Consider the following 137,787-nt stretch of genomic DNA (forward strand, 5'->3'; position numbering starts at 1 on the left):
CCTGGCAGCCTGAGAATCTCTGTTCTGGTTTTGAATGTAATACCCAGTACAGTTTGGAAATATGACATCCTCCAGTAAATGTGTCAGGGTTCTGCCTGCCCAGACATTGTATCTGAGGTCTTCTCAGAGGTAAGAGCAAGGGGAGCAGGACCCTCCAGTAGATCTCCACACTGCAAGTGACCCTGAAAAACCATTTGATCCAGATATCCCTGGCCTATGACTGGAGCTGCCTGGGCTTCTGGCTAACTGAAATCCCCCCGCCCCCAATCTCTTCCAGGGTCACAGGTGCAGAATACATAGTGAGGCAGGCAAGAGTTTCAGAGCAGGCTTCCTCAACCTCAGCCCTCCAGGTGTTTTGAGACTACAGTTCCCAGCACCCCTGACCACTAGTCCTCCTAGCTAGGGATCATGGGAGTTGTAGGCCAAAAAAATATCTGGAGGGCCGAGGTTGAGGAAGCCTGGTTTCAGAGCCACTGCTGCTGTGTATGCCTAGCTGCACACGAGGCTACTCAGAAGGAGGGGGAAGCAAATGGAAGCACCTGTCTGAATCAGGGCCTGAGTGGGAAGGTGTGATGCCTCTTGCTCCTACATGAGCCTCTAACCAGCCTTTCTCAACCTGTGGGTCCCCAGATGTTTTGGGACTACAATTCCCATCACCCCTAGCTAGCAAGGCCAGAGCTCAGGGATGATGGGAGTTGTAGTCCAACAACATCTGGGGACCCACAGGATGAGAACCACTGCGAGCTGTGGCACTGCAGACCCAACAACTCTCTCCCACATTCCCAACTTGGAGAAATGGACACTGGGAGAAACGCTTAGAACTTGGAAACGTAGAGAGAGCTGTGTGTTGGTTGGAGCATCACTGGAGTTCACAAGCTTTCTTTGGAAAACTGATACAGGACTGTCAACTGTGGTGTCTGCTTGGATGAGTGCCTGTTTGCTTCCAATATGCTTTAGTGGTATATTTGTAAGTAAAACAAGTTCTACAAATATAGAATATGTCTCCAGTGATCTCTCATTTGTCATCTGGAGCTTTTGAAACTGTGATGGTGAATAACTATTTATCCTTTTCCCAAAGAGCTAATGTTACTTACTTTTTATGCCGTTCTTTTACAGCATGCTGCTTTCAAAGTTTATGTTTTTAAATTGTTTGTGTAATTGTGATTCTTTGTAAACTACTCGGATTAGGGTGGAAGATGTGAATTCCTGGAAGGAAGGGAGCAATTTAATTTGTGTGCTTCTGCCAGAGAAATGTGCTAACAACAGCTATGTAAAAAGAAGAAGAAAGAAAAGCTAATCACTATGTGTTTTGGGTGTGACTATTGAGAAGAAGGAAAGCAGCCCTAATTTCCTAACAGCAGGGGACAGCAGTTTGCTGCAGGAAGGCCAAATGAAACCTTAAGCAAATATCCTCAAATGTAAAGCAGCATAATGTATCTTTCCTTAGCGGATATATAAACACTTGTACACTGGTACCTCGGGTTAAGTACTTAATTCGTTCTTAACCTGAAGCACCACTTTAGCTAATGGGGCCTCCTGCTGCCACCACGCCGCCGGAGCACAATTTCTGTTCTCATCCTGAAGCAAAGTTCTTAACCTGAAGCACTATTTCTGGGTTAGCGTAACCTGAAGCGTATGTAACCTGAGGTACCACTGTAAATAAAAAGTGGTATATTTGTTTTATAAAGAAATAACAAGCCATGGTAACACCTGAGGACTGATCATGCTGATAGAAAGTTGAACAGTGGTTGGAAATGAAAAACAGAAACAGGTGGAAAAACCTGCTGAAAGAGGATCTGACTGGCTGACCGCCGGAACGCTGAACAAGAGCACTCCTATTAGAAGATGAGAATGCAGCACAAAGTTTTGTACAGAGCTTACTTGTTAGAATGTATTTTCATCGCCTTATGGCTCAGTTCTGGAAACATGAAGTAATAACGTCTGAGCGTGTGCAAAGTACCTTTCAAGCACTGAGAAGTCATTGCAAGCCTCTGTAATAACACTCTGCAAGATGGCTTTAATATTTTTCATTAAGCCGGGAGGGAGGGTGGTTTGGCTGAACAGGTATTCAATTGAATGTGGGACAGCAGGATGCAAAAAAATCAGATGGAAACAAGTCTAAAATGCTGCTCAAACCCGGGTGCGTCCATACTCTGAGTCTGCTCAATTGAGCAGGATATGGGCTATTTTTTCTCAGCCCACAATTAAAACTACAGTGGTACCTTGGGTTAAGTACTTAATTCGTTCCGGAGGTCCGTTCTTAACCTGAAACTGTTCTTAACCTGAAGCACCACTTTAGCTAATGGGGCCTCCTGCTGCTGCCGTGCCGCCGGAGCACGATTTCTGTTTTCATCCTGAAGCAAAGTTCTTAACCTGAAGCACTACTTCCGGGTTAGCGGAGTCTGTAACCTGAAGCGTATGTAACCCGAGGTACCACTGTAACTCCTTTGCTTTGGTGGGCAGGGGAGGAGGTTGGAGTCTTTCATAGGCAGCCAATAACTTGCAAGGATTCTAATTGCAAAACAAACATGAACCAAAATAATTGTTTCTGTTTTAGGGAAGTAAGTGCTACTGTTTTTGAGAGGCTGAATAGTTTTTGAAAGAGGAAAAACTACATGCACTCAGAAGCAAGGGTATTTTTGTGTGTGGTGTCTTAAAAACCTTGATGTACATAAGGAGGGCCTGCTGGATCAGGCCAATGGCCCAACAAGTCCAACATCCTGTTCTCAGTGGCCAACCAGATGCCTCTGGGAAACCCCTGAGCACAAGAACACTCTCTCCCCTCCTGTGGTTTCCAGAAACTGATGCAGTATGAGTTCCCTTAAAAAAATTGCATGAATGTGTAGTATGGCTTAATTCCCCCACCATTTTAAAATGAATTTTCAGGAAACAACTAGAGAACTCAAAGCAGGCCATCTCCAATTGCAACTTACAGGCAGAACAGCCCTGTTTAGCTACTCTGTAAATGGTACTTAAAGAAGGCACAATTCACAAAGTGTTGTAGAAAGTGAGTCTACCACTTCCACAGTGTGGTATTTATTTGACAAAATTTATACACCTGTTTAAAAGAAAGGCAAGTGGTTTACAATAACATTATTAAATATATATTAAAATTATAAATAAAACAGTTAAAATGGGTATTAAAAATATTCAAAAGGTTATTAAAATAAACAGTAGCTAAAATAACAAGATGTAACTTTTGCCTGTCTGGGTAGGCTTTTCTAAACAAAAATGTTTTAACCAGGCACTGGAAAGATTACAGTGAAGATGGCTGCCTGATGCCTATAAGCAGGGGCTTCCAAAAGTAGGGCTGCTACACTTAGACATTGGTTTTTTCACAAGGGCAGAACAAGTATTGTGTGACTACCAAAATAGTGCCCATTCTGCAGATTGAAGCAATCAAGTGGGCATGTGTGGGGTATGGTGTAAACTGGCCTCAAGGTAATGTGGCCCAGTAGCAAATAGGCAAATGGCGCAGATCTCTGAGCAATTGACTGATGTCTCAGACACTGGAATCATTTACAGTGCCTCCGTCTTGCCAGGATTAAAGCTTTTTCTCACCCATCCCACCACTGCATCCAGGTGCCCAGGGCCCGCAGAGCATTTCTTGATTCAAAAGTTATGGAGGAGTAGAGCTCAGTACAGGGTCAGATTTAAGTTTGATGAGGCCCTAAGCTACTGAGGGTAATGGGGCCCTTGTATGTCCAGCTGTCCTTTGTCAACAACAAATTGTTGCTGTTTTTTGTGTTGAATGTATCCTATATGGTAATTTATAGACCTAATAGGTATCTAAAGCCATTTGCACATGTTGCCATGCAACCAGTCCAGGCAGAATGTAGGCACTCTATATATAGAAATGAGCAAACCAGTGATATTTTAGGGAGCAGGCTAGCAGGCAAGGTCCATTACTTACACCATAGGCGCCTACACAACACAAAACACTGTTGTTGTATGTAGGTTTTAATTTATTTGTTTTTTATCTTATATTTTGGAAATGTACATCCAGTTTTGACCCCTTTAATTTTTTGGGGGGCCCCTAAGAGAGTGGGTGGCGCTGTGGGTTAAATCACAGAGCCTAGGACTTGCGGATCAGAAGGTCGGCAGTTCGAATCCCCGCAATGGGGTGAGCTCCTGTTGCTCGGTCCCTGCTCCTGCCAACCTAGCAGTTCGAAAGCACGTCAAAGTGCAAGTAGATAAATAGGTACCGCTCTGGCGGGAAGGTAAACGGCATTTCCGTGTGCTGCTCTGGTTTGCCAGAAGCAGCTTAGTCATGCTGGCCACATGACCTGGAAGCTGTACGCCGGCTCCCTCGGTCAATAAAGCGAGATGAGCGCCGCAACCCCAGAATCGGTCACGACTGGACCTAATGGTCAGGGGTCCCTTTACCTTTAAGAGAGTGGGGCCCTAAGCTATAGCTTGTTTAGCTTATACATAAATCCGGCACTGGCTGAGTGTCATCAGTGTAGTCAAGGCACCTTGCCCCAAAGCTCCTCCTAATGACCTCTCCCAGCGGCTTCATGTAGATATTAAATAACATTGAGGATAGAATAGTATCCTGCAGCATCCCACTAAACCAGGGGTCTGCAACCTTTAAGACAAAAAGAGCCACTTGGACCCGTTTCCGAAGAAAACAAAACTGGGAGCCGCAAAACACGTCATTATAAAAATAACTTTTTTGTCACTTTTTAAAATTATTTCTTTGTTTGACCCCTCAGAATTACTCCTCCTCATAGAAATAAACGTTAAATTAACAAGTTACCTTTTTGTGTGTGTGTGTGTGTGTTCTTCACTCCCCTTCAAAACAGTGACCAGAGTACATGCCCCTTACAATGTAGCAGGCGGGCGGGCGGGAAGGTGACGTCGGGACGGTGCGTGACTAATGCACACACTGCCCCCATGCGACGTCACAGCCAATACAGCGCCCGCCACAGTGGGGAGTGTCGGGGCGCACAATGCGCCTCCTCCCCTCGCTAGTATCCGCCCCGGAGCCGCGGCAAAGGTGTAAAAGAGCCACATGCGGCTCCGGAGCCGCGGGTTGCAGACCCCTGCACTAAACTAACCACTAGAGAGCCCCAAAGCACTACCCCAGTGCTACTGTCTGGACACTGTCCTGCGGGGTAGACCAGGCCCTCTATAACACAGTGCCCCCTAATTCCAACTCCACAGAGCTGGTCTAGGAGGATGCCATGGGGAATGGTACCAAAACAGATGGAGAAGCCGGAGCAAGGTCACACTCCTCTCGTCCCGTTCTCAGGGAGACCAAGCCCAACTCAGTCCCATATCCAGGACTGAAGCCAGAGTGGAGCAGTTTTAAATAATCTGCGTCATTCAAGAGTACTTGCAGCTGCCTCACCACAATTCTCTTTGCCACCATTCCAAGAAGAGGGTCTGAGTCTTTGGAGGCTCATAAGAATAGTTACTTCTGTTAATCAAGCTAAGAAACGGAAACTATGCAATGCCAAACATGTCATGCTTATCTGTGTCTCTCTTTACTAGGTTGGGTCATATGTTCTGAAACAACTACAGTGGTACCTCGGTTTACATACGCTTCAGGTTACATACGCTTCAGGTTACATACGCTTCAGGTTACAGACTCCGCTAACCCAGAAATAGTACCTCGGGTTAAGAACTTTGCTTCAGGATGAGAACAGAAATCGTGCTCCGGCGGTGCGGCAGCAGCAGGAGGCCCCATTAGCTAAAGTGGTGCTTCAGGTTAAGAACAGTTTCAGGTTAAGTACGGACCTCCAGAACAAATTAAGTACTTAACCCGAGGTACCACAGTACTTCACACCCTTTGACCCCTTCCTTTGTGGGCCCTTCCGCTAACTTAATTTCTAAATGAGAGGTGCTAGGATTTCGCTCTGTCTTGAAGTCATGCTTGCCGTAGGTGGAGGTCACTCTCTCATGGGCACGTTCTCTCTGAGGGCTGAGTCTCGGTTCCCATTTTGTACTCTGGGATGGACATCCTTGCAAATCTTCTTAACTATGAAGAATGGCGTTTTGCTTGGGAAAATCCACAGAAGCAGCAAGTGGGAAAGGATCAGGAATCTGCTTTTGTGGATTTTGTTGAGGGGGGAAAAAGTGGCAATGTTACTGTAAAATATGCTTGCGCTATTCTTAGCTGGTGTATTTTATCCCTGGGGACAAAATCTGAATAAAATAAAAGAAGAGGTAGTGACTTTTCAGGTTCTACTATACACACTGAGGAACATCATCTTGATGTTCAAAGAGTGGCTACATTCAACTTACGGTGTGTATGATTACAGGGACCGTTCTTTTTGGTCGGGGTTTTACAGCTTCCTGGAGACACCACCTAGTGATGTTTTTGGAACTCTGGCAACACTTTTTGTCCCTCTCCCAACCAGGACTGATAGGAACAAAAACAACAAAGAGCCTGATTGCACCTTAAAGGCTGCATGCAACACACCACATATTGAAAAAAACATTTACCCTCTCCCACAAAAGAATCCTGAGAACTAATTTACCCCTCACAGAGCTACAATTTTCAGCACCCATGGCAAATTACATTTCCTAGGATTATTGGGGCATGTGTTCTTTAAATGTGCTTTAAATGTAAGGTGTGCATGTAGCCCTCGCACATGAATTATTATGCCATAAAATGTATTACAGCAAAATTTTGTCTGCAGAAGTAGTCCCTAGTCCACAAATCCTTCGGCCGCAATGTTAGTCTTTAAGTGCCACAGGACTCTTATTTTTCTTTCTATATCGATAACAAAGCAGCAGTTGCTAATGGCTTCAAAGATTTGCCCTGCACAGCTTCCTTCCTCTCATTTCCCTTCTTCTCAGCTCCTTCTCATTTTCGAGTGGCTTGCACAGCCTCGACCTTTCCGTGTGCAACTGCTGAGCTCTGGCTGGGGGTTGCTGGGTGAAGCAACTGGCTCTGTGATCCATGTGACTGCAGTTTCCGTTGCTTAGTTCCTTCCGCAAGTTCTAAAATAATCTGATATTAAGTGAGAGGGCAAACAGCTAATTTTAATATTATTTGTAGAGATACAGCAAGAAAAGAGGGCACGGGCTGGAGCAGAATGAACGTCCCAGACCTGAGCGTATTGCTCCTACCCCCGGTGAGTAAGAACCTCAAGATTTGCCTCCATTCTTTGCCTGAAAAAGGGGTGTGGGGTGGGGGTGGGGGTGATGGTAACCAAAAGGAACCATTCCACAGCTGCTGTTTCATTCTGAACACCTACACTGCAAAAAGGCAGTCGGCGTTTTGCGGCGTGGTTGAGCTCACCAAGAACGTGTATCAGTTCCATGTGGTGTGGTTCTGGAATTACACGATGGAGGGTTCTGTAATACAGAGGTGCTTCATAAAATAGATATATGAAGGAGAGATTAGGCAGCGAGGTGGTTGCTGAGAACTCTCCAGTCTCACTCCAAGGCATCTGCCACTCAGCGTCTTTGAAGAGTTACAGGGCATCGAGAGCGCAAGGACCAAACTGAGAAGGCAGGACAGATGGTGAGTGAAGTCCTGAAAGGCCTTTGTGATGGCAAAGAAAAAGAGTCATTAAGCGGGGGAGGAACTTGGGGTCAATAACTTCGCTAGTCATTGGCAAGGCGAGAAAGGATGTTGGGGATCCCTGCTTTGACAGTCAATCTACTTTGTAAAATTAAAAAAGCTTCATGCCTAACTAATATATAGTCTCAGAAATAAATCTCCTTACTAGGTTAAAAATCAGTCTTGCTTTTCATCTTAGAGGACTATGAGTACTTTCAGGAATGGGGCAAATATGATGGAGGAAATGGTATGATGAGAACAAAGAGTTAATTCCCCCTCCCTCAGCAGCACTGCTCTGATCCACCAGGCACCCACCCACCCACAGCAACCTTTCTGTAAAATTAAACATGTCAAACCCAATCATGGATCTCTAATGTCAAATGGGATCTGGCCCTACGCTTCCACTTGGAGGCAAGATCATTTCCAGAGAGCTAAGGGTTCACAGAATGTGCCCCACTTTTGCCTTTAGTAAACAGGTTTTGCAAAACACGCTTGAACAGAAGTGACAGCTGGCTAGACAAAATATATGTGCACATCATCAGACCCAAGGGACGCGAGTGGCACTGTGGGTTAAACCACAGAGCCTAGGGCTTGCCGATCAGAAGGTCGGCGGTTCAGATTCCCACAATGGGGTGAGCTCCCGTTGCTCGGTCCCTGCTCCTGCCAACCTAGCAGTTCGAAAGCATGTCAAAGTGCAAGTAGATAAATAGGTACCACTCCGGTGGTTTGCCAGAAGTGGCTTAGTCATGCTGGCCACATGACCCAGAAACTGTACGCCAGCTTCCTCAGCCAGTAAAGTGAGATGAGCGCCACAACCCCAGAGTCGGTCACGACTGGACCTAATGGTCAGGGGTCCCTTTACCTTTACCTTACATCAGACCCAGCTTCAGATTTGGGGGGAAGCTGGGCAGGCTGCCCTTAGTAGCACCCAGTGCTGACAGGACCTGTTGCCCAGAACCTGCTGCTATGTCACTCTGCCTCCTCTGGCCATGGTGCTGCTGCTGCCACAATCAGCCCCCCCCCCCCCATATTTGCAAGCTTTGCTGGTGGCGGTAGCAGCACATGGGCCCCAGCAAATGCCTTAGAACAGTGGGTGTTGATGCTGGTCTGCATAACATTGGAAAGGGAAGGCTCCTTCAAATCACCTTTAACTTGGGTTGCGCACACATTAGCGGCTTAAAATGTAGTGAGGTCATTTTCCCCTGCTGTGCTTTGAGTGCTTTTTTACATTGTGGTACACACCAGATGCACATTACCTGATTTGTTTCCCCATGCCAAACTTGTACAGTGGTACCTCGGGTTAAGTACTTAATTCGTTCTGGAGGTCTGTTCTTAACCTGAAACTGTTCTTAACCTGAAGCACCACTTTAGCTAATGGGGCCTCCTGCTGCCGCCGCGCCACCGGAGCACGATTTCTGTTCTTATCCCGAAGCAAAGTTCTTAACCTGAAGCACTATTTCTGGGTTAGCAGAGTCTGTAACCTGGAGCGTATGTAACCTGAAGTGTATGTAACCCGAGGTACCACTGTATTTGGTAAAGCTTCCACCTACCTGTGCATGTGCAATTGCTGTCTCAAATGTGCACACCTTAGCTTGGCCGTGGCTTATGTTTCCAAATCGGCTGGAAGCTGGTTTGGGGGGAAACAACAGTGTTTCTCAAGAAACTAAAGGAGACATATGGATTGTGGCTAGTGTTTTGTGTACTTGGGTTCAAATGGCAACAGTGGGAGTGTACTGGAGCGGAAGTAAATAGCAACGGGTATACAGCCTTCTTTAAAATTAATGTTCCAGCCCCAAGCTGTTTATGGTTAATCTTTCTGGGCCTGTGGGCACCATGCACATACCACAACTCCTCACTCACTCACTCACTCACTCACTCACTCACTCCCCACCAGCAATTAGGTTTCTAAAAAGTCTTCTACTGGCTACAATACAAGATTCCTTTCAAACCCAAGGAGAAGAGGCAGGGTAGGGGCTCCTAGGCACCAGGGAAGGTCTCTGCATGTGCTTGTGTGACATGGGTGCCACATTGGCAACTCATGGTTTATAAGGAAGGAAGGCCCTTTGCAGTCATTCCTGATCAAAGCAAGCACCTGCCCACTTGTACACAAAAACTGATTAAGAATAGCCAATGTGATCTGAAAAATGTGCTTGCACACCAGAGGGTCAGATGTGGGGAAGGCAGGTGCGTTGCACAAATAAATTAACAGATTTTGGTGTATGAAAAGTTTGAGAACAAATACGCATATGGCATAAATTGCGTGGAAGAAGCCTTGGGATGTCTGCTTTCTAGTAAGCATCTGGTTCTTTCTGTAATACAAAATACAATAAACTGTCAGTACTGCCCTTTAAAACATATATATGCCCTGCTTTGTGTCTCTTTGCAGGAGTCCTGCTGTTGAAATGGCACTAATAGCCCTGAGTATCTTCGTGTGGATAGCTTTCCTAGATACAGGATGGGGAAGCAAACCTGCAGCCTATCACAGCCTTTGCAGACTGGTGAGTCTGTCTTCTATCAACTTTCTTTTCTTCATTTATTTTGAACCATGGGTCAGCAACTCCAGGGGTCCACAAATGACAATGGGTTGTATCCACCAAGCTTCTCCATTAGTACAAGGGCTTCCACCTGTGCAAAAAGGACTTCTTTTCCCTCTTTTCTCCCTGCATGCCCCCTATCCACCCCACAAATCTGTTCTGGGGTTTCCCCAACCCTCCAAGAAGATTTTGGAGTCATGGGGGACACGCAGTGAGAGGAAGTCCCGTTGTGCATCTAGAAGTCCTTGTGCCAACTGGACAACTTTATTGGATACAACCCAATATTATCCTGTTTTTATTGTAATTATTGTTATAGATTTTATATATGTATATCGTTTTAATTCTATCAATGTTTAGTTGTATTTAATGATTGATCTTTCTATGTTTTTAACAACAACAGCAGCAACAACAACTAATTAATAATAATGAATAAAACTTCTATTATTTGTACCCTACCCATCTGAGTAGCTTGCGCCAGCCACTCTGGTGGCTCTAGGTGTAAATATGTGTCACAGATCACGTCTGCATTGCCCTGGCAACCTCTGTTCCCCCACTAAGCCACAAGAATATTAAGAATCACAAGAAATTGCAATTGCTGGGTTGAATCTACACCTGATTTCTTCTGCTACATTAGCAGACAGGGCTGTCTTAACCTGGGGGTGCAAGGGGTGCGGTGCACCTGGGTTCCAAATTCGGGGGGGGCACCAAATGTATTCGGGGGTGCACCAAATGTATACCTACTATACACCGGACCCTCTCTACCAGTGGCAGTGAAAGGCAATGGAGCGAAAGTCCCTGCCCCCCTGCTCCGTCGCTCTGTTACTACCTAGCATTATGAAACAAGCAGTTATTTCCACTGTGAAAAAGGTCAACAACTTTGGCTTCCCCCCTCCCCCAAAAAGCTTTTAGTTGCCCCCCCACCAAATCTGGGGGCAGCTAAACTAAATTTGGGGGTGCTGGGTGGATCTTTGCACCCTGGCGGCGCATATGCTAAAGACGGCCCTAGTAGCAGAGCAGGTGTTACAAATTTCCCATAATCTGATAATAGCTTGATCACTTTTTCCACACCATTCAAACTTGCATGGTTATTCAGAATGAGAGAGAAAAATCTAATTCTTGCAGGGCCATAGAGTTTACAATAAAGGAAGTAGCAGAAATGTTCTCTTTGGTAGTTTGTCCATAGGCACAAAAAAGCAGATACCTTAGATTGTTTTGTGGTGTTCATGACGGGCGGTATGGTTTGAAAGCAAAGCCTTGTCACTTTATAACTGGCTCTGCATTTGTCCAGATCATCCTTAGAAATGTTTCTAAAAGATCACAAGTCAGGATTGTTGCGGATTCAGAAATTCTGCATGGGCAAAGAAAAAAATAGTAGAAATGGTTCTGACTACAGAACCTGAGACTCTCAGCTTCCATTTCTAAAAGAGAAATTTCCAGCCCTTGGGGAAAGAAAGGTAGGGTTGAAAGGTGGGTAATGGCTGGTAGAAATTCAGAAGCTAGAAGCGTGGCTTGAATGAGATTTTCTATGGTTAGGAGACAGGTTTCAGTGTTGCCACAAACATCAGAGCTCCTTCCTTTTTAGATTAAATGTGCAAATTTGTATCATGAATATTAGTTGCCAGAATTTGTTTTTCTTTGTGCAAATTTGGGTGGGTTACCATAATGAAGATTCTGTTTTGTTTTGAGTGCAGGGCACATACAGCTCTGAAAATATTGATATGGAAAACATTTACTGTCAAAGTGTTTTATCCATTAAACTATCTTTGCCCGATATTGTCCACACCAACTGGCAGGAACTCTCCAAGTTATCGGGCAAAGATCTCTCCCAGCTCCCTGAGATACTTCACAGGATATGCCAGGGACTGAACCTGTGATCTTTTACATGCCAAATATGTGCTCAGTCCCTAGCATTTTAACTTGGAATCTACAGGGCTTGAGTTAAGCCCTTTGGTTACTGTGCTCATTTGAAGTGCAGTATGGCTTTAGTAGCTGGGCCCACCTTTTTTTGTCCCATACATCTCTTTCTTTTTCTGCTGCAGGAACAGAGAACTGCAGACTGCAAAGGCAAGAGGCTGAGCTCTGTCTCACAAGACTTGCCTCCTGGAACAATGGAGCTCTTCCTGGATGCAAATGTTATACAGACCCTAAAGAATGCATCTTTAGTAAGGTATCAAGTCCTGCAGAGCCTCAGTCTGTGTGAGAATGGGTTGGAGCTCATTGAGCCTGGGGCTTTCCTTGGCACCAGGAGCCTCAGTAGTCTATCTCTGGCCAACAATGCCCTCTCTGTGAACTATTCTGCAACAGCAGCTGCTCTGGGGACTTTGCCTGCCCTGAGGAAGCTGGACCTATCTGGAAATCTGCTCAATGAAGCTATGATGGCCACCTTGATCCAGGATTTGTCCTCTCTAGAATCTTTGTCCTTGGCCTGGAACTCCATCATGAGGCTGGATGACTCTCACTTAAAAAATCTGCCCAAGCTGCAGCACCTAGATTTGCAGCACAACTACATATTTGAGATTGAGACTGGCGCCTTTGATGGTTTGCGATGGCTACAGCAGCTTAATCTGGCCTACAACTACATTCCTTGCATGGTGGAGTTTGACCTGACCCAACTCCGGATGCTAAATGTCAGCAACAATCAAATCGAGTGGTTCTTGGCTGCAGAGAATGATGCTGCCTTTGAACTAGAAACACTAGATCTTTCCTACAACCAGCTCCTCTTCTTCCCGCTGTTGCCCAAGCAAAATAAACTGAGAACTCTGCTGCTGATGCACAACCAATTGAACTTCTACAACAATATTTTCAATGACTCAGAGGGCACAGTGCAACTGTTATTCCTGGATGGCAACATCACCAACATCACCACCCTTGACCTCTGGGCCGAAAACCATCATAGCAACCTCTCTTCCCTGCAGTTCCTAGACATGAGTTGGAACCAGCTCTGGTACCTTCCAGAAAGGTTTTTTGAAGGCATGTCTTCCCTTGCTCATCTGAACCTCAACCACAACTGCTTAGAGACATTACAGATACAGGAGAGTGACCTGCTCAGCACTCTCGTTGACTTGGATCTCAGCTACAACCAACTTCAGGATCTGCAGATGAACTTGGACCATAGAAGCAGCTTAGCCAACCTCAGAACATTGAGTCTGAGCACCAACAGACTGCGTGGCTTGCCTGCTAAAATCTTTACTCACACAACAAAGATCACTACACTTGACCTCAGTAAAAACCCTATAAAGCTTTGTGCCTCACATGCTGCTGGAAGTTCCAGTTGCATAGATATCAGTAATGCTGGCTCCATAAGGAATCTTTTCTTGTCTGGCTGTGACCTAGAAATACTGGACACCCACATCTTTCAGGGGACTTCTATAGCACACTTAGACCTTTCTGACAATCCCAGGTCACTACTTGATGGCTTAGGACCTCTGAAAGATGTTGCACAATCACTGCAGGTGCTCTATCTTAGGAACACTGGACTTTCTGCTGCAAGGACAAATATGGACTTCTCTGCTTTTCAGAAGCTGGTAAACCTAGATCTATCTGAAAATTCTCTGGCTAGCTTCCCTGATTCTTTAGCAGGCCTGGAACTGCAAATTCTGGATCTAAGGAGAAATTGTCTCCATGCCCTACCTCAGTATGCCATGCAGAAGCTTGGAAAGAGCTTACATGAGATCTACCTCAGCCAGAATCCTTATGACTGCTGCCAGCTGGGTTGGTGGGATGCCCTGCATGACAGTGACACTGTACGCATTCTAGACTGGAATCAAGTCACTTGCAACTTTTCCTCTAAGTTCATCCGTGTAGCAAATTTGCCTGAATCAGTCATCCAGAATTGCAAGTGGCTAACGGCAGATATGACCCTGCTGCATCTGGTCCTTGTTCTTCCTACCTGTTTGGCCCTGCTAGTTGCCTTTGTTATCATCTTCCTGACTTTCAGGCAACGAATTCTTCAAGTGGTGAAGAGCAGGTACAGAAGGTCCAGCCCTTATTGACTCTGGGATGGTGTGAAGAAAACAGCCACTCGGACCCTCTAGAATGGGCATAGGTAGGACTGGGAAATCCTATTGGGTGATAATGCATCCATGAATGGGGCTCCAGGAAGCCACAGTGTGTGGCAGTGCTTTATATGGAGTTGCCCAATGTGTGTAATAAAGTGTCCTCGTATGTAGTTGGCAGGGATGGCATAGCACACAGTTCTGTGCAAAGACAAATGCAAGATAGTAATCCTGTTTAATGTTCACAATAGGAAGAAAAAGGCCTTTATAAACATGAAAGACAAGTGAAAGGGACTGATGTTGGGAACCAATCATGATGTTTGAATAAATGCAGCTCCCAAACAGGTGTAACTTCTTGGCCAAGCACTAACTAATTTTTTTCCCTTTCAGGAGGAACACTTCCCCTACCCCCACCCCCACCCCCATTTGTGGGCTTTATCCACATGCCAGTTGAAATACTCATATGACAGACCTAATGTTGGAGGGAACACTGAGGGGCATTCCAAGGCCATCTCAGCAGTGATGGCTACAGCACAGCTTCCCAACATGTAGAGGAGGTGCAATTCATAAAATGAGATGGTGCAATATAAGGAAGCCATAACTTCACTGCAGATGTGAATGGCATGTGGAGCACTGTATGAAATGATTACCAACCTGGCACCTCTTACTCCAACTGACCCCCAAGTGTTGTGTTGGACTAGAGATGCAGGTGGCAATGCAAGCATCTTGCTGCCTACATGCTCCAAGACAGCTGTTTGATCATTAGCTGAAATTGCTATGGTTGCACACACAAAGAAGGGCAAGGGGAGAACAGAGCAAAATCTGGACCCCTTCATCCCCTTACCATGCTGTGCTCCAGTGCAGTGGTCCATCCCCTTTGACTGATCTCTCAAGCCAGAAGTGAGCTACAAAGTGCAGTGGGGTAAAGAGCCTATTTCGTTTTGTGTAAAGAGTAGACACACCCATTTGATATGTGAGTGGGGCAAACACATTTCAGCATAGACACGGTGGCCCTGTATGTCTGGCTTGGCCCTCAGAGCATTAAGTCAGGGTGGTTATGATAACATTGTCAATAGCAAAAATGCATCAGTTCACGAAGAGATTGGCAACATCTGAAGATCCTTCAGAATTTATTTTTTCTTTTTTAAAGGTTTCTAGTTCATTCCCCACTTGCTGTGTAAAATGTGTGGCCTGCTAAAGTTGTTAGGAGACCTTTGACAAATTGTACTAATGTGTGGTCTGAGATTCCCATAATTCTTTAGGGGAAGCCATGACTGTTTAAATGGTGTAAATGTGATTTAAATTCAAGGTATAGACGTGATCCTAATGACAGCAGTAAAAACAATGTAATGGAAGTGGGTGCCACAAGGCAAGAGCAGGGCTGCTGTACCAGAGGAAACTGGCATTCTCTTAGTAAGCAGCTTGTTTTTGGTATGTATGTGGATCAGCGCTAGCTGTTTGAGGCGTCCCTGTGGTAGAGGTTTACAGGCAGGAAAACCACATGCTGTGAAAACCTCAGGCTATGTTCTGAATCTGATGCTTGCACACCCTGCAGATGTGTGGGTGCATCTTGGTCGACTTTTCGTTCTGAAACGTAGGGTCAGGTTTCAGTTACCAATAAGTAATGCACAGTTCAAATGAAAGAACAGGACAGTTTCAGATGCTTGTGTTTCACTTCGCCTCATGTCAATCACGAGGTAGTGCAACCTAAATATTATGTGCAGAGCTGTCCACTTCACTTACCTCATGAAGAATATTGTTTCCTGTGAAAAGTCATGCATAATTAGCACAGTCTTCAAGGCGGCACTACTAGGCTACTGTGACTGAGACTTACTTGTTTTACGTGCAGGGTAAATAGTGAATAAATTCTAAGGCAGGAGTCGCTAAATATTTTTGGCCTGAGAGACACATTCAGCCTTGACCAATAGTGGTCATATGCCAGTGATGGATGTAGTCACCCCACACGACTGCATGAATACTCTTGCACATACGCATGCGCAACCATATAGGACACAGACACACAAAGTCCCACCAAACATCTGGAGAGAGAGATTTAATTGTCTTTGTCCAGCACAGCACCATGCCAACTTTATTCTCTTCTCATTTTTCTGCCACTACAAAAATGGATGGGGTCTTGGGAGTGCCAGGAAAAGAATTCTTTGTGGGAACCAAGGCAGACTCCTGGATATAGAAACATTATGGTTGTAATGTTTAACTGTTGGATTGGTTAGGTTAATTAAAACTTTTAATAAACTGCAAAAGGTGCCTTGAAAAGGAGATAGACTGCAATTGCTGGCATCTGTTCCTCCAAATGTTTTAATCGTTGCTCTCCCCAAACTGAGTATGGTGGTACAAGACGCCCTGTTATTTTCGTGTGCTGGGAGATGCCAGAAATGACTGTGCCTCTTTTCCTGTATTAGGCAGATGTCTTAGCTTCCTCTGTAGTACGATCAGTGAAGATTAACTGGTTCTGCTTTTGTTAGAGGGAAAAAAATTACTCAGTTCAGGATGTGGTTAGCAGAATCGGCATCGGGTGTTGCCCAACAGAAAACTGGTAGGTGGTTAGGGAGAAAAAGGAATTAACTTCGCTTTTTATCTGATCAAAGCACACTGATGGAGAAACCACATCAGTTACAAGGAATGCTAAAAGAAGTTCTGTGAAGGCAGGAGCTGAATCATCTGAAGGCCTGGGCTCATGTCCCAAGCTTGTGGCTCAGACTGAACCCCTGATCTGGGGTGAAGGGGCTAGGGAGTGGGATGGCCCAGGTTTTTGACAAGGAGTTGGTCTAGATTGGCTAGCCTTTGAGTCCTTTTGAACTTTTTGAGCCTAAAGGTCAGCACACTGAAAGCTTTCATGTGTGAATGAGGCACCACCAGTCAACCACCCTGGGTACAATTTTCTGCTAACCTCAAACACAGCACTTTTCTGTGAAGTTGCTCCACATGTTTGACTTCAAGGCTGTGTACACACTATACCTTTAAAGTACACTCAAAACACGTTCGTTCTTTCTCAAAGAATTATGGGCGCTGTAGTTTCCCCCTCACAGAGTTACTTAACAGCCTTAACATGCCTTTCTATTACCACCTCCAGTTTCCTACAGTCCTCTAGATCACAGGGGCGGGATTGGATCCAACTGGCAGGTCCCACCCTTGTCTCCCACACCTGCCAATCACTTGATGCTGCAGCGGTGTCAGGCGATATGTTCTTGCACGGCACTGTGCACAGAAGCCCTGATGATCAGCTGAAAACCCATACATTTAAAGCACATGACTTTCCCCAAAAGAATTCTTGGAACTGTAGTTTACTTCTCACAGAGCTACAGTTCCCAGCACCCGTAATGAACAATAGTTCCCCACATAGTTTGGGAGGGGGAGTCGTGCACTTTAAATGCTTGGTACGAATGCAACCCAGATATGGAGTCTAGGTTTTCAGCATGAGCCTACAGTGTGGGCCACATCAGTGCATTGCCCTGCTTTGTGCAACAACATTATTCAGCCAGCTGAGCTTACCCTCGTGTATTTGGCTAGACTCCAGCTGCCTTTACCTCAATGCTTCTTTACATGCTCTTTCAGTGGCTTTTCCCTTCTGCCGCACAATGTTGCCGCACTTTCTTTCTGCCACAAGTTCACTTGCTGGTGTTTTATGTGGTCCATTTCTAGAATCTTTCGTGAGAGGAGGGGCATGGAACAGAGATTGGAGTGCCTCAAGGAAAAGCTGTGCACAATCAATCAATCAATCAATCAATCAGGGTTTAAAATACCATTAAAGAATGTGGCTCAACTGGCAAATCCCCCTCCATTTCATCTGTTTCACAGACAGATTGATTTATCCCAAATGATTTGTGGCTGCTTTTGATCAGCCTAGTTTCCCCCGCCCCAAACGCTTTCATCGATGAGGATTCCACAAAATCCTTAGTTCTGTAATGTGATACAGAGATGCCTATCAGACCCAATTCCTAAAATAATTATTTCCCCATACTTATGCCTGTGTCCCACCCTCTAGCCACTGGTGCAATGCACACCAAATGATGGGAATACATATTGAAATATAGCCAATAAAGTGGGCTGTAGGAGTGAGTAGGTTGAATGCCAACCCAAGCTTCCCTTTTGTGTTCTCAGTCAGCTCTGATCTCCCTCCTTTCCCTTTCCTTCATCCCAGCCTTTGCCTGCTGGCTTAGGACCAAACTAGATGCCCTGTTAATTGTGTGAATGCATTAATTGGCAGCAATGGGAGCCTCCCTTGAAATGCAAAGATACCGTAGTTTTGTCAGGATAACTGCAGATAGAGTTAAACTCCACCCCCACCCCACCCCAGTTTGCTTCTCCCAGTCATTCTCTCTGACTTTTGTTACCTGCATCCTATTCCTAGGCCTCTTGGATGGTCTTATAAGCATCCCTTATCTGGACCACTTGCTTCCTTAATCCCTCCTTCCATTCCACTCCGCATCCTCTTATCTCCAGTTTCTGCTTCATTGCTGCCCTCGTGTCAGTTTCTTGCTGCTCTGAATTGATGGAGAATTTGTTTGTAATTTCATGAAAAATTATTTCAAACACAACTATCTTATGAAATTCACACTTCTCCAAATTTTGTGATGCAGTTCTCCAACCAAATATGGAAAAAATGCATATATTAGGGGGAAATGTACCTAAAAATCTATTTATGAGTCAAAATAACATCTATAATTGCATTATATAAGGGGTAATTGCTTCCAAAAATGTGTGTATTAGGAGAAACGTGCACTAAAATGCTGGTAAGTGTTCATGATTTTTTTTTTAAAGGAAGAAATCTCAAACTGCTGTGGAAATGTAGAGAACTGAATTTAAGTTTGGAAAAATGAGAAACTTAAGACAACTGAAACTGGCAGATTCATAGGTCCCTACTCTAAACAACGGGATTTGTGCTGCAAATATTTTTGGGGAAAGGAGTCTATAGATTGCAGCTTACTGAGAAATTGGTACTCTTTATGCATGCAATTTTTGGTAGCACCCACACACCATCATCAAACAGCCAGCTGACACATCTTTTACAATTAATTTCCCCTTACTGCAGAAAAGTCAATTTTTTAATATTAAAAAGTAACCTATTATACATCTACAATCACTGTAGGTATAGAAGCTTGTTATCACATTTTGCGTTTGTGGTAATAATTTGCTGAGCAGGTTATATCCTCACACCCTACTTCCATTTATTCCTCATCTGAGTACAGCCTAGGAATTTTGTGGCTGGCTGACCAAGTGGGAACACATCTGACCATTGCTGCATGCTGATTGGATGGTGTTCCCAGTGGCGTAGCGTGGGGGGTGCAGGGGGGGCCGGCCGCACTGGGCGCAACATCTGGGGCTAGGGCAAATCCACAGGTTAGGGGGCGCAAATCCACGGGTTAGGGGGCGCAAATTACTTGCCTTGCCCCGGGTGCTGACAACCCACGCTACGCCACTGGGTGTTCCAAAATTTAAACATCTGGGTTTGGAAAAACGATCTCAATGCAGTACATGCAAGGGATGCCCTTGAAGACTGTAACTGCAATACATACATTGGGATAATAATAATAATAATCTTTCACGAGACTGTATCTCTTTGTCTTTCTTCTGATTGGGCTATTAGACATTTTAAATATAACTTAAACTTTGGCCTCATAAAATAGGAAGGCAGCTGACATTCCCAGATGTACTCTTTTTATAATTAAAAAGGAGGTCCAGCATCTAGTGTTCATTTCTTTTATCATGTTGTAATTAGAATGTAATTGACTTCACAAAGAAACTTTCTATCACAAGTAGATGTCTTACTGGAAAAGGCCTCCTGTCAAGTAAATAAAAAAAAATGATTCCAATTAATCAGTTTTAATACTTTTCTAAACACTAGAGAGTGTACAGTGTCCAAGGAGCAATACAACTTATTCCTAAGCTGCTCTGTGCCTGGAGAGATACTTTTAAATGTTCTGAGGTTCCTGCAAAGTAAAGAAATTTGCCAAAAGTGAGTAGTTAAGTAATAAAACATTGCCCTCTGGAGACCAAATTTTATATATGTTTGAAATTTATAGTTTGCATACATGTGTCTTGGGGTACATTTTTGAATTTGAGTGTTTGTGTGTGTGTGTATATATATATATTGTGGTGTCTTTATGTATTCTCTGAGCCCAACTCACATACACATACCCATTCCCAAACTGGGTTAAAATTCTACAGAATGGGACCCACAACAGGGTCAATAAACAAGAGAACTGCAGTGGTGAAGCATCAGAAGTGCCTTTTCAGTTTCACATTGTTTTAGCTGGACTCCCAGCTATGGAGGTGAAACTGAGAAGGGAAAACTAGTGCACATTTATTACACTATTCAGTAGCCCACCTGCAGGGCCCTTAGAAAAAAAATACAGTGGCTAATACATTCTTTAGGCAGACTCAAGAACCTTTTCTAAAAAGCAGTCTATTGTTGCCATGGTTTCATACACCTGTCATTCTTGTTATCAGACATCATTTAATTCTGTCAACATTACTGACTCAGCTTTTCAAAATTACTTTATTGGACAGTTGTTTCTTCAGGTCTAACTACATAAAAATGGAAACAGAAAGCATATCATTTTAGTATCACAATAACGCATCCATTATTAGCACCACATAAAAGACTAACTGAAACAGAACAATCCTAAGTTAGTGTCTGATTCTGTGGCAAAGGAATAATCACTTCCTTCACTCCAATCAAGGTAGAAAGGGGGAGAGCAGTTTTTTCCCTTGCCTCCTCCCCTATTACTTTTATATGCTAGCAGTGCTTTCTGCTAGTGTAGTAAGGACTCCCTCTTGGCTAGCAGAATGCTGCTTAATGTTTCTAATGGCCTCTCAGCTGGCTTTAGGACTGCTTGTTAATTTGACTTCTAAATCATTATTTATCACACCCCAAAAACCCCATGTTAACAATAACTTAAGAGCATTAGTTTCAACACAGCCCTGCATACGTAAACATAAATGGTTTCACTGTGATTCCCCAAAAGCAATTCTTTAAAAACAAAAACAAAAAAACAACAGTATCACTTTAGTGTGAAACAGTAATATTGCAACTATCAAATATTGCAGCTCATATTCTGATGCAATTAAAAAAAATTAGAGAGGTAACTGCAAGTTTGGAAGTTCAACGGACAAACTGGTAATTAAACAACATTGCAAAACAATAAATAAGACATCAATTACTTGCAGAGTTAATTTTTTTGCAAAGTTAATGCTGCAGTGTGAAGTGCTGAAGTAGATCCATTGTTTTATTTACAACGGCAAAGAACTAGCATACAGTCTATATAAAACTCTTTTGAGTCTGGTTGTATCTTTTTCATCAAGCACCTCTGAACACTTTTTCATTAACGTGTTTACATTTTTTAAAAAAATGTAAGTCTTGATCTAATTTCACAGTATAAAATGTAGCAGCTGACTGATCACTCAAGTTTGGTTGCTAAAATATGAAGGGGCATGAGATATATATTCCCAATATGAGAAGACTCATCAATCCGCGGCTTGATTATGGATCAAAACTCATCATCTGATTCATCATCCCACTCACAGGCTTCAAGCTCTTCTTGTGGGAACTTCACCTCTACGTTGTAGACAAAATCAGGGTCATCTTTCTTTTTCCTGTTCTTTTCAAACAATGCATCCATAATTTCTTTCCTTTTGGCTAGCTCCTTGTCATCTAGTTTGTTCAGGTCCTCTTCTGGGTCAATTGTTTCTTCTCGCTGAATTTGCTCCAGACCCTGAGTCAGATTTTGTCCCCCCAACTGGCATCTCAGCAAATTGTGTAATTTTTGTAGCTGTTCCATTGAGACACCTTCTAAATAAGTCTTGTGCCGAGGATTATTCTTTAGCTGTTCTGCTGCCCTGCTGCAATCTGCACCAATGAAAAGACAAAAAGTCCAGGTAACAAAAAATCATAATTTTGTTTATTTGTAAATATGCATTTTAAAATGTTTTTCCTAAAGTTAATCCGGAAATACATGTCTCTGAGGACTATTTCCCACCTCTTTCACATCTATTTGTGAAGAACAGAGGGAGATGCGGACTATATATATACAGTCATACCTCGGGATGAATACACTTTGGGTTAAGCATTTTCGGGTTGTGCTCTGCAGCGACCCAGAAGTAACGGAGCTTGTTACTTCCGGATTTCGTCATGCGCGCATGCGCAGACCGTCAAAATGAAGTCACATGCATGCGCAGAAGCGCCGAAACGTGACCCACACACGTGCAGATGCGTGGACACAGGTTACGTTCGCTTTGGGATGCGAACGGGGCTCCGGAATGGATCCCGTTCGCATCCCGAGGTACCACTGTATATAAAACACCTGCAGTCTTCTGTGGAGTGAAAAGCCAAATTCCACTATAAAATGCATCAAAGCTTAAGAACTAAATGGCTGAAGCAGTACCTTTCTCAAACACAATCCTGAATGTGGTCACATGCATTCAATGATAACTAAACAATGCATAGTTTACAGGCTGCCAGTATTCCCACCTGTGCTTAAGGAATTATTCCTTTTCCCCTGCATATTAGATTGTCCACCATCTCCAATGCTGAGCTACTAGATCAGGCTTCATCAACCTGGTGCCCTCCAGAAGTTTTGGACTACAACTCCCATCAGCCTTAGCCAACAGCCACTCATTGGAGCTGATGGGAAGTGTAGTTCAAAACATCTGGACAGCACCAGTTTGGTGAAGGTTGTGCTAGACAAACTCCTGTGGGGGCAGCAGGATCTGAACTTGCCTATTTGGGGAAGGGACCAGCGACAGGTTAGAAAAATAAGCATGCTATACCTGAGAACTTGGAGAAATTCCGGATAGGCATGATGCGCTTGCGTATATTATTCCTGAGCTGATCTTCATAGATTAAAACAATAGAGGGAGGGTTTAATTTGATGCCGCACTTCTTTGCCACGTAAGACATCCTGCTGTATGCTTAGTCAGAAGACACCACATTTATTCATGCCCAGTGAACCAACTTTTTATTTTGATAAGCCATTGAGACACGTTAGAGGTGTTTAAAAGGACCAAGAAGTTTAAAACCGCTTATGAAACAGGATCCCACTTCGGATATTAAAAACTGCCAGTGGCTTCACAACGGCATGCTTGAGTGGCACTGTCCATTTAATAGCGAAACTCGTATTTCGCCACTTAGGAGAGGATCCCTCTCAGACCCCATTCAGCGCCTCAGCTTTTAAAAACAGTGTGTTTCCAAAGGCGAGCAGGCCGACTAAGGCAGGCGAAGGAGAAACCGAGTCCCGGCCTCTGCCCGGCCTGCGCACGCACCGCGGCTCCTTCTTCCGAGGCCCCAAGGACCTCACTGCTTCCTACTTTCCTCTGCATCGGCTGCAGCCGCAGCGTGGCGCACGCGCGCCAGCATCCAACTCGTCACCATGACAACGGCTCGGCGCCGCCGCCGCCGCTCCATCAGGCCCCCTTCGGCATTGCTGTCTTCGAACGTGCCTGCGAAGAGACGTCTTCGCAGAGGTTCCGCGGAGCTTCTCTTTGCTTCTCCCTATGGTCCTGAGAAGGGCGAGGGCGGAGGCCGTGGCTAGGTGCAGGTCAGTCCGACTATGCTCTTCAAGTCAGGCGCCCATGAGAACGCTCTGGAAGAGGGGAGGACCTTGGTTGTGGGCGGAAGAGGCGGCGCGTGCATGAAGTAAGGGGGCACCGTTGGGCTGCGTGGGGTTTAGACCCCGCGGCCCTCTCGAGGTGCGGGAAGAGCTGGCCCTCCCGCTCTCGTATCTTCAGCCCGGGAGGCAGCATATTCCGAGGGGATACTCTCGACTGGGTGCTTGCGGGAAGCGGGTGGGGGAGCTCAGTGGCCCTGCGGACCGCCAGCCTTCGCTCGCAGAGCCCCTGGTCAGGGGTCGTGGGAATGGTCGCCTAGCAACGTCGCATAGAGTGACATTTAGACCAAGCGAAAGGCCTGCGTCCTAGGGCGCCGCTAGGTCTTCTCCTCTCCGGGGGAGCCTCGGGTGGTTTCTGCTTCAGAAAGTTGCACTCGCAGTCACCAGTTTTCGGATTGCTTCCCCTCTCTCCCTTTTTGTCCCTAAATGCTTGAGATAGGTATTCCTCGGAAGGTTGAATGTCGCTGCCTCGTGCGAGTTTGCAAAATAATTTAATTTGCTTAAAAGAGTCCAAACTGTTGACAGAAGTGTCTTTAATGCGACAAGTAGAAGGGTCGTCGTCTTTTTTTTATATGGTTCCTACTCTATGCGGAGAAAAAGAAAGATTATTTCACAGGGGCTTATTTCCTTGTAAGTCTGTTGACGGCTCGGGCAGGCTTCTTGGCTGTGAAGCTCAAAGCTCCCAAGAGAACATAGCTGGCAAAAAACAGGAGGACTCTTGTATGGATGGTATAAATATATAGTGGGCATGAGATTGGAAACACATTATTTATATTATTTATTTAACAGAATTTATATACTGATTAATCATCCAAAACCCCTAAGTGGTTACAATCAAGTGGTATATAAATTTTGTGAAATAAATGATAAACAGAACAGAAATATTCATTAAAGTATTGATAAAATTGAATGTTAAGAGCAAATATAAGTAAAACCAGCAGTTGTTAACAATGTACATAATTAAATAAAGTATGGGTAAGCTTACCTAAAAATAAATCCTAGCAGGTGCCAAAAACAATACAGTGAAGGTGCCTACCTAATATCAGTGGGGAGGGAGTTCCATAGAATAAGTGCTGTCACACTGGAGTGTTGGTTTCTTGCAAGTGGCACTTGTAAAAGTCCCAGTTCATACATAATAATACATACGAAGTAGCATACATACATATGATTTGTTCGGCCACATTAAGGCTTTATAAATCCATATACATGGTAGAATACTGTCAGCATGGGCAGTATCTCTGTCAAGGCATCTTCAAAGAACATTCACAACGGTGGATGGAAAAGGCTCTAGGGTGGAGTAGTTATGTCCCTGGTTTTATGTCCCTGGTATTCTTCCAAAGAGGGAAAGAAAGGGGAATACACAAATCTCCCCACAGGCTATACACTTGTGATCTCTGATTCTGTGACAAGATGGCTTAGGTGCCGCAGTGCCATCAACTTCATATGCTTGTATACGTTGTAGTGACATGAATGGAGTGTTGATTCTCCTTGGTTATCTTCCCATAGTGCCAATTTCCACTTCCAAGCAGGAGTCATTTCCCCACCCACCTGCCACATTATCTTTTCTTATCTGAGGATATGGATGGGAGTGCATTGCTCATCACGAACATTTACTACACAATAAAATTTTAACTAGAACAATGCAGTGTAGGCTAGATAAGTTAAATACAGACATCTAACTTTCCAGGCTTGGTTGCAGAGGTGGTGGTTTTTTTATAATTATGATCAGAGTTTTCACATGACTGAGTTAAGTGATTCTAAGTTACACTTTTGTTAATTTTGTTACAGACACTGGGTTTCAGAGACATATGAGCAGGGATAACATTGATTTAAACATGGCCTTCAGATGGCTAATTGTAGGGCCCATATGGACATGGCAGTGTATATATTATATTCCTTCATTGTTGTAAAGCTCTACATTACCTCAGGCTTTCAGTCTAATTGGGGCACAGATATTCATAGTTTGAGCCAAAGCATGCTGTGATACAATCCTGAGAAGGTCTGGAAAAATGCACATGCCCTAAAAGCAATAATGTTTCACTTTGCTTATTATTTTCTTTCATGGGAATTTCCATTTAAAGACTTATCTTAGAGCAGGGGTAGTCAACCTTTTTATACCTACCACCCACTAATGCATCTTTCTTGATGGTAAAATTTCCTTACCGCCCACCAGTGCTCGATGGAAGGAGGATTCAGCTTGTGCCGTAGAACCCCCTACTGCCCACCTAGAATCCAGAAACGCCCACTAGTGGGCAGTAGGGACCAAGTTGACAATCCCTGTCTTAGAGTGAATTAATTGTTACTGTTATTTCCACACAGTTTTGTCACAAATCAAATTCTAAGCCATGGACAAAAGCTATTCTTTAATGTGATTTGTTTTTCCTTGCAGTTTTATTCTGAGATGTTTCAGCAGGAAAAGAATGTGCTTCTTCAGACGAGTATCCACTCATTTTGGATCTTTTTTTGTGTGTGCATACCAAAATGCTTGTGTAAGTTGAAATCCATGTTATTTTCCCAAAGCTAGTTGGTGAACAAAGGTTGTACAGTATTCTTTTTCTTGGATTCCATATGTGTTGCAGAGTGCTGAACTGTCCTTTATTGATATTGTGTTTGCATTTTTAATATGTATGCAAATCCACTTCATTGCTTTATTGACTATATTCTGACACATTCAATAAGCTTATTTTATGTATTTTTCCTTTATGTACAATCATTTTACATTGTTGAGCAGTCCACTGAGTCCACAGGAGTAACTCAGGACCATTGTGAGTGGTTAGATGGCAATATTTAAACTGCCTAATTAGAAACAAGGGACGCGGGTGGCGCTGTGGGTAAAACCTCAGTGCCTAGGACTTGCCGATCGCATGATCGGCGGTTCGAATCCCCGTGGCGGGGTGCGCTCCCGTTGCTCGGTCCCAGCGCCTGCCAACCTAGCAGTTTGAAAGCACCCCCGGGTGCAAGTAGATAAATAGGGACTGCTTACTAGCGGGAGGTAAACGGCGTTTCCGTGTGCTGCTCTGGCTCGCCAGAGCAGCTTCGTCACGCTGGCCACGTGACCTGGAAGTGTCTGTGGACAGCGCTTGCTCCCGGCCTCTAGAGTGAGATGAGCGCACAACCCTAGAGTCTGTCAAGACTGGCCCGTAGGGGCAGGGGTACCTTTACCTTTACCTTTAATTAGAAACAAGTGTTTTGATATCTACTTCTAGCACATCCCTTCTTCTGCTGCATTTGAATGTCTTTTTCTACCCTGAAGAGAAATCAGCAGCCATTGATTTATGCATTGCTTCTCTACCCAAGGAAACACAATGATGATTTCTGATTGTTGCTAGCTTCTTTCCCTCTCTCTGACATAGAGGGAACACTGTCAGAAACAGTGGAGTGTTCTAGTTGTTGGAAGGCTCAGTTTTTTGTGGTTGGAGGCTCACTGCAAACATAGATCCTTTCTTTTTCTTTAGCTGTAAGCTGTGCCTCCTAGAATTAGTGGTAGGGAGGTGGAAGGGCTAGTGTGGTTGCCACTGGGTTATTTAGGCTATTAGTCAGCAACTAATTGCAAGACTGATTAAAAGTCTGTTGTCTGCCATGGCTTCAAGAGAGAATAATCTTTTTATTGATCAAAATGACATCAGTTCCTCTGTCCTGTAAAAGGCACTCCTAAAGAACAGAAGAACAAACTCTGTGTTGAAATGGTGTTTTAGATTGCTTTAAAATATGTCAGTTTTGCATGTATTTTCTGTTTTTATAGATGCACAGAACGTGTGTCCTGAGGTCAGGCAACAGCTTTTGAAAGATGGCTTTCACAGGTGGGTTTATGACAAACAGATATTGGTTAGTGGTTCTGTTATTAGTGTCTTAATAAGACCTGAATTCTTTTGCATCTGCTTTACCATGGCAGTATGTACGTAGTCAAGTGAACTGATATGTTAAACTAAATGTACTAGAGGCATGTTTATGGATGCTGTGGGATGCTGGTACTCTATTGAACAATTGTTAATAAAAGTTGCAGTCTATCTTAAGTTACATGGATTCATAGACAACTCGGACCAATACCTAGTTGTATTGAATCTTAGTCCAATTAAAGCAATGTAGAGCCAATTAGATTCAGACTTCTCAGCTACAACTGTCCATTAATACAAAGATGAAAAAGTTATATGTTGTGAGTTTCTTCTGAGTTTCAGTGGGGGTTATTACCATTTACTTATTGCCACATACCAGAAAATGGTCTCAGAGCAGAAATATGGAAAAAGACACACAGCTACAATTAAAACACTAGTTAGTTAGTTGCTTTAACTTGCCCAGGGCAACACAAAACAACTTACAACCAACAATTAAAACACATAAAATTGAATGTTAGTGATAAATCTCAGAAACATTCTCAGTTTCCCCAGACCCAAGTATGTGGGGCCCTGTAGCCATAGGAAAAAAACCTGCAGATTAAAAAATATAGTAACACAGTCTTTTAAAAGTACTTTATACACAAGTGAGATTGGTATGTTTTGATGGCATTCTGTTGTAAAAGCTTCTTGTTTTAAATGTTAGAAATCTGCTGATTCGGGTAAATATCAGTACAGCTGACGAAAGCCTCAGAAGCTGCATGGTGGCAACTAAGGTACACTTACCAAAAGGACTATATGTGGATCCCTATGAATTGACATCTTTACAAAAGCACAATCTCACTGAGGTAAGGTTTTTGGGATGACTTTTGTAGGCAGGGAAAGCTAATAGGGCACGAAATAGCTAGATGTACATAAAGTTAGGCTTCTAATGGCATACAGTTATGAGCCTAACTGCTCTATCTCTGGCAGAGCAATACTATACATACCTCCAATTAAGTTAGCCCCACTGAACTCAGTGGTACTTGCTCCCAGATAAGTGTGTATAGGATTGTCAGGGATGATGGGAGTTGTAGTGCAACAACTTCTAGAGGGCATCAGGTTGGCTACTTATGGCATAAAGGTTTGATAATCAAACCAAATCATACTGGCCTTACATAGCTTTTTGGATCCATGTCCTTGTAACTGTTATTGTAAGTGCTATCTGTAATGTTACATTCCTGTGTTCATGTTTTAAAGGTACGAGTAGGCACTCGATTAAGAAACCATTGGAGATGAGATTTTATCACATAAGGGGTTAGACAAAAGTTTATTTTGGGTATTTGCCAAAAACAATACTGTGTCTCCCCTGCTTCTTTCTGAAGTTGTCTTTATTACTCATGTTTTCAACTTCCATTTTACTTTACTGACACCCCGACAATTTTCGCTTGCATTGCTAAGTTGTTGTTAAGAACATTATTTCACAATACAAGCATCCCCCCTTCACTTACACACAATCGACTCATGTGCAACTGCATATATGTGCAGTGCCAGGAAACAGACAGACAGACAGACAGACAGACAAACAAACTCTAACCTGAAATGGTGGGAGAAAGCTGGAAAGTCCTTGTGGCTCGCAAGGAGATCTTCCCCAGAGCCCAAAGAGGATGACAGTGAGCCAGAAGTCCAGAAAAAAAGCCTCCAAAGGCTCAAAAATGGCATATGGGAGCTCTCCCTGTTGCCACTCTACCCCACTCAGGAGCTGTTGGGCAGGAAGCTATAAATACTGCATTGGGCTCCCCAGTTATGAACATTTCACAGACTGTAACTCCCACATAAGTGAGGAGTCACCCGTACTGCATTACTAACAGACAAGTACTATACATGAATAAGTCACTGGTACCAGCCTTGGGGCTTCTCTACAAGATAGCTGTGGTGCTACTGCCTATAATAGGATTATATTGTGAAATAATGCCCTGCTTTTAATTATGTTGTTATACTTTTTCTACAGGCACTGATGATGGCAGATAACATAGATTTGGAAGCTCCTGAGTACTTAGCTGCTGACGTTTCTGTCCTCGTTTATATGAGACCTGACCCTGAATGCTTTTCCTGTTTTAGAGCATTATTACCTCTGCACTGCCGGTATCATCGGCCGGCAGATAATGATGGGGAAATCTCTACTGTACTGAAGAGTCCAGATCTTTTGATGCATTGCCAAAAATGTAAGCAAGACTGACTTTTCTTCTTTGGGGAATGAGAATGGGAACAATTGGAAGAAGAATAAAAACAGGGCAATATAGAATCATTAAAAATTTGGAGATAAAATGTTATATTTTTATGGAAGCATTAAGGAGATGTGTAAAGATAGATACAGAATTGAGAGACATACTTCATGAAAAATATGAGTGATCTCTTTCCTGAATATTAAGTTTATGTTCTGTTTCCCCCTTCTCTTTTAGTCTTCCTTTCACTGGAATGTTTGAAAGAAACTGAAATAGAAGCTCCATGTTCTCAGAAGAATATACACACATGCCACTGGGATAGCATGAAGTTCAAAGATGTGTGTTCATACTTCTTACATCTCTTAGTTTTACTAGAAATAGATCTGTCAGTAACAATTTTGATTCATCTGTTTTAATTTTTTGTCACTGCTTGGTTCTGGTAAATAGGCTCCACTTGGATTTTAGTAGCCTAAACGTTCATAGGATTGTAGGTCCTGTTTCCAGATGAGAAGGCTGTTTGGCTGGAAATGCTAATCTTCAATTTTTTCACCACATTGCTATATGGAAAAATGATTTAAGGCTACAATCCCTTCCCTGCACATGGGATGAAACCCCACTGGACTTCCTGGAACTTGCTCCTGAATAGTCATGTGTAGGATTGAGCTGTAAAGTTGGTTGATGCAAGGCAACTTTTAAGATGCTGAAACAGACTTCTAGGCTAAGAAGCTGCTTGCTTGCAAGTCGCCTGACCAGAAAGCAGCCAGTATAGGCTGTAGGTAGATAAGGGTGGGGCTGATAAGAAGATGGGAACTTCCACACTGCTCCTGGTGGCTAATAAACCTCAGAGGGAATGATGGGAAGGGGAAAGAGGCAGAGATTTTCTCTTGTGGATAAAGTAACTGGAAATGAGTGGTAGGCTGGATTATCTATTCTTCCCTATGATGTGAGCAGTTCTTCTCTGGTCTGACAAGGAAGACCAAGAAGGTTATGTTGCCTGCTTCTGAAGGAAGCAAGGAGCAGCTGCCGCAGGCTCTGAAAGGTATGGGATGGCTGGATTGCAATACATTTTTAATTAAAGAATATAGGAAGAGAAATGATTACAGTTAAATTGTGATGCCATGTATGGAATATACATTTTGAATGAAAGTGGCCTTATTTGACTTCTAACGTGCAAATCTTCTTTTGTAGGTAACCGAAGAACTGAAACTGCAGATACCAGTTGGGCTCAAACACCATCTTATGTTGGTATGCACAGTGACTCTTGCTACCACAATATTGTGTTCCAGTCTTATCCTTTCAGCTTTATTCAAGCATGGATGCTTCTCCTTTGTTCAGAGCTCACAGTAAAACCGAACAAGGTTATTGAATCATCATGGAAAAACTGTGTAAATACACCAGACAAACCAGAGACAGGAACAGAAGAAAAGGCTTAGAATTGGCCCAGCATCACAGACTGGGAGCAGGCCAAGTGCCTCTTACTTGACTGTGCGGTATCATATGCTTGGCTGCATTGCTTTTGATCTGTTCTAGTCTCCTCCCCCCGATTTTGCACATGTTTCCTGAATAGGCTGATCTAGTATCAGATAAATATGTGCCTTCAAAATTGCCATGTAATCAAATTTTGAAATAGTGAAACCTGCCTGACTTAACAATTCTGATATCACCAATAAAGCGGGGGTGGATAATTTTTTGAACCCTAAAAAACCCAAACACAGGTTCTTTTTTCATGTGTAGTCAATCATAGATATCAGACAAGTAGAAACAATTATAAGTGGCAATAATACTTTGGAAGGAAGTTTATAAACTGTTCATTTTTAAACCATGAACTGAATAAACATGTCTCATAAGATATAACAGAACAGGTGGAATTATTCCAAGTTCTGAGAAAACACTGGATGTAAATCATTAGCGTTGAAAATACAAGGAAATACAGGGAGGAAATTGCTTCATTAATGGAAAAACTGAGCAGCTCCAAAGATTCTTAACTTTTCTATTGTCAACAAACTTCACACATCAAGTGGCTACTAGTATGCAAAATAGGTTCAAAGGGAAAGATGTGCCACTTTCCATATTCGTGGACAGCATAAAATATTTACCAATTCATAAATTAAATAAAAGAAAATACCGGTACCTTTTTAAAAAATGTACAACTGCAGTTTATGGCTGAATTTACACCATTTGGTTGTTTCTTACCTGTGCTGGTCTTGTCTCTGAATTATCAAGAATTTTCTTTGGGTCTCCACTAAAACTATATCAAAGACTTGTTTTGTGGCATCTTTCGCTAGCTGATGAGATGCTTTTAACACTGGTCTTTTGTTCTCCCCGTACAAAGTGCTGAATGACGATCGCTGAGGCAATACTTCAGCTACTACCTCAGGTTCTCTGTGAAGATTGCTCTGCATCTGTTTGGGGGAAGGGAGCCACTGTAGAAAACAATTGCAGATGGGTTATTTTTGTTTCTCCACTTTCCTTATATGAGCAGCTGTAGCACATAATGGGAGGACAGCTGTGAGCTTCAGTTGTTTATCTTATCCTTGTTTCCTTTTAGTTTAATGTCAAATTGACAGTTTTATACTGCATACTATGGATCCAAAGCTGGTCTTCTTGATCATGTCATCAAGAAGTTTCATGTTTAAATGTTTCCCCTTTTGGTAAGATTAGATGCATTTGATACATAAGACTTTTGAACTGCAAGTCTGGATTTGTTCATTTAGGTATGATGGAATAGAAATAGTTCCTTGAAAAAAAATATATTGATAAAATCAAAATGGAAGCATGCCTAACAAAATTGTATAGAAAAAGCATGAGGATAGTTCTCCATGAAGTCATAGATTTATTCAAAAGATCCTTTTCAAAAGTGCTGCACAATTATATTTCCCAGTACAGGTCCTTCAGTACCTTGCTAGTTGGATCTGTGAATTTGCAGCTGGAAAAGCACATGAATGTGCATCAACATTACATCACAAGCACATTTTCCAACACAGAATAGCTTGTGGCCTGGAAAAATGGCAGAATTTGTGTGTTGAGTTTGTCCAGAGAATACATGTACAGTGTACAAGCAAGTTGCTTGGCTTATTCAATGTGTACATTATTTTAACAGGATGAAACTTACTGGAAATTAGTTTATTTTCTACACTTACTGGAATGTGCCTGGACATCTAGGAATGATATCTAAGGGTTTGCAGATAGCTTTGTCTTTCGGTAGTGATTCTAGTTTTGTTTAACGGAAAAACAACTGTTGTATGGAACTGGAGGTGAAGTGAGAGGCCCAAGCCTCAGGATATGTAAATAGCATGAAAGGTCAATAGAAGGATTCCAGCTGTCAGCATCAATTTCTGTAGGAGCTGGAAGGCAGACATAAAGCTGTTGCTTGCACTCTTTGCTCTGGCTCCCATTCAGTTATTGTGCATCTCTCTCCACCACCCACTCAAACATAATTGCAGTACTAAAGTGATAACATTAAAAGGGCTGTTTGGAAGAAGGTGACTTAAATTATGTATATATCGGTAACTATATTGGGTGGATGGTTAGCTTGCAGCCAGTTTGATGTATCATCAGTGTACGGTCAGTCCAGCTGAGGCTCAGATTTCACAGATACCATCTATCACAAGGAGACTGTTCTTTTTCAAGAAAGGGCTATGAAATTTCTCTCAAGCACCAGTGTTCTTTTAATTTATAAAACAAGCATATTTTTATGACCCTTTATATTTCATATTAAAAATGGAATGGATGTTTCTTTTTAAATATTTCCACAAAAGGAGGAACTGAGGGGGGGGGGGGATATAATATGCTGCTGCAGAGTTCCACTGGCAGCACTAGCTGGTGCCTTGAGCTGGAAATGCTGAATGGGCAAGCAAGCTCTCTGCTTGTTTTTTCTTTCTAGCTGATCATACAAGATAGAGCTTGTCCCATGGGAAATTTCTTGTACCCTCAAATATTTTTTTTCTATGGCAGCCTGGCCTTGGTGTTTATATAAGCAAAGAGACGCTGCAGTGTCAGTATTATGAGTTCTGTTTTTTTAGTGTTACATGTTGTATAGTCACTAGGGAGGGGTGCATGTGCCCACTGCTTTTTCTGATTCCTAGAGGATGATTCATTGTTAACTTTCTTTGGGTTTGGCTTGCAGAAATCAGTACATCTAGTGATAGCGGCCAGAGAAACATGCCAAATGTGGACTGAGCCAGGGTTTTAGGCCTTTATTTTTCCCATCATGACTTTCTCAGTATTGATACAAGAACAGCTAAGTGTTAAGTAAACATGAACATATGCACTTTAGCATATACCATCATAAGAGTTTTGAATGAAACTGTAAACCCACTTCAATCTGGTTTTTCATCCAGAGCTGAAACTGACTTGGTTGTTTTGTGGGGGCAGATTTTACGTGGTTGCATCCTGTTATGGAACTCCCTCCCAAAGGAGATTGATTTGGCACTGCCTTGACTGTATTCCAGGTACTAGGGGAATTCTTTCCTGTTGATCTGGGTTGGGTTTAATTTGTTTTCCAGTCTGGTTTGAGTCAATCACTTAGTAATTGCTTTGGCATTGTGGATGCTGCAATTGTTTTTGAAGTGTATCACTGATTTTATCTGGAATTTAATGGTATGTTGGCATTGTTTTAGGCTTCTGTGTTTTATGGTTAATACGTTTCCGTTCAGCAGATGTGAATGACTTTACAGACGGTAAAATGATACATATATGTATTTTAAATAAAAATGGTGATATTGAATGTTCATTTTTGAAGATAAGTCTTTCATGCTATACTGTATGGGTAAGGAGGGCATGGGAAATGCTTGAATGTTTGGTGGTTTCTGGCTCTGATCAGAAGCAAGAGGGCTAGGAGGATGGAAGAAGGCAAGAACTACCGGTAGGTTTGTGGATATCTGCAGATCCCGTATCATTTTTGCAGAGGCAGCAGCTCAAGACCTTTTTGTGTGTGTGCAAGCCTTGGGTGCCTAGTAAGAATGAAAGTACTGTACTGGTATAACTAATTTCCGATGGTTTTTATGTTTTTAAGTACATTACTGCTTTTTAGATAATGATTTCAACTTTGTTCTTAATGTTATGTCTGTTATCCATCCTGGGCTCTGTGAGGAAGGGCCAGATGCAAGAACAGTTAATAATAATACAGACAATTCACTGAGAGCAAGGAGGGATGGTGTCATCTGTGTCAACACAAGAGGGAGTCTACTGAGTGTTTGTATGTGTTGAGTTTAATAAAGTTGTCCCTGCATCAAAAGCTGCCCTGGAGTTGTGCCAAGGGAGAGAGCCTGAAAGAAAAACAGAGCTGCTCAGCAAGCGCTGTTCCTTACAAGTCTGATGTTGAGGTGCTTCCCCAGCCTGCTTCCCTAGTAACATTTTTAGGGAAGTTTACAAAACAAGCTCAAGTTGCAACTTAGGTAATAAACACGAATGCTAGTTAATTTAATCAGCTTCTTCTTCTTCTTCTTTGGCGATCACTCGTAGCTGAGTAAGACTGTCTTCTATAAACACGGTTTTAACAATGAGTCCATAAGTGACTGTGGAGGCCAATTCTGGATCCGCACATCCTTCCGGAGTGGGGACATTGGTTTCCGGGTGGAGTTGATCCCGGTGTGGATTTGCCAAGCGTGCCTTCTTTTTAGCACGTTTCTCCTTTCTGTCTTGAGTTCAAGTGTCTTCAAAGCCCATGACACCTTTGGTAAAGGCTGTTCTCCAACTCGTCCCATATACTGTACTCCCCTTTCCCCAAGAACCAAACAACCAAATGGAAGCACTACACTGACCAGTTCCTACTAAAAATTACACCGAATATACTGCAATTCTTACTGAACAATATCCAGCAATGTCCTAAATTTAAAATGGGCAAGAGCAAGTATAACTAAATAAAAATTAAAAATGGTATTTTTTTAAAAAAAATACTGTATTTTTTAAAAAAGAAAACACATTTTAAAAGCTTCCCCCTCTGAGGGAAGAGACACCCGCTACTCTGCTCTTCCCAAAGCGCAAGCTGTCTCCAGGACCCCCAAGTCACCGGACAAGAGCATCTCCCCTCCCAGCTTTCTCTTCCTCTGCGCAAAGACTCGCTTCTAGACAGGCGGCCCGGGGGCGAAGCCGAGCGAGCGCCGCTGCGTCCCGGTGCATGCTGGGAGTTGTGGTCTCAGCGCCGTTCTTTCCACGCCCGCTCGGCGGCCCCTGCCCACCTTTCGCGCCGCCGCCTGCGCCAGGAGCCGCCTGGCCAGCTCCGCCCCTTCCTCTCCCGGGCTGTGGCCACGCGCGGCGGTTCCGCTTGCTTCTCCTCTGGCCGCCCGGTGGGCCCTCCCCGCCATTGTCGGAGGCCGCGCCCTGCCCTGCAGATCTCGAGCCAGCGAGCCAACGGGGCGGCGGCGAAGGCGACGAGCTCGGCTGGTGCCTGAGGCGTGCGAAGCGGCCTGGAGGAGGCTGCGGGAGTTCTTGGCCGGAGGTGGGCAGGAGCGGAGACCCAGGCGCGGAGCGGGGGGGGGGGGGAGGCGAGTGTGTGTTGTGTGTGTGACGGAGCGAGCGAGTGTGCTTGGCGCTTCGCATGAGGAAGAGCGAGCGAGCGAGCTCCGCAGGCCCAGAGGCTGCGCTTCCCGGAGGCTCCCACCACAACAGCTCTGAGGAGGAAGTGACCGAGGGGCGGTGGAGAAGCGGGGAGGAAAGGAAGAAAGGCAAAGGGGTTTGTTTTTTTTTGCGGCGCGGCGAGCAGGTGGGTGCGGAGGCCGCGGAGGAGCTCCCCATTACCTGGCGGACAAAGGGCGCTCGCCCCAAGAGGGAACATCTTCGGTAACGTTGAAAAGGCGCAGACCGGTTCGGGGCGACGCCTTCCTAGAGCTTTCGCGGTTTCAAACGGGCTCGGGAGGAGGATGTTTCTTAATCAGTAAGGGAGCTCCACCACTTCTCTCTCCACCCACCCAGAAGCAGGCAGGCAAATTCCTCATGGCCTTTGGTGCTTCCTTCACAGGGGATCTTGAGTTCTTGGCCAGGCCGCTTGGGTGTCCCTGCTTGTGCAGTTGAGAGCAGCTCTTCCGTCTCCCACCGCACCCACCTCAAGCGCAGGTGAGGCACAGGGCTGCGGCTGCTGCCTCCAACTACTCACCTGCCCGCTCCTTCCAGCAGGTGTTGGGGTAAAGGTCGCGCAAGAGGGGGCGGGGGCGGTTCCTGCTTCTGCCTTCCCAACCCCTCTCTCCTCAAACCCAGTACGGAGAACCGGAACCAGTTTTACTCCCCAGGGAGAGCCTATGAAGAATCAGAGAGCTCAGTAATACAGTGGTACCTCAGGTTACATACGCTTCAGGTTACAGACTCTGCTAACCCAGAAATAGTGCTTCAGGTTAAGATCTTTGCTTCAGGATGAGAACAGAAATTGTGCTCTGGCAGCGCGGCAGCAGCAGGAGGCCCCATTAGCTAAAGTGGTGCTTCAGGTTAAGAACAGTTTCAGGTTAAGAACGGACCTCCGGAACGAATTAAGTACTTAACCCGAGGTACCACTGTACCTCCTGTCTCCTTGCTGATCTCTCTTAACTGTCTGGTTGAGAAAGCCTGGGCTGCTGCCCTTGTCTGTTCGCTTTCCTGTCTGCTCTCTCCCCCTCTTGTTGCTCTCAGCAACACAGGCGTGCAAGTGGGCAATTCGCTGTTTGCACATTTGTCCAACCTCTGTCTCGGATTCTCTGTGATCTTTCTTTGGGTTGTGTAGTAGTAAGGATTGGCCCAGCAAGCTCAATCATTCCTACTACCCCATCCAGAGTGTGATATAGGACAAGCGAGCAGAACATGTGGTTGCAGCCTCACGGGGCCCAATCCTCCTTGTCGCTCTGCTGAAAGAAATATGGCTAACAGGGAAGTAGAGGCTTCTAGAGAAGAACATCACCTCCCCAAACTTCCATGCTGTGCTAGGAGGGAAAAGAAGATCTTCCACCTCTTGCTTAGTTCCCCTTGTTCTGTGGGTATTCTAGCATGGTAGGGAGTATTAAGTGATGGGTTGTATTCTTTGTCATTGTACTGTTCAGAGGAAGAGTGCAGGTAAATGAGCAAGAAGGTGAGGTGGCTGTGCTTTATATGAACAGCTGACTGCCAGTTTCTGTTCCTGCACTGTTCCTCTTGGAGTCACAGAGAGAAGTATCATGAAGAAGAAAGAGGATGCCTTAGCAGGTTGATATGTCAGGTGACCCCTCCATATTTCTCAGTATCATTCTCTCCACACCACACTGCCCATAGAGAGTGTGTTTGCATTCTGTTACCTCTGCCTGCTTTGTTGCCCTCTTGGTGGCATGATGAGTATTGGACTGAATGCGGGGACAACACAAAGCAATGTTGCTGAGGTTATTCCCTATTCAAATATCTGCATTATCCCTATTTCTTAAAATAAGATCACTGCTCATAATTTTGCATTGCATTTGCTGAAATTTGTTGTTGCTTACAAAGCCTATCACTAGAGAATGGGAGTGTCATATCAGCTCTTGCTCTCAGATTATCAAATGGAAAGGGTATTCTTCTCTGGATTTTGAACACCCTAGCAGTGTGTGTTGGGCAGAACTGGCTCAACGATTAGGCAGACTGATGTGGCTGCCTCAGGCAACAGAAGCACCCTAGCCGGCATCCCCATGAGTATCCTGCTGCTGGTGCAGAAGCAGCACTGGTATCTGCAGATTTTGGTAAGAACTTGCTCAGAATTAGTGCCAGTGCTGGCACCACTTCTCTGCCAGCCGTAGAGGTGGCAGGGTGGGTGGAGAAACGACAGCAGCAGCAGGTATAGCTTGAACAGGGCAAGGCGGCACTTCCTTTGTTACATATCTTTAGATGCCAGGCAAAAAAAATTCCTTTTCTCCCAGTCCTTTGGCTAAGTGTTTCTCAAATTTGTGTCTCCAGCTGTTGTTGGACTGCAATTCCCGTAATTCCTAGCTAGGGGAACCAGTGGTCAGGGATGATGGGAGTTGTAGTCCAACTACAGCTGGAGACACAAGTTTGAGAAACACTGGTAATTAAACAATCTATGGCCTTTTAAACTGTGGGGGTATTGTTTTTGTTTGTTACTTTGGTATTTATTTTTGTGTTTTTATATTGCAAACCGCTTTGTGATCCTCAGATGAAGAGTGGCATAGAAATTTGGGGAGCAAAGTCAGACAAGAAATTAGTTCCTAAAAGAGTATTTGGCCCCCAAAAGTTTCTGAATATATGTGAACCATTTGCTATGGTTTGAAAACATATATCCAGCACCATAAATGTTATTAACAACTTCCTGATTGCCCTGACAAATCAGAGCATATTTTTTCCCAAGCCTCATTTTACTACAGTAGAACCTCGTGTTATGTACCATCCTCCTTAGAAATGCTTCGGGTAACGAGTGCCGCTAACCCGGAAGTAGATGCTCCTTGTTGCGAACTTTGCCCTGGGATGTGAGCGGAAGTTGTATGCTGGTGGTGCGGCAGCAGTGGGAGGCCCTGTTAGCGAAAGCGTGCCTCATGTTAAGAACGGTTTCGTCTTAAGAACAGACCTCAGGAACGGATTCAGTTTGTAACTGGAGGTACCACTGTACTAGTAAACTTTTTCCATTGAGAAGACAAAGGGACAACCTAACTTACGTTGTCCATGTGCTGGTAACCTCTATGTTGGATTACTGCAATGCATTATACATGCTGCTGCCTTTGAAAGGTATTTGGAAACTGCAGCTGATACTGAATTTAGTGGCCAAATTGTTGCCTAGCACATATATGTCTTAACATATAGCACCAATTCTGGCATGACTCACTGACTGCCAGATAATTTCCAGGCTCAATTCAAAGTGCTAGTTTTGACCTGTAAAGCCATATGTGCTCACGACCCCACTACCTCAAGGACCGTATTTTCCCACATGAACTGGCCCCAGAACCTGTGGTTATTGTCTGAAGCTCTTCTCCATGTGCTTCTTCCACATGAGCTCTGGATCAGGGGTCAGCAACCTGCAGCCCGTGGGGGACATTTAAATGGCCCACGAGCTGCCCCCGAACCGAGCCGCTTGCACAGTGAATCCCCGCGCGCTGCAGCGCGGAGCGGGGACTTGCTTCTGCGGCGCTGGAAATCGTGTCTGTGCAGACGCGATCTGGCCCATGGAGCGATCTCCGCAGGAGTGAACCAGCCCAGGGGAGGTAAACCTTGCTGACCCCTGCTCTAGATGGTTGCAACAGAAGAGCGACCCTTTTCAGTGGTGGCTCCCTGCTTCTGAAATGCTTTTCCCAAAGAGAAACACCTGGTGACATCTTTATCTGTTTTTAGGTGCTAAACAAAGTTTTCCTTTTTAAAAATCTGGGCTTCTCTTCCTTAATTTGAAGTGTCTCAGATATTTGTGGCCTCTTTTAGTGGGGTAGGATCTGTAAGACTTTTCTTATTTGTATAGATGTGTTTATAGGCTTTTATTGGTTGTGTTTGTTATTATCGGTTTATAATTTGGTTTATACCGTTTCTGTAAGTTGTTTTGGGTCACTTTTGTTAGGAACGTAACTAATAAAAATAATAATTTTCCTGTCGACACTTGCCTACCATTGGACTTTTGGCCATTTTACTTAATACATTTTATTGCAATGTTTCCTAAGCACAAAAGGGGTTTGCATAAGGTTTTTGCATTTGAGATATATATATATATATATATATATATATATATATATATATATATATATATATATATTTCAGATTCAGTTAAATTCAACAGCCTACTAGTACAGCCTGCATACTTTGGCCATATTCATCCTGGCTGCTGAAAGCCATGGAAATAAATGAGCATTGGGATCCCTCCAGAATTCCCTCGAGAGAGACAGTTCATGACCTTTCTCAGGAAATTATTCAAGAGTTTTGAGGTAACTGTAGAGGAAACCTTGTTTCTAGCTGCTGCTGATCTTGCTTTCTGCAATATGCAGATGTGTAGGGGTCCATACAGGGTTAGAGAGTTTCTAAAGTCTAAACATATATCACCAATTCTTGCATGACTCACTGACTGCCAGATAATTTCCAGGCTCAATTCAAAGTGCTAGTTTTGACCTGTAAAGCCATATGTGCTCATGACCTCACTACCTCAAGGACTGTATTTTCCCACATGAACTGGCCCAGAACCTGTGGTTATTGTCTGAAGCTCTTCTCCATGTGCTTCTTCCACGTGAGCTCTAGATCAGGGGTCGGCAACCCGCGACCCATAGATCAAAATTGTGTTTGAAAAAAAATCATTCCAGTAGCACCTTAGAGACCAACTAAGTTTGTTATTGGTATGAGCTTTCATGTGCATGCACACTTCTTCAGATACCATGCACATGAAAGCTCACACCAGTAACAAACTTAGTTGGTCTTTAAGGTGCTACTGGAAGGAATTTTTTTATTTTGTTTCAACTACGGCAGACCAACACGGCTACCTATCTAACCAAAATTGTGTTGTGATTCAAAGATGAGCACTGGCACCTTGGATCGGGCCCAGAAATTCACAGGCAGCTGTGCTGTTGCTAAAACAGTTAATTGTACATGTTCATCCGTCCTTACACATTAGGACGTGAACTGCGGCATTCTGAGCCAGCTATACCCTTTGAGTCTTTGACTCGATTGGCTTCTTGCCAATCTTTGAATCTACAAAAGCATAGATCAGTAGGACTTGACCTCACAGCTTTGGAAAAGAATGGAGCCGGTTCAACAAGTGTGGCTGAAGAAAGTCACTCCTGGCTATTGCCAGGACATGCTTATTGGGACAAAAGCACCCCCAGGCTCTTAAGCTGTTTCAATGGGGTGAATACCACTACCTCTAAAATAGGTATAACAACTCCCTTGTGCATTGCAATTACTCTGTAGCATCATTTTTACCTTGTCTAGATTCAGTTTCAGTTTGATTGTTTCACTTACTCACAACTGCTAGACACTAACTAGCTCAGGACTTAAGAAGCCTCTTCCTAGACACATAACTACCGGTAGTTAAATATGTCTTTGGCATACTGATGGCATCTAACTCAAAAGCTCTGGATGGTTTCTTTCTGCAGTTTCATAGAGATGTTGAGCATTATCTGGGGCTAATACTGAGCCTTGTGGAACACTGCAGGTCAGTTCTCATCTTTCTGATATGGTCCAACTTTTCTGAGATGTCCAGCAGAAGTAGTAGAGAGAGATTATCCCTGATTACTCATGCTTTCTCAGTCCCATTACAGAGGAGTCGGTGGCATGCTGTAAGGTGCATCATCACTGGTGGTGGGAGAGCACTGATTAGTCTGTCTTATTGCCATGCTCTAGAATACACCTCAGTGACTATGCATTGTGATGAGAGACCTATAGCCATAGTTAGTGTTCTTCCAGCAAAACTTGTCCACCATCACTTATTTTCTCTGGGAACCTCAGAATTTCCTATTACTGTACACAGCTTGAAAATCTTTATGGATAATATATATTTTAAAAGAAGATCATTAGATACACCATCATCCAGTTTGTTTCCTGTTATCAGTGTTTTAGTCCTCTTCCTTGGCCTTTTTCTTGCTTGCAGTGTATTGGATATTTATTACATTTATAAATAACAGTTGTCAAGGCATTTGATGTTTTAATAATTCCACATTTTTGTCAATTTTAGTACTGTTTTGTATTAATGTGTTTACTCTATTTTATGTCACCTTTATTTTATTTGCTTGTTTGCTTTTTAATGGTGATGTGATCTTAAAAGAGGTACTAGTATTTACTGGCTATTTTATGTAAGAAAATAATACCCCTGATAAAATAAGTACATATCCGACTGCTCTTCCTTTTAAGGAACTCAGAACAAGGCATTCACAGAGTTGGCTGTGTTTCATGCACTTGTCAGGCCTAGATCTAAATTCTGGAGATGGAATTGGTTTATGAATAGAGCAAAATACTGTTGCCTAAGACCCATTTTTGTGTTGAAAGCTTTAATGATTAGGTGTCTGATTTATGTAGGAACAGAAGGTGAATCACATTTTTCTTTTTGCAGGCAAAATGTGCTGTGCTGCTCTTAAGTTTTGAGTGAAGTGAGGGGATAGTAAAATAAAGGACTCTTTTATATCCCTGCTGTAAAATGCTCTTGTGAATATTATTAGACCATGCCGTAGTCATAGGGAAAGAGGCTACTTCTTTAGTAAGCAGGATGGAGAACTCCAAGAGATCATCACATTGCTTCACTTAACATAATGTTTCATATGGGTTAAAGTGGGTAAGCTCTCCTGCACAGAAAGCGAGATATCCAATGTGTGCCAGTGCAAGCAATGTCTCCTTCCCTCTGCCTATGCCCCCCCATCTATTCCAGAGAGCCCTCAACTCTCTAGGGCAGATTTGGTGGCATGAAGAGGTAGAGGGGAGGAAGGAAAAACAAAATCCACTTTGTGCAATCACAAGTCTGTTGTGCAAACAGGCTGCCACAGTTAGATAATTGCCCAAAATGTGTGAATAGAACAGGTAGATGGCATACTCTCCTGTATAACCTTTACAGGATTACCTACTTTTGCTTGCTTGTAAACATTTCCATACTGAATTTGTTTTTATATCTTCTGTGGTCTATGGCACCATACCTGCTTATTTTATAATTGCCTTGTTGATGCTGTGAAAAAGATTGGTTGGTTATCATGCATTGATTCTTTATGACACTGGTTTCTAATTTTTGAGACTGGATTGTCTGCTGAAGACCCACATCTTCCCTCCCGCCCCCTGAATTATTGTGATAATAGTTTATTTTGTTGGTTAAGTATGTTGTTGAACAAGATATGCACCAGTGTCTAATTGCCTTAATTTCTTGCTAGTAAATTAGGGATGGAAGTAACTCGAGTTCTTTGGAAGTTTAATTGCATGTCTGTAATTTGTGATTGGGAGACATGATGAAGTAAATTGGTAAAATAATTTTAAAATAATTAATCTGAACTGCCCCTATATCTCAGTGAGATTAGGTGACTATTGGTGTGGCATTGCCATGTAATGTTGATGTTACTATATTTATTATTTAATCAGAAACAATGCTGGATTGTTTCCAGGCAACTTACAATCAAGTTTAAAACAAAGGTTTTATTTTTAACCATTTTCTATCAACATTTAAAAACAAATCATTACATAATTATCAACAATCTGGAGTGACATTAACATACAGCCTTGACACAGCTGGATCATAGTCCATGAAATACCTGGGAGATTCTTATTTTAAGTGATTGTTTCTTAGTAATGGGAATTTGACTTATCAAAAAGTATTTGGTTAACTGACTGGTCAAATAATAAAGTATTTGTTTACGACATTTATACATTTATATCCTACCTTTCCTCCAGGGAACTCAAGGTGGCATACATGATTCTCTCCCTCTTCATTTTATCCTCACAACAATGCCGTGAGGTAGATTAGCCTGAGAAACAGTGACATGCTCAAAGTCAGCCAGAGAGCTTCAGAGTTGAGTTTGGATTTGAACCCTGGTCTCCCCGGGCCTAGTCCAACATTCTAACCATTGCACTACACTGACTCTCATTCTTAGTTTTATTACGTTTTAAATGGGTCCTTTCCTCGCCCAATTCCAGGTGCTCAGTGTAGTATACATTTCTCTTTCCTTGCCCTTCACCCATTTGATCTTTCCATCAATTCTGAGGTAGGTTGTACTGAGTGTATGTGACCGGCTTCATTTCACCTAGTAAGCCTCATAGCTGAGGAAGGAATTCAACCTGGGTACCTTTGGTCCTAGTCTGACTATCTACTGCCTAGGCAGGGACCTCTGCAACTGATGCATGCTTGTGTTCCATTTTAGAGATGCCTACAGTTATAGCAGGTAGCTAGAGGGAGATGCTCTGCTGCATTACTGGGTTTTCCCCACTGCTGCAGGGCTGGGGCTGAAGCTGTCTTCACTCCTTCCCTTGTTAACAAATGACAGCATACTTATTCTTTTTAAAGAATAATAAGCTGCCCTCTACTTTGTGACAGTCTTGGAATATTTGACAGTACTTGACCACAATCAGATAGCAGGTGATCAGTTGACAATATTTGACCAATCAGTTGACTGACATGGTAACCTATTATGTGAAATTAAATAGGGCACAATAGTTTAATCATCAGTAGCTGATTTAGTCACAAGTGCTACTTCAAGAATGACTGCTACTGTATGCTTCAGAGGAAGCCACAGGCAAGAAGAAACCTGAAACCAGGAAAATTATTTCACAACCGCCTGCAATAGACACCCTCCTGAAATAGCTACTATTAAGCAGGAAGCATAGACAATTTCTTCCCTTACATCCACTTGTGCTTTTTAACATTAACTCTTTTGCTTCTGTATTAACATCTCTGTGCTTTATTTTTATTTAAACATACTGTAAAAATCTATGTTAATACCATTCTGCTATGGAAGTAGCTGGGTGTGGGTGTGTTTTAAAGAAGCATTAGCCTTATGCCATCCAGCTACTGCTAAAGTGCCCCCCACAGCATTCCCCCACTTTTCTCTCTTTTACAAAGTTCTGTTGCTTCATCACAGCCAGTCCTACCATTAGACAGCATGAAGCAGTCTTCTTCAGTGACAGCTGCTGGGGTGGGTGGTTAGTATCAGTGCAGTGCAGGAGAACAGAGCTGTGGGTGTCATCTGGCGTGCTCTGCACCCACTAAGCTAGCCTGCTACTCTCATTGTGGTGGAGAATGCTGGCCTGTCACCAGTGCTGAAGTAAGATTCAGCTACCAGTCCAGTACAGTGGACCCTCTGGATATGGATTTAATTCGTTCCGGGGGTCCGTGTGCACCCCGAAAAATCTGTAACCAGAGGCGCCCCTTCTGCGCATGTGCGTGGTGTGATAGAGCACTTCTGCGCATGCATGAGAGGCGAAACCTGGAAAAATACTTCCGGGTTTGCCGCTTTCGCAACCCGATGATTACGTATCCAGAGAGGTACGTAACCTGAGGGTCCACTGTATATGGGATGTGGGGGAGGGATAGGATTCATATTGTCCTTCACCTCAGGCAGCAAAATTTATTGGACCGGCCCTAGGTTTCACTCCGGTAACATCATTCTGAAGCACTTCTGAATGTTGGCATGATGTTTGTGTCATTTTACCTGCTGATTAGTAGCATATACAGTCGTACCTCGGGTTAAGTACTTAATTCGTTCCGGAGGTCCGTTCTTAACCTGAAACTGTTCTTAACCTGAAGCACCACTTTAGCTAATGGGGCCCCCCGCTGCCGCTGCACTGCCGGAACATGATTTCTGTTCTCATCCTGAAGCAAAGTTCTTAACCCGAGGTAATATTTCTGGGTTAGTGGAGTCTGTAACCTGAAGTGCATGTAACCTGAAGTGTATGTAACCCTAGGTACCACTGTATTGCAGGATGCAGTAGCAGTAGCAGTAGCAGAAATGGCATTCAAAGCTACTTTGATAATATATTTGTATCCTGCTCCATTTCAGGGGCCTTGGACAAGTATTGTAGAAGTAATTTTTCCCTTGCTACTGATGACTGAGAGCTTTGTCTAAGTATTTCCATAAAAAATATTATGGCCTTTTGGTAGCTGTAGCGTGGGGGAGAAGTCACCTCTCTTTTTCATTGCCATCTTGGGTTGCTTCTTACTGTGTAATAATAATGTTTCCCTTTCTAGTTGTATATCAAAACATCAGTCTTATGTTACTGTATACAGGTTAAGTACTAATTATCTAGTGTCTGGAGCCATTGTAACTAGCTCATATTTATCTTAAGCCTTCTAAATATAGTGCCTTTCAGACATGAGCAACAAAATATCTGCAGTTAAATCTCTAGAGTTAAGCAGTAATTTTATAAAGATGAAAGACTTAGAAGGGCATAAAATAAGCATAGATCCTAAGTTAAATAATCTCCAGATGATTCATTTACTACTTGGAAACATTGGTAGAATTCTGTTAAGGCACTTGATTGCAATATGATTTTGGAGGTGTGCTTAAAATTCCTTTTTATCTATTACTTAAAATACTGAAGAGGTTTAAGTTACAATTGCTTGAATAATAGTGGATGGTGTATTTTGCAAGATGACTGGTTTCTGTTGGCTTTGCATACTTGCATCAACTTCATGTGTTTAATAACAGCAACAACAAAGGGCTGTATTCAAACAACAAAGGACTGACTCAATGGGCTTTGGTCCACAGAACAGAGCTTTTTCTTCTTCTCTAGGGTTGAGGACCCTCCAGAACAGATTTGGGGGGCATACAGGGGAAAGGGAGGAAATGGAAGTCTCATTGTGCCAGTGGATACAACCCAAAATAGGCCAAAGAAAGAGTTGCTATGATAAATCTTGTCATAGAAGCTTGGACATTACGTTGAGTCAACAGTAAAGATAATTGTGTTAAAATTGACTCCTGCTGGAATCATGGGAACTATTCTGCAGGCTGGAAATAGTGCTCTGTGTGTAATATGCTAAGACCTTTTATATTCCATCTTGAGGCACCTAAGTTGGGATGTTTTGGGATACGAAATGGAAGTGCTGTTCTGTAATTTGTTCTGGCTTCTGTTGAACAGTTGTGGTGGTCCTAAAGAGAACATATAGGGGATGCTTCTCCCCCTCAGCTGGTCTTGCTTTATCCACTATGTAAAGCAAAAGAAACATACAGGCAACTCCCCGTTTGCTCAGGGGTTGCGTTCTGGCTCATAGTGTATGTCAGCAGAGTGCGCATTAGCCTGGCCCATTCCACCCCCTTACAGGGCTGCAAATGGCATGTATGTCAGTGGTTGCACATGCCTTGAACACACGCAAAATGGGAGTTGCCTGTGCTCTAAGTTCAATGGGGGTTGCATGGAGGGATCTTCTTGGGTGAGGAGGCCCAAGGTTCGCTCTGATTGTTTAGAAATACGCAATCGCTTTGAGGTCCTTTCCCCTAGCATGGAAGACGAAGAGCAGACTCCATTTGAGGATCTCTCCCTCATTACAGTCGATCAGGTATATGAAGACGAGGAGCAAAGGCAGTCCTCTGGGAATGTCCAGGCGACCTTGGAACCGACAGCTCACAGAAGAACCCCGACCAGACCTAAGAGGAGGCGTGTAGTGGTGATAGGGGATTCTCTACTGAGGGGAACAGAAGCAGTGATCTGTGGGCCTGACAAGATGTCTCGGGAAGTGTGCTGTCTCCCCGGGGCTAAGATCCAAGATGTAACTGAACGACTGCAAGGAATCATAAAACCCACTGACAAATACCCCTTCCTCTTGGTTCATGTGGGAACCAATGACACTGCAAGCAATAGCCTCCAGAAGATCAAAAGAGATTACGAGGCTCTGGGCAGGAAATTGAAGCAATTAAATGCACAAATTGTCATCTCATCTGTCCTCCCAGTTGAACGACGTGGCCCAGGGAGAGAGGGAAAAATAGTGGAAGTGAACAACTCGCTTCGCAAATGGTGCAAACAGGAACGGTTTGGATTCTTAGATCACGGAATGCAGTTTCTTGAAGATGGACTTCTGGCAAGCGATGGGCTGCACCTCACAACGGTTGGGAGGAATGTTTTTGCAAAAAATCTCAGAAACCTCATCAGGAGGGCTTTAAACTGACTAATGTGGGGGAGGGAGACAGTGCTCCTGAAGGTAGGAGTCTATCAATTGATGAAGATGATCATCCAAATGTCATAGACCGAATGGAGCAAAGAGCATGCAGACCTAGTGGTGGGAGGAGAAAATCCTTAAATAAGAGACACGGGGGAATGATTAATGGACTTCAATGTCTGTACACTAATGCGCAAAGCATGGGAAATAAACAAGATGAGCTTGAGCTCCTGGTACAGCAAACTAAATATGACATAATAGGAATCACTGAAACCTGGTGGGATAAATCCCACGATTGGAATGTAATAATGGAGGGATACAATCTATTTCAAAGAAACAGACCAGACAAGAAAGGAGGAGGAGTGGCGTTATATGTCAGGGATGTGTATACCTGTGAAGAGATCCAAGATTTAGAACCTCAAAGCCAAAGTGAGAGCATTTGGGTCAAAATTAAGGGAGAGAAGAATAACAGTGACCTCATTGTGGGAGTTTACTATAGATCCCCAAGCCAAACGGAGGACATAGATGATGCCTTCCTGGAACAGATGGCCAAGCATGCAAAAGGAAGGGAGATAGTAGTAATGGGGGACTTCAATTACCCGGATATTTGTTGGATGTCAAACTCAGCCAAGAGCATAAGGTCAAACAGATTCCTCACTGCCCTTGCAGACAACTTCATTGTCCAGAAAGTGGGAGAAGCAACAAGAGGAACAGCCATTTTAGATCTGGTCCTAACCAATGTTGATGACCTGGTTAGTGGGGTAGAAGTGGAAGGATCATTAGGCGCGAGTGATCATGCTCTTCTGAAGTTTACTATACAGTGGAAAGGAGCAGCCAAGCATACTAGGACTCAATTTCTCGACTTTAAGAAAGCCGACTTCATAAAGCTTAGGGAAGTGCTGGGTGAGATCCCATGGACAGTAATACTAAAAGGAAAGGGAGTTCAATAATAATAATAATAATAAATTTTATTTATATCCCGCCCTCCCCAGCCGAAGCTGGGCTCAGGGCGGCTAACAACAATCAAATAACCAAATAGTTGAATAATCACACATTCTAAAATATATCATTATAAAAATTAATTAAAATCAAATTGATGGCAACCAAAATACTGTGCAGGTTGCCAGAGGAGGGGGTCAGGCTGCGCCCCAACCAAAGGCCTGGTGGAACAACTCTGTCTTGCAGGCCCTGCGGAAAGATGTCAGGTCCCGCAGGGCCCTAGTCTCTTGTGACAGAGCATTCCACCAGATTGGAGCCACAGCCGAGAAGGCCCTGGCTCTAGTTGAGGCCAGCCTAACCTCTCTGAGGCCTGGGACCTTAAGGATGTTTTTATTTACCGACCGTAGGTTTCTCTGTGGGGCATACCAGGAGAGGCGGTCCCGTAGGTACGAGGGTCCCAGGCCGTATAGGGCTTTAAAGGTTAAAACCAGCACCTTAAACCTGATCCTATACTCCACCGGGAGCCAGTGCAGGTGGTATAGCACCGGGTGAATGTGATCTCGCAGCGAGGACCCCGTAAGGAGTCTCGCTGCGGCATTCTGTACCCGCTGGAGTTTCTGGGTCAGTCTCAAGGGCAGCCCCACGTAGAGCGAGTTACAATAATCCAGTCTGGAGGTGACCGTCGCATGGATCACAGTGGCTAGGTCAGGGCGAGAGAGATAAGGGGCCAACTGCTTAGCTTGGCGGAGATGAAAAAATGCCGCCTTTGTTATAGCTGTAATCTGCGCCTCCATAGAGAGGGAGGTATCGAAGATTACACCCAGACTCTTAACGGACGGTGCTGGCACCAATTGCACCCCCGCAAGAGATGGGAGTTGCCCCCCCGATCCCATATCGTCCCGCCCCAGCCAAAGGACCTCTGTCTTCGCAGGATTTAACTTCAACCGGCTCCCACGTAACCATCCAGCCACAGCCTCCAGACATCTGGTCAGTGTGTCTGGGGCCGAGTCAGGATGGCCATCCATCAACAGATAGAGTTGGGTGTCATCTGCATACTGATGGCAACCCAGCCCGAAGCTCCGGACAAGCTGGGCGAGGGGGCGCATAAAGATGTTAAAAAGCATCGGGGAGAGAATCGCACCCTGAGGCACTCCACACACCAAGGAGTGGCGCGATGACAATTCCCCCCCAAGCGCCACCCTCTGTCCCCGACCAGAGAGAAGATGGCTGGGAGTTTAAGAGGGAGATAGTAAAAGCACAACTTCAGGCAATACCAATGAGACGGAAACATGTAAGGTGCCTAAAGAAGCCAGGGTGGCTATCTAAAGAACTTTTAACTGAGTTAAGATTAAAAAAGGATGTGTACAAAAAATGGAAAAGGGGGGAAACCACCAAAGAGGAATTCAAACAAATAGCCAGCACGTGTAGACACAAAGTCAGAAAAGCTAAAGCACAAAATGAACTCAGGCTTGCTAGAGAGGTTAAAAGCAACAAAAAAGGCTTTTATGGGTATGTTCGTAGCAAAAGGAAGAACAAAGAAACCGTGGGGTCACTCAGAGGAGAAGATGGTGAAATGCAAACAGGGGACACAGAAAGGGCTGAACTCCTCAATGCCTTCTTTGCCTCAGTCTTCTCCGATAAAGAAAACAATGCCCGACCTGAAGAATTTGGAGCAAATGATTCAGCAGAGGAAACACAGCCCAGAATAACTAAGGAGATAGTACAAGAATACTTGGCTAGTCTAGATGTATTCAAGTCTCCAGGGCCAGATGAACTGCATCCAAGAGTATTAAAAGAACTGGCAGATGTGATTTCAGAACCACTGGCAGTCATCTTTGAGAATTCCTGGAGAACAGGCGAAGTCCCGGCAGACTGGAGGAGGGCAAATGTTGTCCCTATTTTCAAAAAGGGGAAAAGAGAGGACCCAAATAATTACCGCCCAGTCAGTCTGACATCAATACCAGGGAAGATTCTGGAGCAGATCATTAAGCAAACAGTCTGTGAGCACCTAGAAAGGAATGCTGTGATCACCAATAGTCAGCATGGATTTCTGAAAAATAAGTCATGTCAGACTAACCTGATCTCGTTTTTTGACAGAATTACAAGCCTGGTAGATGAAGGGAACGCAGTGGATGTAGTCTACCTTGATTTCAGCAAGGCATTTGACAAGGTGCCCCATGATATTCTTGTAAAGAAGCTGGTAAAATGCGGTCTTGACTATGCTACCACTCAGTGGATTTGTAACTGGCTGACTGACCGAACCCAAAGGGTGCTCATCAATGGTTCCTCTTCATCCTGGAGAAGAGTGACTAGTGGGGTGCCACAGGGTTCAGTCCTGGGCCCGGTCTTATTCAACATCTTTATCAACGACTTGGATGATGGACTCAAGGGCATCCTGATCAAATTTGCAGATGACACCAAACTGGGAGGGGTGGCTAACACCCCAGAGGACAGGATCACACTTCAAAACGACCTTGACAGATTAGAGAACTGGGCCAAAACAAACAAGATGAATTTTAACAGGGAGAAATGTAAAGTATTGCACTTGGGCAAAAAAAATGAGAGGCACAAATACAAGATGGGTGACACCTGGCTTGAGAGCAGTACATGTGAAAAGGATCTAGGAGTCTTGGTTGACCACAAACTTGACATGAGCCAACAGTGTGACGCGGCAGCTAAAAAAGCCAATGCAATTCTGGGCCTCATCAATAGGAGTATAGCATCTAGATCAAGGGAAGTAATAGTGCCACTGTATTCTGCTCTGGTCAGACCTCACCTGGAGTACTGTGTCCAGTTCTGGGCACCACAGTTCAAGAAGGACACTGACAAACTGGAACGTGTCCAGAGGAGGGCAACCAAAATGGTCAAAGGCCTGGAAATGATGCCTTATGAGGAACGGCTAAGGGAGCTGGGCATGTTTAGCCTGGAGAAGAGGAGGTTAAGGGGTGATATGATAGCCATGTTCAAATATATAAAAGGATGTCACATAGAGGAGGGAGAAAGGCTGTTTTCTGCTGCTCCAGAGAAGCGGACACGGAGCAATGGATCCAAACTACAAGAAAGAAGATTCCACCTAAACATTAGGAAGAACTTCCTGACAGTAAGAGCTGTTCGACAGTGGAATTTGCTGCCAAGGAGTGTGGTGGAGTCTCCTTCTTTGGAGGTCTTTAAGCAGAGGCTTGACAACCATATGTCAGGAGTGCTCTGATGGTGTTTCCTGCTTGGCAGGGGGTTGGACTCGATGGCCCTTGTGGTCTCTTCCAACTCTATGATTCTATGATTCTAGGATGGGACTTTGTGCCTTGAAAATTGACAGCAACACTTTCTTGTGATTATTTGAATTTCTTGTAATTTTCCTGAAATATATACTAATGAAAATATGCTACTTCATATATTACACACAAGTAAACCATTACTTGCTATTGATTGAAGCTCCCTATTGTGTGTGTTGTCTTATTACTGCTTCTTGATGTATCTGCTACATGATATGTGTGTATTTGCAGTCACATTTCTGTCACATTCACATTTTACATTTTTTGATCTTTTACATGTACTTGTAATACTATCGTTGACAGAATACCTTCAATGCAACTAGAAGAAACCAGACTTAAGTTTCCTGAAGTAACATGTCTCTAAATTGCCTAGAGATAGTTAAGATTTTTTGCTGCAAAACCTCTTAGCACCTTATGAACTAACAAGCTTATTGTATCACAAACCTTTATGATATAATGTTTGCAGGGGTATGTATATACAGTGGTACCTCGGGTTACAGACACTTTGGGTTACAAACTCCACTAATCAGGAAGTGGTTGCTCCAGGATAATAAATCGCGTGGCAGTGGCAGCAGGAGGCCCCATTAGTGAAAGTGCACCTCAGGTTAAGAACCGCTTCAGGTTAAGAACGGACCTCTGGAATGAATTAAGTTCTTAACCTAAGGTACCACTGTATGTGTACATATGGGTTATGGAGAAAAGTGACAGTACCTGCTAATAATGATTATTACTTAATACATGAAAAATAAGTCATTGTCTACAGAAAAGAGTAAGAGGATGCAAATCTGACAGATCGTTAGTTTATGATTGTATCATGGCAGTTATCAGTGGGAGAACATTTTGCTCCCAGGATGCTCTACAGTGGTACCTCGGGTTAAGTACTTAATTCGTTCCGGAGGTTCATTCTTAACCTGAAGCACCACTTTAGCTAATGGGGCCTCCTGCTGCCGCCGCGCCACCGGAACATCATTTCTGTTCTCATCCTGAAGCAAAGTTCTTAACCTGAAGCACTATTTTTGGGTTAGCGGAGTCTGTAACCTGAAGCGTATGTAACACGAGGTACCACTGTATTGCTGACCTAAACATTGCTGTTCTTCAACTTGGAGTATGAGTCACAATACCTGATTGGGACTGTGTGTTTATTACATGAATCTGTGGTAAACCCCCCCCCCCCCCCATTTCTAGATTGTTGAAATATGTGATTTGGTATTTGTTTACTTTTTGGTGGAAAATGTATATTTGCTGGAAGTCCTATGTTGGAGTGTTACAGTCTCTGACAGACCTATGTATGTCTATTCAATAGTACAAGTCATTGATATCCATGAATTTACATTCCAGCCTCTTGCAGCCTCTCCAACACAATGGTGGGGAGTTCTTTGTTGTTCTTGACCCATCTTTTTTTGAGAATGTGTGTACTTGTTTTAGCCTGTGTGGTGCATGCCAAATAATACACAGTCAACTAGATATTCTGTTGTGGCTGTCTAACTGAAACTGCCTTGGTCGCACTGGTCGATAATCTCCTGCGGCCTAGGGACAAAGGTGAGAGCTGTTTCCTAGTTCTGCTGGATCTCTCAGTGGCTTTAGACACCATCAACCATAAGACCATCTAGAGGGGCTGGGAGCTGGGGGCACTGTTATACAGTGGTTCTGCTCCTTCCTCCTGGGACGTGTTCAGAAAGTGGTGGTGGGGGATGAGTGTTCAGACCCCTGGGCACTCACTTGTGGGGTGCTTCAGGGTTCTGTCCTCTCCCCCATGCTTTTCAACATATACATGCAGCCACTGGGAGATATTGTCAGGGGGTTTGCTCTGAGTGTTCATCAGTATGCGGGTGATACCCAGCTCTACCTCTCTTTCAAATCAGGACCAGTGAAGGTCCTGTGTGAGTGCCTGGAGGTGGTTGGAGAATGGGTGGCGGCTAACAGATTAAGGTTGAATCCTGACAAGACAGAAGTACTGTTTTGGGGGGACAGGAGGTGGGCAGGTGTGGAGGACTCCCTGGTCCTGAATGGGGTAACTGTGCCCCTGAAGGACCAGGTGCACAGCCTGGGAGTCATTTTGGACTCACAGCTGTCCATGGAGGTGCAGGTCAATTCTGTGTCCAGGTCAGCTGTTTATCAGCTCCGTCTGGTACGCTGGCTGAGACCCTACCTGCCCACAGACTGTCTCGCCAGAGTGGTGCATGCTCTAGTTATCTCTCACTTGGACTACTGCAGTGCGCTCTATGTGGGGCTACCTTTGAAGGTGACCCGGAAACTACAACTAATCCAGAATGCGGCAGCTAGACTTGTGACTGGGAGCGGCCGCCACGACCACATAATACCGGTCTTGAAAGACCTACATTGGCTCCCAGTACGTTTCCGAGCACAATTCAAAGTGTTGGTGCTGACCTTTAAAGCCCTAAACGGCCTCGGTCCTGTATACCTGAAGGAGTGTCTCCACCCCCATCATTCTACCCAGACACTGAGGTCCAGTGCCAAGGGCCTTCTGGCGGTTCCCTCGCTGTGAGAAGCCAAGTTACAGGGAACCAGGCAGAGGGCCTTCTTGGTAGTGGCACCCACCATGTGGAACGCCCTCCCACCAGATGTCAAAGAGAAAAACAACTACCAGACTTTTAGAAGACATCTGAAGGCAGCCCTGTTTAGGGAAACTTTTAATGTTTAACAGACTATTGTATTTTAATATTCTGTTGGAAGCCGCCCAGAGTGACTGGGGAAACCCAGCCAGATGGACAGGGTATAAATAATAAATTATTATTATAATAATAATATAATTGTGAGATGTTGTAATTGGTGTCTGTATGCCTGATCAGTGCTGCCATGCTTTGTGCAAAAATTCAGCTCGATTTTGCTTTTGAAATGGCTTGCAGTAATTCACTTCCTGTTTTTAACATGACTATAAAGTACAAAAGAGTATTTCCTCTTACACCATGAACAAGCTTAGTAAAGGACATCTTGAGTAGTGCATTCATAAAGCAAGGGTTCCAATTTGTCAAAAGTCAAGACAAATGCTGTAAGGCTCTTGTTTTAATAAAAGGAGACTGGCGGACCACACACCTTCATATCTCAAACCTAGCAGCTGAAAGGGAAACACTTTGTCAGTTTGGCTTGTTTCATGCAGGGCTTTTTAAAGGCTTTTTTTTTAAAAAAAAAAAAAAGTATAGTACTCTTAAAGAAACCAGAGTGTAGACAACCAGGAAGCAGCAGTTGCTATTTCTCCCAGTGCACCATTAGACAGTGAAAGTGGACCATGGAGAGAGATTACTTAAATGTCCTTGCTGAAAAGTAAGGAGTTAGCTCTCCATACAGCTTCAAGTGAAAGAAGTAAATAATGCACTCTTAATGTAGCAGCTGCACAAACCTCCTTAGGGGAGATCTGCTTGCACTTTAAAAGTTCATTAATTTAAGAAACATAATTCTTTTTAATACTGGACTACATTAAGTGTTCTTGTGCCCATATTTAAGTAGCCAAAACACATGCATGAGAGAGGGAATCAGTAGATTCAGCGCCACCCCAAGGTTTTCACATGCTCAAAAGCTGTAGGGGGAGTATAAAAGGTGGTGGGTGGTGGGACTCAAAACAGTCACATAAGAACTTAATGCCACGAAATCTTGTGAGACTGAGGGGGGCTGAAATGGTAACTGGATAGAAGGGGAAATTGAATAGAGTAGTGGCAAGGAAAGGAGAAGACACACAGATAGGAAAAAAGTGGAAAGTGCCATCTCATTGTAGATCACTCACTTTCTGGTTGAGACTGAGAGGCTATTGTAAAATATCCCCAGAGACATAGCCCATAGAGTTCAGTGGAGAAACTGAAAGACACGTGTAGCTGGAATTGGTCACATGTGCGCTCACCTCTATAGAAACCTCTAAAATGGAGGAGAAGGGGGTAAGCTGGCCTATGAGAACTGGGCAAACTCTGCAGTTCTCATAGGCCATTATACGTCAGCATTTAATGCTTTTGGTTCAGGTTTTCTTGTCATTTTCCTTGCTCTGTGCATAGTTATTGAAGAGGGAAGAACCCATTTGAGTTAGGGTTACTGTGCTGTTTTGACTTGACCTGCAAATGTGCCCTTCTCATTGTCTCTTGAAACTGACGGATGCCAACAACTTTATTAAGATTTTTGGTACTTCATGAAAACTGGTTTTCTCTATGTTCTTTCAAAAGGGGGGGGGGGAGGTAGGTACCCATTACAAACAGAATTTAGTTGGAACCCTGGAATATATCTGGGATATGGTTAATTTTGTTGAGTTCTCTGAACTTGTTTTTGGAGCAGAGATGCACATAGAATAACTCTCTAACTTGGATTCACATGTGCCTTCACTGTGTTCCTAGTGAGAGCATCCCTGTTCTGTATTTTTATGGAACTTGGGACCATTCTGTTTCCATCTGAAATAAGAGCTTGCCTATGAATAATCACTTAAGCAGTGACTAATAGATACTCGAGCAATGACTAACAGAGAAGCTGAAAACTAGAGTTCCTGAAATAGCCTGCCAGTTTTCTTGCATAAGGTAAATGGTAATACAGAACAGCTACTTGCTGCTGTCCTTTAGGTGGGCGGTTAGGGGAGTTTTGTTCCACCAGATGCTTAATGTTTGTTGACTTGATCTAATTGCAGTTTTGTTTATTTGAACAATTATGGCCTGAATGTTCTTCTTGAGGTGAATTACAGTAATGCCAAAGGAGATGTTAAATAAATGTTTTTATACATTTATACAATAATATTGAATAGGAGGCGCAATCCTCTTTTTGTTGTTGTGTACTACAGCTTCCCCCCACCCCCGAATCATAGATCAGATTCTCCTTTGACTCTGTGTAGTTGGATATTTCCCCTTTATGTGTATGTTTTTAAGGGAATGTGGTGAAAAGAATGCCTGTATATTTTATACTTGACAAGGCCCACATCTTTATTGATCTTAGGTATGTGTATTGGAAGTGCTGGAAGCTAAATGAGAATCTGCCTTAAATGTAAACTTGGCTTCCGTGTAAGCAGTGGCGTAGCGTGGGTTGTCAGCACCCGGGGCAAGGCAAGTAATTTGCGCCCCCTAACCTGTGGATTTGCACCCCCTAACCCGTGGATTTGCACACCCTAACCTGTGGATTTGCCCTAACCCGAGATGTTGCGCCCGGTGCGGCCGGGCCCCCCCCCCGCACCCCCCACGCTACGCCACTGCGTGTAAGTTACCGTATTAGGGGTCAGCAACCTTTTTCAGCTGTGGGTTGGTCCACTCTCCCTTAGACCATAGTCTGGTGGGCCAGACTATATTTTGGGGTGGGGGTGGGGAATGAACGAATTCCTATGCCCCACAAATAACCCAGAGATGCAATTTAAATAAAAGCACACATTAATCATGTAAAAACATCAGGCAGGCCCCACAAATAACCCAGAGATGCATTTTAAATAAAAGGACACATTCTACTTATGTAAAAACACGCTGATTCCTGGACTGTCTGCAGGCCAGATTAAGAAGGCGATTGGGCCGCGTCCAGCCCATGGGCCTTAGGTTGCCTACCCCTGCTCTACACAGTTTGTCCATCTAATTTCCCAGGAGTGAACATTGCTTTAATTAATCCTGGATGATTCTTTTTAGCCTCTGGTTATGTCACTACAAATTTGCACATGCTTTGCTTAGTCAATATCTCAAGTTTAACAAGACTGTCTGATAACTTTGTTCAAAGCAGGCCAAGTTTCTGCCTTGTCTAGGTTCATTGTAAATGGGTTCTCAAAAAATGAAGTTGGAATGGAAGTATAATTCTAGGTTGACATGGTTGGTTTTAGAGGGTTCCATGGGCTCAAACACTCCCTTTCCTTCTCTACAAACTACCACTCGCTTTTCTGATGAATGTTAACTATCATTTGCTATTTCACTGCAAGCACAAAGCCGAGTCAGAAATACAGTGCCATATTGGGTATGAAGTATGTGAGAGAGACTCTTTCTGTTAAACATTTAGTGCACTTTGTTTCAATGTCTGTTTGCTCTGGTCACTGGATAATTACTTGTAAATTACAGGACTGCTGCTGTTACTATAACCCCCAGTTTATAGTGTGACTCTTCAGCACAAAACATGTCTGGAAGCTATGGGTAGTTGCACAATTCTGAACAGATTAAATTTGAATCCAGACAAACTGGAGTGATGCTGATTAGATATCCTTGTATCCTTAAGGGAGAAGGTCAATGGAGTAACAATTATTCCATCAAAATATATGCAGAATCTGGGAGCCTTGTTTGATTTTGCCCTGTGTTTTGGTCAGCATGGTCAAGTTCAGAATCTCTTTTAAATGTCTCTCATTGTTGGATAAAAGCAGAAACTATTTCTCTAGTGCCAGCTGAGCCACAACTGATTTGGAGAAATCCCTGATACATTGTCTCTACTTGCTGATTTGAAGATGGTCCTCATTGTGTTCCTTCCTCCCTGTTAGTAACTGTGTGCATGTGCTACAGCAGGGAAGTACGTCTCTGTCTTTGGCCAGGCAGACACCTGTCCCTGAAAAGCTTCAGGAGGGCTACTGGCCAGGCAGTATTGGTGTATCTTGCAGCTAGCTGGTGCTTCTCCTAGTGGGGTAGGAGAGCTGAAAATAATGCCAATATATTTCACAACTGGCAACCAGTGTACTCCCTTTGGTTTCAGATAGTACATGGATACACCAGTAAAAAAAAAGCATGGGGCTTAGTTTGGTCAGAATCGAGTACTATATACTTCCAGAATTAATTCTAAATACATTACTTCTGGTAAATGAGCCACCATACCTGCATGAGGGCCATGAAAAGTTGTGTCCTGGGCTTTTGGGACTCCTCTATCCATGTACTGGGATGTGGGTGGCGCTGTGGGTTAAACCACAGAGCCTAGGACTTGCTGATCAGAAGGTCAGCGGTTCGAATCCCCGCAATGGGGTGAGCTCCCATTGCTCGGTCCCTGCTCCTGCCAACCTAGCAGTTCAAAAGCATGTCAAAGTGCAAGTAGATAAATAGGTACCGCTCCGGCGGGAAGGTAAATGGCCTTTCCGTGCACTGCTCTGGTTCACCAGAAGTGGCTTAGTCATGCTGGCCACATGACCTGGAAGCTGTATGCCGGCTCCCTCGGCCAATAAAGCGAGATGAGCACCGCAACCCCAGAGTCGGTCACGACTGGACCTAATGGTCAGGGGTCCCTTTACCTTTTATCCATGTACTATTTGAAACCAAAGGGGCGCATTGGTTGCCAGATGTGATTCCCCCCCCAACTATCCCAACATAGCCTGAGATGGACCACCCTCAGGTTTCTGCAACAAAGAGGTCTCTGGATCATCCCCTTGCTTTGCACTGAGAGGAATAACTGCCAGATTCCTTTGTGAAGTGAGGGCTAGACCATCCCTGGTGAGGATGCCTTGAAGCAGCAATAATATGACTGAGGGAGGATCTTGGTAAGAGATCAGGCTCACCACACTGAATAAATTGGTAGTCCTTGGTGTAAATTAAAGCATATTGTGGTGGGTGGCTGTTTGTTCCTGCATAAAACTGGGCAAATATACCTCTTACGTTGCTTACTCTAAACTTTAGAATGATGTTTTCAAACAGTAAGTCATTAAAATGTATATAGGTTATCTGTACTTCCTGTAGGGCTGCAATGTTTAATCAGTTAATTGGTTAGTTGAAAACAACAACAACTAGAGAAATGCTGTCAAATAACCAAATACAGTCGCACCTTGGAAGTCGAGCAGCCTAGTTCTTGAACGTTTTGGCTCCTGAACAATAGAAAACTGGAAGTGACTGTTCCAGTTTTTGAACGTTGTTTTGGAAGCCGAACATCTGACAGGACTTCCGCAGCTTCTGATTGGCTGCAGGAGAGTTACTGCAGCCAATCAGAAGCTGTGCTTTGGTTTTTGATTGTTTTGGAAGTTGAGCAGACTTCTGGAACGGATTCCGTTCGACTTCCAAGGTATGACTGTAGTACTTTTTTTAAATTTTTAACAGAAATACTTATAAAAGCTGCAGGTGGCAAACATCTTAAAAAGTATTCTCCCTTTCCTTTAAAATAGGAGGTAATTATTATTATTTTTTAAAAGATTCCTGCTTTGCTACTCACACATTTCTTATAGAAATGGAAGAAAATATGCTTCTTGCTTTTACCAGAATTCATTACAATTAATCAGTTAATATTTATTTATAATCAGTTACCACTCTAACTTTCTGGTTTTCGTGCAGGTAACAATTCAACAGGGCAGTTGTAAGCTGCATCAAATTAAATCTACTAGAGAGACACTTGAGAGGAAAGGAACTAAAGGAGTTCTTAAGTTGTACATTATTTGCTAAAGAATTGTTATGAGTTTGCATTAAAATAGAAAGAGAGATAATCATTCAGTAAATCCTCACCAGTGCCAGTAACAAAGAAGTACCTTTCCTGCTGTAAGCCAGAGTGCCTTTTAAGTAGCTCAGAACTTCATATCAAGTAACCTTTCATCTTGGTTCTTTGCTGGTTGAGATGGGAGGAGTAGAATGGAATTACTAAAAGGTGTGTAGCCTGGAGGGACAAGCTGCTCCTTTGTTAACAGGAAAACTGAGGCTGCAGTCCTGTTATAAACTCCCATTGAGCTCAGTGGGACTGACTTCAGAGTAGGCATGCCTAGATTGCACTTCAGTTGCACTCTTAACAAAAGCTAAGTTGAACATAGAATTTAAATGTATTTTAGTCATGACATTTCTTATTTGGGGACATTTTAAGGCGCTTAAATCTGTCCCGACTCCTCTAGACAGTAATTAAACAAAATCTGATAGGTTTATGACAGTGAAGCTTCTGGCATATACAGAATTAGGTGGTGGTGTGGGATGGAATGATCAGTGAACTAAATGGTTTATAGTCCAGCTTCTGTGGAAAGAAGTGAGAATAGATTGGTGTTAAAGCTGCATGTGGGTCAGTCTGAAGAGCAGGGAGGCAGAACTGTGTGGTTAACTAGAAGGACTTGGGCAAAACTATAAATAGGGCCTAAAGTCAGGAGGGATGAAGCAGGAGTTGCAAGCAAGGTGGATTGATTAATGGATTTAAACCAGTGCAGTATAAAATAAAATAAAATAAAATAAAATAAAATAAAATAAAATAAAATAAAATAAAATAAAATAAAATAATAAAATAAAATAAAATAAAATAAAATAAAATAAAATAAAATCTTATGGTTACTGGCATACTACAGCAAGTGTTTTTCATCCAATGAAGATGAATTGCCTCTGTTTACTAGGTAGAATGTAACTCCCCATGTTTGAGAAATGATCAAATTAGTTCTTAATTTACATAGAAACGTTCCTTTAATCCAATGGCCTGGTTCATGCTTCACATTAAACCATAGTTAAAATAAGCTGTGGTTTAATGTGAGTGGGCAAAACGCTGGTGGACACTGCAGAATAATAGGCAATTAGCTTAATCCCCGTTTCTGTTGTGCTGCTGAGAAATGTCATCCGGATTCAGGCTCAGGGTTGGTTTTTCTCTTGACAAACCAGAACAGAAGCCAATGTTTGGTCTTTGGTTTAAAGTTTGTAGTTTGGAGGAAACAAATTGCAAACCTAAGTCGCATGATTCAACAAACCAGACCATAGCTTATTTTCCAGGAGTGTAACAGGAAGAGGGGAGGAGCAGAAAAATCATTCACATTGATTTGAACTTGCCTGGTAACTATTTGGTTGCAGGAATTAAGTCACCTTTCTAATCAAAATAGTCTTGTTTGATGAGTAGTAATTATTTGTGCACCTGTGACTTCCATTAGGCAGTTTAATGAAATAATGAGCCCCACGACAGCAAGGGAGATTCTGTTATTTGAAACAAATATTTTAGAATAGTGACCCAAATGCTGGAAACAGCTTTCAAATTACCTGTTTAACATTAAACATATATACACATTTATTTTGCATCCAGCCTGATGTTCATTTAACAAGATAATTATTTTTTTAAAAAACACACACAAAAGAATAAGACTATTTCATGGGCTATGTTAATTGGGTGACATAGCACCTTTTCTTGTTGGAGGGGTCATGTTACATCCACCCAAAACAAAGCACTGGAAAACCACCATCAAGCAAATAGAAAGAGACTTAATTGCAAGCCATTTCCTAGGCTCTTTTCAGTTCTGTTTGCTTCACAGAGTCTACTGCCTTATTACCATTTTGCTGCAGAATGATCAAAGTTGTGTGTTTCTACTCACTGCTGTTTTGCAGAATTATGGGAGGACTGCAGGTATGAAGTGCTGCAGTGAGAAATACCTCTATTGCCAAAAAACGTGGTACCCAAATTTTGTATCGTGTCAATAATCTCTTTGGGAGGTTACAACATACAGAATAAAATCTAGATTCTGTTCAGTGTGTGTGTGTTGTCTGATGCATCTTTAAAGTTGATGCTTTTGTGGTGCTGGAAGAACTCAAAGGCATTTTCTTCTCTTTCTGTGGTTTTGTGGGCAGTGATGTTAGTATGAAAATGGCATTCTATATTAAGGTGCCACCAGGAAAATAATGTTAAAATTTCAGAAGTGTAGGTGGAAGGGCTGGTGAGTCAAGATGAAAGGGGGAAAAAACCAGCTTCAGCTTTGCTCAGTTGGCAGCAAAAGGCACAGAAATTTAAGCGCAGAATGGATTTGACAGTAGTAGATGTGAGGGCATGTGACAGAGGCAGAAGGACTTGAACAGTCAACATTTTCCAAACAAGCAGCAAGCTGGCAGAATTGGTAAAAGATCAAGGTGATGTCTTGTTTCAGTGTCCCACCCCCAAAACACTGTGACTGGAGAACCCTGATAGAATAAGTACAGTATCGTTGATTAGAAACTAGAACTGTTAGTCACAGAGATCTCTCCCCCACCCCTATCTTGCTCTGCCCAAGTATTTTTCTTACGTGCAAGGTAAAGGTACCCCTGTCCGTACGGGCCAGTCATGTCCGACTCTAGAGTTGCGCGCTCATCTCGCTTAAGAGGCCGGGAGCTGGCGCCGTCCGAAGACACTTCCGGGTCACGTGGCCAGCGTGACGACGAAGCTGCAGCTGGCGAGCCAGCACCAGCGCCGCACACGGAAACACCGTTTACCTTCCCGCTAGAAAGCGGTACCTATTTATCTACTTGCACTTAGGGGTGCTTTCAAACTGCTAGGTGGGCAGGAGCTGGGACCGAATGACAGGAGCTCACCCCGTCACGGGGATTCGAACCGCCGACCTTACGATCAGCAAGTCCTAGGCACTGAGGTTTTACCCACAGCGCCACCCGCGTCCCTTTACGTGCAAACTTGGGTACAAATGTTTCACTTTTTGCAGGTGTACTATCTGCAGTGCTTTTTTTGATTTCTGAATTTCCAAGATGCCCCAGATTCCTTCAGAGGTGCCTGATTTGGTTTAAGATGCCTTAGGAAGATACTACTTGCCTGAATCTGTCTGAAACACCATGCTTCTGTTCAGGATTCATTTGAATCTGTTGCACATTTCTAATAAGATCTCTTTCCCCTATAGAGAATATTAACAATGTGTGCAAGACTTGGAATTCAAGAAGAGTAAACAAGGTGTAACATGCTTTTGCTATCTCTACTGACTCTGTGTTTTATTTAATTGCAGTGCATCGACTAGGCATTAAGTATCATGTCTGACAACGGAGAACTCGAAGATAAGCCGCCAGCTCCACCCGTTCGGATGAGCAGCACTATCTTCAGTTCAGGAGGGAAAGATCCATTATCTGCTAATCATAGCTTGAAACCCCTGCCCTCTGTTCCAGAAGAGAAAAAGCCTAGGAACAAAATCATCTCTATTTTCTCTGGCACTGAAAAAGGTAAGATGCTGCATTGTGTGGGTTCAAGACATTCTTCCCTTTGCAACTCCATTGTTCCATATGCATACTTTTAGCTAGGAAACACATGAGTTACAGAACAGTGCCACATGGATCTCATTTCAGTGATTGCACTGGCACACAAAAAAGTAGCAACCAGCTTCACTGTTACTCAGCTGGGCAAATGCAGTGGGACTCCTTGGGTTTGTGTTCTTTTTCTTTTGGTCCCTCTCCCTAGGAGTGGGGAAAATAATCCGGTTGAGTACATGCAGGTTTTCTCTCTGTCACTCTTCCTGCTAGGAAGAGATTGGCCAAAAGCAGGCCATTCCAGCCAGGGTAGATCCAAATAGAGTCCTGTGACAGAGGTCTACCTGGAGGCAGCACATTGGAGCTATGCTTTCTCTTCCTCTCCCTTCTCTGGGAGGCAGAGAGAAACAGACTGGTATGTAGCCTATGAAATGGAGAATCGCCCTCCTTTTTACGAGGGAATGGGAATTAGAACGCAACTGAACATACTGTACACTCTTGTCTAGTTGGCTGGAGGCAATCCTCCCTGGATTCATCTTTGTTAAATTTAATACCTGAAGTCAGACTATAGGCCCATCTAGCGCAGTATTTCCTACTGTCACGAGTGCAATCCTAATCCCACTCGTCTAGGAGCAAGCCCTGTTGAATTTAACAGGACTCACCTCCGAGTAGACATGGTTAGGATTATCCTGTAAATTTCACTAAGCCCACTTTTGACTAAAATTAGTAGAGCTGTGTTACAGACTTGTGCAGCTTTAATGTTTTGAAAGTTTGGAGGATTTGAGAAAATTAGGCAAATGTTTTGGAGAAAATGGCCGGAGGAAATGAAAATGCTTACATCTTAATCTTTGTTATAGTCTTTAACTGCCCACCTAATTGTAAGCTTAGACGTGAGGTGAAAAATATAGGTTGCAAATGTACTTAGCTCACACAAGTACAATGTTATAGAGCCAACATGCAGAAACTAGTTTCAAATGGTCATTTTCCAGTTTGAATTGCAAACACAAAGATGCAGGAAAATCTAGGCAAAATGCCTTCATCCTACCAAGCAAGAAATGCAGACCCAAAAAAGCAGGCAGCCCCCTCCTGCAAATAACCAAATGCCCTCAATTAAAATTAAAAATTGAGAGAGGCTGGGGGGCTTAGTGAGTGCCAGGATGGGTGTTTGAGTTTCCTTCTACATGACTTAGCTGAAATTTGTTGCATGTCTGTTTCAAGACATCCTGGTTACTAGAATCATGGGGCATATTTGTGCACCTAAGAGTTATGTTTAAAGAATATTTGCTGGCTAGGTTTACTAAATTTTAAAAGAGCTGTTTTACAGCTGTTTTCCTAGGCTGACTATTCTGTTGTTCTTGTAGGGAGTAGGAAAAAGGAAAAAGAAAGGCCTGAAATCTCTCCCCCATCAGACTTTGAACATACCATTCATGTTGGCTTTGATGCAGTTACAGGAGAATTCACTGTAAGTATGCCAAGCTTCTCTCTGTTCAGTGTGTACTAACTTATGGTTGATAAGTAATAGAATATTTTCTTTTTAAGCACTGTTGTTACCAGTGTATTTCATCACTGAAAAACATTCTCAATACATATTTCTCCTGTTGCACCAATAGGAAAGCTGTAGAAAACTGAAATAAGGAAATGGGGTAAATTTAACTTAAAATAGATGTTATATTGCAAAATACTGTTTCTCATTATAACAACAAACTGGACCGCTTTATGAACTTATGCTGACTTGTTTCATTGTATTTTCTGCAGGATCTTGAAATAGTGATTTTGTCGTGTGTCCATTTGAATTATTTAAACTTGTGGATTTTATACTTTAGATGTCATTTTGTATTCTTTTCCTAGGGAATGCCAGAGCAGTGGGCTCGGCTGCTACAGACATCAAATATCACCAAGCTAGAACAGAAGAAGAATCCTCAGGCTGTCCTTGATGTGCTGAAGTTCTATGATTCTAAAGACACAGCAAGACAGAAATATTTGAGTTTTTCTGCTACAGGTAATCTTTAGAATACTGTGGGAAAATTCAGGGGGAGCCTCAGATTGTTCTTGAGAAGCGTTAAAGAATTTGCTTCTAAAATGAAGAAGCAGTCTGCAGTGAAACTCTTCAATGTATAGTGCTTTGGAGAAATGGCAGTGTGGGGCACCAGCTTTCAGTAAGCCAAAATTCTAATGATGGATAAGATCCATTACTGCCCCTTTAGTTTAAATAGTTAAAAGAAGTTTATTTGAAGTACTTGATCATGAAAGAATAAATAATATCCATTCATTTTCTTAAACATTTTTGAGTCTATGATCCCTATCTTTGTATTCTTACGTTTTTTGTTTTTTTGTAGAAAGTTAAACTGAGTTGTACACAATTGATTCCCAAAGGATGGAGGTTTAGAAGAAGGGCTGTAAAAAACTTGCAGGAATCATTGTATATATTGATACGTTGTCATTAATAGTAGGGTGGGGAATTGTAGTGAGCCGTTGTACAAAATTGAGGGGGAAGGGTCTTGAAATTCTAAAGCTCATTAACTAAGCTTTCAGGCAGACATAGTTGGATACAACCCTAAGTCATTCTCAAAGTTCACCCATAGAAATCAGTGCAGTTAGTCAAATTTACGCATTTCACTCTGCTCTGAGTGTGTTGAGTTGGATAGAACCCATATGCTACTTGATACTTTCAGGTATTCTCTGTATTTGATGAGGACAGATTTTCAGAATAGTTATAATATTCTCACATTACTAATGAATTTGATACCACACAGTTTTAACATAGGCTCACAAAAATACTGTGAACTAACATCAAATGTGAACATGTAAATAATAATAAAAAAAAAAAAAACAGACAAACAAGGCTTATAATACCAAAATGAGATGAAGACTTGGCTTGCCCTTAATTTGGGGTTTGAATTCACATTAGTTAAGGGTCAACAAGTTTGGGTTTACCTACACGTATAAAACTTTGCTTTTCCAGATTATCCTTAGTTTTGATGTAACAGTTTTGGTATTGACTTTCAGTTTATGTAGAGGTTTCGTTTAATAGAAAATAAAACTGGCTCTAAATGTTTTAGGCACAGATTATATCCACATTTATCTAGAAAGCTGGGTTTTAAAAAAAGTGAACCTATTCTACTGAGAGCATGAAAGAAGAATAGAGTTCTTAACTCACATTTCAATCTCTCCTATAGAAAGACCCCAGTACTTTTCATTTAGCATTGTTACTCCTGTTGTAAAACGCCTTAAAATCTTTCGGTGTTTCTGTTGGTTAAATTTTCAAATTTCTCTTTTTTTAGACAAAGATGGATTCCCCTCAGGAGCACCAGCAGTAAGTGTGCTTTATTACATTCCTTACATTTCTCAGAAGTATTCACACTGCTCTATTGCAGTTCTTGATGTGAATCAAGCCTAGTGAGATACAGTAGCTTTGAAGCTTTGCTTTTTTGAGTATTGTCTGGTTTGAGATATGAGTCACCAGAGGCCTATACCTGACTTTCTTTTTTAAAAAAAATAAAGCTGGATACATCAGTAGATGGGATTCTTTCTTGGTCCACTCCTGTAATTTATTACGTCACTTGTCACGTGGTTGACAAGTTCAGAGGCTGATGTTGTATCAAAACCAAAGTTCCATATATCCACTGTCTTGCTTGCCAATAGCAAGGACCCCCCCCCCCCCCCCCGGTCCAGTGTGCATCAAAACATTGCTTCTCCTTTCCTTCCTCATTTCGGCCGTTGAGAGGTTACTTTTTGTCCTTTTGAGTTGGGCTTCTTTGGCCAGTGCTTTTGCTGGCTTCATGTGCTGTTGTTACTGCCTCCTGCAAAAGCCCCTAGGGAAGGGGGAGAGATTATATACTTTATTCACTCCACAGAGAACTTGGGGAGTGGGTGGAGGGAGTTCAAAGGCAGTAGCAGTGAGGAGCTGCTTGAAATGCTCTTATCAGGATAGACAAACTTTGGCTATAGGGCTGCATGCAGCTCCTAGCCTAATTTTAAAAGGTCTCTGCAAGCAATCAGTTCAGACCCCTGGCAAGAGTGATCTGCCTCTCTCCTAGCAGTCTGTTGTACAAAGGAGAAAAGAGAGAAGTGGTGGCTTTGGCCCCACCTACTGCAGGTATACCATCCTAAATAGATTAGTTCAGAGGCAATGCAACCCTCAACAGAAAAAATAGTTTCCCACGCCATACTATTCTGATCTTATATTTTTGTATACTTCCTTATAGTGAACTTTCTAAATGTTCTATAGAAGGGCTTAATTTCTTTTACTTCTTTCTTTTTTTTAAAAAAAAACAAAACAAAACTCAAAACTTCTAGCCCAATGCAAAAGGGTCAGAGCCTGCAGCACCTGAAGAGGAAGATGATGATGAAGTGGCTCCTCCAGTTATTGCCCCACGACCAGATCATACAAAATCAGTGAGTTGTTTTATTTTACCTAATAGTTTCTGTCCATAACTTACCAGTCTGCAGGTACAACGGGAACATGATTTGGGAGTCTCGTATTCAGATCTCACTTTAGCCAGAAAAAAAATAATCCCTAGATTTCAGCAGTGGTCGTAATCTATAGCTTGGAAATAATATTGACCTATGTGGTATATGTGAAGCTCTTGAAGGGAGGCGGCAATGCTATATAAATATGTAAAGTAGTGGTAGAATCCTTTCTCATAATTGCAGTGCTCTTTGTGGAGGCTTTCAGCCAGACATTTCTTCCAAATTGAGCATTCTATCTCTCTCCTTCCATTGAGCTTGGGGGTGGGGTTGTTTTGCTGAGCATGTTGATACCTGCCTCTTGTTGTTCAGTGCCTCCACTCTGGTTCCATCTCTTGTCACTTGAGTTTCCTATTAGAGGGGGTGACTGGCTTTTACTTTGAAACAGCATTACTTGTGCAGTGAGAGCTTGGCTTGTATAGTTGTTTCTGAGTTTGCAAAGAATGTTTTAGTAGTTGTATACAAGGGAATGTTAGCTGTAATTTGCAAAATTGTTTGGGAAAGTTCTCATCTACCATACTCCATTTAGAGCTTAGTTCTATAAAGGATTCATACGACTGTATGCTACTGTAATATACAGCAGTCAGTTGGGTCAGTTGTAATTAAGTCCCTAATGCTACAAAAACCTATAGCTATTCATATCGGCCTATAGGCTGTAGTAGCCGTGGAGCCACATTGACTAAAAGGATAGCCATAAATCTTTCACGAGAGATGTTAAGTATTAGTGGCAGTTTCTACCTGAAAAGAGATTTGTTACAGTAATATAATGGCTTTATAACTATGATGTTTCCTTGCAGATTTATACGCGATCTGTAATAGATCCCATCCCAGCACCTTCTGGTGACACGGGTGACACAGTTGCTAAATCAGCAGATAAGCAGAAGAAGAAAGTTAAGATGTCAGATGAAGAAATCACGGAAAAGCTGCGTAAGTTGAAATTCTAAGTCATCACTTGACTAGGGATATGTATATGATTAGCCCAAAGTCATATGTACTGAGTATTCTGTATGGTGAATCAGCCATTGACCCTTCTAGTCACACACTGTATTTAACCTTATTTTGACATCTTTTCACCCCTTTGTAGGAACTGTGAGCAGATTCTCTTGAAAAGAGGCATTGTGTGAATGGTGTGAGCATTGTTATTGCTAGCTAGCAATCCAGGAGCTGAGGAAATGCTGAAGCAGGAACTTATAGCTGATGCATTGTTAAGGAGCATATCCTGTGTTTGCACTGTTCTCACATTATTTTTCACAGGAAGCAAACACTTTTGTATGAATAGACCTATATAGGTACAGCTCTTCCTATCCAGGGTAGGGACAAGATATGACAGTGTTTTAGAAAGTAATGAAAAAGTGGCTGTCGGTACTATGCTGAAAACTGCTTTTACTATCCAAAATATTCATATAAAGTTGTCTTTTGAAAGTGTGAATATTTAATGGAAAGGCATTTATCAATATTTTGTTACACTACATTTGGTAGCTGCTTAGAGCAGTGTCTTGAGATGATCATGAAAAGTCTTCGTCTGTTTAAAATGATAACTTGCGTGAAGTGGTTTTATTTGTGAGAATAGTAGTGGGATTTTATAGAAGTTTCAGCATTTCAATAATCTTCTAGGCATGTATATGTTGCTCATACTAGTTCCATTGTCAGCAGTAAAGTAAGCAAAAACTGACTTCCGAATGCTCGTAATTACACCTGCTAATCATAATGAAGCAATATATGCCTTGAGTGATATGAACAATTGAGGTTCTTGTAAAGGTTTAGATCACTGCTACATCATTGAAGAAGATAAAATGGTGTGGATCTTAACTTTCCTTCTGTGAACGGAACACTTTGCATTCATGGAACAAGGTTTTCCTGCTTCCTCCTTCCTTCTGTTGCCTCCTGTACCTCCTGAAAGTTTGCTCCTGAGGTTTGGAATATCCTTGAAATATGATGTGGGATATGGGATGGCTCAGGAGGCATCAGGTTGAAAAGGGAGTTGATGAAAGTCCTTGCCCCCTTTAATTGAACAGAGGAACAACTTAGGAACTGAATCAGTGTTGACTGTTTTATTGATTGAAATGTTATGTATTAGCTTTCCAACGAAAGTCAATAGTGCATCTTAGTTGGTTTATAATACTCCACATGGAATTTTCTTTTTAGGAACTATTGTGAGTATAGGAGATCCCAAGAAAAAATATACAAGATACGAAAAAATAGGACAGGGGTGAGTACTGACTATGAAATAAGTTAGTGGAAGTACCGTTTTCTTTGTCTTATTTGGCATTTGGTTTCTGCTTACAAAACCAGAAGTATCAACAATAGATTAGTATACATAATAATAACAACAACCAGATGCAAACCTCCAACAGAAGTGGAAATTTTGAAACAATTATTTTGAGTGCTTTGCTACTTACCCTTTACTTTATGGGATGAGGAGGAACATTTGAAAAAGAATTCCAGTCAGCTTGCCATTTGTTTGCTGTCTATCTTTGGACTGTTACTGGGGCAGTGGAGTATGGAATTAACTTATCTTAAGCATCAGTTATCTGACTAGTAGTCTGTGTCTAGATAATATTGCAAAATGCTCTGTTAAAAGGAAGGTCTTGCTTTTCCTATTCCTTATTTTACAGTAGAACCTTGGGTTGTGGACATAATCCGTGTCGGAGGCACGTCCGCAACCCGTAGCGCTCACATCCTGAAGCGCCACGTCTGCACAGGCGCTGGTGCGATTTAGCGCTTCTGCGCACGCGCAAGCGGCGAAACCCAGAAGTAACCCGTTCCGGTACTTCTGGGTTTCCCGTGATCCGTAACCCGAAAACACATAACCTGAAGTGTCCATAACATGAGGTATGACTGTATAGGCATTGATCTTATTCTGTTGACTTTTTTTAACCTAGAACTGGAATAAAAAGGAAGTACAGTGAAAGTTAGTGCAGCCTCTTTACCTGTTCATGCACATATGCATTAGAGATGTGAATGTTAATAGAATTGTGTATTTTCTTTTCATAGGGCTTCGGGTACAGTTTTCATTGCCATTGATGTAGCAACAGGACAGGAGGTAGGAACAATATACCTTCTACCACCTTTGAATTTTCTTTTTAGAGTGGTCAAATCAAATGTTACTGTGCTTTGGTTTTCTTTTTTTAAAAAAAGACTGATCTCCCAATAGTGAATTCCTCATAGCTGTGTGCAGAAGTAATTGCTTTGTACTGTAGAATCAGATGATAAATTTTAAAATAACATATGGAGGGTACCACGTTTGGGAAGGCTGTTCGAAATTCCAAAAGGAAGTTAAGTTGTTAATTAAACTCTCCCATGTTTTTATCATAGAAAGCTGCTTCTGTTTAAAGAGTTAAATTATAATTTATAATTTGTTATGCTGCCTTCATTTGTGACGATGATGTTTGTGAGAGCTGCCCGTTTCCCAAGTTTGTGGGAGAGCTAGCGCTTTCTTTTTTCTTTTACAATACAGCTTTATCTGTCACTGTTAGTTCATAACTAGTAAGAACTGAAATAATGACTTTTAAAATGTGGAAAACTGAGTTTCTTGAAAATAAATGTGAATCAAAATTGGTGTCAACTACTGTAGACCCCATTTTTGGGGTGAGAAAAAATGGACACATACCACTATACCTCTTTTTTGGCTGTCTGGTGCCCTTGTTTCAGATTCAAACTATAAGAGCTAATTTTAGTACTGGGCCCATTACACATCATAGATACTTCCTTTCTTCCAAATGTTACACTTCTAACCACAGCGTTACATGTTATCAGGCTTAATTGTGCAGTCTTGTTGCTGTTGTTTTTATTTCATTCTTCTTCTACCTTATGTTCACCCCTGCACATTCTTGGCTCTCATAGTTTCAGACTTTGTTGTTAGTGAACATTTCTTTTGCTGCCAAAATGTCCTGCCAACTTTTGTCTGTGAGGATTATGTTAGTTACTTGGATCAGTTGATCTGTCAATGGCAACCAAATGGTTGTCTCAGGAAAAGGAATGTAAAGAAACTACCCATTTGCCTTTTTTATTGTAACATTTGAAAATGTTCATACTACAATTGTCTTTCTTTGAATATAAACTTCTGTTGAATCCCTTTTCACCCTTTTAGGTTGCTATTAAACAGATAAATCTTCAGAAACAACCCAAGAAGGAGTTAATTATCAATGAGATCCTGGTAATGAAAGAGTTGAAGAACCCAAACATAGTCAACTTTTTGGACAGGTAACAAAACACATGCTATAGCAGCTAGAAGGTTTGGACGTGAAAACCCAAGTTCAACACCTTACTAGGTTGTGAAGTTCACATCCTTGGACAAATCGCATTTGCCTTTTTTCTATCTCTTGCAAATTTTGAGAGACCAGGGTGCTTCTCTGAGTCTTTGGAAGAAGGGTGGGATAAATATGCAATGCATAGTAGACTGGCCTCTCTCCTGAGGTACAGAACACATTTAAATATCTGATACTTCTGTAATATAGCCTGAAATAACTCCTTATTCCCTCTATCATTTGTTGTCTTAAGTCAGGTTATCAGTTTAGCTTCTTAAGAAGTCTAGATAATAGAGACATTATTTATACAGTGGTGCCTCGCAAGACGAAATTAATTCGTTCCACGAGTTTTGTCGTCTTGCGATTTTTTTCGTCTTGCGAAGCACGGTCGGGAAAGTTTTGGAAAAGCTTCAAAAATCACCAAAGTCTTTAAAAACCTCAAAAAAGGCTACCACACCGCGTTCTATGAGTTGCTCCTCGAAGTCAAGTCGCAACTATATTAACGGTGTTAAGAAAAAGAAAACAAACTTGCAAGACGTTTTCGTCTTGCGAAGCAAGCCCATAGGGAAAATTGTCTTGCGAAGCAGCTCAAAAAACAAAAAACCCTTTCGTCTAGCGAGTTTTTTGTCTTGCGAGGCATTCGTCTTGCGAGGTACCACTGTATTAATAACTTCATGTACCAGACCTATATTTTGTAGACAAGGGAAGTGTCTGATACAAGACTGATGTTCCTGGAAACATGCACACAGACCTTCCTGCTGCAAATATTGCTTCAATTTTGGATCTTTTCCATATACAGTGGAACCTCGGTTGGCAAACACTTCGGAAGTCGAACGTTTTGGCTTTTGAACGCTGGCAACCTGGAAGTAAATGCTTCCATTTTTGAACATGCCTTGGAAGTCGGACGGCTTCTGAGGCGTGTTTCTCCATCACATTGAGATTGTGTTGTGCATGGTGATACATAAAGTTGTAATAATGGTAATAATTATTTTGTCTCAATAATTTGTTATGTTTGAACTTCATCAATTTCTACCTTCAGTTTCCTAATGGAAGACGAATTGTTTGTCATAATGGAATATCTGGCTGGTGGATCCCTCACAGATGTTGTTACGGAGACTTGCATGGATGAGGCACAGATTGCCGCTGTCTGTCGAGAGGTAGGTGATTGATTGAAGAAAAATAAAATTTGCTTCCCTTAGTTAATTAACTTTTATTATAATTGCATTTACATTACTGAGGCAGGTTTATCAAGGCTGGGAGTTGGAAGCCTGTAGCCCAGCATTTGGGTTTGAGCCTTGTGAAGTAGCAGTAGCCATGCAAGTCTTTTCATCTTCTGAGATACAAACCACAACATTTTAAGAGTACACACTGTCTAGTTTTCACTGAGGTGGCATCCCTTTATGTAGTCTGTACCAGTTCAGACCACGGGAGGGCTTATATAATGAAATGCTCTTCACAGAAGAAAAGTATTTGAACACATAGAGAACAGTGTTGGAGAAGAGTAGTTGCTGATCCAGTTGTAGAGATTTAACACATACTGGATGCAGTAGCACTCTCCATAAAAACAGAGGTTAGTAGTTTGAAGAGTTTGGTGATATTCTGGTGGAGGCAGCTATTGTTAGGTTACTGTTGTGCGATCAATGAAGTGCAAAAACTACGTAGAAGATTCAGCAGAGATTTCAGCTGGCGATTAGTTCTTTCATTCTTTTTAAAGAAGAGAATGACTAAGCAAAGTCTGGCAAATGGCACAATTGACAAAAGTTAACAAAGTGTATTGGATAAAGAGAAGGAAGACAGCATAAATCAAGTTTTGAGATAGAGGGTGCCCCATTGCAAATTATTTTATAGACCACTGGAAAGGCACCGTATTTTTCTGTACTATAAACATGCTTCCTTCTGAAGTAAGCATATGAAAGACCTTTCACTGAAAAACAGTGGATTGACCTTAATTATGTCAATGTTTATTAATGGTTTTGTTTGATGTTTTTAGCTGGAAACTTTTGATATTAAAAATGAGTGAAGATTTATATCATGGACATATTGTGTGTATTCAACTTGTTAAAATTGTAAATATGGAACATAATTTTTAAAATTGCTAGACTATACAAATCATTTGTTACCCAGTGAGTAAAGCATTGTTTGAGGTTACTAAACTGTCTCTAGCCGATGTGAATTTTGAACATGTCTAGACAAGATCCCTTCCATTGTTTCCATACAGTGTTTGCAGGCATTGGAATTCCTGCATGCCAATCAGGTTATCCACAGAGATATTAAAAGTGACAACGTACTATTGGGAATGGATGGATCAGTTAAACTGAGTAAGTGCATGTCAGTTACTTCCAAACATGAAATATGTGGCTGAACAGTTGGGTGGTGTTACTTTGCACATAAGTTTCACAGCAAAATTCACTGGTATGAATTTTAGTGTAATAGCTGCAGTGACAAATATAATTCTGGGCTCAACAAGTCTTTGCCACTAGACTGGCTATGCGGCTGAGAAGACAGGGAGAATATATTATTTGGAAGCCACATAAATATTTTTGCATGTATAGATCAGATTGCAGTATAAAGTACGTTAAACTAAGCCAGCTTCATAACTCATGGTTTGAAATAGGCTTGTTTTGAAACTGACACAGTGGACTGATTCACACATAATGTTAAACCATGGTTTAGTGCCACATGCATGATCCTACACACGCCTTCCTCCACCCAGTGCCCACAATATGGCTTTGGAAGCATTTAATTGCATTTTCATTGACTCTTGGCTTCTTGTGTCATTTAGATAAGAGTAAAAGCTGTAGATTATATGGCAGAGTACCTGTTTGCCTTTAAACTAAACAACAGATTCCATTTATAAATGTAAAGCAGCTTACCATTGCAGTCTGCATTGTTTAGCACATGGGTAGGCAAACTAAGGCCTTGGGGCCGGATCCGGCCCAATCGCCTTCTAAATCCGGCCTGCAGGTGGTCTGGGAACCAGCGTGTTTTTACATGAGTAGAATGTGTCCATTTATTTAAAATTCATCTCTGGGTTATTTGTGGGGCATAGGAATTCGTTCATATCCCCCCCCCCAAAAAAAATTGTCTGGCACCCCCACAAGATCTGAGGGGCTCCCTGCTGAAAAAGTTTGCTGACCCCTGGTTTTGCACACCCTCTACAAGTTTGCATTTTTTTAAACCAGCAGATGGCAGTCTTGATTAGACTAACCTTGAAATTGTTCAGTTGGCCAGAGTCCTCAGTAGCATTCTTCTCTTCCGCTTCAGTTTAAAATTAGATTTGAGTACAAAAGCTAAGGCTCAAGGTTGGGATAATTAAGAAACCAGAAGTACAGAATATTAAATACTGCAACAGCTGCCTTCAGCAATTTTAACTCGTGCGCTGCAATAATAGATTAGTAAAACAAATATGCTGTATCATAGATTTATGAGCTTAGTCAATAGCTCCACAGGTTCCATTAAAATTGTGTCTTATAAGTTTAAAACTTCACTGAGGGTGGGGGCTTGCACTAAAATGAGATCCTTTTCCACAAGTCCCATGTCTTTTGTGATAGTTGATCAATTGAGCTCTGAATTCCTTCACTGCATTGTGTTGCAGCAGCAGCAGAAGGAACACGGCTGGGCTGAATGTGCAATAGTGTGAGGTATAAATAAGATGGTAAATCTATGAAGTGGTAGAATGAGCCAAACCATTTCTCACTGCAGCCGTGTGCGGAGGTTACATTTGTGAGTGTCCCCCTTTGTGAAGGACCCTGCCAAATACAAAACTAGCACACATGGAATGGTCTGGGCTAGAACTTGTCTTCTGGGTTGTTGCTACTGTGTCTTTAATGTATTAGGCTTTAAAAGGGGAAAAAAATGCAGGGGATTATTTCAAATCTGGAATCTGCTACCCACAATTTAAAGTAGTACAGTCCACTCTACCACCTCATTCTGCTACATGTGTGTTAATAAGTAGTGGAATGAACTGCACCACTGTTGGTGGTGGATTCCATTGCTAAAAGGATGCCTTCGGGGGGTTGTTGTTGAAGGAGCATCGTGTGGGCACTGAGACACCTGTAGCCTTTTCTGGAAGCATAATTGGGTAACAGGGATACACCCAAAGTGTAGGACTTACTATTAATTTAACTTTCCAATAACTACACTCTTTTCTTCTTTTTTTGTAGCTGATTTTGGTTTCTGTGCACAGATTACTCCAGAACAGAGCAAACGTAGTACTATGGTTGGAACACCTTATTGGATGGCTCCTGAAGTGGTCACACGAAAGGCCTATGGCCCCAAAGTGGATATCTGGTCCCTGGGTATCATGGCTATTGAAATGGTCGAAGGCGAGCCCCCATATCTCAATGAAAACCCTTTGAGGGTAAGGCATAAGTTTTCAAGGAACTCTTGATTCCCTGGAACATAGCAAAACACAGTAAAAACCCACAAATTTTGAATGATTTTTCAGGTCCTTTTCAGTTCTGATTTAAACTCAGGTGCTCATACAACCACATTTTTTGTTTTTCATAATGCCAATGTTTGTTTGTTTGTTCGTTCTTGCAGGCATTATATTTAATAGCAACAAACGGCACTCCAGAATTGCAGAACCCAGAGAAATTGTCCCCAATATTTCGTGACTTTCTAAATAGTTGTTTGGAAATGGATGTAGAGAAAAGAGGGTCAGCCAAAGAACTGTTACAGGTAAAGCCGCTGGTATCTTGCAAATGGCATTAGTTGTAGACAGTGCTTTCTGTTGACAAGTCAAGCTACTGTAAAGGAAGACTGATATATGATCAACAAATTCAGAAAAAAATGGGATAGAACGGGGAACATAAAGGTAAAAAAGAATGGTCGAATTCCACATTATGCTAATACAGTGGTTCTGTCTGCACAAGCATTCTCTCTTTGCCAGGTGGAAGAATCTCCCTTCTCCTTGCCCTGTTGCATTGCTCTGGGGGTTCTCCTGACTCTTATAAAATACATTGGGAGAAGGGAGGGAGTCCTGTTGGGCCAGCAGGAGGCTTTTAACTGGCTTCTGTTACTGCACCGGGATAGCTGAATCCAACCTAGTATCTTTGCACATCTTAAAATTTTATTAGTAGATCTATGTGATCACTCATCAATGCATGTTCCCTGGACAACTTTTAAAAAGAAAATAGTAGTAGTAGTAGTAGTAGTAGTAGTAGTAGTAGTAGTAGTAAAAGAAAGTAGTAGTAGTAATGATGATGATAATAATAATAATAATAATAATAATAATAATTATAATTGCAAATGATTGACTAAGGATTCAGCTAAGTTTTACTCAGAGTAGACCTGTTGAAGGCAATGACCCTTGGTATAAGTTAATTTTAATAGCTCTGGTCTGAGTAAGACTTAGCTGAATACCACCCACTAATACTGATCATATTTTAGTATGACCTAAGCACAGTAGGTAACCTGTCTCCCTGGTCATCTCTCCTTTGCATTTTTTGCTAAGTGTATGACTCAAAATGCTGCCGCTGGAGTTTCCTTTTAAGTGTTCTTTCATTAAAAGGTTGTTTCTTTTCTCTTTTGATAGCATCCTTTCCTGAAACTGGCCAAACCTTTGTCAAGCTTGACGCCGTTGATCCTAGCAGCCAAAGAAGCAATGAAGAGTAACCGTTAGCATTGCTGCTGTGGCCTTCATCATTTTTGTTTTTTTTTGTTTTTAAAGTTTTTCATAATATATAAATTGTTGCTCTTGTTAGGGAGGTTGAAAGTCTGCAAAAGGGAAAAAAAAATCTCTCACCTGGAAGACACAAGAGAAGAAAAAATGGTGGTGGTAGTAGTGAACTCTTCTGGAAGAAGTTGTGAACTGAATCACTGGCCTTTTCACCACTTTTGCAGACAACTCCGATGTATTTTCCTATGCCTGGGAGGTGTTTTTTTTAATGACTTTGCTGTACCAGATCCCATTCATTGTGCTCTGTTGGGCACTTTCAATACTTGAACAACAGATTCAAGCTTTTGGAGGGAGGCATTACTTTGATCTGCTGACCTTCCCCCCCTCCCCCTTCCATTTGTCAGTCATTCAAAATCTTGCAACATCTGAGTTACTAAAAGGTGGATATGGTAGAATTGTTAGCTATAACTGTATTGTAGCATTAACCACCCAGCTACCTAAGAACTGTAGTTTTTTTCCCCAATGACTGTTCTTAAAGACAGAAGAACATGAGTAGAGGGGAAGAAGAAGGTTCAGCAACGTCTGATACATAATTTTGTTGCATGGACTTTTTAACATAAGGGAAAGATGCCTCTGAATTTAGGAGATTGAATACATGCGGGGAAGAGGAAAAAAGTGTTGCTTTTCTTTTCTTGGTTAATGCTCAAACCATCCCGTGGGCTCGGGGAGAGAACTCCATCCCTGTGACTTGTCTTCCATTCCTCCCTTGCCTCTGTAGGCTTGTTGGTAACATTTTAAAGGGATGTCTTGAAAGTGTGTGGTTTGATAGCAAAGTGTTGTATCCATGTTCTGACTTGGGCTTTGGGCTTTATGCTGGTGCCTTCTGAATTTTTAAATTGCTCTTCTTTGTCTTAAGTACCTTTTGTATATGTTGTACATTTCCCCTCCAAAGCAACTTTGGAGCTGTCAGGATTAAGTATTAGAGCTCTCTTCCTTTTTATATGTATAAAAATGTATATCTTCACCATTTCTACTAACAAAGACCCAGCAGATTTTCAAAAATAGAAGATCCAAGACTTTTTGTATAATTCAGCCAGCTGAATCTTCTGAACACCAAAAGTGCTATTCTGTGGAGACAAACAACTGGAGATGGCAAAGTAGTCTCGATTCAACATTATTTGAATTGGCTTGTGAGTGGCTGCAGAACCTTGCCTTCTCATGGTTCTCTTGAAAGACTTACCAACTGTTATGGCTGAAGACAAACGCAAGATAAAGTGCCTCCCTAAATGAAAGAAAGTAATTGGAGCTGTAGAGGAATTGAAGTTCTGGTTGAGGTGGTCAGGTGCACCGTGGGGATTCTTCAGTCACATCAGCCTTCTAGAAGCACTGTGTTTTATGTGCAGCTCTTTATCAAGAATTGCCAAGTGATGTGCCAAACAGTAACATAACAGACTTACTAATTTGGTGCTATAGCTTTGTCGCATTCCTACGTGGTATTCTTGGGAGAACATTTTAAAACCCTAGCCGAGAGGCCGTCTTTAATGCCTTTAATGCCTGATGGTCAATGAAAAGCCTGTTTCTTACCTGTGTACAATATTAATATGTGTTGACATAAGGGCATAATTTCTGCTGGGTTTTACGAACAGGTTTGCAAAATTCTGGGTTCTGAGTCATTGCATCACAAAGGGCTCCATTCCCTCAGATCTTGGAGCTTCTTGCACCCTGCTCTGTACCAACAAATGCCTTATTAATGCTGATGAAAGCAGTGCCATACTCCAACTTGCAGTCCTGTGTCCTATGAGAAGTATTCATTTGAAAACTGTAACAAAGCAGCCCAGTTGCTTTCAGAGCATTTTGAATGTGTTTTGGTTTAGTCCAAGAAATGTGGTGTCCTGGTCTGAGTGGTATTTTAGGTGGTGTTCTTCCTCTGGCCATAACTCGCAATACAGTTACTATAAAGTATAGAATAGCCATGCTCTTAAATTTGATTTATGTGAGTCAAACAAAGAGATTTAAAGGATTCTCTTCAGTTACCTTTTCTTACCTTTGAGCTGTCGTCTGTTGCTGGCAATGGAATATGTGGAACCCATGACTCCTGCTGTGAGATAAGTGTATGTTGGTGTTTTTATGGTAGCAATTAAAGGTAACACTTCTGAAATAAACAAAAAGCAGCATTTGCTGATTTTTAATGTGATTAAGAATTATCTTAAATGAGTAGTTGACTGCCTCATCATGAGGGTTCGCAAATCCTCCTTTAAAAGTTGCTTACAATTTGGGTTGGCTCAGGACTTGCTGAAGCAGGACCCACTGGCAAATCTTGTGCCAGTCATGATCATGAGTACTATCACAGCATGTCTGCATGGGTGCTCTTAAGTATAGCAGCTTTGTACTACAGCAGTGCGTTCATCTAATTTCCCTGTCCACTATTGCAATAAAGGGTTAGGGATAGAAACAGACATGAACTAAATGGGAACTCTCTGTTTAACGCGAGCCATCAGGAAGTTCCTGATTATTGCGCAGCGATGCATGTGGTTTGTATGGTACAAGGACTGAACATGTATTGCCAATGTCTTAAAGCTTGGTTTAGAAGTGGAAAAGTGGCAGTCTTTTTCTCCCCGTCCCCTCTAATGTCTGCTCTGAATGTTCAAGATTGTATCTTCTGGGCACGGAAGTATAGCTTATGAGCACAGGAGTAAGAACACTCAGTATAAAATTGCATAGGTTATTGACTCCTAACTGCTCTTCCTGCTAAAGATGCCTTAACCAAATATCCAGGCACCAATGTGAGTAAATATTGATCGATTCACATAGTTACTCACGGCTTACTCACACAGTCATCTTAGATTAGATGTTAAGCTGTTCAAACAGTATCCTGAATACTCCAGCATCGTACCAGATCCCAGTTCAATGCATTGCTGCAAAAGACTGTTTTGTAGAGTTTGAAATGGTCGTAGCTGAGCATGTATTGAAGTGTTCAGGGCAACCACTTCATAGCTTCAATATTCAGTCTGGGCTTACAAAAAATGCCCCCCCCCCCCCCCCCCGTTCTTGGCTGAATCAGTCTTTGAGTGTTGGGCATGTTTGCAATGGCACGTTATGGTTATTGGTGTGAACCTACAAGGAGGAGAGAAGGATAGAGAAGGGTATCTCATTCCATGAAAGCAGGCTTACCTGGAATGACGAGTTCCCAATTCTGCCCCCCCCCCCCGGCAAAAAAATCCAGTTGAAATAGACACGACTACTTACCACAAATAAGTTTAGCATTTGCTGGTTTGAATGGAGACATTAACAACTTGAGAATATAACTGATTAACTTAAGCAATCACCATATGTGTTCTCTGGAGTAGTTTGGAGTCAATTAAACTCTTCTGTTAAGAGTTACAGAATTTCTTTGTCTTTGTAGCTGGAATTAAGTACATCTTCTTGAAATTGTTTCCTTCTCTTTGTTCCCTTTCTCTCACTTCATCAGATGGAAATGAAAGTAGTGCAAGCTTTCAGGTTTTCCCCCCTGTCTTCAGATTTTGTTGCCTTTTGTTTAATTTAATCCCATTCTGTTATTTAATTGTTACTGCAATATTAACTACTGTATTTGACTATGTTTAATGACTTTGTTCTTTCAGGGCTAGAAATAAACATTTCTAAAATGCTTGATGGTTCTCATTCTCTCTCCCACCCTCCCCCAATAGAGGCTTACTTGAGTTAATAGGGACAGAGAAGAATTTTTGTTTCATACTATATAGTGTGATGGTTCATTTGATGTAGACTTGCAGCTTAGTTATCATTTGTCTTCAAAGCTTTTGTAACACCCAGCGAGCAGCTGCAACTTTTTCGTACTGAGCACTGTTTTCAAAGCAATTCTGTAAAAAAAGCCATGAACATTTCGCTCCCATGATTTTTGTGCTGTTTAGGTTGTTATACAAGTTGATGGATCAAATTGGTTCTTCGGCATCTGTATAAAAAGCCCTTAATGGATACTTTATGGAGACGAATTTTAGCCATCTGTTTGGCAACTTAGATATTTTGCAGATGTGCTTGAAATTATAACTTGATTACAATGTTTTGTGCATGATCCTATTGTTAAGGTTCACAGAGTCAACCACACACCTTTGCCTCTGGATACTGTCAGTTTTGATAAGAATCGGGAGTGTCCATTATATCTAGTACCCTGGGACCAGCTCAAGATGTCAGAAAAGATAAAGCACCATGTGATTACCCCAGGCCTGCTTGGATTTACTCTGGATGGGTCTGCAACCCAACGCCAGTTACTTGATTCATAATTGAGTGTGCAGAGATTGTACAGTTGGATGTGGCTCCTACAGTGTTGATCCTCAGAAATAAATTGAACAAGCCTGCCCAGAATGCATTTGCCTTCCCAGTGAGGAATCTGTTTATATTTAATAAAATGATTCCACCACGGGTAACTTCAGTCTAAAATATAAACTCACTGGGTTGTATCCAATGCTAATCCTACTTACAGTAACCCCACTGAAATTGTTGAACATGACTAACTTAGGACCGGCTTTAGATACAACCCTTCATTGCCTGTGTCAGTCATGTGATACATGGAGTTACTGCCATTCTTTTACCAAAATGCCAAGGGACACCGCCCTGAAACAAGTGGTTCTAGCACCAGTATAAAGTAGTTACTGAAATGTTAAGGGAATTCATGTAATGTTATGGGAATCCAGTGTTTTCTGTGTTCTACTTCACCAGAGCCCAGAGCAGTTCCAGTCCAAGTTTTACAAAAAAATTGCAAGTCACACAGCATCAAGTGATAGCTTTTTTTAAAAAAAGCCCTACCATGCACCTAAAGAAAGAAAGCTTGCCAGCCGCCTTTTTCCTTCTATCCTCTTCCCCCTCTTTTTAGCATTATTGTGTGATCTTCTTAACGCCATCAGCTTCTAATGAGGTTAACTCATTAGAAATGTGGCAGACACACGTTTTGAAAAGTAAATTGTCTCCATCCACATCCATTAAAAAAAAGTATAAGTAAAAAATAAGAAACCAATCTAATTGCTTTACAAACAAGATTCTGAAAAGGGCAATAAAGAATCAAACGGGAAGCTGGGTTCTCTGAGCTTGGCTACTGTATTAAGTGTAGCCTTTAAGGAAACTGTTCTGAGCATGCTCAGAACATTGGCTCCTGGATTTATCAGAAAAGTAACCTGCTAATGTGGCTGGATTGCCACCCAGGAGGGAGAGGAGAACTGTACACCTAGGGCTAAGAGCTAGTAGCTCCATTAACATACAGATATCTGAAGGTATCTGAAGAAGTGTGCATGCACACAAAACCCAGAACAAACTTAGTTGGTCTCTAAGGTGCTACTGGACAAATTATTATTATTATTATTATTATTATTATTATTATTATTATTATTATACAGATTTACTATCATGTTTTATTCCTGCTTGGTGATAAATGGATGGAGTCTCCTGGTCATAGCAATGCTATGAGAATCTGGGTGATGCAGAAAACTGATTGACCAGAGAACTGGAGATTCACAGAAGAGTGGCTTTGAGATTTTGATGGAAACTCTCTTAAAAATTGTGTGATAATTTACATGGTAGGGCTAAGCCCTTGTTGCCCTAATAGACCCGCCTCCACTGACTTTAATCGAGGTAGGAGAAATGAAGAGTGGGAAGAACACAAAAATATAAAATACTAGATTTTAGCAATGGCAATTCATTATTTTTTAGTCATGTTTACAAGGTGTTCTCTCAGTTTACAACATACACTAAGCACTGGAGGGGGCAGCTTTATGGGGCCCAAATTCTGTACATGCTGTGAATACCTATAAATTGCCAATGAGGTGGATAAGAAAGATGAAGTGTGAAAAGTGGTGAAGAATTTCAGAGCTGGAATCACGTGGAGGAACAATCACTAGAAGTTAGTCTTGCTTCACACCCTCAGGCAAATTCTACAGAGCTGCACCTTGCTTACTACATATTTCATTTTTGTTCCACGTGTTTCATTTTTATCCAAGGAGCCTAGTGTCCTGTTATGTGGTTCCCTCTACGTAGATCCCAAAATAACCATTTGTGGTTGGTTCCTTGAGAGCGTGTGAGATACAACAAGCTTCATATCGGAGGAGGTATTTGAATCTGGATCTTCCTGCTCAGCCAGGCACTCTAATCATGGCATGAGATTGCCTTCCTGTTTACTCAAGAACCTGAATTTTGTGGGTCCATAATTCATCTCTTTATTCACTCTTCATGCTTAGTTGTGTGTCTTATTGGTTTGGTATGAAGAAAACATTGTGAAGGTGACCAGAGACAAACTAAAAATAAACGCCACAGTCCAAAGAACCTAAATACTATTGAACCTAAATGCCTGGGCTGTGTGTATGTGTAACTGGTGATATTAGCCAATAACCCAGGCAGTAAGAATGAAGGTAAATGAGCCCCAGGAGCATATCGTCCTCAGCTGTAAAAAATTAACTTTGTTTGCAAGAGCAAAGATTTCAAATGTGCTCCTGGAGTCACAATGCTGGATTGAAATATTAAATTACTTACTGGTTTTACTGCTTTCCGAACCAGTTTCTTTGTGTTCTAGCTAATACGTTTTGACTGGGTTGGTGGTAATCATAGAAGAGTCAAAATGAGATCTTGGCTATTGATGATGTGGCAGTGATAAGGGAGTAGCTCTGTCCGAGGCAGTTGCACTATGGTGTCAAAATGTGTTGGTTTTCCCAGAGACTTCTGTGACCCTACTGACCTGTCAGCTTTTGCCACGTTTGCTTAAAAATGCCTTTCTGTGGAAGAACAGCAGGTGTGGGCTAATCCTTATCCCTCTCTCTCTTTTAAGCAGTGTCGATCCTTGCGTTACAGGGCACCTCCCATCTTCTGTGTGACTTCCAGCATGGCTGGTTTGAACGTCTCCATAGCCTTTTTCTTCTCCATTGTCGCCCTTTGTGAGGTGACCAGGAGGCTCTCCAAGAGAATTTTTCCACCTAAGCTGTACTCGTGCTTTGCTAGCGAACTGGCCAGCTCATTCCAGCTGTGTGCTTGCTGCCTGGAGCTAAAGATGCTTGTGGAGATTGGTCCATGGGTTGGTGGCTTTGGCCCAGATGTGAGCTTCACACTCCTCTTCCTTCTCTTCTTGGTTCATGGTGCTTCTTTTGATGGAGCTTCTGCCAACCCTGCCGTCTCCCTCCAGGAATTTTTAGCTTTGGATTCTCCTTTTGTGGCCACAGTTTCCAAGCTCTTGGTCCAGTTTATGGGGATGATAGCAGCTGGTGCCTTGACCAAGCTATATTGGTCCAGGGAACTGACAGACTTCCACATGATTCAAAACATAATGGCCCAAGACTGCAGCTCATCGCTCAGAACATCTGTCTCCCATGGCATCTTTGTGGAGGCCACATGCTCATTTTTTTCCAACGTAGCGATTCTCAGGTTCCGATCCAGTTCTCCCATGTACAGAGCCCCTGTCATTGCACTCACTGTTACTGCCTTGGCCTACACAGGTAAGGATTCAAAGCTAGTCTCCTCCTCTTCCCAATGTTATATGTTCAGAAACTTAACCAAACAATTTAATCTGTGCTGTGCTTTTGTATATAAATGGAATTGGCCATGCGGTAAATAAGGGTCATTTGCTTGTGTGACTTAATATATATATATATATATAATTTTATTTATAATTTTCATTTATATACATTTCAACAAAAGTTCAACAATAATTCTATCATTTCAAATCTCAACTTCCTTCCTCCTCTTTCTGCGGTTCCTTAAATTTATTTTCATCATTTCCTACGTATTCCAAATTATCTTAACTTATTCTTTTATTAATCTGTTTTCATATATGCTTTTGAAACTGCAAGTTATTACAGTAATCCTGCCAATGTCTTAATCTGTTTACAATTTGTAAATATTCAATAAACCATTTCCATTCCCTTATAAAAAGTTTTTTGTCTTGATTTCTTATTCTTCCCAAGTTTCTGTAGCCATTCTTCTTTCGTCAGGACGTCTTTCCATTTTGGGGCAAATAACATTTTTGCAGTTGTCATTGCATACGTAAATAAATTTCTATACTGTTTAGGTAGTTCCACTCTTATAATATCAAAGAGAAATGCTTCTATTTTCTTTTTAAAAAAATTTAAAAAAATAAATGTTACCTTACCATCTTTTTCAATTTGTTACGTATCATTTCCCAGTAAGCCCTTACTACATATGAAAAAATGTGCCTTTGTCTTTACATTTCCAACACTTACTCAATTTTGATTTATACATTTTTGCCAATCTACTAGGTGTTAGATATAACATTTTAATGTAATTTTCTCTTAAACCATAGCTTGCTGTAAATTTTATATCTATAGTCCATAATCGTTCCCATGCTTGTATTTCTATATTATGATCAATATCTATTGCCTAATGTATCACTGAAGATTTCACTTGCTTGTCTTTTGTCTCCCATTCCAATAATATTACACATTTTAGACATCACTTTAACATTACAGTCTAATGGGTCTCTCTCCAATTGTAATAATTGTTGCCCAAACCCATGTTTCATATCTTTATTAAATACTTCATTCAAATGATGGTATTGTATCCATGTTGTTAACATTCCTGATAGATCCTTAAACTCTTTTAATTTAAATTCTCCCACCCGCCTCTCTTAATAAATTTCTGTAAGTTGCCCAACCTTCCATCATATTCTTCTTCACTGCTATGGCTTCTAATGGTGAAAGCCAGAGTGGTATTTTGGTCTCCAATAGATTTTTGTATTTATCTCATACCCTATAGAGATTTTTCCTAATTATATGGTTTGTAAATCCTATAGGTACTTTCACCTTTTCATACCACAAATACACGTGCCATCTAAAAATATTATGACTTTCCAAATCTAAAATGTGAGGATTCTTTAATATCAACCATTCCTTCAACCAGCACAGACAAGATCCTTCATAATATAATCTCATATCCAGCAGGGAAAAACCTCTCTTTTGCATCTCTCCATATTTTATTCTCTGTTTTCCCCATTGCCTGATATATTTAGAAATGACTTTTGCCATATGTTGAAACAATCTGTCTTGCCAGTCACCGGTATTGATTGAAACAAAAATAACATTCTTGGTAATACATTCATTTTTATAGTCGACACTACCCAGCAATGCAAGTTTCATTTTACCCCATATTTGCAGGTTTCTTTTAATATCCTCCCGTATTTTCAAATAATTTTCTTTATGCCTAAGGGCAGTATAAAGGGTGAGATACTGGGAATAAGAAGCGAAGGTGGTGCTTGAGATTGACAGTGATAGAGGCCGCTAGAAGCCACAGTTATAGGGGATCTGAAAAATGGGACCAGGAGGATTTGCTCTTTGATTCATTGATTCTCAAACAGCTCCTAACCGAAGAATGGGAGGCTGTAGCATCTCTTGCTGCTGAGGATAGGTGTGTCACAGTGCCCATTCTACTCAAGGCTTCCTGAAGATACAACATCGCTGGTCTTACTGCTCTCTGTTTGTTCATCAAAGGTCTAGGTCCTTCCAGAACTTTCCCTCCACCCTGCACTTGGTCTCTGAATGAATTCTGTGCTCAGAAGTAGAGGGCTTTCTATCTCTATTACTCAACCTTCTTCAGCGCCTGGTGGGAGGAGAGGCTGCTGCCGCCCAGCCCTACATAATGCACTGACTCTGAGGGGCAGACAGAGGGCAAGGACACCCTGGGTGGTAAGAAAGGGGGAGCAGAGCGCAAGGAGTCTTGGTTTTTATTTATTTTTTAACGCTTTGTGTGTCCATGTCCAGTCTTGACCCTTTCTAAAATCTATTTATCGCTGTGCATTTTTCTTTTTGTAAATCTATCAAAGAATAAAATAAAACCGGGATTAAGGAGTTTTCTCAGGACAGTGGAGGGTGTGTGTGCTGCCCTGTTGGTGGCACTTACCCTTCTCCTGATAAGAAATGCTCTTGGGTGGGGGTGATACACAAAATGTGGGGTAGAAGAGGGTCAATTGGACAGGGAGTGAGAAATGTCCCAATTTTCATCTGAAGAATGTTAGAGGGTATGACTGCTGTCAGCTTCTGTAAATGGAATTGGTGATGGGGTGCGGCAGGGGGGAACCATCTTATCCTTAAAGTAGTTTAAGGGTGCTGGGAATTGTAGCTCTGTGTGTGGGGGACTACAATTCCCAGGATTCTTTGGGGGATGTCATGTGCTTTCAGGTTGGGTTGAATGTGCCTTAAATGTCTGGTGTGGATCTTCCCAGAGAGAGACAGCACTGGCCCAGGGCATGTTGCTTTCCTGAGTCGCTACCTAGCAGAGTTGCAACTCAATACTTCAGATTAAATTCCCAGATTCTTCTGTTCTTGTTTCAAACTAAACACCTTTCATCATGTCAGTTTAATAGATCTTATCATGCACATGTTGGTGTCTAAGCCAATTTGATTAGGTGGATTGAACTGTTTGCATTTCTCTTCCTGCAGCTGCACCTTTCACAGGAGCCTTTTTTAACCCTGCCCTGGCATTTGCTGTGACTTTTTCCTGTTCTGGGAACAGCTTACCAGAGTATATGCAAGTGTATTGGTTGGGGCCCACTGCAGGTAAGTCAGATTTCGAGACAGTGGAAGATACAACTATGGTTGCAGCTGTGACAAAATTTTGTAGTACAGACGAATAATGCCTAAAATAATGCCTTTGTGGCTTAGGGCCCTCGTATCTACGGGACCGCCTCTCCTGGTATGCCCTGCAGAGGACCTTAAGGTCCATGAATAACCATAGTTTAGAGGTCCTGCATCCTAAGGAAGTCAGATTATCCTCCACCAGGGCCAGGGCCTTCTCAGTGATGGCTCTGACCTGGTGGAATGCTCTGTCCCATGAGACTAGGGCCCTTCAGGATTTAACCTCCTTCTGTCGGGCCTGTAAGACAGAGCTATTCCGCCTGACCTTTAATTTGAATTCAGCCTGATCTTTTATTTCCTTTCTTTTCCCTCCCCCTCCCTTTTTATGAAGATCACCCTCTCTGAGACCCCACAGCTAATTCTCCCCTGGCCTCCTCGCTGGCCCAAGTAGGACCAATTCAGTTAGGCCTGGGGATTATCTAATTGATTTTTGATTTTTGAATTTTATTGTTATTCATGTTTTTATACCGTATTTTATGCTGCTTTTATAATTAAGTGTTTTAAGTGTTTAAAGGCCGGGGTATAAATAAAAATGTTTTATTTATTTATTTAAAGGTAAAGGGACCCCTGACCATTAGGTCCAGTCGTGGCCGACTCTGGGGTTGCGGCGCTCATCTCGCTTTATTGGCCAAGATAGCCGGAGTGCAGCTTCTGGGTCATGTGGCCAGCATGACTAAGCCGCTTCTGGCGAACTAGCTTTATTTTGATTTATTTGGTGTTATTCTAAGGCCCAGGTAGTTTATATCTGACTGTAATTTATCTCACTAAAACAAGTGGGTCCCAGCCAGACTAGTGGGGGATCACTATAATTCTTTTTAAAAGTTTTTGTAAATGGCTGCAGACCTTTTGGGAGGTGGGGCAAAGTAGCAGGAGTAGAAAATTGAAAGAAGCTGGGAGATGCATCTCAAGCAGTCAGATCAGATGAGTTTGAACATTTCCAGGAAGCTAGCAAGGCATCTTTGGAAATGCATCCCCCTAATTCCTGGGAAAGAGAAGACAAACTCCATTAGGGGTAGGAATGAATGGATCCATCAGTTTTGGTTCTGTCAGTTTTTAATTTTTCCAGATTTAAATTCAGTCCTCCACAATTCTGAAGCAATTTGTGAATTTCTGACCCTGAACATGGGAATTTTTCAGCTGCTATGGAAACATTAAATTAAGATGTGTGTGTGTGTGTGTGTGTGTGTGTGTACACAGGCTTGCTCTTAACAAAAACTAGCAAGCAGTAAATGAAACAAAGTTGGTTTTGTTGTCATAAAAAAGTATTATGTTTATTTATTTAAGGAGGTAGAATGATCAAGAAAAATAAGATTTTTTTTTTAAAAAAGTGCCAGATACAGCTTTGAAAAGTTTGAAGACTACTGCTTTAAAACAAATTAAAACATAGAAGCTACAATTAAAATCCGCTGCCTAGCAGCCGAGAATGAAATTCTATATGTTATGAGGCAGCCAAAGTCATGAACATGTAACAGAGCATGACCCAGAAATCTTCTTCATTCTTCCCCAGCCTGCAGCCTCTGCTCTCTTCCCCTTATTTAGGGCTGACTAAACATAAACACTGATCACCATGATCACTGCAGATGGTGACAGCAGTCACAAAATTAAAAGATGCCTGCTTCTTGGGAGAAAAGCAATGACAAACCTAGACAGCATCTTAAAAAGCAGAGACATCACCTTGCCGACAAAGGTCCGTATAGTTAAAGCTATGGTTTTCGCAGTAGTGATGTATGGAAGTGAGAGCTGGACCATAAAGAAGGCTGGTCGCCGAAGAATTGATGCTTTTGAATTATGGTGCTGGAGGAGACTCTTCAGAGTCCCATGGACTGCAAGAAGCTGAAACCTATCCATTCTTAAGGAAAGCAGCCCTGAGTACTCACTGGAAGGACAGATCCTGAAGCTGAGGCTCCAATACTTTGGCCACCTCATGAGAAGAGAAGACTCCCTGGAAAAGACCCTGATGTTGGGAAAGATTGAGGGCACAAGGAGAAGGGGAGAGAAGAGAATGGGACAACAGAAAACGATATGGTTGGACAGTGTTCTCGAAGCTACGAACATGAGTTTGACCAAGCTGTGGGAGGCAGTGGAAGACAGGAGTGCCTGGCGTGCTCTGGTCCATGGGGTCATGAAGAGTCGGACACAACTAAACTATTAAACAAGAACAGCAACAAAACATAAACAGAATTGTTCTGTTCTGCCTTGAAAGTCTTTGCAAGTTTATAGTTCTTATCTTAATTGCCAGCAATGTTGTCTTAGAAAGTCTTTGACAAAATCAACATACTGTTTTCTAAAATGAAAGCAAACTAATATAATGAAATAAAAAATGAATGGGGACAAAATGGCAGTTCAGAAAGATTTATTTCTCTTCTCTAATTCAAGATAAGATGTGTTTGATGCCCCATTAGGTTCTTCTAATCTGGAGCAAGCTTGCCTATAGTGAAGGTGCCCTTGTATGAAGGCCTCAGAGTCTTTTCACAAATAGTTGCAATCCCTGCAGGTTTTATAAGGTCATTCTAGCAATAAGCTGATCAGACATTTTGTGCAGACTGATTAAGTCTTCCTTGTTATTGACTCTCTTCCAGGGATGCTGGTAGCTCTGTTCGTGTATCGGGGGAACATCCCACGACTCTTTCAGACAAACCTGCTGTACAGTCAAAAGAACAAATACAGGATCCCCAAGGGAAAAGCAATTCCATTGTCTGGTGCTGAACAAAGACAGCCAAAAACACAGAAGGTGACCAGCTGCTCAGGACCATCTGACAGAACAGAGTGAAAGAGATTGGCATTGGTGGGTGGCACTGGGGGTCCTTTCAGTCTTTGATTGTTATTATTTGGCGTGAGGAAGAAGACCTTGAGCATCTCTCTGTGTTCCTGAGGTCGCTTGTAGTGCATTCTGGCTGGAAAGAGGGACAAAAAGTCATCTCTCATGTGCTGCCATATCACCAGTGTATTGCATTGAGCTAGGTCCTTGCAAAGGTCTGTAGAAGTTAAGACCCTTAACATTCCATACATTCAGGTTGTCTTCTTCTTAGTGCCCTGTTCAGGATATTTTTCATTCTGTAGCATTCTTATGAATGGGTGGGATGATGTAGTACCTTGTGGCCCCCACCCAGAGAAAGTTAGCTATCTTCAGTGCTTTTTTCCTATGGGTACGCATTTTATGAATCTTTGTACTTTTGTCCATTTACTGTATTTATTTCCCCCGATTTGAACTATTTTCTTGAGTCAAAATGAAAGTACCCCTAAGGAAAAAAAAGCACTGGCTATCTTTATGTTCTGTGATATGGAATTAAATAAGGGAGGAGCCTGTGGCCCTCTGTATGTTGTTGGACCCAAGCTCCCATCAGCCCCACCCAGTTTGGCAAAGTGGGAAAGGATGATGGGAGCTGTAGTCCAAGTTCCCCAGCCCCATTATATAATATGGTGGGATCTTTGGCATTCTTGAATGTACAGGCAACTCGCAACTCACATGCATTCAAGTCGCAAGGGACCGTACACATGTGTGACGTTTTTGGCACTGAAAGCTGGTGGGGGCAGAATAGGATCAGAATTTGTTAGTGTGGGGGCAAAATAGACTGGATCGGACCAGAAGGGATTTACATGCATCCAACTGACTCATATCGCGCCCTGAAACAGAACTACTGCATAACCTTCGTATGTGTTATTAAGGGTTTGACACTTAAATCATATATTTGATTTCATATGAATCATATGATTTCATACGAGAGCTGCTGGAACTGAGTTCTGGTGAGTTCTGGCTGAAAAAATCCCTGGGTATTTTTTGCACTTGTGTAATGCACTGGAAGTGTGCAACAGCTTTTGTGTGTGTGCAATTGCTTATTTATTAGATTTTTCATCTCCCCTTTACCATGAGGTCTCAGGGTGGGTTACAGCAATTTAAAAACACAATCTTTAAATCAGTTTAAACAAACCACAGTCAAGAGAACTGAGTGCTCCCACCCCAAAATGTTTCTAATAAGCTTCCAGCGGTGACAGCAGATGTACAGCAGCTGACTTACTGGCTAAAAAAAAGTATTTTTATTAAATTTCCAAAAAGAATCCACATAAAATACCAGTGCATATTACAAACTTTTTTCTTTCTTTTGTATTGTCAACTAATATTGACTTAGTGACATTTTATGGCAAAGGGAAATCCATATTCAATCTGGGCAGGGGGAAGAGTAGAGGCATGGCGACATCACATAGACAACGCTGAAAGTTTGTGTCAATGAACAGCCCCGATTCACAATCAACACTCCATCTGGAATTTGCCCCTTGCACCTGTGTCGCACCTTGAACTTACCCTGTATCCTTTTGCACCCTCACTTTCTCTACCCTTGAGTACATAAGGGATAATAAATACACAGTCATTCAATATATTCCTTGCATAACTCTTAACAATGTGTTCTTATCAGCTGATCTGAATTAAGCCATTTGCAATGGGGAAAGCACATCTCTCTCTGTAAACAATGAGTAAGGTAAACAATTCGTTCAATTGCTTAAATGCCAACCGATTGCCCTCATTACAAATTAGAAGTATGATCCAGCTAAATTAAGCACTAAGGCTGCAAGCCTAACTCCACATACTTGTCTAGAAGCCCCACTGAATTCAATAGGGCTCATTTCTGCTTCTCATGAAGCATGGTCAAGATTGTTCTGTAAGACTACAATCCTACTTTGCATATTTTTTGGGGGGAGTAAGCCCTGATCGTCTATGGAAATCCATTCTTAACTCTGTCCTTGAAATCAGTTTGCCTTTGAAAAGTGTCCATTTCCATGTTGTGTCTGCTTTATCTCCCCCCCCCCAAGAGATGTGATTGTGATAGTTTAAAAGGACCTTGTGGTCATATTGAAAGTGTCAAATAGAACCAATACTCTAATAGCAGATGGGGAAGTAGTCATCAGAGTAGAGTTGGCCACACACGATGAGAAATCCTTTAATGTACTGACCCACACAAAACTTAATTTCAAGTTGCTTGTCAGGATTTGGGGCTGGGGGGGGGTATTATTTATATCTCTTAGAAATTCCTTCCCTATTGGCAGTTCTTGATGTTTGGTGATAAGCCAATTGCTAATAAAATAGATTTTTGTTCAGTTCAACTTAATGTGAATTAATTATTGCTTGGTTACTTCTAGCATTTTTATTTTGTATTCTTTTACATTTGTATAGTGGTTTCCCAGAGTCAGCTTGCTTATTGAATGATTGATTGCCCAGTTTTTTCTCAAAAGAGCTCACGGTGGCTGACATGGTTCTCTCCCCCTCCTCATTTAACCCCCCAAACAACCCTTTGAGGTAGGTTACAGCGAGAAACAGTCCTTGGCTCAAGACCACCTAAGTGGGGATTTGAACCCCTGTCTCCCAGGCCCTAGTCTAGTACTCTAACCACAACACCACACTGGCTCTTTAGAAGAGGGGAAGTTGTAGGGACTCCGGTATTACAGATGAAGGGTGGGAGGCAGCACAGGAATAGGTGGATTTTGATTCCCATGTGGGTCAAAATACCATTTTTAAAGGCCCTGGTAGTAGGTGACTTGTGCTAGACATTATCATATTTTGCAGGTGACCATGCTTTAGTCCTGATGTCGACTATGATCAGAACCTTGTTCCTACGTGTCTCACAGATTTGTTCTCAAACTGCCCTGCGGTTGTATAGATTTGGCAAGTGAGCTGGGTTTCTGGGTGTCAAAGTTTTCTGGGGAAACTGTTTCCTATACAGGAGGCTACTATACTGAAGCTCAGGTGTCACTAGATGTTGGCACATCTGCCTTGTTGCCCTATCCAGCCCAGGCTTTATGTTATAGCCTAGTATTTTTGCTTTGCCATACTGCAGCGGGGCCAGTGCTGGGTCTGCGATCTTCATAGGGGCGACGCTGCCACCTTCTTGAAGGCAAATCTTGGCCAGCTGTTCCCGCTTCTGCTGCAGCGCCCTCACTTCCTGCTGCATGCGCTCCCTGCCCATGTGCCCGTCTATCTTCTCCCAAAAGGTCCTGTTGAAATGCACATAGAGTTCCCAGTCCGACTTGTTCCAGCTTTTTATCTTCTCTATGGTGTCTTTGGAAAGGTGGGACTTTGAGCTGTTGTCTCTGCTGTTGAGAGGGAAGGAGACCACATCATCCAGGTCCCAGCACAAGGCCTCCTTCAGCAGCACCATGGATTCGTCAAAGTACTCTGAGATGAGGAGAAGGTCAAATTGGGCCTCAATGGCTCTCAGCATGAGCTGGACATTCTTTGCGGAGAAGTTCCCGTTGTGGTTATAGCCAAAATCGAACGTCATTAGGTTTTTGGCATACTGGCTATCACTGGTTGAGGCACTGTAAAACTTGGAGGTGTCATTGAGAAACTCCTCTAAATTCTTGGCTTTGGCAAAGGCAGAGGACCCTTTGTAGTAGGCGAAGGATGATTCCATGAGATGAATGGGATTCCGGAGGATAGAAAAGTAAAAGCTTGTGTTTGGCATGACTCGAGCAACCTGGGATTGCAAGCAGAGGAAACATTTTAAAAATATTTAAAATAATCCAAATCACGTTTTTCATTGAACTTTTGTCACAGCTCCTTGGTCCCCATATGCCAGGCTGCTTTAATGGTGGTGTATTGTGCAACTTATTATTGATCCTGACACAATAATAGCGCATCAGTGGTGAATTTATTCTGCTTTACCTTGTTCTGTGAAGCTTCCCCAATGCTGCCACATGATTGCTGTTTGGAAGGACTACGGTGCAAGAAAAGCAGTACAAAAAAGTAAACCAGAATAGTTGTGGTATAAAAATGTGTTGGATTTCAGCAGGAGGTTACAGGATAAGCACACTGGAAATGAAGCAGTGCGACCACCCTGACACTTTTGCAGGAACAAACAACAGAAGCCCCAGCCAGCATAGCAAATGGTCAGGGATTATGGGAGTTTTAGTCTTGTGGCATCTGGAGGGCACTGCCTTGTCTACTCCCATACCCCTCAAACCAGTGTCATTTTTCTAGAAAAAGAGGTGTTGGAACTCACCATGAATGCCTTCCTTGTTTTCTTATAAAGGCAATGGTGCCCACCTGAGAGGTGCCAGAACTGAGTTCCGGCGAGTTCCGGCTGGGATGGGGGAGCCCTGCCCTTAACTGTTCTAATAAAATGGGGACATCTTGTTTTTTCATGTGAGAGCATGGCAGCCATTTTGGGTGCCACAATCTCATGCAATCTTGCCCCCCAAAAGGTGCTTTTTCCGGAGATGTGATCTCGTGCGGGAGTGTGGCCCGTGGAGGGTATGTACTCCTGGTATTCAGCATATAATGGCAATACCCATGCCCCGCTGACCTACTGATCCCTACAAGGGAAACAAAGACTATATTTGTCTGATTTAGCCATAACAGAAAACTGACTCCCCGCTACAATGTGAACAAGCTGCACTGAACATCAGGCTTGCATACTTCCCTTTCCCCTCTCTTTTGTACACCAGAAGAGGAAACCAAGGTTGTCTGTTCCCAGTTTTACACTAACCACATTTCCCCTTATGATACCTGAACTCAGAAACTGTCGTTTGATTCCCACAAATTAATTAAACAAACTGTTTTCTCAGATGCTGACTTGTGCTGACTAGCTAGACATTATAGGAACTTGACCTCATTTGTCATGTTTTATTTTGAAATCTTTAAGACAGTATTTTAGTTTCCTGTTAATGATGTTGCTTTGAATGTAAACTTAATATTTGACTTTTTCCTCTAATATGTTTTTCTGGATTGTTTTATTTAATATAGGCTGTAAACCAGTTTGAGATTTTCCCGCTTAAAAATATAAAGTGGTATAGAAATGAAATGAAGAATGAAAATAAAATAATAAACAGTACTGAAAACAGGATTGCATGTGACTATTCCAATAGCATCATGAACACAAATCATCAAGAATGTGCAATAAAAAGCATGTCTGGAGGGGCCCAGAGTTCTTCTTGCTAGCAGTTTAAATGGTAACAACTCCTTGCAAGATTGCTTGTGTTTCCAATTAAAAGTTGAGGGTTGCATTTGAGCGAGCTCAATGTGTTTTACAAGTTGAACCTAATTGTTGGCATCCATCTGTCTCGAGAGACAATGGAGTGTGCCTTCGGGGGTGAAGTCAAAACGCTGTGTTAGCAAGACCAAAGTGCTGGGGCGCAAGCTTGGGCAGTGTGTATGGAGGTCCTGGGCTGCCCAGACAACAAGACCCCCACTCTTGGCCTCCCTGATGTAGTCCAAAAGAAAGCAGAACAATTTGTTTGGCACCAGCTTGGCTGCAGGAGTTTCTGGAAGGAGGAATACATGGTGCCATTCAACCTTCTTAGAGACGCCACTCCAGATTTGTATAGGGTTACTCCTTAGCCTTTTATTCTCCTGAAGATATCTTGCAAGACAGCGGAGATTTAGGACCAGAGTTTTCCTTCTCTTAGATGGGCTACCTTGACAGGCTGACAAGCCCCTTCAGCATGTGCGGAAACTGCCTTCCTGACCCTTTGAACCAACTATTGGTCTTGTCCGCTCAACCCGCCAGAGCCTGTCTTCACATGGAATCCCTAACTCAACAAGGGTTTGAGGCCCATCGACTATCTTTGACTGGTTTAGCTTGCCAGTCAAGGCCATTCCCAGGGTGTTGACAGCTTCTAGGAGCCACAGGTGAGAGCTGAGTGCAAGGTGGGGGACCCAAAGTTGACAAACTACCCGAGAAGGAACACAACTTTTCCCTTACCAGAGGTACTACCCCTCACCTAACACCCCAGAAACTCCAGGTTGAACCTATGCAGTCAGAACTACGGTGTGTGGGTGTGATTTATGCATTTCAAACTCTCCTTGCAGCTGTGAATATCAGGGCTGTCATGATGAGCTTCTGCACTTCAAAATATGCCACTAGATCAGAGGTGTGTGTCATTTTGTTGTTGCTGTTGTGGAACAATTAGGATTTGGAAATCCTTGTCAACCTACTGCAAAGCACCCAGAGATTTTCCATTGCATCTTGATCTAGCTTCAGCTCACCCCTGCTCTAAGGAATTTGCCTCCTATCCTACAGATGCTTGCGTGTTTCACCTTGTTGATCCCCCCTGTAATCAGCATGGGACTCAGTATGATCTTGTTGCCTTATCACCAGTCTTTTCTAACAGAGACTGATGGCTTTTACCACTTTACATTGCAACGATGGCATCCTGCTCAGTGTAGATTAAGGCTGGTCAAAGTTTCATAAATTGAAAGATGCATATTCTGCACCTAAGTGGCCCCACTCCTAGTCCTTCTTCTCACCCACTCATGACTTCCAGCATCCCTCCCTTGCCCCACTGAGCTTCCCTTCCCACTCCTTACAAAATCTATTCTTGTCCACCTCTAGAAAGAACTGGTTTCCTACCCATAATTTTAGAGAAAAAAGGCTGCTCAGCTCTTACCTCTGGTTGAAAGAACCTCATATGATGACACATAATGTGAAACTGGGGGTCTTTTTTGGGAGAAAACCCCTGCACAGCTGCTGCCGTGAAATAATGAGGATAGAACAATTGAGTGGCACCATTGCTTGGCAAGGCAAAAGAAAGGTTGCGAGTATCGCCAAAGCGAAACAAGATGTTCATGACGGTGCTGCTGGCACTCTTGTGCACTTTGAGGAAAACAACGTGGGTCTTGGGCATGCATGTTGAACCTTGAGAGGGGCTGGAAGTGCTCCCTCCCTCCTTTGCTGTTCCAACTTTGGGAAGAATATTGTTTTCTGGTGGAGGTAGTTTCATGGTTGGTGGTTTTGCTGACGCCATCCCAACTGTTCTTCTGTCTCCTACAGCACTGAAGGCCTCTGATTGAGTCTTTGTTGTGTGCTTCGGAAAGGGGCGTCTTTCTGGGTCTTTGACATGTGCTGTTTGATCCTCTGCAAAAATCCTTGTTGTGGGTTCTGCCACCTTGATCAGGGAACTTCCATCCTTTGTTGCAGCCGCAGATGTCTGATCATCAGCAAAGTTCACCACTACTTGGTTTCCTCCGGGATCTTTTGGGGTGCTGTGGTTCCACCAGTTCCTCAGCCTTTTTGCTGTATGCTGAGCCTGCACCCTCTCATCACCCTCCACAAACGGGTTTTGCCAGAATTCTTCTTCGCTGCCGAAGCTGGCAGCCAGCAGTTTGGTTTTGTTGAAGGCTGCGTTCAGTTTTGTGGCTAGCCTCTTATTCTCTGCAGGGTTGGGCCTGGGCTCCCTCTTTTGGGCGGTGCTTTTCTGCAGAAGTTGGGCAGAAGTTGGGCTCCTTTGAACCTGGATGGAATTCTCACTGGCTCTGTTTTCTTCAAGGGAAAGCTGATTCTGTTTGAAATCGCATCTACAATTGCTATGGAAAAAACATCAGATCCTTCAGATGGGGTTGAAAATGACATCTCCTGCCCTCTGTGTCCACTTTCCAAAAACCACTTCCTATTGCTTGCTTTCCCTGGATCCCTTCCACTCCACCCAATTCACATGCATTTCCTTTCTATATGGACCCTAATGTCACTACTGCAGGTAAGTGTTTCATTCTTTAAATCTAAAAATAAAATAGCATGGTTGTTACTGTATGTACACACAGTAACATTATAATTCTCCCCATATAGACAAAACCCTTTGGTCCCATCATCTGCCATACTTCTCTTGCATCACCCACCCCTATTATAAACAAATCTAGACAGCTTCTCCAGCGTTCCTTGACATACAAATGTTTGTGTCCACCGGCTGTGAGCCAAGATACACAGGATGCTGCCCTCCCAATGCAAATAGCAGCCTGGGCGGGGGGGCCTTAAGTCAGCACTATGGCAGCTGGATGGTGAGGTGGGAGAAGGATCAAACTACCTTTTCCCATGGTCCTATCTATACCTGATGTCTCCCCCACCTCCACCACTCATGGCTGCTATTTTGAAAATGATCTGCGAAACTTGGTTGTTTTCTTTTAAAGGAAGCACCCTATGTGCTTTGGGCTTGTGAGTTGCTGGGTGTGAAGGCAAAACAAGATTATGAGCAGGAACAAGGGTCTAAAGGACAACCAGCATTGCCACTGCACGTGAGCCCTGGAACACTGGACTATGCTGCTGATGGCTGCCTTCCCTTCCCATTTGCTACCCACATCTGGGCATGATTTTGAATAATTGCTGGCATTTTCTGCTGAAATTCTATTATTATTATTATTATTATTATTATTATTATTATTATTATTATTATTATTATTTATATGCCACCCTATACCCAAAGGTCTCAGGGCGGTTCACAAAAAGGATCACAATATATAAAATAAAAACAAAATCAATAAGCCAATAATACTGCCCCCCCAAAGAGCCACATTTTAAAAGGGTATAGGATGTTGATCAGGTCAACCAAAGGGCTGGTTAAAAAGGAATGTTTTTGACTGGTGCTTAAAGGTGTATAATGAAGGCGCTAGGCGAACTTCCCTGGGGAGAGCATTCCACAGACAGGGAGCCACAGCAGAGAAGGCCTGTTTTTGTGTTGCCACCCTCCGGACCTCTCGAGGAGGAGGCACACGAAGAAGGGGCTCAGAAGATGATCCCAGGGTCCGGATAGGTTCATATGGAGATGTGGTCCTTGAGGTATTGTGGTCCTGAGCCGTTTAAGGCTTTATAGGTCAGAACTTTGAACTGGGCCCATAAACTAATTGGTAGCCAGTGCAGCTGGACCAGGACTGGTGTAATATGCTCAAACTGTCTTGCTCTGGTGAGCAACCTGGCTGCTAAATTCTGCACCAGCTGAAGTTTCCGAGTCTGTTTGTCTTCAGAGGTAGCCCTATGTATAACCCATTGCAGTAATTCTGTGCAAACTCTTACGTTCAGTAGGGACTTTCCCCACCATACAACTGCAAAATCCATGGGTCCTCTAAATTAAGGCAATGTAATTTATTTACAACAATTCTTTTTTCAGATGTCACCAATGCAATTTTCCCTGAACATTTAAATTTCTTCCTGGATATCAATTTTTGACAAAGGTCCTCCCTCTCTCATACACTACACTAATTTTGTATAATGACAGGTATTTTAATGTCTACATTTATTCTGATAAAAGTTATTGTGGCAAGTGAAAGACAAACCAATTTATTATGGCATAAGCTTTTAAATTTACAACAGGGTTGGGGGAGATTAAACCATTTACTCCTCTGTTGTGTTCCTGACAAAAATGACACCTTTAGACTGAAGTGGCTCTCTTCACTGGAAGGGAGTTATCCAACCGGCACTGATGGTGTCACCAATGAAACTGAGCTGGTAGCCGATTGAAGCAAGCAAGCATCAGTATCTGGGCAGCTCCATGTCTGTGTTCCTGGAAAAATATATATACAGTACAGCATTTGCTGTCCTGTGCAGGGCCCACCGAGCCTACCTGATACACTGGAACCTCTCTGCGACTTGGAATATGAGACAGAGGAGGAAGAGGAGCAAAAGGGCAACCCAGAGTCTTCCCAGCTGGCTGTTACATGAAAGTTTCCATTTCCTGCAGGGAAGGAAAAACACCAGCCTAATAATCTGGGCTTTTGATTTTTTTAAAAAAATGCATTTTATGCAATGGGCACAGGTTTAAGTTAAGATGACAGGACTTAGAGCAAATGTCAAGCAGGCTTAGGTTGGGTTTCTTTTCATGCACTTTCTGTAAGCATAAGGTCACACTCAGAGAAGGGAACCCCTGTTTACACACAGTCAAGGACGATGGATTTTTGTCCTATGATAGCCCCAATTTGCATTAGCAAGAAAGTCCCAGGCCTTTCTAGTCCCCACCCGTACAGTGGTGCCTCGCAAGACGAAATTAATTCGTTCCGCGAGTTTTGTCGCCTTGCGTTTTTTTTTCGTCTTGCGAAGCACGGTGTCGGGAAAGTTTTGGAAAAGCTTCAAAAACCTCAAAAAGCTTTAAAAACCTCAAAAAAGGCTACCACACCGCGTTCTATGAGTTGCTCCTCGAAGTCAAGTCGCAACTGTATTAACGGTGTGAAGAAAAAGGAAACAAACTTGCAAGACGTTTCCGTCTTGCGAAGCAAGCCCATAGGGAAAATCGTCTTGCGAAGCAGCTCAAAAAACAAAAAACCCTTTCGTCTAGCGAGTTTTTTGTCTTGCGAGGCATTCGTCTTGCGAGGTACCACTGTATGTGTTTTGGGTTTTTCTACAGGCAGCAAGTTCCACCCACCAGAAAATTCTGTATTGGATGAAGTGGACTTTAGTCTACAAATGCTTATGTCATGATACATACGCCAGTCTTTAAGGTTGCCTTCAACCACTTAGTGCCTTTCAGATGTTTCAAACTACAACTCCCATCAGCCCCTGCAGCCTTTAATAAGTTGCATAATTTTTCAATTGTATCCAATGCGAGTCCTACTCAGTGGACCCACTGAAGTTAATTTCAATGTGTCTACTCTGAGTAGCAGTTAGCTGAATAAAAAACTTTATTTTTAAGATTATAAATAGATAGATACAGATAGATATATACACGGGGTACAGTACAGCATAGTCCTGAATATTGTGTTGTTCTGCAGTGAAGATAAGGCGTTTGTTGGAGGATGAAGATTTGTAGTTATACAAAAACTGTGTCTCGTGCTTGGGGTGAACTGTTCAGCTGAACACACTTTTTGTGCTTGAATTGCATTTAAGTCGTTTCTTAAATGAAGCTCGTCCTGTACAACAAGGATTGTGTGCATTGGCTGTGAATCATCTGTAACTGAAATATTAGCACCCTGATCTCCTATTTCAATAAGCAGTTTTGTTTGCCTGTTTAAATAAAGGTTAAGTGTGCATATTTCGATTTGCTTTTTGAAACAGAGTTGGGAAAGCATCTGAGAGAATGATAATAGCCTCAAGTTAGGTTTTCTGCCTGAGAAAGAATTGCACCCAGGGCTGGCCCAAGACATGCTGCCTGGGGTAGCAAAACCGTAAAACGAAAACAAAGAAGAGAGCATGAGAGGTTGTGCTTCTGTGTCTTCCCAGGGCTCCTTTGCAGATTGCATGGCTGTGGGATAAGGACATCAGCTCAGTGGCAGAGCACATGATTAAACTAGGAATGGGCAAATATGTAAATTTGTCTCTCATTTTTCCAGGCTTAAATTCAATTCTTCACCTTTATACACCCATTGGCTTATTTTAAGTTGTCATGAAAATGCATAATCATTCAGTGTAAATCTATCCTAATATACACATTTTGGTGTGCATTTTTGTCTCATATTTATATTTTGCAAAGTGTTTTTTGCGCAACATCATGCATTTTTGTATGTTATTTTAACAGCTATATGCATAGCTATTATACACATATTGCCTGGCTGCAAAATTTGGAGAAGTGCAAATTTTGAATCACAGCTGTGGTTTGGTCTGGAAACTGCAAATAATATAGTTTCACCTTTAAACCTGAACTGGATCAAATTTCTCCCTCAGCTCTAATTCCTACTGTATTTTCTATGCTCTGTGCTTTCGCTGGAGGAAGGGCAAGATATAAGCATGGTAAGTAAATAAATAAAAATAAAAATATTTCCTCTCTTTCTCTTTTTCCATTTGAAGTTACTGTTGCCAGCAGGATCCAGCAAAAGCATGCTATGTCTTGTTGAAGCCCCATTGACATTTCCCCAAGACTGGACTCATCCTGTCCTTTCCTAGATCCCATTGCCCTTTCCCATTGAGCTAATAGATGGGTCATGGTTTTTCCTGCTGTGGCCTTCTTCCCACTGGTGTTTCTACTCTCCTTCAGGCATATCCTGAGGGAAAGGCAGTAATGGAAACACTGTGTACCTCATGTTGTGGACTTGGTTTGTATGGAAGCATTTTTCTCACCTTGAGACTCAACCTTTCCCTTTGGAAGCCTCCGGGCTTTTCATGCAGGCCATCCCTCTTCTCTACATAGGACTTTGTGCATGAGGAGAATCTATGGACTCTTTCTGTTTGGCCGGATGTGCATTGTGTGTAAGCACTTGTTGTTGTTGTTTAGTCGTTTAGTCGTGTCCGACTCTTCGTGACCCCATGGACCAGAGCACGCCAGGCACCTCTGTCCTCCACTACTTCCCGCAGTTTGGTCAGACTCATGCTGGTAACCTCGAAAACACTATCCAACCATCTCGTCCTCTGTTGCCCCCTTCTCCTTGTGCCCTCCATCTTTCCCAGCATCAGTGTCTTCTCCAGGGAGTCTTCTCTTCTCATGAGGTGGCCAAAGTACTGGAGCCTCAACTTCACGATCTGTCCTTCCAGTGAGCACTCAGGGCTGATTTCCTTCAGAATGGATGCGTTTGATCTTCTTGCAGTCCATGGGACTCTCAAGAGTCTTCTCCAGCACCATAATTCAAAAGCATCAATTCTTCGGCGATCAGCCTTCTTTATGGTCCAGCTCTCACTTCCTAGTGTAAGCACTAGGTTGGGCCATTTTGCAGTCACCATAAGTGCCTGGTGTGCTTGAGAAATGTGTGTGTCTTGTTGGCGCACAGTGCCATGATTGGTGGTGGGTGGGTGGTAGTGGAGATGCCAGGGATCTGGTGGGAAGATTTTGCCAGTACAGTGGTACATTGGTTGTCAAATGGCTTGGCTCCTGAACGCTGCAAACACAGAAGTGAGTGTTCTAGTTTGCGAACATTTTTCGGAAGCTGGATGTCTGACGCAGCTTCCGCGGCTTCCGATTGAGTGCAGGAACCTCCTGCAGCCAATCGGAAGCCGCACCTTGGTTTTCGAACAGTTCCGGGAGTCGAACGGAATCCTGGAACGGATTAAGTTTGACAACCAAGGTACCACTGCATGGTTAACATAGCTTTTGCTTCTACACCTATTGTTATGCTGCTGACTGTCCTGCGGCTGGGACGTAGCATTCAAGATATGCTATGTCAACTTTAGTTTCCCAGTGTACCAGGACTATATGACTTCATAGTGAACCATCTTTCTCTGCTGCTGTAGCAGCCTTCAGATTTCCAGATGTCCCTTTTAGTGAGCATCCATCATGATTTGGGGTCATTATATTGCTGGGGCAGTTATATGCAATCATGCCATTTGCATCTGCACATGTTGTGGGGGCAGTCATACTGCTTGGTGTACAATAGTTTTCTGCAGAAAAATAAATCTTGCAACTTGTCATATCACCAGTGTTCTGGGGTCTCCCCACTCCTGCTTTTCTTGCGCCATAGTGCCCCTCCTGACAGCAATGATGCCACAGCATTGAAGAAGCATCACAAAACAACTTAAAAAGGGTGATGATGTGCACACTGTCCACTGTAAATCCACTACTAATGCAGTACTCATATCTTGATAAAAGATGTTGTGGGTGACAGCACAAAATGGCTCCCATGGACAGCAAAGAGAGAGAGGGGTGTGTGTGATGGTATTCCTTACCAATGAGTACTGACTCTCTCACCCAAAATTACTGGACATGTATACAGTGGTACCTCAAGTTACAGACGCTTCAGGTTACAGACACTTCAGGTTACAGACTCCGCTAACCCAGAAATAGTACCTCAGTTTAAGAACTTTGCTTCAGGATGAGAACAGAAATCGTGCGGTGTGGCGCAGCAGCAGTGGGAGGCCCCATTATCTTAAGTGGTACCTCAGGTTAAGAACAGTTTCAGGTTAAGAACAGACCCCCAGAACGAATTAAGTTCTTAACCCGAGGTACCATTGTATAGGATTGCGCTATAAATCGCTAACCATTTTGTTAGAGAAGAGGAGAAATAGCTTGCTGAGCAACCACTATCTAGCTCAGGCATAGGCAGACTTGGCCCTCCAGATGTTTTGGGATTGCAACTCCCATCATCCCTGACCACTGGTCCTGTTAGCTAGGGATGATGGGAGTTGTAGTCCCAAAACATCTGGAGGGCTGAGTTTGCCTATGCCTGATCAAGCTCCTAGCTGTGGCCCCTCCCTCTCATAGAAGCCATCAGATGATCTTCTTAAAGAGCAGATGAAGCTTCTTCAACAACAGTTCGATGCTTATTGTTTCAATAATTTTATGTAAACCTGTGAGGTCTATCTGAAAATTGGTGTACAAATACCTTAAACAGAACAGAATAAAAATAATAACTGACAGACAGGCTGAGGGAAGGATAAGTTGCAGAAATCAGGAGGAAAGAACAATAAGATCTCCTACTGTGCCCTGTGAAACTCTTTTTAATGAGAGAACCACTTCTTTTGTAGAAAACACCCTGCTCCAGAGCTTTACAAACTGTGTGTCACAACATGTTAGTGTGTCGACTGCCGTGTGTATGTGTGTCAAATGAATGCTCTCTGCGCTCCTCCCAGGGTTGGAAAGGGGTTAGCTTAACGTCCGGTTTGCTAGTAAAACTGAATCACTGTGTCACCAACATGAAAAGTTTGGAAAGCTCTGCCCTACACCCCATTCTGGTTGTATGTTCTATTTGGTTGGTTGTGTATTCTACTTTTGCTACCACTAGAATCTCAATGGCATGTTTTTAATTTTCAAATCGTATGTGTGCATACACAATATATTTTCATAGTTAACACACACTGAATCGTGTGAATGCATTTTGCTTAAAATGTGAAAGAAATGCTTTGTGGCATCCAGTCAGATCCAGCTCTTTTCTTCTTTGTAAGAATTCCATCAACTAGCTGGAACTAGGTAGTCCACCAGAAACCATAATCTATTTTTTCTGCCCACCTTGCATATTATTAATTAATTATTTTTTAAAACTTCTAAAGGGAAACCTAGAGCGTCTATGGGTCTGATGATAAAAATGAGGTTTTCATCAATGAAACAGAGGGCATAAACCAAAAGGAAGATTCGCTGTGCTTGTAAAAAAATGTATCCAGAGAAATAGCTCTATCAACAACAGCCTATTGGGCCTTATTTGTTCACAGTCTTCCTAGATTTTGTCCCTTTAGTGAGAAATCACTCTAAAATGTTTCCAGTTCAAATCCCCCCCCCATCTTTCTTATAGCTTGGGGCCGAGTTTCTCTCTACCACCAGCATGCAACACAACAGCACTTTGTGTCAGAACCATATGGCTCAAGTTTACTCCTTCTCCATAGCTAGATTGTTTTTTTTCAGCAATAAAATTTAAGATAAAGTCACTTACCTAATCCAGGTTCTTGTAAGTTTGCACATGGTTTGGTTTATGGAGCACAGAAACAGTACCTTCTTCACCGAAATCAACCCAGGTTGCTCTGAGATGGGCAAAAGTATAAAGCAAATATACTTTTCTTTTCTTCTTAGAGACGTGTATATGGATTGTCCCGCCTACTTTGTCTGCAGGTAATATATGCAGAATTGGGGGGTTTTTTTATTACAAGAAGGGCTTGCCTTCTGTTGGCACTAACCAGGAGCTGCCTGGAATTTGCCACATTATTAATGAAGCACTACTAATGGGGAATAATGTCTTTGCTAGTTCCCCTGGGGCACTATTATAGTTAGGAACCAGCAAACATCACATGATGAAATGAATGCGTACTCTCCCAGGTTTCTGCCAAGTTCTCCAACCAGCTCTGCATGTGATAACACAGCGTCATTCTTCATGCATATTTTTGTAAGATCATTAAATTGAAATAGAATGTTCACGTCATCCTAAGAAGTCCACGGATGTGATTTCAATATGCACAATATGCTTATGACCCCCAGTTTTAACTATCTGTGCCAAGTGAAGCTACGCAGATCCTGATGTTTAGAAGCAATTGTGGGTTAAGTGGGGGTCAATAAGTTGAAATTGAACCCTGACAAGATGGCAGTCCTGTGGTTGGGTAGTTCTCAGGTCTGGGCATCAGGCAGATTGCCAGTTCTGAATGAGATTGCCATGGCGTTGCCATTGTCTGGGGTTCCTCTAGACCAGGCATGCCCAAACTCAGCCCTCCAGATGTTTGGGACTACAATTCCCATCATCCCTGACCACTGGTCCTGTTAACTAGGGATGATGGGAGTTGTAGTCCCAAAACATCTGGAGGGCCGAATTTGGGGAAGCCTGCTCAAGACAGTTGTCTAGTTGAGTGTGATGTATGTATGGTTAAATTATATTTTACTTGTGAGCTTGTCTCTTGCAACAAAGAACAGGCTAAAAGTGTTTCAGATAAATAAGTAAAAAAAGCACAGACCCTTATTATCCCACCTGTAGACTGTGTTCCCTAAAGCATCCAACCCCAACCTGGTTACCTCTACATGTCTTGAAGCATAGCTCCTATAAGCCACAACCAACCCAGTTGGGCTGACTAGGGTTGATGGGAGTTGTAGTTCAAATCATACACCAAAGTCACATGGTAGAAGGAGGAATGCCCGACATGTTCTATCAGTGTCAGCCCAATCTTGGGTCATGTTCCATTTCTCTCTTTTTTTAGCCCTTGTTGTGTCTCATAGTGGCTTTGACTGTGACACTCAAGTGGAGGAAGCCAATGTGTGCATGAATCACACCCCTGCTTTCATCACTTTGGTTGTAATACTTGAAGCAGAAGCCCATGTCTGAGCATAAACACATCCCAAGTGATGTAGAAATTCCAGATGTGAGAACAGTTGATGCATTTTACAATGGCAGAAGGGGATGAGACATTCTATGAAAAGCATAGAAAATTGAGCAGACGATTTCCTTGTGCATCTACCACTTTAATACCTGAATTATGCTACTTTAACTATTTTGTGACTGCAGCACAAAAATATCAAGATCAGTAGAGGAACAAGCACAATGAAGTCCAAATTACAGGCTGGAATACCTCCTTGCAACAAGTACAGTGTACATATTTGCAGGGAGGTAAACCATTTCCCATTTTTAAGGGAAGACCAAATATAGCAAACTCTGCCTTTTATGACCGTGGTTATTTCAGAGGCAGCTGGCAAGCACAGCAGAGTCAAATGTTGGCTTACCCAAGGCAGCTCCTCAAATTCTATAGCTTTGGGTGCCAACCCAAAGCTTATTTATCATGATTCTCAGAGAAACAAAGGTGTGTATGAGAAAATTATACAGTCTGCATCATAAAGCTGGCTTGAGAAAAGCAAATACTCTGGAGCTCTAGAAAATAAACTATTCTGAAGAAACCAAGAGAGATTCCATGCTACCCATTAGCAGGTAATTGCCAGACTTTGTTCAGTCCACATGACAGTGGACACTGCTGGGCTGTTGCTGTTTGCAGGTGGGATTCAATCACATAACGGTGGATTCAAGTTGCACAATTCAAGTTGATTTGGAGCTCTTGTACAACAAGTCTCTGCATCAGATTTTTTTTTTTTGCAGTAAGGAAAGTGACTGGGAAATGCCCTGGAAAGTGTGGGATAAAATTAGCTTGATGCAACACCATCTAATCCCCCTGCAATCAAACCAGATTGAATGTTCAATAAATAGGTGACATAGTCTAACCTGCTTTCAAAACATTGTGCAAACAAATCAGGATGAATGGCCAAGAAACAGGTCATCTGGAAAGTGACCACCATAGTCTAAAATCTCATCATGTGGTTCTTCTGTCTTTTCTCTGACTGTAGCAAATCTGACTTTTTCAGAAGAATGAGTAGCACCATCTTCACAGGTGTAGATGCCTTTACCACTAGTCAGTGGCAGACCTCCATTTTTTTGGAGCCCTGCAACTTGAAATGTTATGGAGGCCCATCACAACCAGCAATGAGGTCTGAGTAGCCATTGCTATTTTCATCAGTTGGGTTGTCTACAACCTTTACAACATCTGTGCTGCTGACTCTCAATCAGTTTGAGTTGTGAGATGCAAATTGAGTCTACTAGACCAAAATATTTTAAGAAATGTGAACGAAAGTCACTTCTGGGGCCCCTGCGGAATTAGGGGCCCTGAAGATAAGCTTCATTGGTTTCATAGTAGATCTGCCCCTGCCACTCGTCTTTCCTCCTTTTTAAAGGGTGGGGTTTCAATACGGACAGTGACCTAGCTAGACACTGAAGTGATTCCAAGCCCTACCTGGAGATGCTGGGACTGAACCAGAGACCTTCTGTATGCAAAGCAGATGCTCTACCACTGAGCTATGGTCCTCCCGGAATACTTGCTCAGATATTTACTGAGACCTTTTGTGGTCACCATAGGAGGTATTGGTGTGTGCATGAGTTAGTGACCTAACATGTCTCCCTGCGGGAGACTCTATAGCTGAGCATGCTGACTTGCCTTCTCTGTCTCCATGAACAGCCACCTGGAGATTCTTGCAATTCTTCAACCATTGTGTTTGTCAGCAGGTGCCATTAGTTTTCTCTCCTATGTTTCACTGAACCGCAACATAACAACCCTGCTGACATTTAATTTGAAGTTACAGTGAGCTAGATGTTTGGCACACTGAGCTGGAAGCCATCCTAAATCTTTTGACCTGCTGGGCATTCTTAACCTCCTGCAGACTTTATTAAAAGCGGCACACTTTGAGGAATGGAAGCAACTTAGGCCACTGATGTTGTGATGAGCACGCCTTTAAGGAAAAGCTACCTCTGCACATCCCAGGAAAAGGCCCTAGGCAGGCATGGCAAAACATGCTTTTCTGTTAACTCTAAAGTAAACCATACCAAGTTTGAGACCTGTATTTGCAAAGGATTACAGCTGACCTTGAAAGGCATCGTAATACTGTTAGGAGGTAAAGTATTTTGATGACTCAGGGAGTCGGCCTATTTTGAGATAGACAGTGCCACAGGGGAATATATAGATATAGAAATATTCCCATGCAGCCATTTTAAACCATTTTTGCATGTGTGTAAGGGAACAGGACCAATTACTTGTGATAAATTCAAAATTCTACACACATGCACTCAAAATTATGCCAGTATTTGCCATTTTTCTGACAATAGCTTGTAATCAGAGGCAGATGATATGAGGTCTCAACTGGGCACTTCCCCCCCAATTGCCAGTGCAGGGGGCCTAATCCAGATTGGGATCCTAGCATGAAGGGTAGGGAAGAGTTAACCCTTTGCCCCCTACTGTGGCTCTGCTGCCAGAGAAGTTGGAGACAATCTTGGACCAGAGGGACTGATGGTCCGGCTCATTATAAGGCAGATTTATGGGATCCACTCAATAAAACATTAATCATACAAAAAAGGGAGGGAATGTACAGGTCTGTGGATTAGGAAGCTTTGACCTTCTCTCTGGGATGTCAGTTACAGCCACATATTTATTTAATCTCTTTGGATATCTTATCAGACCATTAAGAACAGCTAAATAAACAAAGCCATCAAGGTGAACCTTTGTCCTTGCTATATACTTTTCCAAAGAAACACAACAGGTTCCGAAGATTAAGTCTGGGGTTCTTTTAAGATAACAAGATAATCTTAGGCTTATTCCAAAGACAAAACTGTGATTCTACCTCACTGAAACTGAACACAGAGTGGGAGATGTTGGGCACTTACCTTCCATGGTCTCTACCTTTTTTACGTGCTTGAAATACAATATTTTGTAGCTGGGGGAGGTGCTATATTCTGTGCATGTTTATTGGAAATAAGTCCCACTGTGTTCAATGGGGCCTACTACCTAGGAAGAGGGTACAATGGTACCTCGCAAGATGAATGCCTCGCAAGATGGAAAACTCACAAGACGAAAGGGTTTTTGGTTTTTTGAGTTGCTTCGCAAGATGATTTCCCCATGGGCTTGCTTCGCAAAACGGAAACGTCTTGCAAGTTTGTTTCCTTTTTCTTAAAACCGTTAATACAGTTGCGACTTGACTTCAAGGAGCAACTCATAGCACGCGGTGTGATAGCCTTTTTTGAGGTTTTTGAAGACTTTGGTGATTTTTGATGCTTTTCCAAAACTTTTCCGACACCGTGCTTCGCAAGACGAAAAAATCGCAAGACGAAAAAACTCGCGGAACAAATTAATTTCGTCTTGCGAGGCACCACTGTACAGAATTGCAGCTTTCATTGCTCTTGCAATTGTGATGTGGCATGTGGCTGTGTTGTATCATGGTCACACACCTATTGTCTAACAGTGGTGGAGTTGAATAACTGACAACCCCCTGCCCCATTTCATTTTTTTAAAAAGTGTTTTTATTTTCAATGTGTATGCTTCAAATTCTGAACACTATTCCACACTGTTTCTCGAAAGCTGGAGAGCTCTCCTAACAATAAATTCAGCAAATGCCAGCAAATGTACTACCTTTGCTGCAGCAACAAACTGCCGTTTTGTGAACATTTATGTATTTTTCAACTGCTCATCTACCTTGATTTTTAAGAAAAGTGACAAATCATAATATTTCTGCTCCTTGCAGATATGCATTGGAAATCAGTGCAGTTGAAGCAATCGTACACTAACAGTTGAACAATCTGAAGAAGACCCAGAAGAAACCTACCAAGGCCTTTTCCAGATGGCCTGTTTATTGAGCACTCACCCTGATTTTGTTCACACAAAAGTTTCATGGAAGGTTATACAGCCAGCATCTACTGGGGGCATTAGAATTGTTTAGGGCAGTTTGATGTGAGAAAACCTATTCCCTCCCCCCTGTGCCCAGTGAATATTTACTTTTAAACAAAAATACATAATTAAAACTGATGTGAAAGAGATATGTGTATCATCTATTATATTACAGTATTAATCACATTGTTTTAATGCATGTATCATAATGCATGCATACAATCTCGACATAAAATAAATTCACCAAGAGCAACTTGGAATGAAATTTTGACCTTCGATGTGGGAAGGTAGAACTGTGCAGAGGAGACAGACAGGGCCTTGCCCAACCCCCACAAAGCAAGCTTTTGCGTGTTCAGACCCAGAGACCTCCCCCCTAAATAAATTCACACTTGACACAAATTTTAGTTTGGTTTTTGGCAGAATTTAGGCCACAACTTTATTGATTACAGAAAGTGAGTGGTTGCATAGGCTCTGGTTCGACTAGCTCCCTGCACTTGCAGGTAGCGCTAACCCAGGGTTCCAGCATAGGTCAGCCAAGGGTGTGTTAGGTTAGATCTTGGTGACGTAACCAACTACCTATCTCTGGAAACAGAGAGAGACCAAGATGGTAATATTTTAGTAGACCAGTCACAGAAAATGGCTGATGTGCTAACCAAACTGAACCTGATGGATGCTAACCCTGTAGACACACCAATGACAACAGGTTATCATGTAGATGATACTGAAGAAGCATTTTCTGACACTACACTGTACAGAAGTGTGCTAGGCAAACTAAACTTCATTGCCAGATGTTCAAGATCTGACATTGCAGTTCTCACTAATTTGCTAAGCAGACATGTCAACAATCCTACTGTTAAGGATTGGAAAGCTCTGGAATGCATAGCACGCTATTTGAAAGACACTATGTACTACAGGCTGAGATTTAACAATCAGAAGTCTGGCAGTCTTGAGATATTTGCTGATGTGAGTTTTGAAGTGAAACCACAGACAGGAAAAGCATGTCTGGAGTTTGCTACATGTACAACCAGGGTCTATTTGATTGGTCATGCAGGACGCAAACAACAGTAAGCTTAAGTTCTTGTGAAGCTGAACTGAATGCACTGTCTTATTCACTTGTGGATTGTAAATGGTTGTTACAATTGTGTAAAGACATGAGAATTCCTGTAAAGTGTCCAATCCAAGTTTATCATGATAACAAAGCATGTTTGGCTTTGCTGACTTCTGAAGTTGTAAGCAAAGCACGAAGCACTTGCAATTGAAACTGCAACATGCTAAAGAATGTGTTCAGAAAGGACTCGTAACAGTGTCCTACATGCCAGGTAATGAAATTCCTGCTGATTTATTGTCCAAGGTTGTTCCAAGGGATCAGCACTGTACCTATGTACAGAAACTGGGTTTGTACTGAGATTGTACTGACACACTGCCCAGTGGTGTTCACAGAAAGGGGGAGGATGTTAGGTTTCTGTTATGCCACTGTGCAGTTTTTGGAGTCACAAGACTCTATTGACATTCCTGTTTCTTTGTTCCTGTTGTTTTCTCTCTCTCACAGCCAATCAGCCAAGTGTAGAAAATTCCTGCCATGCCCCTGTCCCAATGACAGACAACACATGATGGCATAGCAAGGTCAAGTGCACAAGCCCTAAAAGTAGGGACAGGTGGGCAGGTGTTCTGAATGCATGCGCCAAAAGAGGAAGCTCTAGGTCACGTGCATGGGTTAATATAGGTCCCTTGATCCGTTTGGACTGCACCCCATTGGTCAGATTAAACCCAGCATTGAGGGACCTACCAATCGGGTGTTGTGGCTGACAAATCTTACCCACCCACAACACAGGGGATCGGTCTCCAGGTCTCACCGCAACACGTGCCCTCTTTTAGGGAGGACACGATAGAGCAACAGTCCTGTGGGAAGGAACATCTGAAACTGGTTCTTGCTCTGGTGGGGCTAGTTGTTTTTTCTTTGAGCATGTGGTTCTTGGTCTATCTGTTGTGTTTTATAAATGTTATTAAGCCACTTCGGGGACCCTAGCTGAAATAGCAGCATATACGTTGATCTACTAAATATATAAAACACAGCCTTGCTGCTTGTGGTGCATTCATTCTGGTTTGTTTACATGGATATGACATCACTTGATTTGGCTATGACCTCACACTTGCCAGTGTTTTTTCTCATCGCTTTTCTTATCCCCCAAATGGGTCTTTCTTTCTTTCTTTCTTTCTTTCTTTCTTTCTTTCTTTCTTTCTTTCTTTCTTTCTTTCTTTCCTTCTTTCCTTCTTTCCTTCTTTCCTTCTTTCCTTCTTTCTTTCTTTTCTGTCAGAGTGCCAAATGCACTTCAATTGCACAGCCTAACTTTGTCTGTATATGATTGAATCATACCTGCAAAATAGTGACAGTGCAGAAGTTGTTTAACAGTGCCATCTACTGAACCAAACTGCAGAACAGCCCTGCTAACCTTTCTCTTTTGAATGTCTATAGGAATAGTTTGATCCTGTTTACAGAGTCGCAGCCGTATTAGGTTTGTTGCAACAAAAACGACCAAGATCCTTAATGACACCTTTGAGTCTAGCCCATTGATTATGGCATAAGCTTTCATGGGCTCAAGTCCATTTTATCAGAAGCATGTAGTGTAATTCTCAGTAGGAGATACACAATGTTTTTCTGATGCTCAAGAGCTGTAAACATTGAGGTAAGAGGGTAGGGATGGAGAAGAAATTTGATTCAGTTCACATTTTGTGAAACCAAAGAAGAACCAAAATACAGGCATCCTTCAAAATTCTCTGAATTTTGCAATGCAGTTCTCCAGCCAAGTAACCCAAGTAATGTGTACAGAAATGCATATATTTAGGTAAAGTGTGCATAAAACAAATATATCAGTGAAAACAACATACAAAATTAATTGTATTCTGGAAAATTGCACTGCAAAAATGTGTATATTAGGCAAAATTGCATACAAACTTGGGTACATTAGTTGAAACGTGCATGAATACGCTGATGAATTTTCATGAGGTCGTGTTGTTTTTTTAAATTGCAAACTGATGTGGAAATGTGGAGACCTGAACTTAAGATTGGAAAATAAGAAACTAAGAGATACCAAAATTGACACCCATCCCTATAAGAGAGCAATAAAATGCAGAAAGTATAGATAGTGGGTGCTTTCAGAAAGTAATTATTTGGGGGTTAGATTCATATACTGGCAAATTCAGGTTGTACAATCAAAGTTGATTATGTGCTCTTGTGCAACACAAACATGTTGCACATGAACACACCAAATCAGACTTTTTTTCTGTAAGGAAAGTGATGGGAAACTGCACTGGAAAGTGTGGAATAACACTTGTTGATGCAACATTATATATGCTCCCTGCAAACAAATCTGGATAAATGCTCAATAAACAGGAGCTCCTGGAAGTGGCCAGTGATAGTTACCTTATTAGCAGAGGTGATGTTCAAGATGGTTGATGGTTGTAACACAGGCATCCTGGCGAGTATGAGCTAATTAGCTGATATTGTGTGATTTCCCCTTTTGAGTTTCCTTTTTTAAAAAAAGATTGTTTTAAAAAATGAAAGTGGGACAGACACATAAAGAAAAAGACTTACGAAGTGGGACACTACACTTGGTATAGAATGATAAGTACTTCTTTCCTGGAAAGTAATTTGGATTCCTGGTAGGGGTGGAAAATAGGAAAGGAACACTCATCAACAGACACCATTCTCTTTGGCCCATTTTGTGAGTGAGACTGCTACTTCTCTTGCTTAACTATCAGTGATCCTCAGTCTTTTCACTTAAAAACCATTCGATATTGTGAAATATCAGGGCAGTGTACAATGTTAAAACATTAAACATATTTTTTTTAAAAAAACATAAATGGCATGATGGGGTGTGTATATGTGGGAGATGACAGGTAAATAATATTTTTTTGCCAGCATGGCACATTATTCTTTTAGGATGCTTCAGCTTAAGTGGAACTAAATGTTCCACAGCTAACATGGGATCCCCAACTTCATATTTGCTTCCAAAATACAAAACAGGGACAAGTAAATAAATGGAAAGGGAGAGGAAGAATGTTTAACCCTTCCCATCTACTACATTTCTACTGCTATCCCTCCACCCAGCTGCTTTTCCCTGAGTGACTGTCAATCGCATCTCATGACCCTCTGATGACTTTCCACTGGCAGGCAGAGCCATTTTTAATTAGGCAGGTCTTTGGTTCTTAATCTAATGTGCAAGTGTGTTGAAACTGGTTTTCGTTGTTGTTACTGCTTTTATTGATATTCTTCTGTGTTTTAATTCTGCCTTGTTCTTCTGTGTTTTAATTTTGTTTCATTGTATTTGTCTTAGCCACCTGAAGCACTATTTGGTGGAGAGGTGGGATAGAAACCTCAGAGAGAAGCAAATATGGTTGGGCATGTACAATGTTACACAGCATTCCTGCAGTGACAGGCGGAGGACTATAGCATCCAAACCAGATACAGTGGTACCTCGGGTTACAGACGCTTCAGGTTACAGACGCTTCAGGTTACAGACTCTGCTAACCCATAAAAAGTATCTTGGGTTAAGAACTTTGCTTCAAGATGAGAACAGAAATCTCACGGCGGCTACGCAGCGGCAGTGGGAGGCCCCATTAGCTAAAGTGGTACTTCAGGTTAAGGACAGTTTCAGGTTAAGAACAGACCTCCAGAACGAATTAAGTTCTTAACTTGAGCTACCACTGTAATGTATATTTCTACTTGAATTTGTTTGCCTGTTTGATACATTTGCCAGGTCCCACCTGGGACAAAAAATGCCATGAAGCTCCAGGGATTGGCAGTGGGCCCCAACTAGAGCATGGGACTTGGCAGCAATGATGCCACCCTGGCCCCGGAACCACCTATGGTGAGAACACATGGGAGACTGAACTGGCTCTCATCTGATGTTTGCAAAGATGCTGTGGCTGTCTTTAAAGCATATTATTTCCCTCCAAGAATTCTAGGCAATGTCGTTTCTTAAGGGTTGCTGTGAATTATAACTCTGAGAGGTGTAAACTACAGGGCTCAGAATTCCTTAAGACCAGGAATGTGCTTTGAGTCTGTTTTAAAGGTATCGTGTTGTGCATAGCCTGTGTCAGTCTAGCCTGTACTTCCTGATAAGTGAATCATGGGGTTGAGAGCTACTTCCCCATGCAACCCTAAAGGGTTATGTTATGCAGTGTAAAATAGGCTTCAAATTCTAGTGTTGGTGTCCCATATTACCAAATTTCCCAAATGTCCCCTCAAAGCTGTCCTGCTTCCTTCTATCATTAGCTCTCCAGAGTGTTGTTATTCACTTCTCTTGCTGTATTGTGGTCCTAACAAAAAAGAAGTACTTCAGAGAGAAGTGTGTGCTATGCCAAAGTAACAGGAGGGACCAGAGAACAGCCAGTGCTGGCCATGTCATGGAGGCCTGTAGGACAAGGATTTTATTATTCAGCGTGGTAACCCCAGTTCTTCCAGCTAGTAACTAACACTGAAACATTCTTGCCCAACCATCACCAGCCAGTTTGGCCCACTGGTTCCTGTGAACAGTTAGAGCCCAAATGTATTGTTAGAAGTGCTGGGTGCCACCCCCACTCGTTGTCGAGCAGTAGCTAGGTTCCAGGGGGGTTCCAGGCACTCACCCAGGATCTGTGTTCCTTCTTAGAATTGAAACACGGCAGAGACTGTCACAGCTTTAAGAAATGTAGTTTATTCATCTATTTGCACCTTCAGTCTGCATGAGGGAGTCCAAATCTTACAGCAGGTAAAAGGTAAATCTTACAGCATGGCCATCTCAAGCAAGGCTTGTTTCCCATTGCACTGCAGCACTGGAGTCAAAGGCATCTCTCCCAAGCCAGCCTTCAGCCAGCCTGCCCAAGGTGGATCTCAGTCCTTTCCCCTTCCCTTCCCCCTTCCTCTCCCCAGCACACCTTGCTCCAAAGACCCTCTTTTTCCTGACACTTGACACCCAGTTACCCTGGCTACCTTCCAAATCCCCAGTCTCTGTTCACACCTCAGGGCGAGGAGGGGGAGGGGGGGAGTACAGTTTCCCTTGTATTTCCAATGGCCCTCAATGGCCCTGTATTGTTTCTTAATGGCCCTAGCTAGCCCAGGAATTCCTCTGCGGCTTTTATTTCTCCCTTCACATCCCAAATAATCAAAACCCTACCATTTATTAATTTATAGGGTTTAGTGGGGATTACCCCCAAATCTGTAACAGTATGCTGTTCTCATTGGTGCCAATAACAGACCCAGAAACGTAGAATGCTCAGGTAGTTTCTTTAATAGCTGCTTCATTCTCATTAGAGGTGTTTCCCTCTGCTATAGAAATGCCACAATTCCTGAGCAGCTTTTTTTCTTGAGTTCTTTTGACTCTGAATGGATGAAGCGAATGACTGGCCCTTTCCCAACAGTACTGAATGGGTTTTTCCACCTAGTGGCGGCTCTAGCCCACATCCAGCTCAAATCACAAACTGTCCTGGCAATATCAAAAGTCCTAAGGTCACTGGTGCCTGGATAGATTATCTCTCAGTTTTCTCTTGAGCATACAATTGTGCTGAATGGCTGGATTGCCAATCACCTGTCTTTGCTGACCCTCCAGTGATTGCTTTCTCATGTTGATGATTCACTAAGGGATAAAAGCTAACAAAGGACTTCTCTGTGTAGGAAAGAGAAGAAGCAGAGAGATCTGGTTGCAAATTTGGAAAGAAAACAATGCCCACCATTACTACAGAATGCATCTGTGAACAATAACTACAGAAACTTAAAAGATTTCATATCAATATGATGCAATATTACCATCATTTTCATAAGACAATAACAATGGTCAGTTGCAAGCAAAATAAGCTAGCTTTTTTTTTTTTTTTTTGGCTGCCTGTTGCTGCATACAGAGACATGCTTTTGGTGTTTGATCAAGGACTACACAAATAGCTGGGCCAAGGCTGGACCTTTAACTTCCTCTAAATAGCAGGTCAGCACTTCAGATGCAAACAGGATTAGGGTTCAAGGTGCATGCAATAGGAAAAAAGTCACAGAGCCTGTCCAAGGAAGAGTCCAGTGAATTAGGGAATAGGGGCTGGAACTGAGGTTCGCCTCAGATGCCAATACAGTGGTACCTCGGGTTAAGTACTTAATTCGTTCCGGAGGTCCGTTCTTAACCTGAAACTGTTCTTAACCTGAAGCACCACTTTAGCTAATGGGGCCTTCTGCCGCCGCCGTGCCGCCAGAGCCCGATTTCTGTTCTTATCCTGAAGCAAATTTCTTAACCTGAAGCACTATATCTGGGTTAGCAGAGTGTGTAACCTGAAGCATATGTAACCTGAAGCATGTGTAACCCAAGGTACCACTGTATGTTTTGGGCCAACCCTGTGCCAACTACACATCTGAGGGGAGGGCATTCCAAAGACCTGCTGTAGAACTATGGTTATATAACTGCAGGCCAGGAACACCAGTCTAGTCAACACTTGTGACACAACAATTTGTGTCAACACTTGCAAGGCTACTCCTCTCTTGCTGTAAAGCCCTGCCACTCTGTGAAAAAATTATTTAGTGTTTGATTGATTTTTGGACATTGCGAATTCCCATCATTGCTGCACTAGTTCACCCACCTATATTGAATTCATTATTAAGACAGGGAAACAGCAACACAGCTGCCCTCCTGCAACAGCAATATCCCTGCCATCTGTAAAGTGGGAATGGGACAGAATGCTGTGATCACCGGAAAGGGATTTATAACTGTATTGTACAAAGACCTAATGCTGCTAGGGCGTGGTTTGTCTAACTGACCAGAAGTGCCTTTAGATTCCAATTCTGAATTAGAAACGCAAACACATAAACTTAAAAAAAGATATTTATGCTACCTCTACACGTGCAGCAGTACTCTTCGTTATGTAATTTGTTGCAGGAAACTCCCCCCCCCCAATCATTCAGTTTGTACAAACACGACACACACAAACACACACATGACATACGTGACGTTTCTGTTATAAATTCATAGTAAATCAACCATACATCGGATTTACACTGGTCCACTTTTATTTTGCTCCATGAAGGAAGGACTATCAAAGGGGGATGGTTTGATACAGGATGGCCATAATCCCTTAAGCGTACCAACACGTACTCAGGAGCCCTGCCCAGTTGGCATGACAACCTTGATGGTCCCAGACAGAAGACCATCAAAGTCACAAAGGACTTGCATATGGGAGTGGATTCAACACGGACTGGAACAAAGGACAATGATCAGATCTTCCCTCTGGGGGCAGGAAACTGCCAACTCCCCTTTGTCCTCTGGAAATGACTCACGGGGAGGGGGAAAGGAGGAACCAGCCAGGTGACAAGATACTCATGTTTCCGCCACAACTCCTCGCTCACCCCCTCCTTTTTGTTGTGTGTCAATGATGTAGTCATGATGTAGTTGTGATGTAATTCTAGGGGTATAGCTTGGGAGATTTGTAACTAATAAAAGTTGGGGTCTTCTTTTGTTCTGGGCTTCCATTTTGTTTCACCTGGTGGCAGGTGGGAGCCCTGTCACGACAGACTTCAATAAAGACCAAGCTTACTGGCTGCTGTTTTGCTCTGGTATTCCTGGCTGGTGTCCTTGTTTTTTTGTCCAAGGGAGCCCTCGGATTTCTCCGTTAACAAATTGAAGAATGGGACATCTGTGGTCCTCCAGATGTTGTTGGACTACATCTCCAGAATCTCTGGCTATTGGCAATGCTGGCTGAAGTTAATGGGAGTTGAACAACACCTGGAGGGCCATAACTTCCCCGCCCCTGATACCATGTAAGAAGGGCTGCAACCCTGTCTATAATGACCTGGGGAAAACTGCCACTGAACTCAGCAAAACTCAGGGGTGCCAACTTGAATAAAATATTGTGGGGGCCCAGGTAAGCCCCGCCTCGCATACATACCATTTGAATGGGAATGCCTCTCAACTTTGTGGGGACCTGGCCCCCACTAATATTTTATTTTGTTGGGGCCGAAGCCCTCACAGCCCCTAGGAGTTGGCTCCGACGGTGGAACTTAATTCTGACTGAGACGTGTTGGATTGCAGTCTTACAGTAAGACTGCAATCCAATGCATGATTACCAAGGAGAAACATTGGGATGCAAGTCTGCATAGACATGCGTAGGGCTGTATTGTAAGTTACGGCCATCGGTCACAGCTGCTTAAACAATCCCTTCACTGAACCCTTTTGAAACACTCTGTCCAAGGTTGTGTGAAGATCGGCTGTTTGCTTAGCAAAGAGCCAGGTGTTTACATGTAAGGTAGTAGATTAGCTTTGTACTTTTGCTCCCCAGATGTGACATTGCAATTGGGCTTCAGCAATCTGGAGCCTGAATCAGCTAATTCACATAATTCTTTGCCTCCTCTGTTCATTAGAGTAATCGGTGTTATTTAATTCCCAACTTCTACTTTTCTAGAGATGATCAGTTTCACCAGCATCTAATTCCTGTCAAGAACAAAATATTTTAGACATTAAAAAATCTGTCCATGCTCTCACAACTTTTTCAGTAACATCTGAGACATGCATACAATGTCCTGCCCTTGCAAGTCTCCCTAGAAAGATTCATTGGGTTTGCATATGTGACTTTTTACTGGACCGGACAGATATATAATGGAAATTGCAGGTCCACAGTGAGTACAAGCTTTTGAGTTTTCCAGAGATGGCAAACAGAACGATGTGGGGAGGGTGAGGTTTCAGCTGATGTTTAAATTGTAATGTCTGCATCTGGGCACAGTCTTAAGATGGAATGTGGTGCGGGGAGCAAGCAGAACAGGGGGAGGAGCTAGTATTCAAACAAGACCCTTTTGGGTGCTGGTTGGCCTAAGAAAGATTTTGCCCCAACATGGATTTTGTAATTATACATTTGCAGTCTCTGGTGTGTTGGGTGTCGAAAATGTCAAAATGTCGAAATGAGTGGTCTGTTTGCAACATGGCAACAGATTCAATCAAAAGTATTGCAGCATTTGGGTAGCTGCAACTGCTGGAAGTTGCTAGAACAAGGTAAAGACTTCCTGACCACTTCTTCCTCAGGGTTTGTGTGTTTTGAGTAAGACTGATGCTCACATTCCCCAGCAAGGATAAATACAGGGAGCCATGTGACATTTGTGTATGACTGGCATGTAGGAAGGTGCTGTTATTTAACAAGGAAATCTCATTTTGACCCCTTCTACACACCTTTGAGTTATTCACCCTGTCACTAGAATTAGAATTAAGTGCAGGTTTTTCTGTCTTTGTATTTCCTAACAAACTTAAATACCACAAAAACCTGACGGCATTGTGGTGTTTGTTTGTTTTTTTTAAAAACCAACCGAGGGGAAATTGCAACAAAAATAAAATTGTAATCCTCTTCAGATGTTCTGTACTAGAGTTAATTAAACATGAAATGGTGGCACAATGATGTATCAGTTTTGATTCTCTCAGGTTCCCCCTTTTTACAATCTTAAATTCAGCTCTCCACATCTGCAGCAATTGTGTGTGTGTGTGTGTGTTCATGAAAATTCATCAGCATTTTGGTGTGACTTTTCCTAGGAAAAACATTTTTATATTCAGTTTTGACTAATGTACAAATTTTTGCCTGCAATTATCCTTAATAACAATGCCTTCTGTGTGTTATTTTTACTAATGTCTTCATTTTCATGCACACTTTCCCTGAATATAAACATTTTTCGGTTGGAGAATTGCATTGCAAAATTCAGATAATTGCAATTTCGAAGGGTGGCTGTGTTTCAGCTTTCATGTTGTTTTGGAAAGTGCAGACTTGATAGATTTGGGTTTAAATGTGTACTGAATTAAATTATTTCTCCACCCCAAGTCACTTGCTCACCCCCCTTTGCCATTCCCCTTTGTGTGCACAGGGAAGTTCCGTGAGTACTGGAAGCTCCCTGCTTCATTAGTTTCCTTTCCAACTGGTGGGGGGAGGCGACTTGAATGGTGTCAGGAACAGCAGAGCTATTGCATTTGCTCCCCCTGCCCACCTTGTGTGCTTATTTAACCCTAATATGGAGCATCTGAAGAGGGCTTCTGCATCGCTGAGGGGAAGGTGTACATTATCCTTTTCCTGTTCACTGCTTCTCTGCTCCAAATCGCACCCCTAAACTGTTTTTACACCTGTGAAAGTAAACATATATGTGGGGTGGGGAGTGGCTGCCCCCTTGCTTCTCTGTTCTAAATTGCCCACTAAGTCACCTTTTCTTATGTGGGGGTAAATAAGTTTGAAACCCCAAGGTAAGGAAAGTACCTAGGGATAGGGGAGGGAGGTAATTTGGGGCAGAAAACTGACAGGTATAGAAAGTGTTAAATACCTCTTCTCCTCTGCTACTTTTCATTGTTGGAAGTGATCTCCAAACAGCTTTCCTGTGTCTCTTTTTTATTTTTTTAAGACTTTGGGGTTTTGTTACATACAGTGTTTACTCAGACCTGTCATAATATCTGGAAGCTTTAAATGTCTTTCTTTCTTTCTTTCTTTCTTTCTTTCTTTCTTTCTTTCTTTCTTTCTTTCTTTCTTTCTTTCTTTCTTTCTTTGACTTTTCAGGCCATATGACAAAGTTTGAGATCACTTGGCACAGTGAAAATCCAAAGCTGGAGAATGTTGGCAAGCTATCAAAGGCTTTACAAGAAGTCAGGCAATGTGGTGCCACAAGGCGTCGTTATTTATTTATTTTTATAAAGCTACCCTAGGAAGAAGAGAACTGAAGGAATGGAGAACAATCTGCTGAATCATTGCAGCAGGAAGCTGGGGGGGGGGCAGGGGAGTTGAAACATTATTAGTTTATGCTGAGAGATCTTGGTTTTGCTGTCCTCAAAATACCTGTTTAGGCATTCTCCATATTGATTATGATCTAGATGAAGTCCACGTACTACTAACACATAGATCAACCTTCCCCAACCTGTTTGGGACTACAACTCCCATCAGCCTCAGCCAGTATAGCCAATGGTCAGAAATGTTGTAGCCCAACAGCTTGCGGAAGGCTAACATATAGCAATTACAGTGATACCTCTTGTTACAGATGCTTCAGGTTACAGACTTTGCTAACCCAGAAATAGTACCTCGGGTTAAGAACTTTGCTTCAGGATGAGAACAGAAATCGTGGGAGGACCCATTAGCTAAAGTGGTACCTCAGGTTAAGAATAGTTTCAGGTTAAGAACGGACCTCCGGAACGAACTAAGTTCTTAACCTGAGGTACCACTGTACCAGCTACAGATCCATTTTTATGGACAATTGTCAAGACCCAACACATAAAATTTGCCTCCTAATTGGGTCTGGCCCAAGAAATTGTGCTCCCTGAGGCAGAGAAGCAGATGGTACCCCCTCCCCAAGTCAAGGTGCAAAGATGAAGTAATTTTGCATTTGAGGCAGAAAATCCCCCAAGCAACTCTTCCCCCTCTTTCACAGTTAAAATGGGGGAGGGGGCTGACAATTTAGTGTCCTTTCATGACCTCCAAAATCAGCTCTCTGGCAGCCACATCATCCTACCTAACAGCAGGGCCAGCCCTGCCATAATGGAAGCCTGCATTCCAAGCCATAATGCCACACCACAGGTGCTTTGAAAATAAAGTGGGTGCTTTAGCTTTTTGTTGATGTTGTTTAGTCGTTTAGTCGCGTCTGACTCTTTGTGACCCCATGGACCAGAGCACGCCAGGCACTCCTGTCTTCCACTGCCTCCCGCAGTTTGGTCAGACTCATGCTGGTAGCTTTGAGAACACTGTCCAACCACCTCGTCCTCTGTCGTCCCCTTCTCCTTGTGCCCTCCATCTTTCCCAACATCAGGGTCTTTTCCAGGGAGTCTTCTCTTCTCATGAGGTGGCCAAAGTATTGGAGCCTCAGCTTCACGATCTGTCCTTCCAGTGAGCACTCAGGGCTGATTTCCTTAAGAATGGATAGGTTTGATCTTCTTGCAGTCCATGGGACTCTCAAGAGTCTCCTCCAGCACCATAATTCAAAAGCATCAATTCTTCGGTGATCAGCTTTCTTTATGGTCCAGCTCTCACTTCCATATATCACTACTGGGAAAACCATAGCTTTAACTACCCGGTATACAGACCTTTGTTGGCAAGGTGATGTCTCTGCTTTTTAAGATGCTGTCTAGGTTTGCCATTGCTTTTCTCTCAAGAGTTTTAGCTTTACACACATGAAAAGGGAACAGATGAGGTGGCTGTACTGAAAGGTAATAAAATAATAAACAATTGTTTAAAAGTAAGATACTATAAGAAGAGAGAGCAGCAGGGGCTTTGTGCACTGACATCACCAGGTTAGCAGACCAGAGAGATGCACAGCTTACCTGGTCAAAGTCTTCCTCATTATGGCAAGATTTACTGTATTTCTATTTAACGTATACTAATTATAATTTAGCCGCTGCCTTGAGTGACATCTTTGGGAGAAGAAAAAGCTATGGAGTAACCCCTGTACAAATCTAGAATGGAGTCCTTAAGGTTGCTGGATGGCATCTTGTACGCCTCCTGCAGCCAAACTGGTGATGTATTGCTCTGCTTTCCTTTGGACCACATCAGCAAGGCCCAGAAGGGATTTTTGTCATCTGGGCAGCCCATGACCTCCATGCATACTGCTCAGGCTTGTGCCCCCAAGAGGTCACTTTGGTGCTGCTAATACAGCAGTTTGATTTCACTCCCAAAGGTGCACTCTATAGTCTCTCAAGGCAGACAGATGCCAACAACAACAACTGGCCACCCTAGGGTCAAACCTCATATATGTGGGACTGTTCTCTTCACATGCTTTAGCAATCCTTGGGTTGGGGGTGGGCAGCAGCAGAAAGGAATCTACCTATCGTCTATCATATCTATCATCTATCTATCATCTATCTATCTATCATCTATCTATCTATCTATCTATCTATCTATCTATCTATCTAATCTATCTATCATCTATCTATCTATCTATCTATCATCTATCTATCTATCTATCTATCTATCTATCTATCTATCTATCTATCATCTATCATCTATCATCTATCATCTATCATCTATCATCTATCTATCATCTATCTATCTATCATCTATCTATCATCTATCTATCTATCTATCTATCTATCATCTATCTATCTATCTATCTATCTATCTATCTATCTATCATCTATCATCTATCTATCTATCTATCTATCTATCTATCTATCTATCTATCATCATCTATCTATCTATATCTATATCTATCTATCTATCTATCTATCTATCTATCTATCTATCATCTATCTATCTATCTATCTATCTATCATCTATCTATCATCTATCTATCTATCATCTATCTATCTATCTATCTATCTATCTATCTATCTATCTATCTATCATCTATCTATCATCATCTATCTATCTATCATCTATCTATCTATCTATCTATCTATCTATCTATCTATCTATCTATCATCTATCTATCTATCTATCTATCTATCATCTATCATCTATCTATCTATCTATCTATCTATCTATCTATCTATCTATCATCTATCTATCTATCATCTATCATCATCATCTATCTATCTATCTATCATCTATCTATCTATCTATCTATCTATCATCTATCTATCATCTATCTATCTATCTATCTATCTATCTATCTATCTATCTATCTATCATCTATCTATCATCTATCTATCATCATCTATCTATCTATCATCTATCTATCTATCTATCTATCTATCTATCTATCTATCTATCTATCATCTATCTATCTATCATCTATCTATCTATCTATCTATCTATCTATCTATCTATCATCTATCTATCTATCTATCTATCTATCTATCTATCTATCTATCATCTATCTATCATCATCATCTATCTATATCCCCCCCTCTCTTGGTATAATATAGGGATACCAGTAGAATGCAGGAGAACAGAAGAGGATGCAGATTTGCTTAACATCTGCAAATATTAGAAATGCATTTAAAAATGATTGCTGTAATTTAAATAGAATTACATCTCTTCATGTGAGGAAGTTTGTAGTGTGATGACCTATGTGCCTGCTCTCTTTGCAGCCCATCTGTTAACTTCAAGACTCCTGCTTTGCCTTCTTACATTTATTTTTCTTTAAACCACACTTGGATAGGACTGTCTGCATGAAGGCTTAGAGGTCTACCTGGGATTTCAAAGCAATGTCAATCGTTTGTGGGACATTTACCTCTGACACAGTTTAAAAGTCAACTGAACTCCACAAATCTCCAAAGCAGCAGGTCAGAATACACCCGATCTCCTTAGTTCTCACTGTGTTGTATAACTTAGGATAGAAATGTGAAGGTTTAAGATGTCATAGGTGTGGTGAATCTAGAACAAGGTGAGAAAAAGAGCAGGCAGATGGGAATAATATTCTGAGAACTCAGATTGTAATGTATGCAATGCTTTGTGCAGTTTAATTAAATCTGTTCAGACTAGTATTGCAGGCAGTGCTATTTTTCTAGAAAAGGAGGTGCCAGAACTCACCAGGAACACCTTCTTCATTCTCTTAGAATGGCAATGGCGCCCAACTGAGATTCCGACTCAACATCAGGAAGAACTATCTGACAATAATATCTGTTCAACAGTGGAATGGACTCCCTTGGGAGGAGGTGGACTCTCCTTCCTTGGAGGTCTTTAAGCAGAGGTTGGGTGGCCACCTGTCATGTATGATCTAGTTGGGATTCCTGCACTGCATGGGACTAGATGATCCTCGGGGTCCCTTCCAACTCTACAAGTCTATGATTCTATGACTCTAACCATACAGCTGGCTGTCTTTACACCACAACTTTGGAAACACCTCCCATAGGAATTTAGAAACATCGCCCACAGTGGTGAGCTGTGGGGTGCTGTCTTCTGTCCTCAATTCTCCTAACATCCACTGTGAACACTGCCCATCCTGAGAGCATATTTGCACTCAGATCCATAGACTGGGTGACAAATATTGAGTAAGCTTATGGCAGAATGCAGACTCTTGGTTCCAAATTCAGCAGAAACGAACAAGGCGCAGCAGTGCATTCTGGATCACATGCCAAGAGCCTCATTTTCTTTGCAATTAAGAGATCAATGGTGTAGAGAGCCTTTCTCCCTGCCAAGCATCCAGTGTTCTTTGTACAATACCATCCAATCATAGCAACTTATTTCAAAACATAAAACAAGCCCCTTTGGCATGTATAATATTTGGTGAGGTGTCCGAAGCAAGAATCCCTTCTTGTTATTTCCTTATTCTTACGAAACAGCTTGTTTTCAACAGCAGGTCAAACCTTGCTGAGAATATAAAGGATTTCAACCCTTGGTGCTCTTCTTGCTTAAAGAAAAGATTATTATTTATTCAATCACCGGTGGCAATACAATGGCATTTTAGAGTAACGAATGTAAGTAAACATGTATGTGAGCTTGCTGCACCTGGAGGTGTTTTCGAGAGCATTTTTTCTGCAGTCTTGCTAACCAGAACTGCTGTGGCTACTTTGGAAACAACATTTCTCAGTTTTGCACCAGTTCCTGTGGAGCAACATTTCATGCAAGGATCTTATGTCATGTCTGTAGTCATCAACTCCCAGAAGCCCCATGCAGGAAGAAGGGTAACAATGCAATCCATAACTAGATTTCTTCCAGAAACAGCATGGTGCCAAGCAATCTGGAACATGAATTATTTCTGACAGGGCTGGCCCTACCATTAGGCAACATGAGGCAACTGCCTCAGGCCCCCTGATTTTGGAAAGTGGTCAGCAGTAATGAGGTGTTGAAGAACTGAGCTGTGTGTGCAGCTCTTAGCTTTCCTATTGCCCTCAGGTGGAGGATACTAGCTATGTTGAATTAAACTTCAAATGCCAGTCCAATTGGTTTGTGTGTCATCTTGCCTTTCATCTCGGGCAGCAAAATGTCTTGGGCAGGCCTGATTTCTGACAACATAATATAGTGCACTATCATGAATGGTCGCATTGCAAAGCTTGAGCAGAACATTCAGAACATTGTGTAACCCACTAACAACCTTATACTGTATCTGCAGGAGTGTTCAAGTTCAGTCTGTACTCTGACAGTGTGAGTTTCACCCATGGTTTCACTAGGCCAACCCTGAAAAATTAAAAGGGAAATAAAAATAAATCAATCAAAGTTTAACATTTTAAGTAAGTTCAGTAGTTTTATATACAAATCACCAAAGCATGTAAATAATGGTGACAACTCTCAGGACCAATTAAGACTGATTACTAAGCCCATTCTCTGTATCAGAGATGACAAATGTCTTCAGCACCCTTAGGATGCCCAGAATAACAAAGAAACAGTCCTAACTGAAACGGCTCATAATCCTTGGGACTTGACATTGCCCTTTAAAGATAGCAGAGTTTTATTGATGCTCAAGCCCTGCAAATAGTCAAAAGCAGTCCAATAAGTTAACAAAGGGTACTTACTCTAATCAATGCGTGAAGGGGTTAATGCTATAGAGTAAGCTGTCCTGCCAGGCTTATCTATGTCACTTCCCCTCATCTTGGGAGGAAATAGGTAAACCTATTGTATCTAGTCTCCCTGAGAAACTCAGGGTGTGAAAAGATTTGAGCTGGTTGCTCCAGCCACTCTTGAGTTCCTATGTCAATAATCTAGGAACTTTTACTACTTTGCAACTAAGCTAAGTTATAATGTCATTACAATTTTTCTGACTGATGTATGGGAAAACACATGAACCAGAACTTTGAAGAGTTTGTAAGTAAGCCAATTTTTAACTTACCAAACATGTGATCTTTTCCCTATGCACCAAAAAACCCATACAATTTTACTTTGTGTTATGAGGTTCTTGACTTTTCTCATTCTTTCTAGAATAGGTTTCATGAATACTGTGTTTGCTTTGAAGGATGATGGATGTTACCCTTTATATCAGGTGTGTGGCATATTTGTCCCACTGTATGTTGCTGAACTACAAGCCCCATCAGCCCCAGCAAACATGACCAATGGCCAGGAAGGATGGGAGATGTAGTTCAGCAACAAGTGGAGAGCCAAAGTTTCCCCATGGCTGCTTTATATAGTGCTCCTGCAATTATAGCTCCAGTCCTTATATTCATGTATTATTATTATTCTTTTGTTAGGCTTGGAAATATTTATGTTTTGTTATAATTAAGGAACATATGTATAATCATATTTAAAACAAACAAACAGATTCTCATTGACTTTTCTGGAGGAAGTTAAGATCTGTTGGCAGAGTTTCCTACTGGCATATTTCCCTGCGCAAGGCAGAACATTCTCTCTTGTTTCTGTTTATCCAAGCTTGTTATTCAAAACATCAAGTGAAATAGCAGTGAAGGCACATACAACAAAAGCCTTCCTGCATTAATCTGACATGTAATTATTGTTTTTGGGTAGTTTTTTTTGTTAATACCACCCTGGGGACATTAATGTTCTATAAACACCTGAAGCTTTTATTTTCAATATTGCAAAATAACCAGTATTGGATGGTAAAAAGAGGTTGCACAGAGAGTTCCTGGTGCTATGCTAAATGCAGGTGTGGTGAAATTTAAAAACAATACACAAAATTGTTTCCTGTAAGCCAGGTTACACGCCACCTCTCTGAGCCATGCAAGATTTCAGGGGTTCCAGGCGCTTACCCAGAGTTTGCGTTTCCTTTGGAAATGAGGCACACTGAAGACTGTGGTGTCTTTATGATATATGGTTTATTTACACATATGTGCAACCCGAGCCTACAATTGAGAGGTTCACATCATTAACACTCCAAAAGGTTTCTGCTTCTCAGTCTTGGATGACAGGAGAAATCAGCCATGTCTCCCTGTCCCCCTTCCTTCTGCATTTTACAGACAGAAAAACCTTTGCCCCAGAACATGCCACAGTAACTGAAATCCTTAAAAAACCCCTCTCCTTACAACCCTAGGCTTTATCCTGCTAGCTAACCCTGAGCTGAAGAAGGGGCCTCTCTCTCTCAGGTGAGATTCCTAATGGCCTATCGCTTTCCTTTTGTTCTCCTTATCAGCTCATCCCAGGCAACCTCCTGAACATGGGAAGCCAGCCTGTATTGCTTTTAACATGCTAGATCCAGTGTCTGGCACTTAGGAATTAGAAGGGGGTCCAGGAATTAGAAATGGGGTCCAGGCATCCCACAAACTCATAACAGTATTCAGCGATTCAATTAGCTGGTGGATTTTGAAATCACCATAATAAAAATAGGATTAAATGATAAATGTAACAAAACAAACAACTGTAGAAGTAAATTACGGTGCTGGCGTGGGTTCAGTTTCTGCTAAGTCAAGTAACTTCAACCTTTTCAGGTATCGTCAACCTTTTAACCCAAAAATGCACATGGGCCCCATTTCCTAAGCTTTTACAATATATTTGCATTGTGGTCATGCTCCGATTGCCAGCCATGTTGGATCAGGCCATGGTCCACTAGGGAGTTCTGACCCACCTGTTGAAGACCAGAGTGCTGAGTATATACCTATATTGCATGGATTCTGTCATCAAGCAGGGACGCTCTTCAAATATGGACTTGGGCAAGTGTCCAATCTAAGCTCAGCTGTGTGAATAGAACTTTTAATCAACTCAGCGATGATTCCAGGCAAAGGGACTGCCCTCAGAGTTCCCCTTCAACATTCCTTACCCTTGAACTTCCTCATTATAACCATCCCCTGTGGTCTGACTATTCATCTATAAACGGTCTGGCTTCCTCGTTCCAAATTCTCACTAGCTTCATGAAGTTTAGCTCTCAAGGACCCTGGCATCGTGATGAAAGGAACTTTTGTAGATCTGAAGTGTGCTCAGTTGGTAAAACAGCTTATCCCTTTATAGATGCGAAACCACCTCCAACTCACAATAAAAAATGCAACAGATCTCTGAAGTGGAACTAACAAGCTCTCATTCTTCGCCAGGGCAAGTCTCCTTTCAAGCTTTCCCCCCTCAGTAACCCCTTTTCTTCCACACAATACCTACTATGACTTGGGGTTAACAACTTTTTCCTCCTTGGTGGGGTGCTCTGTGCCTTTTAATAGCTATTGCATAGGCAGAAATTCTAATCAGGTGTAACCGCCCCACCCCCAGCATCCCTGTGTTGAGAAAAAATAATATGTGCTGGATTTCTGCCTGTTGGGAAGTTACAGACATATGGTTTCTGTCAGGAGAAATGGTGTGAATCCCAGAGACATAACCTTGCCAACAAAGGTCCGTATAGTTAAAGCTATGGTTTTCCCAGTAGTGATGTATGGAAGCGAGAGCTGGAGCATAAAGAAGGCTGATCGCCAAAGAATTGATGCTTTTGAATTATGGTGCTGGAGGAGACTCTTGAGAGTCCCATGGACTGCAAGAAGATCAAACCTATCCATTCTTAAGGAAATCAGCCCTGAGTACTCACTGGAAGGACAGATCGTGAAGCTGAGGCTCCAATACTTTGGCCACCTCATGAGAAGAGAAGACTCCCTAGAAAAGACCCTGATGTTGGGAAAGATGGAGGGCACAAGGAGAAGGGGAGAGAAGGGGACAACAGAGAATGAGATGGTTGTACAGTGTTCTTGAAGCTACGAACATGAGTTTGACCAAGCTGTGGGAAGCAGTAGAAGACAGGAGTGCCTGGCGTGCTCTGGTCCATGGCGTCACGAAGAGTCGGACATGACTAAACGACTAAACAAAATTCTGGGACTACCAATGTAGTGCCTGTGGGTATAATGGTGACCCTGAGAACATCTGGATCTGTGTGGTGTTGGTGTCTGGGGCGGGGAAGCAAGGGGCATTTTGCTCACAGCATCAAAATGTCCTGGGCCACACCTGGGTTTTGCCATTTACTCATGTCTCATCATGTCCCTCAGGCTCTACCCAGCAGATTAAATATGACCAGGCTCTTCTCCCACAAAGCACCATCAGGTCCTTCTCTTGTTCTAGGCTCTCCCCATGAGCTGGCAGGCACTGCCCTTTAGCTCTTAGGCTCCAAACTCTGTCGCTCAGAATCGGAGCTTCTGTAGTCCTAGTGATCCTAACCCTGGGTAGCTGCAAGACGCATTGGCTCCCACCCACACCCAATGTGGTATGGGGACAACCCTTCAAGGTCAGCCCCACTCCTATTACATCCAGTTGGGCATCTGTTCATTCCATATCCTCCAACATTTCTCTGATGAAACTAGGGATGTCCCATTCCATAATGATAATTTTACTGGGCAGCTTCCAACATATATTAATACATAATAATACATTATTTATTTTTTTAAACTTCCCTATACAGGCTGGCCTTCAGATGGCTCAGGGATCAGATAACTCCATATCCTCCAACCTTTCTCCAATGAAAATAGGGACATCCTAAGGCAGGCTTCCTCAACTTCGGCCCTCCAGATGTTTTTAGCCTACAACTCCCATGATCCCTAGCTAGCAGGACCAGTCAGGGATGCTGGAAATTGTAGTCTCAAAACATTTGGAGGGTCGAGGTTGAGGAAGCTTGTCCTAAGGAAAAGTGGGACATTCCAGGATCAAATCAGAAACCGAGATGGCTTCTCTAAATCAGGGACGTCACTGGAAAATAGGGATACTTGGAGAGTCTGTCATTCTAAGAACAGAACATTATCTCTGGGTCTGCTTTTTGACTGTGTCATTCATGAATGGTTTGTATAAAACATATTTTGTTGCATTGTGCAAAATATGAGCAAGCCAGGGCTGAACTGATACTAACCTTGCTGGTACCTTTCCCGGGAAAATGAGAGACTCACTATGTCAGGTTCCTATTGGAAGACCGGACAAATGCTAGAACATTAGCAGTGGCAAAGTTTTTATCGGTGGTTGCAAGAACAAATGAGCCCTATATTCTGAACAAAATGCTTGTTTAACCTGGAGGTAGACTGTATCAATTATGTATTGCTTTTTACAGATCAAACTGATTTCTGAACAGAGGAAGCTGCCTTATAGCAGTACTGTCACAATGACTGGCAGCAGCTCTTCAGGTTTTTAGACAGGGATTTCTCCAAGCCCTACCTGAAAATGTCAGCGATTAAACCTGGGACCTTCTACGTGCAAGCCAGGTGTTCTACCACTGAGCTATTGCCCTTCTGTTTGTGGTTTGTGAGTTTTATTAGCCACCATCTTCTTATTTTGAAATCCTGGATATTTTCTGCAGCTAGTTTACCCTTTAAAGACAATGCCCTTGAGATATGCATTCAGATATGTGAGCCACATCTAGCCATCTTTTCTTTTGCTCTTTTTCTGGGAACATTTTTTTTACAGGATACTTAAAATGCCTCCAAGCCTCTGTAACGCCAATTCTGCATATGTATAGATATGGTCTAGTCAGGGGTACAGGGCAGCAAAAAGCCATTTTAAAAACTGAATATACATCAATGTAGGTTTTCAGTTTAGATTACAGACAAGGAAATTCAAAGGAAAGAAAGAGAATGTTTTGTTTTGTTTTGTTTTGTTTTTTAAAGGACAGTAGGTCAACGCATCAATCTTAAACCACAAAGACGAAGGGGGAAAGAGAGGTTTTAATGTCTGCCAGGAGGGCAAAGATTGAATTTTGATAACTAATTCACTACTGCTTTTGGCTATGCATCTTCTGCTGGTGGAGGAGGGAATCATCCAAAATTGTACTAGGATCCTAAGATAAACCAACTTCATGAATGGAATATTTCCTATTCCCTCCTCTTAAATCAGCCCTCTCTGACCCATCCCATATTGTTCCTTCAATAGAGAGGCTTTTTGGGGAGTGTAGGTGGCTGCTTAAGGCAGTGTTTCCCAACCGGTGTTCCGCGGCACACTAGTGTGCCGCGAGACGTTGCCTGGTGTGCCGCGGGAAAAATTAAAAAATTCGAAAGATATCCGGAGAGGCGGCCTTCAGGCGAGTTTTAATTTTAATTTTCCTTCTCCCACTTAATGCCCCACGCTCGCCCAAGCAGCTTGCAGTCCTCGGTAACCACGGCAACCCGAGGGAGGGGAGGGAACAGGGAAGTCGAGGGCGGCGGCGAGCCGCGATGACGTCAGTGGGCCGCGCCGCCTCGCCCTGGCACGGTGTGAGAGCCCCGGCTAGTGGCGCGAGCTTCGGAATAAGTGGGATCCGCGTGCGCGAGACCGAGATCGCGGGTAAGGAGCTCAGCCCTGGGCAGGAGGAAGCGGGGCCGCGCGTGCAGGCCACATCCCCACAGAGAGCGAGCCTCCCCCGGCCCACCACTCCGGGCAGGTCCACTCGCATGAGGGGGCGGCGATGGCGACGGCCGGCAGCTTGCCTGCAATGCCATCCCTCGAGCAGGCGAGGAGCCCGGAGGCTACCAGATGCGAGTCCTCTTTCCCACCCTGCTCGGGAGTCCAGAGCACTTGGTCGCATTCAGGATCTAGAGTGGGGAAGCGGGGCTTGTGTCTGGACTGGACACATTGGGCTGCCTGTGCCGCTCGACCTGCGGGGAGAAATCAGGGTGGGAGTCACGACCGTGAGGCAGGGCTGCCAAGTGTGGCAGAAGAGGACACGGCCGTCGCACCTGTCCTTAGGTAGGAGCTTCTTCCGTGTCGACCTGCTGCCCTAAAGTCTTGGCTTTTTTCTTGGCTTTTTGGCGGTTGGCACAGAAGGAAGGCAAGGGGGAGGGGAAAAAATTGAAACTTACACTTTCGTGCGTCCCTCCCGGCGTGACGCTGTGCGCTGACATCACGGGGCTGTAATGGTGGTGTGCCTCGAGATTTTTTTCATGAAACAAGTGTGCCTTTGCCTAAAAAAGGTTGGGAAACACTGGCTTAAGGGATGGGGGGATGGGGACATTTCCCTTCTGGAAATCCGCCCCCCTTCTTAAACCAATGTTATTCTAAAAACAAACAACCTACCGTAGTTATAACCTGTAATTATAGGTGAAATGGGATCAAGATCCGAATGGGCAGTTATCAGGATAAATGTCTTTGGACTTACATAACCTCTCTACTCACCCGCACTTCCTACAGGACCTTTTTGCTGCCAGCAGTTGAAATGGTCTATTTAGCCCTTGCTGCCTTCCACCAAACAGCCTAAAATTTCACTGTCTTGTTTTCTCACTGTGGGAAAAAAAAGGGGGGGCAGTGTAGAATTTGGTGCTTAGACATTGGTGGTGAATCAAAGGAGACGACAAGGTTTTATGAATTAATATTAAAAGTTTACTAAAAAAGATAAAATATGGCTCTTAGGAAAAAGGTTCAACACAGGAACAGTTACAAGCGTACACAGCTTTCCTCCCACTTGGAGTAAAATAAAAAATAAACTATCCATCCTTGATCTGCCTCCCATGCCAGATTATCTGGGGAAAGTATGTGCTGAGAGTGCAGCAAAACTTTCAAAGATGGGTTGAGAAAGAGAGAGCAAAAGGTGTTCACAGTTAAATTGCAGAGCTAGAAAATTCCACTACCAACTGAGATCACAGCAGTGCACTACTGACATTCAAAAATCTTACTGTGGTCTTAATAATGTGGCAATGCTCATTATGATCATCGCCACCCCGGGCAGGTGGGGAACAGAACTCCTGTATCTTTTTACAGGATGAACACAGATTTCTCAGCAGCAGTAGGGAAAACTTCATCAGTTGGATTTCTGCAAAACATGTGACTATTACTAACACAGGAGGTCTGCCAGATGAAGAGGTTGGCAGCCTACAACTCTCAGCAGGTTAAGCAACATGGGCCTATAGCTGCCGGGAAGAGAAAGGAGTAGATATCTCAAGCAGACTGAGTGCCCTTTTTGCTTTCGTGGTTTGTAAATTGGGAAATATTTACATGCAAATATTGATTCAGTGGGCACCAGAGCTCCCCCCTGCTCTGGTTGCTTCAGCTCATCCTAATCACACAAGGGAACAAATGGAATTTTATTAACTTTACAGTGGGTGCCTAATATCACAAATGGGTCATTTAAATATTGCAACAGTGTTTGCCATGCGACTAGTGATTTGGCTTGGTGCTGCTTGTGTCAAAACCAGGAGCGGCTAGCGGGAAGGACTGGCCCTGCAGATCTGACCATCCAGCACCAACAACACTGCCATGTTTCAGGACTGGGTGGGGTGGAGCAGGGTGGCAGTGAGGTCAGAATGGTGCAGCCACACCAGCAGAGCCAAGCTGGTATTTGTGTTGGTGCATCCACACTGCCATGCCCCCATCCCAATAAGTATCAGAGAAGTCGATGCTGAGAAGCTAGGTTTGTAGCTTTGGCCCTCCCTGCTGCCTGCTCCTGATGAAAACTAATTTGACACCTGATACAAGTTCAATCTGAATGCTCTAGAACTGGGTGTAGGGTAGGAGACCTTGGGAAAAAAATCACATCTGGCAACCAATGCACCCCTTTGGTTTCAGATAGTACATGGGTAGATGAGTCTAAAGATCCCAAGACACAAATTTTCACAGCCCTTTAGCAGCTATGGTGGTTTCCATGCACTCTGGTTTCCGTCACAGTGTTCCATTGCACCAGAAGCGGTTCAGTCATGCTGGCCACATGACCCAGAAAGCTGTCTGTGGACAAACGCCAGCTCCTTTGGCTTGAAATCGAGATGAGCACCGCAACCCCATAGTCGCCTTTGACTGGACTTAACCGTCCAGGGGTCCTTTGCCTTTTTTTATTTGCCAGAAGTAATGTTTG

General features: G+C 42.6%; 6 protein-coding genes across 11 annotated transcripts; 4 read left to right on the forward strand and 2 right to left on the reverse strand.

The window, feature by feature from the left end:
- The first annotated feature begins 6,719 nt into the window (after positions 1-6,719).
- NRROS (negative regulator of reactive oxygen species) lies at positions 6,720-16,322 on the forward strand. Its single transcript, XM_028730929.2, has 3 exons — positions 6,720-7,085; positions 9,903-10,014; positions 12,090-16,322. The coding sequence occupies exons 2-3, from the start codon at positions 9,919-9,921 to the stop codon at positions 14,040-14,042; spliced, it is 2,049 nt and encodes a 682-aa protein (XP_028586762.2). The 5' UTR covers positions 6,720-7,085; positions 9,903-9,918; the 3' UTR covers positions 14,043-16,322.
- A 4,221-nt stretch (positions 16,323-20,543) lies between these two features.
- On the reverse strand, positions 20,544-23,432 carry CEP19 (centrosomal protein 19). The gene is made up of 2 exons (XM_028730928.2): positions 22,833-23,432; positions 20,544-21,912 (listed from the first exon to the last, which is right to left on the reverse strand). Exons 1-2 carry the CDS (start codon positions 22,960-22,962, stop codon positions 21,554-21,556), a joined length of 489 nt encoding a protein of 162 aa, XP_028586761.1. The 5' UTR covers positions 22,963-23,432; the 3' UTR covers positions 20,544-21,553.
- A 109-nt stretch (positions 23,433-23,541) lies between these two features.
- On the forward strand, positions 23,542-34,428 carry PIGX (phosphatidylinositol glycan anchor biosynthesis class X). Of its 4 annotated transcripts, none has more exons than XM_077929992.1 (7): positions 23,542-23,599; positions 26,058-26,157; positions 27,411-27,468; positions 28,205-28,346; positions 29,489-29,702; positions 29,940-30,040; positions 30,891-34,428. In XM_077929992.1, the coding sequence occupies exons 2-7, from the start codon at positions 26,070-26,072 to the stop codon at positions 31,047-31,049; spliced, it is 762 nt and encodes a 253-aa protein (XP_077786118.1). In that variant the 5' UTR covers positions 23,542-23,599; positions 26,058-26,069; the 3' UTR covers positions 31,050-34,428. The 4 variants fall into 4 exon arrangements, with proteins under 4 accessions (XP_077786118.1, XP_028586760.2, XP_077786120.1 ...); XM_028730927.2 differs by lacking the exon at positions 23,542-23,599 and adding an exon at positions 23,613-23,697; XM_077929994.1 differs by lacking the exon at positions 23,542-23,599 and adding an exon at positions 23,709-23,750.
- Positions 34,429-35,907: 1,479 nt separating this feature from the next.
- Positions 35,908-82,127, forward strand: PAK2 (p21 (RAC1) activated kinase 2). Of its 3 annotated transcripts, none has more exons than XM_028730920.2 (15): positions 35,908-36,141; positions 63,913-64,123; positions 65,509-65,609; positions 65,996-66,146; positions 67,429-67,460; positions 68,444-68,542; positions 69,412-69,541; positions 70,760-70,823; positions 71,609-71,657; positions 72,705-72,817; positions 73,901-74,018; positions 75,080-75,179; positions 77,025-77,221; positions 77,404-77,541; positions 78,398-82,127. In XM_028730920.2, the coding sequence occupies exons 2-15, from the start codon at positions 63,937-63,939 to the stop codon at positions 78,482-78,484; spliced, it is 1,566 nt and encodes a 521-aa protein (XP_028586753.2). In that variant the 5' UTR covers positions 35,908-36,141; positions 63,913-63,936; the 3' UTR covers positions 78,485-82,127. The 3 variants fall into 3 exon arrangements, with proteins under 3 accessions (XP_028586753.2, XP_028586754.2, XP_077786117.1); XM_028730921.2 differs by lacking the exon at positions 35,908-36,141 and adding an exon at positions 36,241-36,482; XM_077929991.1 differs by lacking the exon at positions 35,908-36,141 and adding an exon at positions 36,732-36,755.
- Positions 82,128-82,276: 149 nt separating this feature from the next.
- LOC114597725 (aquaporin-12-like) lies at positions 82,277-92,244 on the forward strand. The gene is made up of 3 exons (XM_028730919.2): positions 82,277-85,947; positions 88,903-89,019; positions 91,677-92,244. Exons 1-3 carry the CDS (start codon positions 85,341-85,343, stop codon positions 91,865-91,867), a joined length of 915 nt encoding a protein of 304 aa, XP_028586752.2. The 5' UTR covers positions 82,277-85,340; the 3' UTR covers positions 91,868-92,244.
- Positions 92,245-94,304: 2,060 nt separating this feature from the next.
- LOC114598134 (galactose-3-O-sulfotransferase 2-like) lies at positions 94,305-107,402 on the reverse strand. Its single transcript, XM_077929990.1, has 4 exons — positions 107,072-107,402; positions 101,416-101,526; positions 98,476-99,391; positions 94,305-95,564 (listed from the first exon to the last, which is right to left on the reverse strand). The coding sequence occupies exons 1-4, from the start codon at positions 107,098-107,100 to the stop codon at positions 94,725-94,727; spliced, it is 1,896 nt and encodes a 631-aa protein (XP_077786116.1). The 5' UTR covers positions 107,101-107,402; the 3' UTR covers positions 94,305-94,724.
- Positions 107,403-137,787: the final 30,385 nt, after the last annotated feature.

Source organism: Podarcis muralis, chromosome 6 (assembly GCF_964188315.1).
Source record: "Podarcis muralis chromosome 6, rPodMur119.hap1.1, whole genome shotgun sequence".
In the NCBI taxonomy this organism is placed as follows: Eukaryota; Metazoa; Chordata; class Lepidosauria; order Squamata; family Lacertidae; genus Podarcis; species Podarcis muralis.

What these genes read in the sequence shown, in the direction of transcription:
- NRROS (XM_028730929.2), top strand. Translation starts at nt 9,919, where the DNA reads ATGGCACTAATAGCCCTGAGTATCTTCGTGTGGATAGCTTTCCTAGAT. An exon ending in ATCACAGCCTTTGCAGACTG is followed by an intron (nt 10,015 to 12,089) that starts GTGAGTCTGTCT and finishes TTTCTGCTGCAG; the next exon opens with GAACAGAGAACTGCAGACTG.
- CEP19 (XM_028730928.2), bottom strand. Translation starts at nt 22,962, where the DNA reads ATGTCTTACGTGGCAAAGAAGTGCGGCATCAAATTAAACCCTCCCTCT. An exon ending in GAATTTCTCCAAGTTCTCAG is followed by an intron (nt 21,913 to 22,832) that starts GTATAGCATGCT and finishes TCATTGGTGCAG; the next exon opens with ATTGCAGCAGGGCAGCAGAA.
- PIGX (XM_077929992.1), top strand. Translation starts at nt 26,070, where the DNA reads ATGTTTCAGCAGGAAAAGAATGTGCTTCTTCAGACGAGTATCCACTCA. An exon ending in AAAAGCACAATCTCACTGAG is followed by an intron (nt 28,347 to 29,488) that starts GTAAGGTTTTTG and finishes CTTTTTCTACAG; the next exon opens with GCACTGATGATGGCAGATAA. An exon ending in ATAGCATGAAGTTCAAAGAT is followed by an intron (nt 30,041 to 30,890) that starts GTGTGTTCATAC and finishes CTTCTTTTGTAG; the next exon opens with GTAACCGAAGAACTGAAACT.
- PAK2 (XM_028730920.2), top strand. Translation starts at nt 63,937, where the DNA reads ATGTCTGACAACGGAGAACTCGAAGATAAGCCGCCAGCTCCACCCGTT. An exon ending in TTTGAGTTTTTCTGCTACAG is followed by an intron (nt 66,147 to 67,428) that starts GTAATCTTTAGA and finishes CTCTTTTTTTAG; the next exon opens with ACAAAGATGGATTCCCCTCA. An exon ending in TCCCCTCAGGAGCACCAGCA is followed by an intron (nt 67,461 to 68,443) that starts GTAAGTGTGCTT and finishes CAAAACTTCTAG; the next exon opens with CCCAATGCAAAAGGGTCAGA.
- LOC114597725 (XM_028730919.2), top strand. Translation starts at nt 85,341, where the DNA reads ATGGCTGGTTTGAACGTCTCCATAGCCTTTTTCTTCTCCATTGTCGCC. An exon ending in TACTGCCTTGGCCTACACAG is followed by an intron (nt 85,948 to 88,902) that starts GTAAGGATTCAA and finishes CTCTTCCTGCAG; the next exon opens with CTGCACCTTTCACAGGAGCC. An exon ending in TTGGTTGGGGCCCACTGCAG is followed by an intron (nt 89,020 to 91,676) that starts GTAAGTCAGATT and finishes ACTCTCTTCCAG; the next exon opens with GGATGCTGGTAGCTCTGTTC.
- LOC114598134 (XM_077929990.1), bottom strand. Translation starts at nt 107,100, where the DNA reads ATGTGCAAACTTACAAGAACCTGGATTAG. An exon ending in CTTACAAGAACCTGGATTAG is followed by an intron (nt 101,527 to 107,071) that starts GTAAGTGACTTT and finishes CCTTCCCTGCAG; the next exon opens with GAAATGGAAACTTTCATGTA. An exon ending in GAGAGGTTCCAGTGTATCAG is followed by an intron (nt 99,392 to 101,415) that starts GTAGGCTCGGTG and finishes TTTTTTCCATAG; the next exon opens with CAATTGTAGATGCGATTTCA.